Below are 144,179 nucleotides of genomic sequence, written 5' to 3'. Positions count from 1 at the left end.
CCCTTAGAACATATCACTGAAATCTGCTTTTTATCTCATGGACAATATAGACCTGGCCCCGGTTGTTGAAAGGGTGGATAACTCTATCCGCCGGATAAATCACTATCCAATGGATAAGTGTTGGCAAAACAAACTACGCTATCCCCTGGATAGTGATTTATCCAGTGGATAGTGTTATCCATCCTTCGAACAACCGGGACCTAGAGAACATTGGAGACAGTAGATGGGGGGAATAGCGAGGTTTGTTTTTAGTTGATGGTGTGACACTGGGGTTTGTGCGGAATACCGATGAACGTCAGCTGTATTAGTACCGTAGCCAGACTTTCTTCATAGAAGAGGCAAAATTGGCGAGCGCTGAAACCCTGAGCCTGAGTCCCTGACGGGGACTGGGTGCATGTAATCTGGAAGCTCTGAAACACTTTTTTAAGCATTTTGCATGGAATGAGAGGCGCGCGATGATGGTTACTGCAATGGATTCCAAATTCCGTGGCCCGGATTCGAGCTTCTCCAGAATTAGTCGTCAACCGTTAAATGACCTAAAATGATTACCGTCGATGGTAAAAAAAATTGATTTTAACCGTCAACTGCCATTGAGATTTCCCTGATTGTTTTATGGAGACTATTTTTCCAACGAACAGCACTTTTCTAAGTTCGGGATTAAATCTAGACGAGGCAGTTGCCCGGGTCTTGCCTCTTGCTAGCTACGGCCCTGGCTACATCCACGACGGATAATATAAGGTATCAGTTGTCTTTTGAATAATCGCACATGCGCAAGGCTGACTTTGTTCTTAAGGTACGCCAAACATAACGTCCAGCAAGAGGTTTTCCCTACTCTCTTAACAATGATTAGCATCTACTTTCACTTAATAAGTATAAAATGTAATGAGAACGTTTCATGTCTAAAGAGAGAGGGAAGAGTTTAAATCAAAGAGCTCTTCGAGCCACGACTGATTTTTTTTCACCAAGTTTTAAGTTTAGGTTTCATTTCTTGAAAATATATGAGCAGCAGGTGATTCAAACATTTCTTTGATGCACATGATAACAGATAATCGGCGGAATGTCTATTATTGATATAAGATGTATTCGTCTCACGTGATTTAGAATGTCTGATTAGCACACTCGTGTAGGTATCTAAATGGGGAACGAGAGGTTGCAAGTTCAATCCCAGATGAGACAGATTTTTTTTCTTTTCTTTTTTCTTGTTTTAACCCGTAGCACTAAAATGGTTTGTTTATTATATAGCTCCGTAGGTATGCATTGCAGAATAATTTACATGTAAGCCGTTTAGTAATGACGCTGTAAATAAATATATCAGAACTTATAGACTGATTCAGCTACAAATGTACTTGTGCTGTTACATCTGAAAAGTTTTTCATTTTCTTGCGAACAAGCAGCCACGTACTCGATTTTGTGTCGAGTTGTGACATAGTCTCAAGCTGCTCGGTCAACAGTAGGTTGCCAGGGTGGACTCTGGGAAAATGAAATTGACATACCCGAAGGAAAAATCTCCTACAATGGGAGGGGGTAGTGGGGGGGGGGGGGGCAGTGTAACTCCAGGGGAATCTCATAAGTACCAGGAAAGTACAAGTCCAAGTGGATGCTCATGACTTCATTCTACTGAAAGCAAACCAATCAGTGAGTGTCCTACCTTTGAACAACAGAACTAACAAAACAATAACAACCCCATCCCCTATGCCCCCTAAATAACTACCATACCCTTACCTCAAACTGTACTCATACGTTTATTAGCTTTTTAAATCCCACGATAACGGTCTTACATATAGGATATAAATGGCTTCAAGAAGGCATTATTTTTAATTGTGTTTTTTACTTTTTTTCTTTTTTAGGATACAAGAATTTTCTGGACCCAATAGACGAGTGAACGGATCAATAGTCATCCGTTCAACAACTGGGGCTAAGTAAAAGTCTCAGCAGTAACTAAAAGATTAACAAAGTGACTTAAAGCAAAACAAAAGTAATTGAGAATAACCAAGTGGCTGAGAGCAAAACAAAAGTAACTAAATAATACTGACTTATACTGAATCACACTGAATCATAGTGAAATATAGTGAAATATAGCAATTTATACTGAAAAAGCATTATTCAACTAGAATATAGCATCACAAAGTGACCACTTGCTTGATGTAATGGATCTAATAAAAGAAACTCCTTTGAGATCTCGGTTTGCATTGTTTGTCAGTAGTGTTGGCACCCAAAAGCAAAGCAAAAGACGACGCTGTACAGAGCCAAGTAGGCTGCCTGTTAAACAGATGAAAAGGTTTTTGAAAAAGAGAAAACTAAGGAAGAGATTTCGAAATTATGTATTAAAAAATGTTCCCAAGACATCAGCACTGTATCAAATTATTCGAGCACCCTTACTTCGCAAAGCAGTTGCATTTGCTAATGGTAAAACCATAAGGGAAGTCAATGAGTTAACAGTGACTGAAAAATGCCCCTTGAGAAATGGCTGTCAAATGTCATCACGCAATAACATGGTGTACAAAAATGTAAATCACAGAATAAACAACATTATTAGTAAGCTTTCTGGGGATATAGAGACAAATCCTGGCCCGTTCTTTGTATATAGAGTCTTCCAAAACCATCCGTGCTCCATATAGTCAGGAAAACACTTCAGTTTTTGGAAACAATGCAGGGAAACAATGTGTGGCAATGAGCTTGGCAGCAATATTGTTCAACTTCATTTATTCGGTAAGATCATCCTCGGATCTTGTAGAAATAATGAACGTTGGAAATGAGTTATACACTCGCCTCTCACTGTCGGCAGGATAAGATCTCTTGATGTTGAAAGAATTACCTGAAGTATTATACCTTAGAGAGACCATGTATAGACTCCAATACATGCAGTGACAGCTACTTTGGTACTGTACATAATATAAATGAATGTGCAATAGAAGATATTAACTGTCTACCCCTGATAGAAGCCTTTGATTTGTTAATAGGGGAAAATTTCAAATCCTTCATTCTGACAATAACCATCTGCACTGTAGCCATTCTTATAACAAGAGATGGTAAATTTAAAGTCTTTGACTCGCATAGCCGTGATTAATTCTGAAGGAATGTTTGATACCTGTGGAACCTGTGTGCTAGTTTAAATAGATTCCCTTAACCAACTGGTGCAGTATTTTGAAAACTTGTACGTATCAGTTAAAGATGCACTTTACGAATTAAAAGGTGTAGAAGTCGTGTTAACAGAAGAAACGGGTGCTGGAGTAACGATGCCCGAAATCTGTGTACCAGTAAATATTGAGAATTTAAATAAAACTGAAATAGGTTCAGTAAATGTACAGGACAGTGATACTTGTTGCTCTTGTAAGCAGTGCTGTTTTTTTAGTTTCTATGCAATTTGTTTCTCAGTCTTAAAGCAAATTAGTTACTGGAACGAAAATACATTACATGCTATAATTGAAAATGGTAAGCAACTTCAAGAAAAACTCATGTTGAAACAACATAGTACTGTCTTTGATCTTCCAAATTCTCTCGCAATAGACGTTGCAAATATCGAGGCACGTTTCAATGTTTTATACAAAGGAAATAAAAGAGAGCAAGAATCACTCCTTATCCAAGAAATAAAAAAGGTTATTGCAGAAAACCAGGAACACAATACCGGCTTTTTGATGTCCGCGTTAAAGTACTATGTTTGCTGCATTTTTAAAAGAGATTGTAAAGGGCAAACACGTTATGCTGTATTTGGTCTTGACAACAGAAAATCAAAAGGTTATGTTTATGAGTTAGTTCAAAATATCACCAGTGCAATTGAACTTCTTCTTAGAGTGATAACAGAAAAAACGACAGGGGCAAAAGCATTTGAAATACAGTTCATCAAGTGCAATTGTGAACTGTCAAAGGAAGACCGTCAGAAAGTGTTAAGAAGGCACATGTCGGTAAAGCAAAAGCGGAAACTTTCCAAAAAGCGAAGGGAAAATTATGCTGCAATGGAACCAGCCAAGAAACGAGCTTGCTTAGATAGCTATGTGGCAAAGTACGCAAACATGGATACCAATAAGAAAAAGGCGTTAAGTGTAAGAAAAGCTGAGAAACACAGACTGATGGAGTCCAATAAAAAGCGAGATTTAAGTGTTCGGAAAGCTGCAAAATACAGACTTATGGAGCCCAATAAAAAGCGACGAAATACAGAAAAGATAGCGTTAAATGTCCAAAAAGCTAAAAAATACAGACTTATGGATCCCCATGAAAAGAGAGCGTTAAATGTCCAAAAAGCTAAAAAATACAGAATTATGGATCCCCATGAAAGAGAGCGTTAAATGTCCAAAAAGCTAAAAAATACAGACTTATAGATCCCCATGAAAAGAGGCGTTAAGGGTTCAAAATGCTGAGAAATACAGACAAATGGATTCTGGTAAAAAGAAGGACCTAATAAAAAAAATCGTAACCAGACAAAAAGTGTTAGAACAAGAAAAAACATCATCCACACATTCACTAGACTACTATATTGAGCAATTCGATCGAGATATAAAGGAAGGTCCTTATTACATTTGTGTTGTCTGCAATAGGCTTTTGTACAGAAAAACTGTACTAGAATTTAAGAAGGACAAATACAACTCCAGCTGTTGTTTCTTTACAAGTGTCAAGTCGTTCAATGGAAACATGTACATTTGCAACACTTGTCATATCACAATGAAAAAGAAAAACAAACTTCCATGTCAAGCAGTGCACAACAACCTTGCTGTTTATGATGTACCACGCGAGCTTTCCATTTTGGAAAAACTTGAGCAAATACTGGTTTCACAACGAATAGTATTTCAGAAAATCATTGTGATGCCAAAAGGTCAACAAAGAAAAATCAAGGGGGCAATTTGTAACGTTCAAGTGACTTGTGAAGAAACATATAATGTTTTACCACGGCCACCTGATAGTTCTGGTATAATTATGATAAAGCTCAAGAGAAAACTGCAATTCAGAGGCCATGTTTACTTTCAAGCAGTGCGACCACAGGTGATACTGCATGCTCTCAGCTGGCTTCAAAGGAACAACCCGCTGTATCAAAATGTAACTATCAATCTTGAAAACATTGATCCAGAACTATCATGTCTTTGCATGTGTAAACAACAAACTGCATCGAACATTGCAAGCTCTCCCCAGAGTGAAACTTTAGCTAATGATTCTTGTGAGGGTAATGATAACGATTGTGAGACGCAATACGCACAAGACAGAAAAGATAATGCAAATAGTTCTTAGAATGGAACATCAGCTAATGAAAATTATGGGGATTATGATGACGATTGTGAAAGAGAAGACCCGCTAAATGAACACAGAGCAGCAACTTGTGAAACGTGTATACAATCCATTATCCCAGATTACCCTGTAATATTTGAGGACCAAGGAAGGGCTACATCAGCTGGAAATGAAATATTTGATATCGCTCCTGGCTAAAATAAGCATCCAGTGTCTATAATGACTGACAGATATTGTGAGGAATTAGCCTTTCCAGTTCTGTTTCCTAAAGGCAGATTTGGGTATAAAATGGACAGAGAGGAAAAACTAACACCTGTCAAATACTTCAATGCGCGTTTACTTCATTATAGCGGAAGATTTGCAATGAATCCTGAATACCTTTTCTTTGCACAATTTATTACTGAGCAAAAGAAAGTTTCAGATAGCATCAACATTGCTTTAAAAAAGTTACATGGGCAGCCAGTTACAGCATCACAATTTAGGTCAAACGAACCTTTTCTCAAAAATATGATATTCAAGGACCAAGCATATCTTTTTCTCAGAAGTATCCCAGGTAGTCCACCGTATTGGCAAAAGTTTATGTATGAAGCAATAGCAATGGTACAACAACTAGGAATCCCGACATGGTTTATGACTTTGTCATGTGCTGATCTTAGATGGCCTGAACTTTTTCAAATACTGTCTCGTGTTAAGGGAGAAAATTTGACAGAAGAGGAAATTGACAGTTTGTCGTATAATGAGAAATGTTCTTTGCTTAATCTTAATCCCGTTATCGCTGCTAAGCACTTCCAGTATAGAGTAGAAACCTTTTTCAAGGACGTATTACTAAGTAACGCAAACCCCATTGGAAAGATTGTATATTATGCGCTTAGGATTGAATTTCAAATGCGAGGATCTCCACATTTGCACTCTCTGATATGGACTTCAGATTGTCCTGAGCTAAAACAAGGCAACGAGCAGGCTTACATAAGATACATTGATGAACATGTACAAGGAAGTCTTCCAAAAAGGGAAAACGATTCTAAGTTGTATGATTTAGTAAACCTCTATCAGAAACATACTCATTCAAGAAGTTGCAAAAAGTATAGGAATATTCCATGCAGATTTAATTTTGGCCAGTTTTTCACGGACCACACAGTTGTCTCCAAACCACTGCCACAAGACATTCCTAACGATGAAAAAGCAATGATATTTGAAAAGCGTAATGAAATCTTATGTTCTGTAAAGGAGAAAATCAACGAAAACTTAGATCCAAGTAAGTCTAATTATGATTCAAGCATAACTGCAGACGATTTATTGGCTATGTGCAAAGTTTCCAAAGAAGACTATAAGTGGGCTTTATCAATTAGTGCTGATACCGATTTTGAACTGCATATTAAAAGACCCATTAACAGTTGCTTTATTAATAATTACTTTGAAGCTGGAATAAAAGGTTTCCGTGCAAATGTTGATTTACAGCCTGTTTTTAATCACTACAAATGCATAACCTACGTTTGCTCATACTTCTCTAAAGATGAGACCGAATGTTCCCAAGCTATAATGAATGCAGCAAAAGAGGCTAAAGCCGATAATTTGAACATTAGAGAAAGCTTGAAAAAGGTTGGTGCAGCTTTCTTGTCTTGTAGAGAAGTTAGTGCTCAAGAATGCGTTTACAGATGCATGCCTGAACTTTGGTTACGCAAGACGTTTCCTCGCACAGTCTTTGTAAATACTGGCTTACCGCATGAAAGATGTCGAGTGGCAAAATGTCAACAAGAAATCGAAGCTCTTGAGGAGGATAGTACTGATATTTTCATGTCAAATATAATCGAAAGATACAGCGATCGGCCTAATATTGTTGACCAGTTATGCTTAGCAGAATCCGCTGCATACTATTATAAAGACTACAAACAAAATCCTGATGAATTTAATGATGTTCAGCCAAATGTACTTTCTGACCAATTAGTGGAATCAAACCATGTTTCTAATTCTGAATCAATTCTTCCACCAACAATTAAGCTGATTAACGCCCAAGAAATCATGAAACGTCGAAAGGTGAAGGCTGTTATAAGATTCCATACACCAAGCAAAACAAAAGGGCCCGAAAAATTTTATCACCATCTACTAATGCTTTACTTTCCATGGCGAAAAGAGAGTGACCTTCTTGGTCGTGGTGATCAGTTATATTTAACCAAATTTCAGGACCCGGTAGTTAATGCTAAAGTAGAGACAAACAGGAAAATGTTTGAACCAAACGCTGAGGCTGTTGATATGGCGTTACAAATGTTAAGTGAAAATGCAGTGAGAAATATTCAATCATATGATGCTATTAATGACCAAGAAAATGATGATGTATCAACAGAAGCTACAAATAATATCGATGAATTTGATCAATACGATGAGGAATTACCTGAACAGATACTAACACTTCCAGAAACATGCCGAACATACCCAGAAATTACTTGTTACAACCAGCCATCTGCTATTACAGACGATGAACTGCGAAACTCTGTAAGAACTTTAAATGTAAAACAGCGTTTTACGTATGACATTGTGTTGTCTTGGTGCAGAAAGATGATTAAAAAAATGTAAACTGCTTAAATAAACAAAGCATTAAACCAATACACATTTTTGTAACGGGTGGAGGTGGTGGTGGAAAAAGCCATTTAATTAGAACAATTTATCACACTGCTGTGAATACATTTAAGTATACTGCACTAAATCCTTCTTTACCAGCAGTTCTCGTAATGGCCCCTACTGGCGTTGCAGCTGTAAACATAAGTGGTACAACTGTTAACACAGCACTAGGTATTCCAAAAGATACTGGAATTATTTTACCTCCACTGCCAGATCAAAAGAAAACGTTGTTGAGGCTCAGTTTTAGCGAGCTTAAGCTTTTAATAATTGATGAAATTTCAATGGTTTCAAACAAGATGCTGTTGCATATCCATCAAAGATTAAAAGAAATTTTTGGAAGTTCAAGCTCAGAGATGTTTGCTGGTATTAGCATTATTACTGTAGGTGATTTACTTCAGTTACCCCCTATCAAACAAAAACCTATTTTTTCTAGTTATGCTAATGACACATATAATTTATCACACCCGTGGCATGAATTTAAAATGGTGGAGTTGGATCAAATTATGAGGCAGAAAGGTGATCAAGCTTTTATTGAGCTCTTAAACAGATTGAGGATTGGAAAAACCACAGAATCCGACATATGCATTATTCAATCTAGATCGGTCGACGTCAATGACACAAACAACTATCCTTCAAATGAGCTTCATGTATGGGCTGAAAATAAACCTGTTACGGAGTATAATAATAAACGCCTTCAAGACATTTCCATGCCCTTTCATGTCCTTCAAGCAATTGACCAATATCCAAACAATGTATCAAGGAATGAAATTGAAAGAGTTCTTTCAAAAGGACGCTCTTATACAGGTGGCCTAGATTTTGAGGTATCTGTTAAAGAAGGGGCTCGTGTCATGCTAACAAACAATGTCGATATCTCTGACAGACTCATTAATGGCCAGTTGGGCACTGTGGCTCGAATCTTGGTGAGTGAAATTACTCAGAAGCCCACTGTTGTGTATGTTAAGTTTGATGACGAAGATGCAGGTAACTTGATTATTGAAAAATCTGCTGATGTCTTTGCTATAGAAAACAAAGTTGTTCCCATTAAACCAATCTTAGCTAAAATAAAGTGTAACCCAGGGGAGCGTTCATCTCCAGAAATACAAAGATTGCAGTTTCCGTTAGCTTTAGCGTGGGCATGTACCGTTCATAAAGTTCAAGGATTAACTTTAAACAAAATTGTTGTAAGTTTTGAACTGCTTAAACAAAGGTCCTTTAATTACGGGCAAATATATGTCGCTTTGAGTCGTGCAACTTCTCTTCAAGGTCTTTATGTCCTTGGAAAATTAGAACACAAACATATCAAAGCAGACCCAAGAGTACTCGAAGAGTATGAGAGACTGCGAAACACATCACTTCTAGAGGAGAATGCTAATTTTCAAGTACAGGAAAATGATCCTATTATACCTATTGTGCTGTTAAATATCAGATCGCTTCGAAAACACAGTATTGACATTAAATTTGACACTAAAGTTCTCAACTGTGATATGTTACTCTTAACGGAGACTCAACTGTTACCATCTGATTCAGACAATGATATCCGAGATCTTCTTTATCCTTTCATACTTAACAGGCAAGACAGCAATGATAGATGTTCAAGCCTAGCTTTCTGTAACAAGACAACGGTGCTGATCACTGAAAAAGAGTACCTTCCAGTAATAAATGCTTTGATGTTGACAACAGTTTTTACTAAACGGAAGAATTGTGAAATAAAATTTTTGTTCCTTTACCGAAAACAGGCCTACAATGTACATGATTTTGTTAATAACCTTAGCAACCTCACGAATATGTACACAGTTGATGTAATACTTGGTGATTTTAATATTAATTACCTCGCTGAAAAAGAATCACACAATTTAAAGACTGCGTTGGAAAGCACGTTGGGATTTCAACAAGTTGTGAACAAACCAACATTTTTATCAGGAAGTCTTCTCGATCATGTTTATGTCAGGACACATAAATTCAAAACTGTGGAAAATACCATCATAAGTGTTTACTATTCAGATCATGATGCAGTTAAAATCTTCCTCTATTTATAACGCAAACGAAATTCAAAAACAAAAATCCACCAAAAAACAATAAAAAAAAAAACACGAAAATATCATTTAGTATGAGTAAATATATTGAATTTAGTCCATGTAGTGAATATAGTGAATTTGGCCAATGTAGTAAATAAAGTGAAATTAGCCAATGAAGTGAAAAAAACTGAAATTAGCCAATGTAGTGAATATAGTGAATTTAGCCAATAAAGTGAATATGGTGAATTTAGCCAATGTACTGAATAAATAGTGAATTTAATTATCCAATGAAGTGAAAAAACTGAAATTAGCCAATGTAGTGAATACAGTGATTTTAGCCAATGTACTGAATATATATAGTGAATTTTACCAATGTAGTGAATGTAGTGAATTTAGCCAATAAAGTAAATATATAGTGGATTTAGCCAATGTAATGAAAAAAATAGTGAATTTAGCCAATGAAGTGAAAAAACTGAAATTAGCCAATGTAGCGAATACAGTGATTTTAGCCAATGTACTGAATATATATAGTGAATTTTACCAATGTACAGTGAATTCAGCCAATGAAGTGAATGTAGTGAACTTAGTGAAAAAAGTGAATTTAAACACCGGCAAACAACAAAAATATACGTTTTCAATGTATGAGGACGATATGTCCTCAACACCTCCGCCTGGTGCACAGCAATCAATGCTGTGAAAAGCTAGCAGTGCATGTATGTCTGACAGACACCAAGCCCTACACTATCATAAAGGTAAGTTATACTTCAATTTGGAATTTACAGCTGTTACAATCATCCTAAGCTTTCGCTTCCTATAAGGTTTTTCATTATGTTAAGTTTTGAAGTAATATTATATCAAACACAAGAGACAGTGTTTCATGGGGATATCTAAACAAGAAAAAAAAAAAAAACCACCCCCCAATTTTTTAAAAATAGAGGTGTTTGGATAGCGATGAAGCACTGTCTCGAGTGTTTGATTTATCAATCTCAATCGAAACAAGAACTAAGTAAGTAAACGAGTAAACCGAGAAATTAAATTGTAAATATCTATGCTAATTAAGACCTCCTTCACGGTTATGATTTTCTTTGTTTTAACTTGCTGAATTATTAATAAGTTGGAGAACATTATACATTTACTAATGCCACGATTGTCCCCAAATAACACAACTTCACTCTTAAGTCAAGATCTCTATATTTCTGCAACACAATTATCACAACCATTTTAATCTTAAATAAATTTAGAAGCCTCTCACTTACTCTAGTTATTTTGGTTCTAAAACTTAACTGGATCTTTCTCTGATTTTATTCAGTTGCAGGCCAAGACAATACGTCGATCACAACAAGTCAAGTACACAAGAATCATAGGCAACATTTAACAAAATGAACCTTAATATGTCGGGAACAAACGGACATCTCAGTTTGGCAAAGAAGACTTGCATTAGAAAACAGAGAGATACTACGGATTCTGACTCAAGTTAATCACCTGATCTTACATTTTACGTTTACAGAATGATACATCACAGTCAGGGAGTAACTTGGACATAAAACAAATAAAGTGAAGACAAAGCCCAAGAACAAGCTGCCATCGTGCACTGATACTTGATACCTTAGTGGAATTCCACTTCTTGCTTCAAACAATTTACGTTTGGTTTAGGAAAAATGTATTATATTTTTAATCAACATATGAACAATGTGAAATCGTAAACTTGTGCTTTAAAAAGAAAAGTCTTCAGTTTGTTAATTCTGCAACTAAGTTGGATTTTTCCAAAGCCATGGCAAACAATGTGATTTGTCCAAGCATGGACAAACAAACCACAGACTTGTGTGTTACTCAATTAAATGGTATGTTAAAAGTTTTTGCTGTACTTGCCTAATCAAGTAGTTAAACATTAACCGCCGGTTTTAAGCTTTAAGCTTTAAGTTTCTTGTTTTATTTGACGATCAGCGCTCGATTATGCGTTGTTAAAGCGGTACGTGGCTCTTTCGCGTGAGAAATTCAGACGCCCTTAATAGATTTAAACGGAATTCCTCTGGTACATTTGACTCAATTTATCACGTGAAAAACACTTTGACGCGAAGTTGAGTAGATCAGCTCTCGGATCGTGCGATAAGCGAGCGTTCGTAGTACGACTCTTCTCATCGTTTTCAGGATCCTGCGAAACATTTTCATCATCTACTCATCAGTTACCGTCAGCAAATATTGTATTACCTCGACTAAATACTGAGCGTTTTAGGAATAGTTTTAGTAATAGGTTAGATATAAGATATAATTTAGCTGTTAATTCTTAGTTTTTACATAGTTTTTTTTTTTAATATAATTGTCATAATATTGTAAGTAATTTTTAATTTTTATTCTTATTCCTGTATTTAGCTCTCTTTAAATATTTTTACTTGTACCTTTTGATATGTATTTTATCAAATAAAATAAAGACACTTTATTTATTTGTGATTCAGAAACGCCCGCGAAACGCGAGTTTTCGTCGGCCATTTTGGTGACACATTATTCACTTCGCAGAAAGTGATCAATGCTCATTAGCCCGAGATAGCGAACCAATCAGATTGCTTGAAACAGCAAGATCACTGAGTGTGTAATAATTACCTCCAAGGATCTGATTTAGCTTTGTATTGTCACGGAAAGGTAATGAATTTCTTTACAATTATTAACGTTTTTAAATAATTTAAGGTAGGGTAAACGTATAAAGTGTTGTAGATTACTAGCAAACGCTGTAAAAAAAAAATACAAAAACAATAATAACATCTTTCCCTTACCAGTCAAGTTTCAGTCGGACGCCTTCGAAAATCTCATTTGGACTTTTCTGACAATTTTGAGTCCAAGAAATTGGTGCAGATTTAAACGTCCTGAGCTGGCACAGAGCCTTATGGGACGAAAAAATACTCGCGAATATTGTAAAAAAAAAAACATTGTCTTCGAGAATCGAAAGAGAAATTAGCCGTGTTCAGACAGTGCGGTGCATACCGTAAATGATCTAATAAACGCCCTCACCCAAATAAACGCCTCGTATCAAATAAACGCCCCCTTATGGTGTGGGGTTTGTATTATAGACGCTCCCTCCCCCAACAAGAATCGCCTCAAGAGCCAAGGTAACGCCCAATAAAGTAAAATCACGCAATTTAGTTTCTTGCTTGACTCGGACATCAAAGAGGCCAACATGGTTGACCCCAGTGATGATGAAGACTTCGACATCGAACTACTAACGACATCCGGGTTTTGCATAAGCGCAGAATAGATTAGTCTCCTACTCACAAACTCTGTTTTCTATCTTACTCCGCAAGCAAACTACGCGTGTTATTTGTTTTGATGAAGTTGTTACAATTAAAGTGAAATTAAGATAAACGCCTTTCTCCAATGAACGCCTCATATCTAGTAAGCGCCCCTCGTAGGGCCCCTAACATTAAATAGACGCCCGGCGTTTATTAGATCATTTACGGTAGGCAGGTTAAGTTTCGTACTACTTGGGAACCTGTTTGAATGTAATTGTCAGGACTCAAACATTAATGCAAAATATGAATTAAGCCTGAGATAGCTTATTATTCAGACATTTGACAAACACTGTTAAAAAAAATAAATGCACACTGAGTTTAATTCCATCTCTGCCAGTTTTACATTTTCCACAATAATTATCTCTTCAACATCATTTCTGCTTGAATGAGCTTGTTTTAATTTTGTTTTTAAATTTTTTTTTATCTCCTCTGAAGCATCTGAAGACAATAAGGAAATTTTTAACAAGGCTTGTCTTCAGGTGATCTGCCAGGGATTTTTGTTTCTTTTTTACAAGTACAAACTAAACGTTGTTGGTATATTTTTACTTGTTAAACTTTTGGTTTTGTTTTTCCTTTTGCGTTTGAGTATTTTAATGATTATTTAATTTTTTTGAATTTATTTTTGTTGATTTTGTTTTGTTTTGTTTTTTCTTAGTAGAGTTAGTGGTTAGTAGAGTTAGTGGTTTGTGGTTAGTAGAGTTAGTGGTTAGTAGAGTTAGTGGTTTGTGGTTAGTAGAGTTAGTGGTTAGTATAGTTAGTGGCTTGTGGTTAGTAGAGTTAGTGGTTAGTCGTTAGTATAGTTAGTGGTTTGTGGTTAGTAGAGTTAGTGGTTAATCGTTAGTATAGTTAGTGGTTTGTGGTTAGTAGAGTTAGTGGTTAGTAGAGTTAGTGGCTTGTGGTTAGTAGAGTTAGTGGTTAATCGTTAGTTACTAGCAGTGCATGCGATTTTGAGAATTGCAGGGTTCAGGAACAGTAAGGGTTCGAAAAGTCAGGGAGTTAAGGGTAGGGTCAGTAGAGTTAGTGGTTAGTGGCTATTCGATGGTTGTGTGGGTTTGGGGAATTGCAGAGTTCAGGAATAGTAAGGGTTGGGGAATTCAGAAATTTGGGGAAAGGTATATTGCTAGATACGGGGGTTGGGATAATGGGAGACATTCATGTAGTGGGTTGAAAAATTGGTATTGTGGGTTAGAGAAATTGGGAGGTTTGAGGATAGGAAGCAGAGACGTGCTTGGAGTCAGATTGATGACTGTTATCCTCCACTGCTTCATTTCTACACATTTCATCCTTGGAAACTGCAGGATCAGCAGCCTCTTTACTGTTACAATGTCGTCTATATTTACGTAATGGCTCAATGAAATCTTTAGGCTGCCTGACAGACTCATCTACGTTCTTTTCCGAGGTTCTCTTCCGCTTCCTTTGCCCTGCATTTCTAGCCTCGGCTGACTCGTAAGCATCCAGTAAAGAAACCTTACTGCATCCGCTGAATTCATTTTCACCCTTGTTTCCGGCTTGTTTGGCAGCCACAGCTTTAGACGACTCGTGTGGGGAAATCTTTCCAACGGGCATGTTGATGTAACGTGCAAACAACTGTGACACTGCCAAGCAATGGTCACTCACTTTACAAATTACACAACTGCATTCATTAACTTCATTTTCACCAATGCCAATGGCCTCTAGCTCTTCAGTAGCTACAGCCTTAGATAACTCGTGTACAACCAGTTTGGAAGCCTTTTCAATGGGCATGCCGACGTTGGTAGCAGAGGATCCTGTCACTGCCAAAAAATGGTCATTCATTTCACCATTATCAAAGGTGACCCCACTGATTTCGTTCTCACTAATGTAGCTTGTGCCTTCGGTACGTACAGCTTCAGATGACTTGTGTACATCCGGCGTGGAAACCTTTTCAATGGGCATGCTGATGTTAGTAACAGGGGACCCTGTCATTGCCAATGAATGATCACTCATTCCATCATTATCACAGGTAACCTCACTGATTTCATTTTCACTGGTGTCGCAGATGTCTTTGGTAGCGACAGCTTCAGATGACTTATCAACAGGCATGTTGATGTAATGTGAAAACGACTGCGTCACTGCCAACCAAGTGTCACTCATTTTACAAATTGCACAACTACATTCATTGATTTCATTTTCGCCAAGATTAAAAGCTTCTTCGATAGCAACACCTTGAGTTGACTCGGGTACCTCCCGCGAAGAAACCTTTACAATAGGCACGCTGATGTTAGAAACAGGGGTCCCTGTCACTGCCAATGAATTATCACTCCTTTCACCATCAAGTGAGGAACCTGTTTCAGCTGGCATGTTAATGGAAGAATTTGCAGGAATAGAAGAATCTTCAATGCTTAAAAGCCTTCTGCATTTTGTTAATGGCTCAGTGACATCTTTAGACTGCTCTTCATTGACGGAGTAACTATTCTTCAGCTGCACAGATTCGTCCACGCAGTGTTCACAGCTTCTCTTTCGTTTCCTTTCTCTTAAGGTTTCATCTTCAGATGACTTGCGTACATCCAGCGGGGATAACGTTTTAATGGGCATACTGATGTTAATTGCAGAGGACCCAGTAAGTGTCAAGAAAATGTCATTGCCTTTCCCAAAGTCATAAGTGACTTCATTTATTTCATGGTCAATGAGGCTAAGGGCGTTTTCAGCGGCTACAACTTCGGAAGATTTTTGTACATCATGTGAGAAAACCTTTTCATTGGGCCTGCTGATGTTAACTGCAGACGTCCCTGTCATTGCCAACATATAGTTACTCCTCTCACTATCAACACAGGTGACTTTACTTATGTCGTTCTCGCTCGTGTAAAATGTTTCTACAGTTGCTACACCTTCAGATGACTCGTGTGCATCTAGCGGGGAAACCTCTTCAACAGGCCTGCTGATGTTACCTGCAGAGAAAACTGTCTCTGTCATTAAATGATTGAGCAATATCATTAGGGCGTTCAGTGATTTTACTCTCACTTTCCAATGTTATCTGTTTCCTCTGGTTACGGAATAACCAGGTAACATTGGCAGGGAGAAAAAACCCTCTCACTAGGCATGCTGATGTTAACACTCACTGGTCCGCCATATTGCATTCTACAGATGTATATGGGCCACGTTTAAGTTTTGTGTTATTCAATTAAGCCCAGTTGTGCACCCATTCCATGTGAAAGCAGTTATATGGTAAATACAGTGCGATCAATATCCACGACGAATTGCCGCATCTCATCAACGACACAGAAAAACTTTCTGACCCATCCTCCCGATTTGTGCGCATGCACAGAGTAATTTTTTTGTAATTGCAGCCAATCAGATTTGTCAGATTTAGGAATGAACTTTTGAATCGCGGACTCCCAGTGTTAGAGCCAGCCAGCGGTCTTGATCCTTGGTGGCGCAGACCAGAAGGATTGTGGATTCTGGGGACGAGAATGTTCCTTGCCCAAAAACCATCCCAACATTTGTACTTTTGCGTTTGCCAGACAAAACTCTCAAAAAGCGTGATACTTATGGAAAGATAGGCAAGCCTTCAAGCTTCAAGTGGCGCTCTGAGTGGGATAGGGATTATTTAGCTCGTAACTGGCCAAACAATGTCAAAAATATCTAAAAAGTGCGATTTTTTAAGTCACCCAGGAATCACAATACAAAGGAGTAAACTTCCCGCCCAAATAACCATTTTTAAGGAGCCCTCGAACCTCCCAGTAACTTTAATGAAAAGTGATACCCCTCCACGCCCCCCCCCCCCCCCCTACAGCCCTAACGACCATATTCTCGAGCTTCTGTTTTCTTATTCAAACTTTTTAGCCTTCGATGGTTTTTAATAAGCTTTAAGAAGTCAGGATTCTTCTGTATTTTTATTCATATTTGCTGCCAAATAATTTTATGTACTTGAACTTGCAGATATAAAAAGCCATAGATTAACACCCGCCACTAACTGAGGACATACCTCTTAAGCCTTGCCAGGGCCTCACTGCTAAAGCTTTCTCGGCCTCCATATGCATAATGTTGTTACTCATGAAAGCTTGTTCTATTGTTGCAATGGAACAATGCTGCAATGGAACACACGCTATAATGTATTACAATAACATAAAATCTTAGTATCTTCATCATAATAATAAAAAAAAAACTTGTGCCACGTTTTCAATCAATCAGAAGTAAAAACCAAAACAAGCTTGAATTGCTTGCTTACATCTTTGAGGTGCCGCGCGATGGGGTTTTGTTTTTGGACTCCTGATCTAGAAGTGTATATCCATTTTAAAGACGCTCAACGCGGGAAAACGTGTGTTAGCTAGTCGTAATGGATTTAGTTTTACCTCTGATTGTCTAAGTGGCACGAGATTTTTAAAAACAACTTGTTAACTATAAAATTATGCCATAAAAACAAATTCCAAACCTTTTTCTTTTTTTAAAAAAATAATTGTTGAAATTTTAGAATCTGCTCAATTTTCTGGATTTAAACGGCTAAACGTTCGTCTCAATTTCAGTCGATCCCGAGTTTTCAGAGGCGGTATATTTCAGTAAAACTTTAGAAAAACACGTAAAACCATTCGTAGCAAAAATAACTCAGCGCAAATTTGAAGCTTTCTCTTACCGATTACTTCCTTTTCAGATGTTTTGGTTGTGGTGTCGATTTTTCTTTCCTTTAAATCATTATATTCATCCTTTCAATTTCGAGTTTGGAACAGGTAATTGAATGGCCTTTTAATCATTCATCCCTTTAATCAGAACTCAAAATTTGGATTTTAATTCAAATCCGAGGTCAGTAGTACAGTATCAATTATTGTGTGACCGCTGGTGCCCACCAGTGAGCGAGCGAGCGTGCGTGCATGCTTTCAGAGGGTATTGTTAGCTTGTGTGTTCTTGTTGCTTTGCTTGTGTTACACGTGCATTTACATAAGCTAAGGGTGTGCGCATGCATGCATGTTTTGCGTTTGTGCTACGTAGTCGTAGTAAGCTTAGGCGTTTGCGTGCATGTACTGCTCGTTTAAGCTTGCGAGTGCGTCTTGCTTTTCACATTAAATTATCTTTAAGTTTTAATAACGTAATTGGTATATTACATATTAAGATATTTGCTTCCATTTGATTATCACAATTGTTTCGTCATTCGGTTGACCTTTCTCCCAATATTTGCTTGCGATACATTTAAACTTCAAGGGGGAAAACCTCGATCTTTTTCTGTTTCACTCCAAATTGTTAAAATGTCAGAATCGGTATAATGTTCCGCTTGTGAGTGGTTGAAGTTCGTCCAAAAGCCAATCCCGAGTTTTTTCCGAGGAGGAAGATTTTTATGCGCGCGCACCACTACCGAAACAAATTGTAGCAAAAAACTAACTCATCGCAAATTTAAGCGAACAAAAAAGCGTTTTCTTACCTCTTTCGCCGATGTTTCCTTGATAGGGGTTTCTGTTTTTTCCTTTGATTCATTCATCTTGTTGAAATTTCAACGTTCGTGTCGCGAATTGACGACTGTCGAGAGCGGCGAAAAACACGTCTGCACTCTGCGAACACTTGACTGAAAATGAACAATTGGTAATGAGCGCGTGTAATTAACACGTCACAATCAAGAGACCAATTACAGAGCAACTAGCGCTCGAAGTAAACAAATTAATTAAGGGCAATTAAATCCTGCGAAATGACAGAAAAAGACAAGCCAGTTGCAGCTAATCGCATTTTAAAACAAGCACATTTCGTTTAGAGAATTAATATATCCTTCATTCTGTAGTTATATTTAGAGTTTCGGCTTTTTATTTGAGTCGTTTAACCTGTCATATCATGACTTGAAAAGTACTTATTAACTTTTTTTGATAGTATGGTTAACATCAAAACTTGGCATCATTATCATCATAATAAAAATTGTGCCACTTTCTGAACAAATCAGAAGTAAAAACTAAAACCAAACTGGACTTGCACGCACTCATTTTGAGTTGCGACTTAATCCCTTAAGGTGGCCCGCGGGCATTTTTGGTCTGACAGGTCCCTTTTTAAAACGCGTTTTTTATAAGCAAAACATAAAACGATTCTTTAAAAATTTTAAAGCCTGACAGAAGAATGCTGAAATAATCTAAAATCATAAAAATTGAGGCGATCAAGCAAGCTTTGTTATAAGCGATTTTCTGAAGCTTTCGTTTTTAATAAAACGCGATTATATTTTAAAATGTCACTGTGAATTTTTTTTTGTAATGACCTCAAACACGTTGGCAAACTGTTAAAGTTCACTAGCTTTCACTTACAGCTAGTTGCGTGAAAATCCTAACTGTAAATTTTACAAAAATGCGACTCGTTGATTTTACTTTAAAAACTGCTCTATTATTCTGCTCACCTCAGCTACCGTGTAAATGTGATATCTATCTTGACCAAATACCCACCCTTTTTAAGGCCGATATCACTTTAAACTTGTGAACAAACGATTAAAAGATCGGAGTTTTGCATCAAATCTTAGCAATCAATAAAGGTGGACGATTTCACGCCAAAATATGGAGAAGGTCACGTGACCTAATTTGCATATTTTGACATGCCAAAATGACAACAATTGATAATCCATGGATCTGGCAAAATTTGATGCTGCTACAACTAAAGCTCCAGGAGAGAGACCACCCCATCACTTTTGGGGCGAATAACTAGAGGCCCATGCCTTAATTTTTATGAGTGTGTGTTACTCTTTCTATTGGTAATGTATATCGATATCCCGCGGTCGAGAACATCGGGGGCAAATTCATCCTAGTTCCCAGGCGTTCCCTTCCCACTCTGCTGCGATGTATTTGGAGCGAATATCATGACGTCACCGAATGACCTGTCCGCCTTAATTCCTGCCAACCCGTTCCCAGGCCCTTACGTACACCTCACGCTGGTTCGAAAAAGGAGGAGAACACCCAGGGACTCGACCGCGGTCAAACGATATAAATATGTAAAAAATCAAGAAAAGGACTTCAAAGATAAGGTTCTAATTTTTACTATTCAAAGATCGATACTTTACCGGTATTTTGTTGGTTTTCTAAATTTTCTGGACTTTTACTAAACAAGTTCTGCGTCTTTGAAAACAGGTAAATACGGACTTGTCGGCGCCATTTGTCTAAGCACTCGGTTCGGTTGCGGAGCATTTAAAATGTAGAAATACTCGCCTATATGAGGGAATGAAAATATATTTACACCCAACAACTGTCAGTCACCTATCCTTTTTCATACTTGCTCTTCAATATAAACGAAATTCCCCGAAAATAGCAAGAAAAACTGCCTGAGACGTTTGACCGCGGAGAACCCAGGGAATAGGCTAGGGCATATTAAGTATTTTTCATAGGCTGTGAACGCAAACAGAATTTTAAAATCTATTTGCGTTCGCAGACAGTATTTTTAAAGGGTTGGTGACAATTTTTGAAATTTCCTAATCATTTTATTTAGGTGAAAAATAACAACACATTTTACACCTGCCTAGGGCGTTTTTATCGGTTATTTTTTGGAGAATTAAGAAGTAGTGGCTAGCCACCAAATCTAACACCCCCCCCCCCCCCTCCCCCCCATAAACCAAACATTGTGAGTCTTTTGTAAAGTAATATTAAGATAGCGAAAATAAAAGTCCTGCATCTTTGGAAAATCGACTTCGAAGTCCATTTTAAATGGTTATTTTTTTCATTAAGGACACAGCAATTATTTTCTTCACTTTGATGGATAAAATGTCAAAAAAATAGGCCATTATCAAAATCGATTTTAACGCTCCTTTTAATAGACCGACGTATTTTACGACTGAGCCATTATCGAGCACAACTTGCCTTCTAACAGAAAGTACAATGTAGTTTTGGCTCGTGTTGATTCGACATCGCTGTCATTCATCTCAAGACATGCACAGTTGTTAACCCATTGAAATAAGTAAATTCAAACAAACTTAAACAAGCCTGCTAAACATCTTTAACTTCCGTTATTAACCTGAAATCGCAGTGGGCGGGGAAAATGTTCTTGTTTTGTTCAAAACAAAACAAGCTCAAGAAGCATATTGAATGAAATAATGAAGTGAGCGCGCGCTTTGTAAAGTTTATAAAAAGAACTTGCTTTGTGTTGCGCTCTGTTGGAAAATAAACTTTGTTTCGATTGAAAAAAAAAACACACGAATACGTTCATTTGTTTTAGCGTGGCTATTTTAAGTTTCCACCTTTTTTAGATAGTGGTTTTCCACTTGTTAAAACAACTGAATTAAATTACTTTTTCGAGTTTTTAGTGAAAATAATTTTTAAGAAGATAATTTAAGAGGAGTCGGTATTAATTACACGAATTGAAAGTAAAATGTGCTTACAGCTTGTTCGCGGCGTTTGAAAGAAACTGAAAAAGAAAACCGCATCTTATTGACATTCCCATATGAGACGAGAGGATTAATCTACATGCAATAACACACTTATGTACTTTTGAGTCAGTAAATATGAGTTAGATCTATTTGGTGTATTATTACCGATAACGACATGCACCATTATCTCTTGTAGACTCGACGACTGGAGAAAAAAGATAACTAATTATTCTTTTTAATCGTGCTTTTAAGAGCCATATCAAAGATTGGTTTAAAGAAGTGATAACGAAGGATAAAAGCAAGCTTTAAAATGTAAGATCAAATAAATTCAATAAACTGATCTGTTTACGACACGAACGTTTATACAATTTAACCCCTTAGTTTAAAAATATTGCTTTTCCTTATTAAATACCATATGTTAGCTTCAACGAAACGTTCTTGCTCTTAAAATTTTATTTTTCCGCCTGCTTCTCAATATAATAATATTAGTTGGGAGAAAATCGGTCTTAGAATTTAAAGGTTTACCATCGAGCTACTAAAATTCGACAGAACTTTCCAAGACATTTGAATTTCTTAATTCAAAACAGTTTTATTTTTTCTCTAAAATGTATTTTTCTTTTGATTTTATCTCCTGTGGTGTATCTATAACCTTTTGTGGAAAATATTGAATACGAACAATACATAAAGATTAGCAGAAATGGAAATAAAGTTCAGGTCACGTTTGGTATACTAGTCAATGACAAAAGGATGCGGTAAAGACCAGTTTTAAATTAGCTTTCTTTATTTACTAAGCATCAACTCATACGAATTAACAGATCTGGTTATAAATTTCAAACGTTAGTTTACTTTAATAATACTTCAATAAATAAATCACTTGACTCCCTAAACGAGCTCCTAGAATGCTCCCAAAAAATTCATGCAAAATAAAAGTCAAGAATATTTCCAACGCTACAGATGTTGCTTTGGAAAACGTTTGTGTACTTTTTATAAAGTCAACTAAAAATGTTTTTGAGGCATTCTTGATCATACAAAGCGAAATATCTAAAAGAAAAATCGGAGACACTCAGGCGAAATGAGCACCGCCGATTGGCAATAGAATTTCGATTCGTGTGCGGTCAAAACATCCAATGCGGATCTTGGTTAAGCTTTTGGAAGGGGTTTGGGGAAGGCTTTTATTTGGAGGCTTTTATATTCGAGGGAAGTTGCGATAAGCGGTATGAAAAAACCTCTGAAAATGAGCTGTCAAGGATGAAATAAATATATACGGACTATTAGATTTACAACGGATTGCGAGCGAAGTTAGAAGTAAATCTTGTTTGGTAGGCATCCCGTGGCTGATGAATACTTGCACGAAATAAAAACGTTTTACACATGTGTAAAGTATTCTCCAATTATAGAACCTTATGTCCAGATATGATAAGGCATTTATTGTGACAAAAACTTCTATATATCACTAAAGGTTTTTTATCTGCTTTCAACTTCAAAAAATTAGCCACCTCCTATTTCTATTTGAATGGGAACTAATGTTTTCATCACAGTAAAAAAGAACTTGAAAGGGGACTTATACCTGGTTGTGCTATACCCGGGGATATGATATACCCGGGGAATGCCTTATACCCAGATAATGATTTATTCCCAAGGAATGGCTTATATCCGGGAAATGGCTTATACCCGAAATATTTTTGTGTTAGCAAATAGATGTGCATTATAACAGGGGAGCTTCTAAGCGGAGAAGGGGATTGGGGGTAGGGGATGAATATAACATGTATAAAATGTATTGATTTCCACTAAGCAAGTTATTTTCATACAGGTTACAATCTGACAATAAAACACATTCTTCTATTTCTATTTTTCGTCATTTAGTTTATAATTGTGTTTCTTTTCGTCCAAGACAGTTTCTTTCTTTATCCTCAATATATGTTCTAATCGTCTGTTCTTTGATTATTAAAATCGGCATTAACTGAGTTCAGATTTTGCAATTTTTTGCAAAGTTATACCTAAGAGTCAAGTTTTATTTGCATCGATAAATTCATTTTAACCGACTGAAAGCTTTTTATCTTAAAAACAAAAGAGGCTAAACAAAACTTACGGTCAATATAAATTTATTTACAGTTAGGTAGCTGTATTTGCCTTTTACATTGTCTTAAAAAGTCAGATACAATCGATATAGCTTCGATATGTAGACACTATACATTAAATTACAAATTCAGAAAATACTAAAACTTTCGCGAAATTTTCTGACATGCAGATAAAATATTGTAAAATCCAATATTCATCTATATTCGAAGTTTTTAACGCTCGGAAGAGACGTACTTTATGACTACCAATGAGCTAGAAAACTAAAATGTATCTCGTAATTTCCGACTAGCTAGAAAAGAACTTTCAACTTCGTGTGGAAGTATTTCATTTTCTGCTAAGAATCTGCACGATGTTCATCTGATGTTCTTTGGCACGAAGGCGAAGAGAAGCAATGCTAGAGACTCGATTGGTCTCCCTTGCTATTCCACCCGAATGCTCCGGTAGGACATCCAATCCCCGACTTCCCTCGTCAAGTCGGAAAGGAGGGGCTACAAAGCAAGTACCCCCTGTTGGAGGTAACATGCTGCAGGAACAAGGGCATTCACGTGGGTCGGGGCACTGGGGGCGTAAAACACTCGGAACTGCGGAGCGATAACACTGCATAGGATGCGGAGAGGCCGGATAAAACGAGGAACAAATATCCCGGGTAGTGCCATGTCCTAGAGCCGAGGGGAACGTCACCGGGTACGACGTATTCGGGGAAAAAGGCTCCTGGTGTAGCCACGGGTAAACCATTCCATGCCCTGGGGGAACGGCACCAAATGCACACAGCTTTTCACGCTTTCTCCATTTTGCTCGTCTGTTCTGAAACCAAACCTAAGGAGAAACAAATAAAAAATCGTTAAAACCCTTTTTCCTTCTCTTCTTTGCTTGATCATACATTTTAAACACCTTGTTCACTTATCGCACCTTCCTTTCGACAAATGAAGATTTAAGATGGTAAATATCTTGTGATGCATTTATAATAATAAATATATCATGCATTTGGAATCGAATATATTTCATGGCTAGACTTCAAGGCTCGCTTCAGTTTCGAATTTCCGACATTTTTTAAAATCAACTGATGGTCACTGATGCCGAAACGAAATACAAACTTAATTATCCGAGCGGAAATCATATGAGTTATAATAAATAAACTAGTTTCATAGTTTGCTGAATCATTGCGTGATGTCTGAAATACGAAGATGCGTTGATATTTTAACGGCTTGTGCTTTAGAAATTATCAGTGTTTGTTATTTTATGAAAAAAATTAAAACAATAAAAAAGCACTTCTGAGGACGATAAAAAAGATTCGGCAGGTACGCATCGCCGGGTTTATTCATGAAATCCCTTGCCACCGAAAACAAAACGTGCTTAGTTTTTAACCCACTAAATCGCGACAATCGTATCTTCAATTTGGCAATTTAAGGTTCAACACATAACGTTTATCAACACTAAATTCGCGTCAAACTTTGCATTAAAACGCTTAAAACATCACCAGTTACAAATCGAGAAAGACCAAAGAAAATTTGACAGGGCTGTCAACTGATTTCAGACCAAGAACGATGGCTTTTAACTACGAAAGCATACTTAACAGCTTTGCTTACGTACAAACTGATTAAGTCTTAAATTGAGAAAAACGTATTCAGTCGTTTCAATTGTTTTTTAAATTGCGAATTTAAACTCGCGTTTTAAGCCAGCGGATAGCAAGTGGATCTTAAATAATTTTTCTTGGTTTAAACACAACAATTGCCATGTGATTTTACCTGAATTCTAGCTTCTGTTAACCCAAGTTTTGAAGCCAATTCTTCACGCGCGAATACATCTGGGTACGGTGCCTTATCAAACGCCCTTTCCAATTCTTCTAGCTGATATTGACTGAACGTTGTACGATAGCGAGTTTTCTTCTTTTTCGCTGTACTTGAAGCGTCCTCAGTAGAGGAGTTTAATTCTGTTTCGTCTTCTTCTCCGGGAGTCTGCGGATCATTCGCCTTTTCTGGAACGGTACTCTCTGAAGGAACATAAAAAATATATTTAACACAAAACAGAATGAGATCTGCTATAGAGGGAGCAGTTACAATTTTGGGGATTTTGAAATTACCTCTAAGTAGTTAGTAATAGATTATTCTCGAACTTTTCGTTATTTTAGATATCGTCCGTACTCCCTTCGCAGGCAGAAATTTCTACTGATCTAAACTGAGCGAATTACTCGTGTTTTACTCAATCTGTTAACGACTTCATCAGTTAAAACCCATTTTACTCCTTGCTACTTCTTTGTGTGGTACCAACTTAAAAGACCCACACTGAAGTTAAACTACCTCTATATGCTGTTAAGTTGGAATTGTTTTAACTGAAACAGCTATTAACAAGTCGCCTTGTTAACAAGCTTATTAATCACGCGAGAAGAACTAACCGGAGTTCAAATTCATCCTTGCCTCGTGAATTCAGCACAGTTCAAAACCACTTTTCTCGATCGGTGCCGACTAACTGCCCCAAACAGATGGAAAATAGATTTTATACGTTTAGCAGGCAGGCTGTCTAGTTACGTGATGGACCAAAGTTATAAAGTTTCGAGAGCTTCATTTTAATATTAGTGAATTGCCCAATGAAATTACACGCTTCGGGTCAATAAAGATCTACTTTAATTTAGCATACTCTGGGTTCATTCTTTGCCATATTGTCGGCGCATTTTTTTTTTTGTGAAGCCTTTTGTTTTAGACTAAAGAAAACAAACGCAAAGGGGCAATTTATTAAACATTCGTATTGTTTACTCGAAACGCCAAGACGCAGCAAGGTAGATATGAAGTTATTTTACTTAAGGTCTTTAAAATTTACTCGAATTGGCAAGCGGCGCGCTAGAAAATAGCCCCAGCAAGATCTTATTCAAATAGCTCGACTTTTGTATAGCAACTGAAAGTAATAAGTATTCTTTCATACAAATTGATGTAAATTGAATTGAATATTAGCAGTTATTAAGTTCAAGATGGAGCCAGCTGGTTGCAGAAATGGACGTCCTCCGTGTTTAGAGCCACAAAAATACTCATTTCAACGAAAGACCACTCTAAATTCTCCTTTGTTGTAGTTTAATTTCGCATCTTTTTTTCCTTTTTTCTCTTTTTTGGATCAGATATCGCATACATTCCGACATCAATTTGCACTCTTCGCAGTTTGTTTTGCCCTCAGCCGAGATAAAGTTGACCAACTTCAGTGAAAAAAAAAAGAATAATAAATTTCAAAAATGTTAAAATCTACTGATGCAATACAAATTCTCGCATCATTTCGTTATAACAATCAATACAATTTTGCGAAGGAGAGAATTGTTCTTGAACAAGCTAAAATCAAAGTTAATTTTTTCCACCACAAATGCAAGAAACTGTTAATGAAAGCGCATCGCTAAAAAATAAAGTAACTATAAACTCGATTAAAAACAGTCCGCTAGCGAACCACTCGAAATCAACTAATGGCTGAATTTTGTGTTCTATACTCAGGCTATTATTATTAATGTTTTCAGACAAAACCCATCTACATGTGCCAAAAAACTATTATGATATTTCTTGTCAGAAAAAATAGGAAGCGATAATAAAATTGTGACAGTCTATAAAATAACAAGCTGGTCGAAATGTCTGGAGGTAGTTTCTTTAAAATGTGCATGAATTTCGACCAGTGACCGTAGATGCCTTAATTCTTGTTAAATGCCCAAAACTTTGCTGCGATTTTTTCGCTAAATTTGCGGTGTCGTTTGAGCCAAATATATAGAGAATTTAAGAACCGCGTGTTCGCTCGAACTTTGCGAGTTGAGGAGACAATTTATGAAGTCTAAGTGCTGCTTGTGTGAAAAGAAAGCGCAGCTCTTAGCCGAGAAAATACTCTTTGAAAGCCAGGTTTTCTGTATAATTTATGACAAAGTTGTACATAATGAAGAGAAAGAACAAGTACGGGAACCGAATGAAATTAAAATAACTGCGAGTTTTGCCATGAATCTATACATCGATGAGTTAAGTTTGCAGTTAAAATTACCATTCTTCCTTTTGGCATTGATTCCGACAATTTTTTAACTTTCTTGAAATGAAAAGAGCAACAGTCTGTCAATTTCGCGCGTTTAGACCGGCAACGTTTGTATTTTACCTTCGATTTGTTCTGTGTCCTTCGCATTTCTACCGCTTGAATCCTTGATCGAGTCAGGCTCGCTAGTAAGACCTAAGATGCCATTTATGCTATAGGAAACGACGCCATGCCTTTCCTTGGAGTTAACGTGGTCGGTGTTTCGAGCTTCCATTTTGCTTCGCGTCAACTTTGCTGTCACCAGCTTGTCCTACAAGTACTTGGCTTCGCTGAAGCGCTGAGCGTTTTCTTTCATAATGAAGCAGAGTTTAGTTAGTCTTGCATGAATGGTAGACCCGCAGGGTGTATAATAACCCTCACACAGTGACCGACCGGCTAAATTAAATTGCTATTATTAGCAAAGGGTTCCTTGCTTGGCGGTTTTCTTTGGGGTAAAAATTGGCTTTTCAGGACCAATCAACGCATTTATCCGCGAACACGGTTATTAGCAAAACATTCATTCAAGTAAAATATAATTAGAATTTATTAACATTAATCCCTATCTAGATTAACATAACAATCCTATAGAACTCCAATAAAGACCTAATTATATCAACATTAAACTCCCTTTATGAGATACGGCAAACGCAATTTATGCGAACTGTGCTTCAGGCGGAACATTTTCTGAGTTGCCTTTGATTTGCAACTTGGTCGGCGTTTAACATTTAAACGACAACTCCGAAACTCTCACAATATTAAGAAAAAGAGACTTTCAGCTGTGTTTTGCGACTATTGGGTGGCTTCCTAAGCAAACAACACGGAAAAAAGGAAAATTCAAAATAATGAAATTTACACATTTTTGATGAGAAGTAATTGGTCATAATTGCCGCCATCTTGTGAGTGTCGGGCGAAAAAATCCTTTTAATTAACACTGCCTTTCTTCGCCTGTCAGCCACATCAACAAATATTTTCGAAGTTATCAAGCTTTTAGAGTACATCTAAATAACTGCTTGAGTTATCGTTTGAGATTTAAGCATGTTACCGCAAATTACGCTGACTTATCACCGTGCGGCATCGCTAGGTTTACACCTTTAACATAGCCACTTGAAAATGTTTCGAAACAACGGAAACTTCCGCAGAAACGAGAACGGTTTCAAGCGTTCCAGAATCATCTTCAATCGAAGTTTTTAGCATGACTGCGGTCTGAGCAACTAGAAAATCAATAAAAACCCGCGAAAATTGTCGCCAAGTTTTTGTCACAAATATTTTGGATCAGTGACCTATTTAGAGATCATAACATTTCAATTGCAAAATTTAATTTGAAACAATCAAAATTTAGTTTTGTCAAGTCGCTACGGATGTTGAAAAATTCGTCTCGATTATTTCATTACCGTCCCAGAGAACGGCATCAAAAGTGATAAAAAAATATTCATTCGCTTAAGACGTAGAAATGAAACTTTTAACGTAGATTCCACTCTTAAGCACTTGCCTTTGCAAAAAAAAAGGAAATTAAACCAGGGTAGCTTAAGAGAGATTAATGCAATTAAGACTGTTTATCGGGCCGGTCGAGCCGACTTCGTTAGCTCGCGAAAAAAACTGTCATTTTTCAGGAAATGAAAAGAATATGCACCAACGGAAATTCATTTGGGATTAATAGTCTTAAATTGGAGGGTTCTGGCGGGCGTTGGAGTGAAATTTCCAAAACAGAAGGGAGTTGAGTCTTTAAGTGAAGTGTTTGCGTGTTTTTCAACGGCTTTGTAAATGTGATTGCGCCGGCATCGACGCAAAGGTTTAGCGTTTATTGTCGAGTTCTTCACCGACCTGTCAAAATCTATTGATGTGTAATTAACCTCTTAATTAATATCATCTCCTAATTAGAAATGATTAGAACAGGCGAGAAGCCGCTCGCGTTAATAAGATGTTCGTTTGAGCAATCGCAGGAAATTATAAACAAACAAAAATATTCAAAGCAACAACACCGCAAAATTTCATTCAGAATTTGGGTAGCGCGCGACCTTACTGATACGGGCAAACAAACTGAAGTTTATTTGTTGATATATCTTCAGATATTACCGAATTTGAACTCGCTTTCTTCTGTGTGCTTGAAGTGGGCACTCATTATTTCGTGGACTAATTACTGTTTTCACTAATTAGTCTGTCTAACGTGCGACAAACTAATTGTTTCAATTGAAAATCTTTTATCCGACTAATTCCACTTCAAGCGTGGCCGCTTGCCTTTAGGTTATAACAACCTTAATCTTGCTTAGTGTGTTTTTAATAACTTGCACCGTTGGAAAAACTGAGCGGTCAAATTTGCTTTATAATACATGAAATATCTACTGTCATGTAGTATTTTAACTATCTTGTTATGTTTTTTGATACATTTTTCATTTTCACAATGCGCGGTTCAACCATAAATCTACATTTAACATCAATAAAAATTTCTTGGTCAGTTGCCTTTGCCTCGATATTTTTTTCTCAACTTCGGTGCACTTGACAATTTAGTATACAACCATGAAATTACATGGTAATTAAAATGCACTTCCTTCAATATAATAATTGTTTTGACTCTCGCAAAATGAACAACAACGATGCTTGGAAAAGAAAAGCAATTAAATACTATGACCTTATGTAAGTTATATGAGTTGCTGGAAAGGAATGTGCCATTAATAGCGAAATGAGTAATCGATCTTAAAAGCCGATTTCATCTTGACTAGACGAAATGTTTTGAAAACTAGAAATTTCATTCGCTGACCTTTCCTGGGATCACCACATATTTTCACGTAGATGAAAATTTTCGCTCTACGGATGCCCATTAAAGCATGCGCAGTTTTGTGGTTCTCGTATAGAGTTCTAACTTGTAAAAATGCCTCACGTATTATCATTATATTGTGTTATTTATACATTTTCCATGTAATTTTAATTTTGATTGACTACAAACACACGTCTAATTTACGATAGAAAGTGACTCGTTTCTACGAAAGGAAGTTCTTACGTTTGCAGAACTCTAAAAATGACGTCACCCTGGCGCACGCGCAGAACTTAAGTTGCAAATGGCCGCCGAAACAGAATAAGAAAGTTTGTCAATAACACAAACTCTTTTTGTTAAAAACAGCACAAAGTTTGAAGAAGGTATAAAGGTAATTTAAAGAGCACCTATTTGAAAAATGCTCAAGTTTACAAGGACCCAATATATTTTACAACTAACTGAATATGACTTAAACTTACCTTATTATAGTAATATAACGAGGCATTTTAACAACGCGAACAAAATTGACGCGTAATAAAATTAACGCGAATTTAAGAAAAGTTCTGGTTAAATGCTTATAGTAAACGTGTTTATAATTAACATATAAAAAATTAACGCGAATTTTTAAAATTCGCGTTAATAACATGTATCGTTAATTTCCTATAATAAGGTAAGTGTTTTGTTATTTATCAAGTTATCTTTACTTTTTTTTCTTTTGTCAGATGTTTAACATGTACTGTATGAAAGAATAACAAGAAAATCAAAAGAAATAAGCTTATTAATAAATTAAAATAAAAACGTAAAATCAGCGATGTCGTGTATAATTATAATATTATAATTACCAGATTAATAGATCCACAATTTGTGAGGAATCTATTGTTAACATAAAAGGTTCTCATTCGCTATTTCCAAAAAAAAATTGTCAGGTGGCCTTAGTAGCCGCACTGTAAGCAACTGCATGGAGTGAGAACAAATTCTTGGCTTCACTGAGGGTGTTGGCATGCGAGTATCGTCGTTGCTTTGATTGGCTAGTGGAAGTATTTTGAAAAAAATATGTATATTTCGAAACTGAACATAGGAACCACTAGTAAAAAACCAGTACCAACTTCCCTTCAGCAAGGTTTTCTGTTTATATTTTTTGTCCTCCAGTTTTGAAGTCGACCAGTCTCAAACTCCACAGTAAAATAGCTAATAAAACAACTTTATACAAGAGAAATGAAACTCTCGATCAATTTTTAATCCTGGGTCAGTGCTAAATCAGCTTTTCAACAATCCATCCCCGGATTATAAATATCCAGAAACCGGTTCCCCCTTTCCCATCCCCGAATTTTCTAGTGTTAATACAATATGATGTAAAATTTTGATTTCAAATTCTTCCAAACTTTCGTCTTTGAATCGGGCGTTTTTAACACGCGTGCCAATAAAAACCTATTGTTTACATACTATTCAACAAATTGGCCACGCGTATATAGCTACCTGAATATCGCCGTAATTCTTACTGCTTTGATACGTTCAGAGACTACTTCTCATAACTCTACGATAACATTCTAAGAGTTTTATGCAGTTTTACAACAAATGAAGTATCTAAATAACCCATAAGGGCAAAAGAAAAAAAACGGGGTGGGGAGAGGCAGGAAAAGGACGAGAGTTGTAAGTTGTCGTCAGAGTTCCTCAAAAATTCCTTACCTTGGTCTCTCGGAAACCTTGCATTCTTTGCACCCCATCTAACCCCCTCCCCCTCCAAAAAAAAAAAAAATGTAAACCCCAACCCCATCTGTGAAAGAGCTTACCTGCAGGCAACGATTTTCATTCAGTTAAGGCGGGAATTTACCCAAATTTGAATGGAATTTTAGGAGGTTTAGAGAAGGGGTTGAAGAAAGAAAGAAAATTGAAACACCACCAGACAGTTAACCCCCACGCAAGAGCACTCCAGGTTGTCAAGGGGACTGTCTGGTGTCCGTCCACCCGAATTGGCAATTTTTAACTTCAAATCCTAATTTTAAAATCACATTTTATCTCCAATTTTTCTTATTTCTCTAAATTTTACTAATCCTTGAGAAAAACTATCTTCTCCCAAACATCCCAAAAAATAACCAAAAAATTTATAAAACACCCCAAAACATGGAATCGTGTTTCGAGCATAGAGTTTTAGGTTTTCTTGAAACGCGAACGGTGATTCGCATAAAATCCAAGTTAAGCGGTGGATAAATGGCCTTCAGGTGTACCCCCGCCTTAAGTCAATAAAACGTGTCTTGTATGTTTAGCCATTACGGTCCGACAAATGTGATATTCTTTGTCGCCCACAGGAATACGTTGTTCCTCCTTGAAACATAGTAGAGCAGAATGCGCAACATCACAAATCACATCGCTTTTATTTCACCTCGAATTTACAAGGGTAGCTGTATAGCTAATTTCTCCGAGAAAGAAAAAACGAAGAAAAAAAAATAAATAAAATAGTATTAATTATATAACGGCCCATCGAAACCACAAGGACACTTAACGGGCTTTCGGTTGAGTATTTGCTTGTAAGGCGCTAGTGACCCCTATTCGCTTCTAGAGTTTTCCTTTAGTATGATGCCACCTTAAACTTGCGAAACGAAGGGAAAGTATAAATGTCATTTATTTTCGTGGTACTAAAAGTCCTACTGTTTTAAATAGCTAGAAACAAAGGCCAGCCAGGGTTAAATTGCAATGAAGGCAGTTCGAAATTTCTGAGAAGCAACTATTTTTTCTGCGACATAAAAATTGGCTTTTTTGTCATTTCTATAGCTGAGCGCAATGGCATTTTTTTTTTCGAATTCGCTCAGCAAATTAAAAAAAAAGATTAGATACAAGTTAAGGAAAGGACAATGGAAAGAGACAAACCCCGAAATTAATTTTTATTTAGAGCTTGCATTGACCAGGCGGTGAGTTTTGAATTTTTTAGAAATTGTACAAAGTAAATATCGCGTCAAAGTTTAATACAAGGTTAATTTAGCCGAACATGAATATCCCGCCAAAGTTAAACCTTTAATGCCGGCGAAGAACATACAAAGGCTAGCGTTGCACGCAAAGGAAAAATGGCTCGTTTACTAACCACGCAACTTTCGTATTCATAATTAGCCGGTTTTACTTTCAATGAAAAATGTGGCCTTTTATCGCAGCTTAAAATTTTTACAAAGCTTTCCGCACCTACAGAGAGACTGTTTCAGCTCTCACTGAAATTTTCAATGTTAAACACGACTTGTATTTGTTTTTAACGCTTTTATTTTGTGAAATGTTTCCCGGTGCGCGGACCGCTGTGTCAGTTTTACAAAAAAGACCATATTGCTAGAAAACCGTGTCTTTGTGTGTAGAAAATAATATAAAAGAAGACGAGTTTGTAAATCAACCTGCCTATGTCCGCAGCAAATTTGCTACGTTTTATACCGTACAAAATGTTTCATTAAATTTCGCACTTTCAGCTCTGAAACGAAAATTTTGCGTAGTTGAAGTTTTCAAAAGAATCTTGTCTTTTTTAACACAATTGCTTTTTCTTAACGATGTCTCATAAAGAAAAAGCATCATAGTATACGCTGGCCTAAAGCAACGAATATTAACTTCGGTAATTTTCAACAAATTAAGTCATGTTAAGTAAACATCTCAGAGAAAACCATTAATGGTTTTACAGAATATTGACTATATCTTATCTTCATATTACAAAAAACATTTTAAAATTACTTCATTGTCTCTAGATATCAAGCTTATGAATCAATGGAAAGTAATAAAAAATGCTGGAAACAAAACATCCGAAGAAATATCTTACTTAAAAAGGGATCATTTTACAGACCGGATATAACCAATATTTTAAAAGAAAATAAAAATTAAATTATGCCAACACACACTTAATCTTAGCCACAGTTTAGTAACCTACCACATTTAATAAAAAAAATTCTAAACAATATGTTCTGTTCAGTTTTAAAATACAATTGTCCATTTCCAGCACCTAAAGTTCAGCTTCCACAGACAGAAATCATTTTTTATATTTAAAAATTGTCGAAATTACATGTCTGCAGCTTTGGACGTGTGACTGAGAATTTAGTCGACCGAACGTTTCGGCCATTTAGCGTTTTTATTAAAAGGCCATTAAAGCTGACAAAATATTTCGTGTCTTATCAAAACAGAAAAACACCATATTGTCAAAACATTAGAATTGGCTTTGTAAAAACAACCTCATGTCGCATTTATTAAACTTTAATCTTCTTAACGCGACTACAAACAAAGAAAACAGTTTACTCTATCGCTTTTCACGCAATAACCCTTTATAGATTTTTCACAATACACTGATAATACAATACCGCAAATTTGCTTTAACTGCGAAGTTGCCCTAATTTTTAACCTAATCTACAAGAAGCCAATGTTAATTACACGAATGGAAAGCAAAATGTGCCAACATCTGGTTTATGTTTTGAAATAAGAAAAGGAAATTATGTATTTCCAAAATAGGCATTTATCATTAGGACAAAACACAACAATCTTTTATAAGAAAGGATCTCAAATCTTTACTGATATATTGCTTTGTATAGTATTACTGATAAAATTCAGCCATGATCTATCTCTCATAGACTGGACGACTATACAGAGAAGATATGACTGGAAATAGATCTTTTCTTCTTATAATTTGTCAGTTTTGAAGAAAAAGAGATAAAAAGGGAATAATGACTGTGATAAAATTGAATTTTAAATATTTCGCGCCAGCAAAAACTGATTTCAAAAATTAAATCTAGTACCTTCGGTAAAAACAATTTAGGGGCACACATGTTCAACTAAATGTTTGCCATTCGAGTTAGTAATTAGAAGACAGAACTTTTAGGCGATGTTTATATAAACAATGTCGACGACAACGCCGTTTTTCAATATTTCTATTTTATTCATCCTCGCTGGAGAATGACGAGCGCGAACTAGAAAAATACTCGGTGAAGAAAACCATGGAATTTCATGGTAGGATTTTGTATTGATACAATACCAAAATTTCTTGATTAACATTAAAATAAAAAGCATTAGTTCGAAATATATATTTCTAACTTCTGTTTCAAACAGCTTTGCAGAGTTTATCATGACAGTGTTAGGCTTGTTTTAGACAATGGCACGATATTCGGACAACCTCCGACAAATGCGTCTATTGTAATTTAGATAATGCACTACATTTCTATCACGGAAAACTTGAGATATGTTTTCATTAGATGTAGACGTTATGGGGACATTTTAGAAAAAACATTAACGACTGAATGATAAAATGATAAACACGGAAATTATATAAATAAACCTATATGCACCTTCTTCCGTGTTTTACATGTAAAATGCGCTTTTTGAATTAAGGTTTTTTTCTTAATTGTTAGCTGTAATAAAGAACTGTAAAGTTAAAGTTTTTGCAATGCATTTTGTTTTTATAATAATCTGTCGAAGAATTGATGATTTTTCTGTAAATCATCGATTGGATACGCGGGTGGGAAAAATAATAAGCAAATCCTTTCGGAAGATGATGCTATCAGAAATTTTAATTTTTCTGTTTAGAAATCGAATAAGTGTCCGTATTGTAAGAAATAGATTTCATCTGACTGTGTTTACGGAATAACTCAGTAATAAAACTATTTAGGAATATGGGTTTGTGAAATTGATCATGTCTTCATGTAGACATAAATTAACATTCAAATCACCCTTTTAACGGATTTCCCGGCCGGGCCAACTACTTTAAGAATTCGGCCTTATTCGAATGTATAAAAAGTCGTAATATATACAAATCTGTACGTTCGACTTTTTAGAAGATTAATACTAGTTTATACTGTATGTATCGATAAAAAGTGAGTTTTCCTTAAAGAAGAGGAAAACTCATCGGATATCGATCAAGATATAACTTATCAGTTTTTTGTCGTCAACAAAGATTACCTTTAAGCATATTCAAGTTTAAATCGCTGTAGTTTTGTAACTAAAATGCTAGTTTTCACCAATGCCCGCTACCGTATAAAGGTCTCTATCCGTGGCTTTGTTTTTGTTCAATTAATGGGTACTTTTTCTGGTGGGCTTTGTCGGGTGAAGTGGGGGAGGGGGGGGGGGGGACCAAGAATTTGGATAGGGCTTAAAGACATTAATTAAAAAAAAACACTAAAAAATAGTGCGTAGAAGACTACCTTAAAATATAATGATATGGAAACAAAAGAAGTTCTTCTGAGCTATATATATGCATCAAAAACATCAAAATTCTTTGACGCACCACGCTCGATGATATAAAATACAATATCACCGCTTCAGTGGTGAATTTATTGTCGAAAGCAATTATTTAAGACTATTTAAACCTAAATTCAAATAAATACATAAGCTTATGGGTATATATGGAAAGGGGTTTGTCTTGTCTAGGCCAAGTAAAAATATACAAATTGCCTATCGACCAGATTTTCGTAAATAAAGAGAGCGGTCCGGCGCTTTTTTTATTTTATTATTTTGTTGCATTCCTTACCTGTGCTGTTTGAATATTGATTTTTTTTCCTCAATAATCTTGCAAGGTAATTTAACCTATCCAGTACGGTTCTCGAGTACCTAGGCTTCAAAATTTTGGCCTTTGTTCGTATTAAAACGCAGACAAAAGCCATTTCGAACTAGATATAAAGTGAAAGTAACGCCTGTTGGTTTTTGCTCATTCCAATTTTTCCAAAAACAAAAAATAAAAGAGAGGCTGACCCAAATATGAAGCGGCCGGGGACGAAAAACATTTGAATTTTTTTACTTGGCGTTATATGGAAGACGGGAATAGGAGGCGCCAGAAGCACACGCTGCGACAACGCTGCTTTCGCTCATTTGTCGCTGCGATCAGTCGCACGGATTTAAACGGGATATGCTTCTGGAGGCGCTTATATTACAAAAACACAGTCGAATCAAAAACAAAAACACCCTTTGTTAGACGAAGGGCCGACGCTCAAAATTCGCTACTGACAGTGATTCATTTATCTTTCTCCACTCCAACAAAGTGTTTATAGCAAGCAATCGGTTTACATCGTTTTTACTCCAATCTCGTCTCCTGAGCCCGCTTTACTTTTGGTCAGCACGAACAAGAAACTCCATTCTCGTTCCCAGAGCCCGCATCCCCTCAGAAGAAACTCCAACCTCGTGACGGGCCGCCATTTTGAAAACACGTCATCGAGAAGGCCCTGGGGACGAGGTTGAAGAAACTCTCGAAGTTCCAATTTTTGAGCATGCTCACATTGCCCATTTTTGATTCTCAGCCAGTCAGATTTAAAGGGACTGTGCCACGGCTGATTACGTTTATTTTTTTTTTTGCTACGAGACGGTATTTACTTCATGCCAGTCTATACAAGACGAAGAAATTACTCCTATTGATCCAAATGACAAAACCATGGCTTCACTGCAATCTAATTTCTCTCCCAGGCGTAACAATTTAAAGTTATAAGCAAACGAGACTAACTTTGAAAACTGTTCAGCCCAACAATATTTCAAAAACCTGTACTTCAATCCATTTCAATCTTCTTCACTTTTGGCCATCCGTACCTTCTTTTGTATTTGCTGTGTTATTGAAATGTTCCTTCACTGTTTTCAGTGGTTATTTTTTTATATTTCACCAAATTTAATGGTCATGTCATATGCCTAAATTCGTGACACAGTCTCTTTAGGCTGGGTGACTGTTGGCAAGCTTGGCAATTCAATTTACTTGGCTTTTTTGTTCCTTATTCAGGGATCATACAAAAAATTGCAACCACTTTTCAAGGACTTTTCAAGCACCACATACCAGGAAAGTAATTTCACAGATGGTACATTAATGCACATTCCAAGTCCAAGCTAACAAATTTTAAAGGTTTTTAGATGCTTAAAATGCATGCGGCATGCGCAGGACAATTAAGAGTTCTATACAAAACCGCTGCTGAATTTGTTTCACTGACATTTGAACTCACTTGCGCAGTTGGATTGCTTTACTTCTTAATTTCGATTCCCTTTATCAGCTGCTTTTACACCCATCTTTTTCAGTGTTTGAAGCTGCTTTGCACAGGAAAAGACCAAAGTCGAGGTCAAGCAATTATCTTTCGAACCCACTACATTCAAAGTTGAAGAAACTTCAAGGTCCTTTCAAGACTTACACACAAATCTAAGGACTTTTCAAGGAAAGATGGAATTCAAGGACTTTTCAAGGACTCCCCCTAAAATTCAAGGACTTTTTAAAACAGTGCGAACCCTGTTATTATCTTCCAGCTTTTTGTTCTATCGAAGCAAGATCTTCATTTTTCTTTACTGCTTGAAAATTGTGAAATCCTTTTGCAAAAATTTACTTCCAACTTTTCTTTTAAAAAAGCATTTTAGTAACTATTTTAAAACATTTTATTTGTTTTTAGTAGTTATCAACGATAACAATTACCACCCAACAAAGATGGATAAGATAAGATAATAACATCTCAAGTGAAATGTCTTTTTATTGTAAATAAATAAATCTATAAATAAATAAATCATATTTGATTATGCATAAATCTGTAGAAAATTTAACACAATATGTACAATAATACATTATAATTTGTCAATAAGTTAATAATTAAGTCTGGAATTAAATTGCAGGATAACACGAAATTACACTTTTACATGGCAAGACAACATGCAGCTTCAAAATGCAACATTTCGACGCAATTACAAACTGCTATTTTCAAGAAAATTGTTTCATGGGAGCAATGATATCGTATGACAAAAATAATCTGACTATTATTTTATAAAAGCAGAAAAACGTCAAATAGCTTGTTCGACAGAGTATTTCAGCCAGGGAAAGAAAGAAACTTACATTAAATATATTTCTATAGCAAATAAATTCTTGATCTCTACTAAAACTAACTCTCATATACATATATCCTATAATTTATATAATTACACACGATTCGAAGCTAGAAGTTGAAGGCACCAATTTTTCGCCATGTAATCCCTCACCGCACTTTCATACATGACATCAAACTAGCCCCGTCTTTTCCCGTCCCCCTCTCCGCTGCTTTCTTAGTTTTTTGCTGAGTGGCAAAACATTTCCACAAACGCAGGGTCTCGTCAGCGGCCGCTGACGCCACGTATTGGCCGTCAGGTGACATGGTCATGTTAAGAATGCGTGACGTATGTCCAGTCAGGTCCGTGACGCGTGACATGGCTGGGTATTTCCAGATAGTGAGTTGATGTTGGGAGAATCCATGGCCTGATATTAACTCCTTGTACTCTTTGGACCACAACAGTCCGCACACCTACCAGAGAACGGAAACGTAAAAATGAATACTAGGTGCTAAAAGCGTGCAAATTCTAAGTACTAAAATGATTTGATTTATTTTAGGGGAAGGGGGGGGACCCCTATTACGAGCCCCCTAAAGAGGGTATTTTTTTTAAAAAAAAAAAAAAAAAAAAAAAAAAAAAAAAAAAAAAACAAGACACATAAAAGACAGTTGTTTTGTAATGCAAAAAAGATAAGAGGTGAACAGATGTTCTCAATGAACTTTGATGGTGCTGTAATCACAAAAGGAGTAGGGGTGCTACGGTGATAGGGCTGCTTATTGGTGCAGGGGGCACTAATTGGAAGAACTTGGAATAGGGACGCTTGTTAACAAAAACATGTTCAAAAGGGGGCACTTAATGGAATGGGGGCGTTAAATTGCTATCATATTGGTATACATGTCAGGCAATGACTACATGTATAATAGCACCATATTTCACGATAGCCACCATTCTTGTCATTGTCATTTATGTACTATACTTTGTTTTAGGTCACAATACACTAACTGCCTCCAATGCAGAAGAGAATGGAAGCTTGACACGCACCTGGCTGTTTGTGTCCACACTGTTGAGGCAGGCTCCTGTACTTCCATTCCAAAACTTGATATGACGGTCAGCGGTTCCACCACCACTTGCCAGAACATTTGGTTGCCATGGGCACCATGCCACTGCCTAAAGAGATTTAAAGAGATGTTTAGTTGTCTTCAGCCAGTCCAGTCAGCCACTTTTAATTATGGACTGGGCAAAGATCAACTCTGGGCTAGAATTTACTCAGAGCACCTGATACTCAGCCAGGTCGCTGGGTCACAACTGACACAACTGGTAGAAAGCCTGAGCCTGGGAAGATAAGGGCATCTACAGTCAACTCTCTCTTAACGTACACCTCTATAAGATGGACACTTCTCTAGCACAGACACCTGGTGTTGGTCCTGTCCCTGCCTTTTTTCAGTCATTTTACTGTAACTTAACTCCCTATAAGATGGACACCTCTCTACGACAGTGGAGCTTGTTCTGAGTTGTCCTTTTAGAGAGAGTTGACTGTATTTAACCCAACCTTAATAATTATTATGCTAGCTAGAACAGCACCTAAGTTAGTACCAGCAGCTTTCGGTATCATTCAGAAGTTCCTGCTTCTAAAACCTTTTCGTCTAACCTTTTTCCATTCCTAAGAGGATCCAATCCCTTTGTGTTTTCTAATGCAAATACATGTTTAAAAAAAATTTCACTTTCCCCACTCTGCCACCTTGTGAAAACCCCTTTTTCACCTTCCCCCACCCCATCCCCCCTGAGAGGTCCTGCCCCATTTATCCCCAGATTCCCACCCCATGTCCCCCCAATTAACATACCTTTACTGCTGCCTGATGATGAGTCAGGGTGTGGAGTGGACTAGCCCCCTCAGGGGCTCCACCCTGAGCCCAGATATTCAGCACATTATCATTGCCACCGCTAGCTAGCAGTTTACCATCCGGAGACCACTCCAGACCGCACACCTCCTGATTATGACCCAGAAGGGACCCAATGTGATGTGACGCCACACGTACATCATGGTGGTGGATTGCACCACTTCGCGAACCACTGAAAAAATACAATGTATATAAAACCTTATTACCTTATAGTAGTTTTGTGTGCCAGGTGATTTACATCTTCTTTGAATCAATGATTCACAATTGAAGAGAAGGATGAGAGAATAGACAAAATTGTCAACAAGCTTAGCGAATTCCAAGTGATATTGTTTTAGCACATTAGTCATGGAACTAAACTTAATGAAAAAAATAATTACAAATTGATAGTGGGTGTTTTCACCTCTGCAGGGACTTAAAATATTATTAATAAAAACATTATGATGGCACATTCTGTTTTACATTATTTTGTCAATCTGAAAACACCATCTATAGCAGTGACCCTCACATTAATAAGGACTTAAGAGGTATGGCAAACTCAGGGTTCAAAGCCTAGATAGTAGCCCTGTGTACTAAACTCTCACAATCAGCCTCATCATAAATATATATCTAGAAAGAAAAATTGAATAAATAAATAAATAAATGAATAAATAAACTGCGTTCATGGAGGACGGTTGGAACGATCCTGTCTCTGATTGGCTGCGTAGTACTTGTTTTCGTGCCTGCACTTGGTAACAAGCTCAGATCTTTTGTTCAAGAGGGTAGATCTGTCAGCTGATAGTATGCAGAGCTTCTCCGTAAGACACAAATTGCAGCGTGACGGGTTTCCCCTGTAAGCGCTTGCACTCGTGACAACAGACCACTTGATCGAAAATTCGGTGTGTAATAAATAGGTATGAAATTAATTAATAAACACTATCTAGATGTGCACAGCATTGCGAAAGGCCTGTATCTTATGGACTTCTGAGTCCATATTTGGTTGTATTGGCCTTATAGGCAAGACAAACTTATAATTTGGAGATCGGCATGGCTCAAATTTATTTCAACCCCATGTTCAAATACCTTAATATAGGTACCGGGAAAACTCTGACTGTGGTCATCTAGATAAATAAATTTATACATGTGAGCTTCTCTATGGGCATTTCTGAAGAAACTGAAGACACGAAGATCACCGCAGAAAAAAATGAAGAAAATGTAAGAAAATGTAACTGTCAAAAAGTCTCAAAACTTGAAAATTTACAATGAATAACAGACAAACCGTTCCAATCTGTAAAACGAAGATCTGCTAAAAAAAATGAAGATTAAACATTTGCAAAAAAAATTGCGAAGAAAACAAAGACCGTGGGTACCCACAGAGAGGCTTACATGTAAACACCCTAAGCAGTATCCCCTGGGACATGTTCAAGTAATTTTCAGTATTTGTTATGTCAGTATGACACATACCTTGACAGGATAAAGGAGTTCCAGGCAAGTGACCCCACCCTAGCAGCATGGCCACCCATCACACGGACACACTTGGCTTGTGCTGCATCCCACAACTGAAGGAAAGAGTGTCAATATTAGACCACACGCAAATAGTAAAGATGGTAAATTTTAAGCTTGGTGAAGATAAGTTGTTCAACAATGACACGAGAATGGGACAAAGAAAAAATCTGAGTCCCCGACAGGAATCGAACCCATGGCTCTCAGATACCGGTTGGGTGCTCTAACCAACTGAGCTACGAGAGACTCCTGGTAAGCTGGGCCATTTAAGTTATTACTAGGTTGATATGTGACACGCATCCTGCATACTGCTAGGATCAGCAATGTCAAAATCATCAAGTGTGTAGTACATAATAAAGATGGTAAATATTAAGCTTGGTGATAATTAATGAAGATGAATTGTTCAACAAAGACACAAGCATGGGAAAAGAAAAAATGTTTTTCTTTGTCCCATGCTCATGTCACTGTTGAACAATTCATCTTCATTAGACCACACATTCTTCACCTTAAAGTTTATAAAAAATTATAGTTGCATGTCTTTATGGAATTTATAAGTATTAATGTGCGTTTCAATTGACACTTTTTTGCTATAATCAGTACAATCAGCTATTTCTCTTTTTTGCTCATTCTTATTGTATCTAACCTTCCCCTAGTAAACACAGCATTGATTTAACCTAGTTTTCTGTTAGAATGCCCACATCTCACCCCTAACCAAGCCTTAGCAAACCAAGATGAATGCTCGCAAAGAAATTAATTCTATGATCCTATTAAAATGACAAAAACTTCATTGCAGCCAAATGTGTCTCCCAGGGCATTACAATTTCAAATTACAAGCAGACAAGATTAACTTTGAAAACTGTTCCGCTTGACCAAAAAATTCATATCGCAATCTGTTTCAATGTTCAACCCTTTTGGCCATCCACTACCTTCTTTTGCATTTGGATTGTTATTTAAATATTCCTTCACTGTTTTTATAGAGGTTATTTTAAAAAAATTTGATGGTCATTTATTCTATGCCTTAAAGTTTATTAGCTAAAATCCATAACATGGTCCCTTTAATAGTGATTCGTCACAAGCACATCCCACTAGTAACATGGATCCTTTCTTCTCTCACCTGGACCTGACCGTTGCTATTGCCGACAGCCAGGATACTGCCCTGTCCAATCCAACTGACGCTGGAGATGTAATCGTCGCCCTCCATCTGGAACAAGTGTTGTGTCTCACCACTGCTTGGATTCCATATGTATACTGCGCCAGAAAGAGCAAGGGCAAGCTGATTGGTTGATCCCCAGTCTAACAAGTTAAGATCTAAATTACAGAAACAAAGTTTTTATGTCAAACAAAACTGGAAATAATACCGTAAAATTCCGGTTATAAGCCCTGGGTTTATACAAAAATATAAAAATGTTTTGAAACAAGCCATCATGGGTGGTGTTGATCAAAATATGATTTGAAGTTAAAAGTAATATAAAGCAACATCCAGCCATTTTTAGTACTGTTATCCAGCAGAGGGGCACTTATATCAGGAGGGTGGTGCTTAAAACTGGATGTATTTTAATTTTTGTTTTCAGGTAGATGGGCCTATATAACCAGGGTGACTTGTAAGCAGGAGGAGGGGGCTTATAATCGAAATTTCATGGTTACCTATTAGTTTTGAGCAGAAAAGTTAACTAAACACAGCTGTCATTAAAGGGTCCTTATTGAGTGTGGGAGGCGCGGTTGCCTAATGGTTAGCGCGCCGTACTTCGGAGCGAGCGTTCCGGCTTCGAGCCCTGGCCGGGGTTACTGTGTTGTGTTCTTGGGCAAGACACTTTACTCTCATAGTGCCTCTCTCCACCCAGGTGTATAAATGGGTACCGGCGAAATAATACTGGTTCGCCCCCTCGAATAGGGGTTCCCTGCGATGGACTAGCATCTCATCCAGGGGGAGTAGTAATTACTCCTAGGGCTGCTTAATGCTAAGGAAACCGGGATAAGCTCTGGCAGTATGCGCCACTTTGGCTCGAAGCTGACCTTTTGTTTTTATTGAGTGGAAGAAATGTGGAAGGTACAGTGGCCAAATGGTTAGCATGCTAAGCTCTGGTTTGAGCTGTGTGGGTTCTGTGTGGGTTCCAACCCTGGCCAGGGTCAATGCATTGTATTCTTGGGCAAGGCACTTTACTCTCAAATTGCCTCCCTAATTTTCCCCTTCAACAACCTAATCCTGAGGGTAACCCTGCAATAGACTAGCATTCCATCCAAGATTGAATAGAAACAGACCATTTTTTTACCTTACGTAGCAAATTTCTTACCCCCTTATAGGTCTTGACTTTTAGAATTCAAAGAACTTTTATATCAACATCTTTTTATTACGGACAGTTAATTTCGTCCTTGCTCCTTATGACATGGAAACCTCCATAACACAGACACCAAAGTTCAGCCCCTGTGGTATCCATATAAACAAGGTTCAACTGCAGAAAATTATTGAAATCCAGGAACCCGTCTAAGAAGAAAACTTACAGAAATCATTCAGCAAATCTGGTGCATCCAGAATTCTATCCTCGGCTTGTGGAATATGCCTTGTTGACTTTGCTTTAGGAGCTGTTGGCTTGCTCTGACAGTACAACACCCTCAGATTATTTTGATGCCCTGTGAAATTAATTGTTATAAAATTACCGTAGAATTCCGGTTATAAGCCCTGGGCTTATACAACTTCGTAAGGGGTTTTGGGTGGGCCTATAAGCGGACGGGCTAATATCCGGTAATGGGCTTATAAGCGGAATGAAAAAATCATTTCGAAAAGTGTCACGGGAGTGTTGACTGAAATACGTTTTTAAGTTAAAAACGCATAATAAAGCAACATTTAGCTCTGTTCAGTACTGTCATCCGGTAGAGGGGGCTTATATTCGGGGGGCTTATAATCGGATGGTTTTTTTTGTTTCCAGGTAGATGGGCCTATAACCGGGGGGGCTTATAATCGGAAGTTTACGGTATATCAACAATTCTCCATAAAGCTTGGTAAAGAAAAAGGCAAAAAGTTGTTGTTTCCTCAATGATAACATGGTTGCAAAAATGTCTTGCTTATCTCCCTGTTGTCTTTCCCTGTAAATACAATGTACAAACTACATTTAACTGAGGAACTAATATTGTTCTTAGCCTATGGCCTATGAATCCACAATCAATAAGTTAGGAAATAAATGAAAGAGAATAATTCTCTTTCATTTCTTTCCCAACTAATTGATTGTTATTCTGCTCCAACTCCAACATTTAATTATAAATAAATAAATAAATAAATAAATAAATAAAAAGATATTTACAGCAGCACAACCATGATGTAGTTCTTTGTCCACTGTTTCCAGATCAAATTGGAATTTAAAAGTATTGGGTTTTGTAGAGGGAGAAAAACCGGAGACTCTGGAGAAAACCCCTTGGAGCAAGAACGAGAACCAACAATAAACTCAACCCACAAGGATCTGGCAATCGAACATGGGCCACATTGGTGGGAGGCAAGCGCTCTTACCACTGCGCCATTCCTGCTCCCCAGTTAACCGATTTTTTGTATTTTTTTTTTTTTTTTTTTTTTACTAAAGAAACCTCTAGAGTCCGTTATTAAAAACAACTCACCTACATGTAACAATAATAATCAATCAATCTATCAATCAATCAAGTAATCAATATTCAATATCAAATATTTTCGTCCTGGAAGGAACTGACTGTGCATTCTGTTAAAAATAAAGGGTACCTTCTTTAGTCATGGGAGCGCCAGACTTGAAGTGTAGAATCTTACAGTTGTTGGAATTACTAGCTAAGTTCTCTGCCATAGTTGCTTGATACTCTGGACCTTTTCCTTCGACCTCCATGTCACAGCTCGGATCAGCCGCTTCCTTGCCTTGCATTATCTGAAAATGACTCCACTCACAGTCGGCAAGCGGCCTGCTTGGGATAAAGCGGTCACCTCGAGGAGAAAGCCCGAACTTCCTCGGAGTTTTCTGAGGTGTTTTCTTCGGCGACTTGCAAGGAGTCTTCGCAGTTTTCTTGCCGGGAGTATAAGTTTGAGTTTTAGACGACACATTTGAGTTTCTTCTACTGCGAGAAGTTGTTTGAAGAGGGGATAAAGGTTTCCCTGATGAAGCTAAATTCCTCTCTCTTTCTTTTCTCTGCCAGCGTGGAACAGGGCCTTTGGAAAGTGGAGCTTCGAGCTTCTTCAAGCAATCGTTGACTCCATTTTCGAACTCGAATTGAGCCATATTTCTTTGCGAAATTCTACAGTAACGAGCACAAAATAATCACTCAGCAAAGGATTAGTAAACTTGCAAGCTTTTTCACAGTTTAACGGTGGACTTACCAGTGTAATATAATGTAAAACTTCGCGTAAATTTAGTACTTCTTTCTCTAGTCTTGTCCGTTTGCAAATCAATCAAGTTCAAAGCACGCGGCCATTTTTAAATGCCGCTTTCTCGCTCCTGATTGGCTGATTACTTCACCACCATTGCGCGCGCCAGAAATTCTTGCATATTTTGTGTGTTTTTTCTTTTCAATTTCTTTCATTTTTGGCATTTGTCGTCTATTTAAGCCTGTTCCATTCTACTCGAGGAAGCTGAACGGCACAATCACCTTCAAGTTACAGTACCAAAAAGCTTTTGCCATTATTTACGAGTATTCGAGTGTTCATTTCCTAAAGGAAAATCTCGGAAAATTTTATTTCCTTGTTTCATCACGGTTATAGAAACACTGTATAATATGTAATATCGCGTAGTTTTCGTTTTGCCAAAATTTGCCAAACCTTTATTCATCCTGCTGTAACTGTATGGATAATGACGAACTTTATCATAGTGTCAAAAATTAAAACACAGCAGTATGAATCCATTAATTGGGGACACTACCTAATAATAGGAATATAACGAAGCATATTAACAACGCATACAAAATTTACGCGTAATAAAATTAACGCGAATTTACGAAAAGTTCTGGTTAGATGCTTTTAATTAACGTGTTAATATAATTAAAATCACGCGAATAACATGTATCGTTAATTTTCAGACTAGTTCAAATTTACACACACCCCACTCTGATTCTAATAATACTAAAAAGGAAAACTCTAGAATCTATGTAGAATAACAGAAAAAAGATTTCTATTTATGGAATAATTAACAGAAAATAGATACTATGAAAACCAAAATAAATATACTACAGGGCAAAGGGTAAGGTCACCACCGGCAATGTTAAAATAATTGGAATTTTAATTTCTCGAATGTTATATATTTTACACATTAACCGCTTCTTTTTATTAACATTGCTACAGTTTTGCTAAAGCTAACTTTTTTTCTGATTAAGAATTTCCTTCTCCCTCCAAGCTCTGGCCATTACACCAAAAAAATCCCCTTAAAATTTAAAGTGGTGTACGTTTTTTGACGTCACAAATACTAATTTGCATACGTCCGGCTGACATGTCGTGACGTCATTGTTTGCACAATTCCATATATTTGCCGACAAGAATACCATCAGTGTAAAAGCACATACATTTTTAACCTTGCTTAGTTTTAATTTCGAAAGGTGAAATATTGCCAGAAAACTACAGAAATCGTGCTTGAAAAGATTAAAGGATTGATTTTTGTTTAATTTTCAAAAATGACGTCGATAACTTCGGTGTGTGGTAGCTATAAGTCTTTGTGCATTATATTGTAACAAGTACTAATAAGAAATAGTTTTATTTCCGTGATTTTAAGTGTAATCTATCCAAGCGATCAAAAACAAATTGGCGAATAAAGAATTTGACCCACGGCTATGCGCGTACACATGGTCAGACTTTATATTTTATAAACGTGGTCATTTTAAGAACCATGGTGCTTTACTTGATGATCTTTCACAGTGTTTGAAAAGAAAGAAAGAAAGAAAGAAAGAAAACTCGCGCCAAAGCAAACTCTGCCAAGTCATGAAGTCGTGTTGGATTGTGGAAATGAAAATGCTATTTCCGCTATCACGCAGGCCGGTTATTTCCTAATTAGTTGACCTCCGTAAAGGTCTTCATAGTCTGAGGTATTTCTCTCAGAGGTGTTTCTTCGGAGCAATAACTATATTTGTAGTTGCAATTGTGTCTTTCAATTTGAGGGACATGCTCCATTTTCAATTCGTGTGTCAACGACAACAATGACAATAGCAACTACAAAGTGACGCGCTAGAATTTTGGAAGTGCGCGCTTTTCTCCCTTCTCTGGTTAATTCGAAACTTCTTTCTCTGTTTGACCTCAACTAATAATTTTTCGCAAAGTTATAAAGATTGTACCTTCGAATGGTGGCGTTTCTTGTCGGTAGCTGTAGCGAAGCTATAATGGTACTTTTTGCTTCGACCACCCAGGCCGAGTTCTACAAGAAATGTATGTGCTTAAATTAAACGTTCTAATTTTAGCTCGGCAATCTATTACAAGTCACGCGTAGAATATGCAATTACTTGAACGTCACAATAGCAAAATAATAAAAAAAAAATTCAAAAAGAGAAAGGGACAGATTTAATATGGGGACAGCAGCATCAAGCGTGGACCACAGGCGAGATACAGTTACAAAATCTTTTAGCAGGGAAGAGCTCAAAGACCCGAAGAGTGTTTTGCTAGAAAGTGCTCGCAATGGAAACAACGAAGAACTGACCCTAGTTATAGAACAGGGAATGGATCCGAATGAAAGAGAGTCGCCATTTTCAGGGTAAGTCAACTTTTTTGATATTTTGCCAATGGAATGCTTCCTTTGCCAAGAAGGAACGGATCGGGGGAAGCGGGAACACAGTTTTCGCCATTTTGCAACGTGCGTTACGATTAAATACAGGTTAGCTCAGTTGCATTGTATGAAACTTTGGTACAATTTTCGCATTAACTTTATAAAAAAGATAGAAAACGTCCGCTTTAGTATTTTAATCCTGATTATAACACTCAACTGAATTTGGCACAACCCGAATGTCCTCGTTCGTCCTCCGATCCTTGAATAAGCTTACTTGAATGCTCAAACCTTTAAGAACAAAAAAAGTACGCAGCCATGCAGTTTTTTCTTTGCAGGAAGTTGTTTTCAAACATGAATTCCTTATTTTCTGCATATTTCTAAGGAAGCAATTTTCTTTTAGGGGCGTTTTGATTCATTCATGTTCTTTGACGGTCAGTCAGTTGGTCATTCATTCATTCAGTCAGTCAGTCAGGCAGGCAGGCAGGCCGAAAAGCCTTGAGTTTTAAGGTCCTTTAAAATTCACCTGAAATTGTATCTGAAAGTGTGTAAAACAAGCGCGCTTTTTCTTTTTTTTTCTCCGATTGAGTCTCGTAAAAGTATCAATTTAGCCAATCACAAGGACTCGGTCCATCTAGAAAACCAATCAAAACTCGAAGCAAAAAAAGTAAGAGCCGGTTCTCATATAATCGCCCCGATCGTATCTATCGCCTCTGTCACTTCAAAAAGTTTTCTTGCGATCGGGGCGATTATATAAGAACATTACACAGACGATCGCTAACGTCTGCGGCGATAAGGCAATCACGATCGCTTGGATCGCCTGTGTCCTATCCTTCTAGCTTCTGCAATAACTGAGAAGATAGGAAGCTACAAGGTTTGCTCTTTCATTGAAGGCTGTCATTGTGCTGGATGTAGGGCCTATAATGACTGTATTTCGTAGGTCCTCGCTCATACCAGGCGATCGGGACGATCATATGAGAACTCTCTGATCGCTTCTATCGCCTACGATAGTCTCAGTATTTGCAAACGATCTATGCAGAAGAAACGATCGGGGCGAAAAAACGTGCGAGCGAATCACGATTGGTGTTGGTTTTGCTTCTTATTGGTTGAGAAAGTGGGGGAATTAGAAGTCTTTTTAAAAACCAATCGCTTAGCGTAGTAAAGTGCATAACCAAAGCAAACGTGAATTACTTCCCCCACTCAAGTAAAAAACGCTCTATAAAACAACGTTCCGTATCATAAAGACAACTTGATATTTACATAATCTATATTTCGATTCTAAGGTATAGTAAACTGATATCATTTTCCCGTGCGTCGTAACACAATTTTTTGTCTTCCTTTACAGCTTACGAGCGCTCCATCTTGCTGCACGCCATGGTCACGTCCAATGCATGAACACGCTTCTGGAACTCGGTGCGGACGTCAGTGCCGAGGACTTTTACGGCTGGCAAGCAATTCACGAAGCTGCTCTACATGGCCACACCGATTGCCTGGCACTGTTACTGGAACACGGCTCCAAAGTTGACGCTGCAGCGTACAATAACAACGGTCCCAACACGCCGCTGCATTACGCTGCGAGGCACGGGCACGTGCGCTGCGTGGAGCTGCTGCTCATGCACGGCGCTGATTGGCGGAGCACTAACAAGTACGGCGAGAACCCATTACACTGCACTGCCATGCGTGGACACGTGGATTGCATGCTTGCACTTGTGCATGCAGGTACAAACTATCTATCATACTTTGCATTCATTCTTCCCAGCGGGGGGGGGGGGGGGTGCTGCTGTTAGCTAATTATTTAAGGAGGCTCACAACAGTTTCGAGCATTTTCAAGGTCTTATACTATTTTGAAGGAGTCAGTGCTACAAATATTTTTCAGTTAATACAGCTACAAAAAGGGAATGAAACAGATGTCCAATCATTGGTCAATAAATTGTGGTTATTTTCTTGACGTCACTGGTAACCATAGCAACAGTATAACCTGTTAAAAACACTCTTAATTTTAGCTTTATACTGAACTCAAAACTAAATTCGATGAACCCCACTTTTTATTATTGAACAATGATCAGCATGTTAAGATACAACTTTTTGCAAAGTTAAGGAGGCTCGATGTAGTATTTTTAGCCAAAGAGTGGTTGTTTTGAAAATTAAAATTATCAAAGAAGCCAAAGTTCGATTTTTGCCAAAATACACCATAATGATCAAATATGACCAAATTTTAATTTTTTACCCGTCACTTAGTCACAAAAGTTACCATAGCAACCATTGACGTTTTCTTTTGTTCTAAAACAAGCTATATTTCCTCGAAATCTAGATTGACACTTAGTATTTATTTTTTGATATCTTCAAGTATAGTAGATTGACTACCTGTACACAAAATTTTAGGAAAATCTCTAAGAGCGTTTTAGAGTAAATCAAGAATGAAGTTTTTGGTATTTTCTTATAATTTCCTACAATCAGCAGTCGATATATTTTAACAAATTAAAGCAAAAAGTCTTTCGCTTTTAGTTAATGGTATTTGATGGTGTAATTATTTATATTTCAGTGAGAGTAACTGCACTCAAAGAATACGAAACAATTTAAAAGAGCCTATTTTATATTAAAATGGGGTTTTTCTAAAAATTTCATTCTTGATTTACTTGAAAATGCTCTTACAGATTTTTCTTAAATTTCGTCAACAGTAAGTCAATCTACTAAACTTTGACATATCAAAAAATAAACAGCAAGAGTTAATCTAGATTTCGAGAAAATCAAGCTTGTTTGTAAACAAAAGAAAACGTCAATGGTTGCTATGGTAACCTTTGAGACTAAGTGACGGGTAAAAAATTAAAATTTGGTCATATTTGATCATTATGGTGTATTTTGACAAAAATTTGAACATTGGTTTCGTAGATAATTTTATATTTCAAAACAACCACCCTTCGGCTAAAAAAACTACATCGAGCCTCCTTAAAGTTGGTTTCACAGCCACCTTTAGTTTTTGGAAAATTTAAGGTGGCTCTGAAACGAGGTGTTACTCACCTGCGTCTTGTGTTCTTTTTGGCTTCGGTTTTTTACCGAAAGAAGTGCGCTAAGTAGAATTTTTAGGCATTGTTGGTTTTCGTCAGTGTTACAAAAACTGTTTGTTTGCATGGAAAACATCAGAAAACTATTAGATTATAAAGCAGGCAGAAATTATTTTTTTGTTAACATTACAGCATTGTAGCGCTTATCACAACTGAGTTGTTATGGAAATATTTTTGAGAAAATTACATTGGTTAGTATACAGCCGCCACGATTATGTCCCTTTTTGGGGCACAAAGATGGCGGCCATAAAATTTAACATTCAATAAAGTAGCTTCTACCATTAATATTATTTGCATTCGCTTAAAACCTTTTCGGTTTCCGAAATCACCTACGGAAACCGGAAAGGTTTTTGGCCAAGAATAGGGACAGATGGCGAGCATTGATGTCCGGACCTAAACAAGTTCCTCAGGGGGTAAATTTGGCGATGGTTGAGTTTTCTTGATCTGTATATTACGGATAAATTTGGACGGTTAGCCATGAGACTCCAGCTTTACGTAAACATCTATCCCCCACCCGGGGACAACGTCTGAAAGTGCAAAACTGCTATGAAAATATCCGTTTTGTGACAAATAAGAAACACGTTCATCCGGGACGTCACAGAATTCGAATTCAAAATACTTTATCTTCTAAACGAAGTACTAATTCGATACCAAAATTGCGTAGGGTTTTAAGCTCTTTATCTCTAGAATAGGTGAAAAGAATAAGTCCCGTAGGGTTAATATTTCAGATTTTGGAGTTTTGATGTAGGGAACCATACTACTGAAAAAATCATTCCTCTTACCATGTGCTATGAAGGACGAGTACCGTTTTCAAGTTGTGTCACGTTTGCCTTGTTCTGTTTCCAAGGTGCTGATATTAACACAGAAACCCGAGACGGTCTTACCCCCGCATACTACAGTACGGTATGTGGTAACTCGACATACCTAAAAGAACTTATTAAACAAGGAACAGACATCAACAGGAGATACAAGGATCCAATGCGAACGCTCTTACACTTCGCTGCAGAGGCCGGGCAAGTTAAGGTCCTCAAGACCCTTCTGAGGAGGGGCGCTGATACAGAGGTTCACGCCGGCCCACGATCTTTCACCCCCTTACATCTATCAGTGCGCCTGGGTCATGAAAAGGGAGTCGGATTATTGATAAAATATGGCGCTAACGTGGAGGCGCTTTCGCTTGAAGGTTACACCCCTCTACACCACGCCGCGCGCTGTGGAAAACACGAAATTGGTAAAATACTGGTAGCGAACGGAGCGAACGTTGATGCCATATCAGGTTAGGGGTTTTCTCAGTCACACCTTATTAAAGGTAAAGTCTTTATCTGAGCCAAGTGGCCCATACAGCCAGAGCTTATCCAGGTTTCTGTAGCATTAAGCGACTAGGAGTATTGTTACTCCCCCCTGGATGGGATGCTAGTCCATCGCATGGATACCTCCCAGCAGTAAATTCGCCGGTACCCATTTATACACCTGGGGGGAGTGGGACCCTGGGACAGTAAAGTGTCTTGCCCAAGAACACAACGTAGCGCCCCGGCCAGGCCTCGAACCCAGGCCATTCGTCTCGGAGTCGAGCGCGCTAACCATTAGGCCACCACGCCTCGCAACACCTTATTAAGGCAGTGATCATTGCAAGGTAGTTCCTAAACATGTAAAATAAAATCCGACATGGAACTTATGCGAAAATCTCGGTGTTACTTCTAATGCCAGTTATCGAATGTTTGTTCCCAACTTTAACAACTTGGAGACAACGAAAGGATTAAAAAAAAACTTATCAGCATTATTGATGTACCTTAAACAGTGTGATCGTTTGGGTGAAGGTAGTTCTCATATGAACTAATGCGGATAACTGACGTTTCGACAACCTGAGCAACAGTCAACTTCAGAGGCGAGCAAAAAGTCTTTGTCAGCGTGATTGTGTTTACTCTAAAATCGGGTTTACACGGGCAATTTTTATGTGACAATATATTTGATCGTGTATATGACACAACAATTATTTGCTAGGAGTCCAAAGTTTAATGCGCCAGTAATGACCTTGGGCAGAAGAGATACGCGCGCACAGTGCTCAGTGGGAATTTGGGAGTATAGGGACCACATATTCTGACGCAATATTTGCCACATTTTATGTGACGACTCGTCTACACGAGCAATTTTCGTATGTGTCATAAAAGCTAGTCAACGAATATATTTGCCACATAAAATTGACCTTATACGGAACTCGCGTTATCTGATGGCGGCTTATTAACCTCGTGCAGGATTATTTTGTCTTACTTGGTTGGTTAGTTCCTTATGGAACTCGTGTTCTCGCTTATGCTACGGAAACCGGGAACTCATCACCCAAGTAAGACAGAATAATTCAGCAACCCACAGATAACATCAGTTCCATAGGGAATTCACAACCCAAGTTAGACAGCATAATCCATTAAGGGGTCAATATGCTGCCCTCAGATAACGAGAGTTCCGTAGGGAACTCACCCCCCAAGTAAGACAGAATAATCGAGCAAGAGGCCATTAGTTGCCCACAGATAACACGAGTTCCATAGCATTTAGAGAGAACTCACGTTATCTGTGTGCAGCATATTGACCTCCTGCTGGATTATTTTGTCTTACTCGGTTGGTGAGTTCCCTATGGAACTCGCGTAATCTGAGGGCAACATTTTGACCTCTTGATGCATTATTCTGTTTTACTTGGGTGGTGAGTTCCCTAAGGAACTCACGTAATCTGAGGGCAGCATATTGACCTCTTGATGCATTATTCTGTTTTACTTGGGTGGTGAGTTCCCTATGGAACTCACGTAATCTGAGGGCAGCATAGTGACCTCTTGATGCATTATTCTGTTTTACTTGGGTGGTGAGTTCCCTAAGGAACTCACGTTATCTGAGGGCAGCATATTGACCTCTTTATGGACTATTCTGTCTTACTTCCAGGTTGTGAGTTCCCTATGGACCTCATGGTAGCTGTGGGCAACATATTGACCTCTTGCTGCATTATTCTGTCTTACTTGGGTTGTGAGTTCGCTATCAATCTAGTGTAATCTGTGGACAGCATATTGGCCTCTTGCTAGATTATTTTGCCCTACTTGGTCGGTGAGCTCCCTACGGAACTCACGTTATCCGAGGGCAGCAAGTTGACCTCCTGCTTAATTATTTTCTCTTACTTGGGTTGTGAGTTCCCTATGGAACTCACGTAATCTGAGGGCAGCATATTGACCTCTTGCTGAATTATTCTGTTTTACTTGGGTGGTGAGTTCCCTAAGGAACTCACGTTATCTGAGGGCAGCATATTGACCTCTTTATGGACTATTCTGTCTTACTTCCGGGTTGTGAGTTCCCTATGGAACTCATGTTAGCTGTGGGTAGCATATTGACCTAGTGCTAGATTATTTTGTCCTACTTGGTCGGTGAGCTCCCTACGGAACTCACGTTATCTGAGGGCAGCATATTGATCTCTTGCTGGATTATTTTGTCTTACTTGGGTTGTGAATTCCCTACGGAACTCATGTTATATGTGGGCAAATATTGACCTGTTGCTGGATTATTCTGTCTAACTTGGATGGTGAGTTCCCTACGGAACTCACGTTATCCAAGGGCGGCATATTGACCCCTTGATGGATTCTTCTCTCTTACTTGGTTGGTGAGTTCCCTATGGATCTCATGTTATCTGTGGGCAGTAAATTGACCTCTTGATGGATTATTTTGTCTTACTTGGGTTGTGAGTTTTAAGAGTATCAATAAAGTGCATCAATATCAAACCAGACTGGCAAGTAAGATTTAATACTATCTGCCAAAAGCAAGGACTAATTACGGAAAATTTAACATTCGTTTTTTCGGCGCTAAAGTTTGGAATTCCATTGATGACCTTAAATCAAGAGTCGTGCTTGTTTCAAAAATCTCTTAAAAGAATTGATTATCTCCAACTACTAACTGGTTACATTGATGAACTTTATTTTTCATTTCTGTGTGTACATACACTTTTCTTTTTTTGTTCTCTGTCTGTGTGTGTGTGTGTGAATGGAAATCGTGTCCCGTTTTTTTATATACTCTGTAACTTTATTGCAATATTTTTTTCCGCTTGGCTCAGCCACTTAGCTCGATTAGCCTTAGCTATTTCTAAGTGGCTATGCTCTTTTTTATTGTTAATTTTTCCTCTTGCATGTATTTATTTATTGTAAAACTCTTCTGGGCACGAAATAAAAGATTGTTGTTGTTGTTGTTGTTGTTGAGTTCCCTAGGGAACACTCGTTATCTGAGGGCAGCATGTTGACCTCTTGCTGGATTATATTGTCTTATATTACTTGGGTGGTAAGCTCCTTACGGAACTCACATTATCGGAGGGCAGCATACTGACTTCTTGCTGGATTGTTAAGTCTTACTTGGGTGCTGAGTTACCTACGGAACTCACGTTATCTGAGGGCAGCATTTTGACCTCCTGCTGGATTATTCTATCTTACTTGGGTGGTGAGTTCCCTAAAGAACTCACGTTATCTGTTTGCAGCATATTGACCTCTTGCTCGATTATTCTGTCTTACTTGGTTGGTTTCGAAACACACCAGACAGTTGACACCCAGGCAAGAGCACCCCAACTTCAAATTCTAATTTTAAAATCACATTTAATCTTCAATATTTCAAAGAATCCAAAAATGCCTCTCTCATCCCATATATTTAAAAAATTAGAGAAATAAGAAATGAGACGACCTTTTATCTCAGTCAGGCCCAGCCAGCTTAGGCATGTAAAATTTTTTCAACTGGGAAGCCGCTATTTCCACATCGAGCGACGTTCTCATTTCTTCAACTGAATATTAACTTGTTTTATTACTTTATTTTCAGAGGAAGCTCATGAGACCGCGTTACACATGTGTGTTCATCGGCATGACAGAGAGTTTACAAAATTACTTATAAAAGCCAATGCTGATCTTAACATCCGGGACAGCCACGGGAATCGACCAATAGACATGAAGCAAGAAAACGAAGACGTCATTAACATAATCAAGGCCGCCATGTTTGAGAAGGACAGGATAAAAAACGCTAAAACAAGCTGAAAATAATTTCTCGTTTTTAATTCAACCAATGTAATGTAGTTCGACAATTTTCTTCACTGTTCAACAGTCTTGACAAAAGTATTCTGTTTCCTTTGAAATATATTAAAATACTGAATTTCTTTGATTGAAACAGCCCTTTTTACAGACATCCCACCCCAAATTGAAAATACCTTACCAATAAAAATAACTATTATTTACGTTAATTATACTTATTGATTTACAAATTGCTCTGACGTACATTTGTCTAAAATCCAAACAACAGTAAGCCAAGAATATCCGCCATTGAATATGAAAAGTCTGTGAACATACTGTGTCGATAACTAAGTCAAAACAAGCTACAAGCTAAGATTGGGGGGGGGGGGGGTATTAGGGCAGAGGGGGAACTGCTTATCTACTGCAATTAAATGACAATGCTAATTTCTGTAACAAACGAACCTAATCTCGTTCCCAGATCTCTTGTGGATGAACCACGTTTAATCTCGGTCCCAGATCTCTTGTAGAGAAACAACGCTTAATCTCTTTCCCAGATCTCTTGTCGGCTTCGTCCACAAGAGATCTGTGAACGAGCTTAAACCACGTTAACTATTGTACACTGACCTAAGCTTTATTCTGTTGGCCCACTAGAAATCACGGCATTCCTGGTATTGATGGTGACGTTTTCCATCATGTTCAGCCACTACTTCAAGGTTTCAATCGATTTAAATAGTGACCTAGCCTGCGTAGCTGGCGGTATTGTTGGGTTTTAAAGCGCCCACCAGCAAGCGGCGAAGCCGCGACAACGAGCGGCGCAGCCGCGAGTGGCTTGCCACTAGCGGCTGCGCCGCTTGCTAGTGAGCACTTAAAAACCCAATACCGCCAGCTACGCAGGCTAAAAGTGACCCGGTTCAAAACTACAACTGATTTTGCAAGCAAAATTAACTGTCACTGCCCCAATAAAATAGCGAATTGACATGAAAATGGCGAAAAAGCCAGAATTATGAATATTTAGCATGGATGTTTTCGCGATCACCTATTTACACCCCTTTCTATTCACATTTGCTTCGAGCTAAATTAAGAAATGGCTAAAACGCTGATGGTCTGTCAGAAATTGCTACATTACATCAAATAACTACAACTATTTTTGCATTATCTCCACTGTTTCAAAGTAAGAATGCAAAATATACTTTGATCATGGAGAGAATTAAGAAAATAGTATGAACACGTGATTGCAAATTTCTAACAATTACAACTAATTTTCATTTCCCATGAATATGATCTGCTGTCATATTTTCCCTAGAATCAAATTGTAGAATCCATATAAGTACAAATTTGATGTATTTTAAATCTACAAGTCAACGCAGAGGATTTCTTCAGTCAAGTTAGTTTTTGGATCAAAACATCAGCACTAATTTAACGCTTGAGCGAACATGCGGTGTTCCAAAACTAATTGTTTGCTTAATTTTGTCCAAAAAGAAACTTTTTTAGGAAAAATCAATCAGAACAAAGACACTGTCTTCGTGACCAATCAGGTGATTTCGGCTCGCGCGACCTTTCCCGCCTTTTATAGCAGCGCGTCTTCTCCGAGCTCCGATTGGTTAATTGTTGTACTATGCAATCCTGTGATTGGTTGTCTGATTTCCTTGATTTAAATCAACAAAAGACCCTTAGTAAGGCAATTTAAAACCAAACGCCTTAATTAAACGAAGAAACGCGCTGACTTGGGAATGGCCGTTTTTATGCTAGAGACGTTTAAGCTGTCTTAGACGTTAAAGCTGTCTCGAGACGACATTAACGTCTAGTATAAAAACGGTAAATAAGACAGACGCCTTTAACGTCTGATGGCTTTAACGTCTTTTCGTAAGAGCGTCTGAACGACGCTCTTATCGGACAGCTTTAACGTCTCAGACGTTAAAGACGTCTAGTATAAAAACGGGACGTCGTTAACTAGTATAAAAACAGTAAATAAGACAGACGCCTTTAACGTCTGATGGCTTTACGTCTTCGTGTCCAGTGTCCTCCGAGTTGTCGAACCCAGTCTTTTTTTATTTTATTTCTGAAAAGCTGTCTTCTAAACGCGTCCCGTTTTTATACCAGACGCCTTTAACGTCTTAGACGTTAAAGTCGTCTAGACGACATTATCGTCTCTAGCATAAAAACAGCCAATTACTATTAATAACAACTGCATTCCTATTTATGCCGGTTTATATTAGCTGCTGTACAAAAGAGGTTCCTCCTCGCTACTACGTTGATCTTGTTCCGAATGCCCTGCATTTCCAATTGTCGACTGCACGTAACCAGACTCCAAACATCCCAAACGATTTCGATCTCTGTGGAAACAACAAGGCAATGACAAAAAAAGTTAACTGAGCAAAGCTGACATAAAAATGACACTTCGTAATTCATCAAATATTTTTCGCGCGATTGGTATAAGTGCGTCACGTTGCGACGCCAGTTGCGGAATACAGTCGACTCTCTTTGAAACAGAAGACTAAAACTGGACTGGCTCCAACTGCCCGTCTTAGGGAGGTGTCCGTCTGAAAGGGAGTTGAGTTACAGTAAAATGACTGTAAAACGGCAGGGACCAACAACAAGTGTCCGTCTTACAGAGGTGTCCGTCTTATAGAGGTGTCCGTTAAAGCCTGGTTTACACTAGCGACGCAAGCACAAGCGCAAGGATAACAGCTCTTAATTTCTCCGTGAAAAAGGCTTCGACGCAAACAAAAGCACAAGCGCATTGCATTTGGATGTTTGTGCTTGTGCCACAAGCGCATTGCATTTTGCTGCTTGTGCTTGAGCTCGCGGCAAGCACAAGCACAAGGGTCAAAATTGATCAGTTTTGTGTGATCGCGCTTGTGCTTGCGTCGCTAGTGAAAACCAGGCTAAAGAGAGAGTTGACTGTATAAAAAAATAACCTCTATTTGGCACGAAAATATTCTCAATTATCCCGCGGAATATCGCCTGATACTGAGGGCGCCCTCTAGAACTGGCCGTACAGTCCGGTGGCTTTGATCGTGAAATTTTCCTTTTCCACAAGATTTTCCCGCAAATCCACCATAAATGTATAATATTTATGCATTGACTGATTTGACAGGACAAATTTGACTAACAACGGAAATCTGTTCTGGAATATAACCGGTCTGACCAGCCAGTTCTGATTTTATGGCAAGCGCCCTTAACCGACGAGGCAGTTGGCTGAGTTGGCTAAAATCAGACATTCGCAAGATTGAGCAGGATAATTGTTTATAAGTCAATGAATTGTCAACGAGATATATTTTATGCAGCGCTTTGCAAGACTATGAACGAATCACGGATGTCTATGCGGGGAGAGAGAGACCCTGGGAACGGGTTGGATCGGATGACAGATTAGAATGACTTTCCAACCATGTACAGGCAACGTGACAATTTGCTAAATAAGCGCGCTCGTTCGTACAATGGTACACTTCTCACCTGTATCCTAAACAGTTGTGATAAATTTCAAACCAGACTTGTCTGCTAAGAAGCTGCAAAAACAAAAAACAAATATTAATGTAATGACAGCAGTTAGCAATTTGTTGCGAACTTAGCTACAAGAAAAGGTTCGCTAATCCATGAAAGATCGAGGGTTGAAAACCAATCAGAAAACTAGCTGAAATCATACAAATTCATAACAGTCAATCTACTTACAATGGCTGCTAAGACATCAGCGGCAATTAGCATGTAAAATACGTTGTTCCATCCCTAAAAACAAATTAAAAACAAGAAAAGTTATTAAAAATCGATAAGGTTTAATAAGAAACCTGTAAGGGTTGTTTAAACCCTTATGAGTTTCTAGTTTAATGCCAAACTGCGTTTTCCCTCTAATTAAACCTAAGATACCATTTTGGTACCCTTGAGCGGCATATCAGGTACGGAAATATCAATTAAAACAAGGACTGACATTTACATGCCAACTTAATCTATCGAGAATTCTCCAACCTAGTCAAATAAGAAATTTAACGACCACCTAGGAGAATTTCAACCATGAACAGTAACGGTTAACATACCGTAGGTGAGATAATACCCGTCAAAAGCGGACCAAGAGCAGCACCTGAAACAGAGAAGAAATAAACTTGTAATGAAACTCTAGGACAACAAAATGGCATTGTGTCTAAGGTGGGGTAATGATCTTAAAATCTCAGGGGGCACTCCATCTGCCTCTCCCCCTCCCCCCAAACTGGACGTTTCTTCTGGGGCCCCTACCATCATGTACATGATGATGAAAGCAAATTTTTAATGGCTTTGAAAAAGGTCCATCTAAGCTGAACTGAAGTCAAAAATCAGAGTAATAACGACTAAGAAGAAAAATTCTTTCGCAAGTTTATTGTGTTTAACTTCAAATCTTAACAAATGCACAAAATACACTTGCCAGGATCTACCATTTGCTGGGTTCTGTAAATAGTCTCAAAAATCACTGCTAAGTTTGTCTTTTCAGCCAATCGGATGCAAGACAAAACCAAACTTCATTTCGCTCACGTGACTTTCCCGTGCTCAAGACTGGTCACATGTTTTGACTTCCAGCTCTGATTGGTTACCTCTTTGAGGACATGACGGCTGGCTTCGAGAGAGCTTAACCTTTTGTTTCGGTTTCAATACAGCGACTGTAAAAGACGCTTACAAGTTGAGATCTGTAGCACGTTACTCTTACCCAATGATCCTGTGCCGTCAATGATAGCCGTGACTGTGGCCATAGCTTTAGTATTTCCCTGAAGACATGGATGTGTACCCTGCAAGACAGTGATAAACACACAGGACTGTTAATTTACAAAGTGCTTTTATTAGGGAGGTGTAGTGGCCTAATTTGACCTTACGGTTAGATTAGACGTTACGGTTAGCATGCTGCACTTCTGATTGAGCGGCCAGGTCTGCATTTAAGCCCTGGCAGAACTGTGCTCTAGCAGAGCCCGGGTGCCACAGGCGACTTACTTTTGTCTTTGGATGACTTGAATAACTTTGCTATCGTGAAAGCTTTTAAGAGCTGGGCACCCAAGATTTCTGAGAGCTTTCGGGCACCCTGCAATTAAACTAAGAGCACAGCTTTGCTTGGCTGAAGTTACTGTGTCATCTCCTAAGGCAAGGTACTTTACTCTCTTGGTATCTCTGTTCACCCAGGTATAATACCGGTATGTACCGGTATTATATATAGAGGGGGAACCCTGCAATGGACTAGCATCCTATCCAGGAAGGTGTAAAAATACTCCTAGTTGTTTAATGCGATGAAAACCAGAATAAGCTCTGCCCTGATTGGTCACTAGGCCCAAACGCAGACTTTACCTTTTTAAAATGTTCTTTTAGAGCAGTTTTCACTTGGGTGTCGAAAGTTAATTGCGTTTGCTTTGGTTTTGCATTGCTTCGCTTAGTGATTGGTTTAAAAATCTCGCGCCACTTTCTCAGCCAATCAGAACTAAAACCAAAACCAATTGTGACTCGCTCGCGCACGTTTTCCCGCGCTTCGTGCCGGCTTCATGTATTTGCTTCGAGTTTTGATTGGTTCACTGGATTGTCTGTGTCCTTTGTGATTGGCTAGAGTAATTACTTTGGTTTTGGTTTTACGACACTGAAAACTGCTCTACGTTAGACATTGTATAGATGACTTACCAGGTTAGCTGACACTGCTGTGGTGATTAAAGCATAAGGACCATTCACAAACAACCCAGTCAACATCATTAAAACTGCAAACAGGAATCACAATCACTAATTATTTAAGACGCTAAGGCCAAACGGTTAGCGTGCTAATAAATAATAAATTAATTAATAAATGGCTAAATTTAGAGAGGATGTCACATTAGCGCTAGCTGGTTTTCATGCAGCTCCTTTATCCAGGTTGGAAATGTTGGTTTTCAGGAGGGAGGAAAACTGGAACCCCAGAGAAAACACCTTAGAGTAAGGCAAGGACCAACAACAAACTCAACCCACATATGGTACCCAACTGGAATCGACACCAGGCCATATTGGTGGGAGGTGAGCACTCTCACCACTGTGTCAACCCTCCCAGGGCCACTGTGTTGTGTTCTAAAGCACTTAACTCTCACTGAAGCCAGATTTATAAATGGGTACTGGCAAACTATTATGATAAAGAACCCTAACAAAATTCAGTAGGTAACCCAAGATGGACTAGCACACCAGCAGCTAAAGCCTTAAGCTCCATGGCACTTCTACTGAAGTAAAATACTACAGCTCGTAGTCTCCCCAAGGGCATACACTGTATTTTTGGTATACACAAGTCAAAGGCAGTGAATGGAGGGGGTGTTACATAAAAGGAACGGTTCATAGGGGCCTTGCTGTTTCTGCTGGAAAGATGCAGCTTTATTGTTGGTTCAGGATAATCCAGGGCATTTTTGCCATGTTACCCCAGTTAAATTCTCTATGACCCTGTTGAAGAAATCCCAGGGGTAGTGCAAGGAACTGTGAGAGTTTAGAGCTAACTAGAGGGTGAAAGGCGCATCTTTAAAATGCCCCCCCCCCCCCCCGTCTCCCATTTAAACAACATGCTACACAAGCGTTCTAGTTCAGCTGTCGTAGAATATAACTGGATACTTACAAATATTAATTTTGAGGTTGGCATTTGCGAAGAATCTATAAATAAAAAGCTGAAAGAAAATCAAACCATTTTGTTTTTAGTAACATTTAGGACTGTTTGGGGGTCTTTCTCTTAAGCAGGGAAGAAATTGAACAGTAGTGTAGCAGCTGCTATTGCTTTTGGTGCTTGGGGCATAACTCGCATTTTTCTTGTTTTTTGTTCAATTGTTCCTTGCTACCCTTTGAAGGGTAGGAAGCCGTTAATGTGAAACCTTGCAAGAACTGCTATCAAACGTCAGTTGAGATCACAAGGAGAAATACAGGGTTAAGTTGCCACTCATTAAAAGCCAAAAAGTTACCTGACTTTTCACTGACCTCAAAACAATTTTTACTGACCTTGCATTACGGGAATAATCAAATAAGGCAAATCCACTTTAATTTACAATTGCTTCAGCTTCTTCTGCAGACCCTCAATATTCGTCTCTTCATTTTCAACCTGTTTACGTTTTTTTTTTTTTTTTTTTTTTTTTTGGGGGGGGGGGGGATTTTGATTGCATGAAAAAAAATTCCCTGACTTTTTACTGACTTTGGCAAGAACTAAAATTTTCCCTGACTTTTTGCAAAATTCCCTGACTTTTCCTTGACCTTGAAAAAACATTTTTCCCTGACTTTTCCCTGACCGTGGCAACCCTGAAATACAACAATTCCTCAAGCCAAAGAAGTTCTTTGTTAAAAAATTCCTTAAGCCTGACATAATATACCGTATTTATTCAGCAAGTAGTAAGTTTATTTTGCAATGAAATATTAAATAATAACAAAACGTGAAGTTGTACTGAAGCAGAATTTTAACTGTTCTTTGTAAGCTTCTGTAAAATACTAAGAAAACTTGGTCTTCAGTTATGGGGGGGGGCCCTTCTACCGGTGGGGGCATATTCAAGGTGGGCGCTTATGTAAACTTGCGGTTGGGCGCTTAATCAAATAAATACAGTACTTGCTTAGAGTAAACATTAACAAATGAAAAACTCACCATTGGTCCTGCAAAAAACAGCATGACTACAACTGTAATGCCACTGCAGTTTGTTTTGTCAGAAATGAATCCTGCAAGAATCCCTCCTAGAAATCATCAAAGAAAGGAAGCTTTTAATCTTTGACATTGCAAACAAATATCCCAACTAGAACTTAAGAGACGAATGGGGACAACTAAGGAGAATTTTGAAAATGGGTTCTCACAAACTAACTCTGAGAAATGTACAGTATGTGACTTGTAGACTTGTACCAGCCAAAAAACATGTCATAATTTGGCTGAGTGGAATTACTTAACTAACATTTGTGCTTTCTTTGATCAACAAGCACAAAAATATATTTTTAGTGGTTACTATCTGTGTAAGTAAAATGTAAGTAAGACTTTCCGAAGCACGAAGTAAGAACGAGAGCGTACCAAGACGGCACGAGGGTTTGTCAAGTTCTCCAGGTAGCTTTTTGCGATAACAATACTATTGTTTAGAAGGATATATGAGTTACGGTGATGAATTGTTAGGATTAAGTTAAATATGAGGATTCCGAATAAAAAAAAGCCACTTTCACAATCATTATGGCGCTTTCAAACTGTCCACGATCGAGAATCGACTGCTTTGATGAACCGCTGGCCAAACGTAGTTGAAACATGATGCTTGGCACGTGCATATGGGCGAACGTAGTTAGAATATGATGATTACATACTTACATACATACATACATACATACATACATACATACATACATACATACATACATACATACATACATACATACATACATACATACATACATACAAATTTTATTACCGGTAACCCATCCCTGATGAGGCTTTTCAGAGTTGCCACGTGCATATGGCCGAACGTAGTTGGAACATTGATATTGCTTCGAAGTAATATTTTCCGAAGCACGAAGGGAGAACGAAAGCGTACCTGAAACGGCACAACGGCGGGGGGGTGGGGGGGAGGGGGGTTGGACTACTTTCATCATTACTACACTATGAACATTCCAGACCCATTTTAGCTATTCACTATTCCTCAGTTTGACTGTAAACACAAGTCTGTTAAAATATTGGTAACCACATGACCTCTTAGAGGGCTGTTATTAACTGTTGTTAACAGGCTTCAGTCAAGTTCTGTACCTATTATTCCTCCTGCATCAAACAAAGTAGACAAATCTGCTGATGTCTGTGCACCATATAACTCACCACCAATATCTGGGAAAGAAAAAAATATTATAATTACAAAATTTATATTTAACAACTACTTAAGTTAACAGTAGTTGACAACAGAATTAGTTATTACCCCCAAATGAAGCCTAACTGAACAACTGACAGACAGACAGACAATTGTTAACTAAGTTAGAATTTATCAAAGGTAGCTCCATGGTAAGTGTTAATCTGGGTGCGCTCATTCACAACAAACTTTGCATTATAACTTTTTTGGCTTTCACATGATGGCTACAAACTCTGGAAAAACTTCCATGTATCATTCAGTAATAATTATTAAACTGGGGAAAATATCTTCATGTGAAAGCCAAAAAAGTTATAGCGCAAATCACAAATACTGCAGTGCTTAAATTAATCATTAAGTAAAGGCAAAATACTTGTTTCAAATTATGAAAATGGCTTACCTGTGTTTTCAATATAAAATGGAAGCCAAAACAGGAATGTGTAGCTGACAAGTTTCGCAAAGAACAAACATAGTGAATACTCGATAACTCCCTGCAAAGTAAAAAACGTAATAATTTTAAAATGAGTATAATTATAAATATTCATTTTCTATATTCAAGTACTGCAAACCCCCCCCCCCCCCCCCTTTTGTGCCCCCTAATTACACCCTCTTTTTGAAGCAACAATTTTTTAAACCCCTCTCCCTATTTCTTCCCTCCCCCTCAGGACCCAACCTTCCTTTTCAATCATATTTAAAGCAGCTGGTACTTATAAAGGCAAAAGCCTTGTAAGTAATCCTAACTCTTTTGTAAAAAGGCAAGAAACTGATTATTTGACTCACTGGTATAAGAACTGCTCTCCAGAAACCGACAGCATTAGCTTCTCCAGTGTGTGGTGATGATGATGATGATGATGTTGCTGACACTGAAGCTGACTCATGCGGTAACTGAAATGTATCACAAACATTATATGTTCACGTAAATTGCACAATGTTCATCAATGTTTGAGTACTATTTTTTTTTACTGAGTTTTCTTTGAAAACCTGATGTGTTAATGGCAAATTGTGTTGAACATTCCAGTTCAACTATCCATACCCCATGGAAAGTTTTTTGGATTGAATCCCGCCTTAAAAAGTTTGGCTCTTGAGACCACTATACCCCTGGAATTCCAACGACCTTCCATAAGGAAGCTATGGTTATTTTCTTGACCTGCATTTAGTAGGTGAAAACCAACCTACATTTAGATTTAATGTTATGATGTGCCCTTAATCCTTAGTAACTTCTAGTGTTCTAATAACAATAGTCTTGCATATAAATTTCATTTGCTATTTTCTACATTCTGTAAATTAATTTGATTTTACAGTTATGCATGCCAGGTGTAACACCCAACTGTTGCAGAAATGACCCTTTCAGTATTTGACAATGGACTTAATTCATCAAAACTTACCTGTCTTTTTACGTTAGCTGAATCTGGTCTAAATGTACATGGTTCTTTTAAAAGGTCTTCTCTTTCAGAGAATTGCTACCAAATAAAAGAATGGTAAACTTTACATTTCTATTAACTGAACACAACACTTAATGGATTTCCAGTTTAAAGCAATTACTATACATGTACAAAGCCAGGATTCACATACATATTGTTACATGAAGAACTGAATGTAAATACAAGCTCTACAATTAGCGAGTCAGCCCTGGATGTTGCCTGGCACTGTTGGATTGTACATTACAATTGCCATGTGCTCTTGAGAATTTTACACTTCAGTAGAACAACTTATAAATTTGTGAAATATTTCTTCCACCTGGCGTGCCAAAATGTCCACTTCACCTGCCGAGATTTAGATGGTATATTACTACCAGGTCAGGCTCCCACTTTCTTATATCATGATCAGTTCACCTGGAAAAAACCATTTGCTATAATAATACTGTACGCCAAGAATAACCTCACCTCGCTGAAAACAACTTCTGTGCTAAATGTAGTGTCAACAGGAAGAGGCTGAAAAAAGTAAAGTACAACATTTGCTGTCAGCATCAAATGAAAACTTAAAAATTAAATCCTTTAAGGGGAAGTGATTGCAGTGGTTAAACTGGAAAGGGGGCAATTAATTATTTCAAAACCCTCAGATCAATATTGCTGGTAATCAGGTAAGTACTCAGGTTCTAGCTAGGTACTCCCTTCTGGCAATCCAGTATTTTAAGCTGTGCATGTAAAAGTTTTAGCTGTGCGCCTAATATAATAGGCAATAGCTGTGCCCCTGAAAAATGAGAACTGGTAGCATAACTGCTCTAAAGCCAAAAGTAAACTTTGAGCCCTGTTGTAACAGTTTGCTAAGACATGTACCTACAGGTGTGCATGCATGAGCTATGCTTTTATTTTTTTGTGTGTGTTTACAAGTCTGCAAAACAATCAAAAGACAGAAATTACCAGTCTGCATTTACCTTTTATTTTGTTCTGTTGTAAATACTGGTAGTTGCTCATTAACAATTTTTGGGTTGCTCATTAACAATTTTTGGGGTAAGATACTGATATCATGATGGTAAAACTGTAATACTTACTTCAGTCTGTTGTTGGGGAGGTGTGCAGCCCACATGGCTGGGATCTGGAAAACAGACAAAATTGTTAATAACAGATAAAGATTAGCTGGCTATCACAAAATTTAAAACTAAAAACAACATATGTAGATTCTACTTAGTGATCAATATTGTCGCAAATGGTTTCTTTAACAAATTATTTTTAAGAACTGCTGTAAAAAAACTTTTGTCAGTTAATTAAAAAGTGATGATGATGATTTGATATTGGAAGCAAACATTTGAAGATTAAAGTTTATATTTGGATCTCGGTTTTCCAGTTCATGAAACAATCTTCCTTTTGGATTAGACTATTAGGTAGGATATATGCATGTATGTACATGAAGCCCTTACCTACAACAAGGAATAAGAACACAATGATAGCCATTCCACAGATGATACATCCTGGTACAATAAATGAATACCCCCTATAGGGAATCAAAGATTGTTACTATAATTATTAATCATTTATTATTTATTATTTTAATAAACGCTCACATGTACAGCAACCAGTGTGCTTATGGTTTCTATGGCAACAAAATAACCCTAGAAATAGCTGACACTAGGTTGTCCCCGAAGTTTCGACGATGTTTATCGGTTTTTCTTTGCTGTTCATTCTGTCAATTGAGGTTTTATTACTTCCTTAAAAGGTCACTCAAAATTCCTCGAGATTCTCTCCAAAGAAAACTGTTCACCTCTCAGAACAGATAATGCCCCAAACAAATCATATTACAGTTTTACTGAGTGTATATATGTTACAAATGCCAGATGGCAGTAATAATATTTATTGTTTATAATATATATATATAAAATCATGTCCCTTACCATTGGTCACTGGCCCATACACCAGCTATCGCAGACCCAAGTATATTTCCTACAGATGTGTGAGAATTCCATATGCCCATGATCAAGCCACGCCTGTAGAAAACAAGCACATTGTGAATATACATGACATGGTCTACGCTCGTAGTAGCCGACAAAAAGAAACCCAAAATCTTTATCTGCTTTCTTTAGTCATTTGAGGCATTTTTTTTCTGATGTGATACAGGGCTTGCAAAACAAAAATTTAATTCCAGCTTGCTCTTTGCACAAGCTCCTTTTAAATTCAAGGGCAGTTGCATCCATCAAATATTTGTTGTTGTTGCTGCTTGTGTTAGTTTACAATTTATGATTTAGTTGACAGACAACTTGCTACAGCCATTGCCCACTGGCCAAGTAACTTTAAGTAAGAAAAGTTACATAAATTTCCCCTGCAGGAAAATCTACTTCTCCTGGATGAAGGGGCGGCACTTTATTTAAGCACTGTGATATCGGTTCTACACTCTTAGAACCTATCTACCTTGTAATAATGTCAGTTATAAAAAGCCGTGGAAAAGACAAAATAATGAAAAAATGACAAATTAAACTAAAACAGAATGCATTTATTGCCCCTACCTTCCTTTCCCAAACCAATTTCCAACACACTCTACAACACTGGGCCAGCCAGAGCTCTAACAAAAACAGTCATTTCTTCCAGTTAGCACAATTTAATAGACTTACTGGCTTGGGATAGTTTGATAAATTCTTCTCTAACCATAAAATTTTATCAAGAGTTTCTTTAAGGGAGTCGCCATTTCCAGGGTGTAGTAATGACTTAAGATTAAATATCGTGGTGATCACCCATTACATTAATATTCTTTTAACAATATACCAAATCAATAAATACATCATTCCAAAAATAAACCTAAAAATATAAAAATCCAAGAGCTATAATTAATAGTACACACCTGAAAAAATCCTGAGAAGATCTAATAAAAAAGAGAAAGTAATAGCTATCAATACTTGACAGCTGATTCTCTGAGTCTATTAAAAAATACTAAACAATTATAGAGCGCATATTGAATATGGCTGGCTTTAATAATCATCCCATATCCAACAAGCAAGAGTGGAATAATTGAAGGGCTCAGTGCAAAAGGGATTATGGCTAAAAATGAGCATTGACAAAAGAACTCAAAATTTCACACGCAGGTTTGTTTACATGTGTTCAACATTTTACTATATATTTTTTCACAGACTTCTGTTTCTATTTCCAGATAATGTATGCAAATAACTTAGTTATTAACAAATTTTATTTGTTAACTTATTTACTACTATTTGTTTACTGATGCTATCATCCCAAAAATAACTTAGTACACTGTTTTTCCAGTATATAAGACATACCATGACAGTGACATAAAAAGCAAAGTAGTGAATGTTCCAGAAATATCCCAAGCCAAACAACACGGACAACAGACCACTGGAAATCATGCCAAATGTCAAGAAATGCCGCAAGTCCATGTGTTCAGCGACAAAGCCACTACAAAAAAAACAAAAAACAATTTAACCGGCAGCTGGGATTCAGGATAGCAGTCTGTATAATGTTGGCATAACCCAGCAGTTGTCTATTGGCAAAATGCACAATCTGATTGGCTACACAGGTGCCAACTATTGAGATCAATAGATGGCTCTCGGAGTTCGCACTCAGGTTTTTCCTTGAATTTTATAAATCAAAACCTTCAATAAATCAATTCTTAAAGGATATTCTGTGTTTAATAGATCAGCCACTGGGTTTAAACATTAATTTTACCTCTAAAAACAATTTCCTCAAATTTGCCGTCTTATTTTTAATTATTGTCTCATGTCACAAAAAGGACCACCGACAATGATGACGACAACAAAAATTATGATCCAATAACACTGGCAATAAATATTCGTGTAATGCCGTCTTTGAACCAGGAAAAACCTACATTGTACAGAAACAAATGTACAATCGTGTATTCACTACTGTAAACATGCAACTTGTACAAAACACTGATAATTACAGTTGTATCTACCTGAAAAACATGCCGACAGCATAGGAGAATAGAAAGGCCAAGTCCAACGCTCCAAGTAATTCATCTCCAGAGTCAGGAGAATCTGATGAGTCGAGACATAATATTTAAAAATAATATGAATTTTACTTAAGTCTATCTATAAATAATCCAGCAAAAGCCCTGTAGTCATTACTGCACATAATAAGTCCAGGGAGGGTATAACTAGTTTTAAATATAGCAAGGTTTGAGGTTTTATCGAACAATTTACCATCATCTAAATTATATAAAAACCTACCAAATGGTTCCCAGCCATGACAAGTTGGTGTAATTACAGAACAATTTGGATTCAATGTTCCCTACAAACACAAACAAACAAACAAACAAACATTTCAGACAACAGTTGACATTAAATGTAAAAGTTATTACAAATATTTAACAAAAAATTATTATCCTGTGAAATCGCATTTGTTGAATAGGCTGGTCAGTAAAATGGTAGGGATTGCACAAGTTGAAGTATGAAGGGCTAGGGGAAAATGTTGTTTATGCGTCTCAAAAGGCATTTAACAAACAGCGAACAGTCAGGGCTAACAGCAAATTTATTAAGGAGTTGCTTAAGTGAAAAGTTTGGAATAGGGATGATTCTTCAGTAGGTATGTCAAATGGGTACCATTTTCTATGTAACATAATGTAAAAAGCGTTAGATCCTTTTCTGTAAAAAATGGTATATACTAAAAGGGTTAGGGTTTTGACTTACAGGCAGAGCCTCCCAAATGAATACCCCCCCCCCCCCACAGTTCTCTTATAAATGTTTCTTGGAACCGTCTTTCCCCATGGAAACAACCTCTCATGTAATTTTTATATTCAACTCAAATTAATTCAAAATTAAGGCTATATCAAGGGCTGCGCATCCATTTAACACTGCTGAAAACATATCTCGGACTCTGGCATGTTTGGATCATTCAGATGGAATAAATTAACTCATCGTGCATTACACAGGAAATCCTCTTGAAATAGCACAACACATGTAGCAAAATTGTTGAGAATTTTCCAGCTGTGAGCACTTCCGAGTAAAAATTCCCAAAGCAAATCTAGGCCGTTTTATTATTATACCATACTCTTAATGTACATAAAATTTATATAAAATCTCACCTTAACTACGCTGATCGGTTTTCTTGAAAGATGGTAGGTGGTATAGGTGAAGAAGGTTAGAATGAGAACCCAACCGCGGTACCTAAAACATAACGACACGCAAAAATTACAAGATCAAAACATATAAACTAAAAGCTATACAACAGTAAATATCCTAATACTGCAAAAAAACTTACGCTTGTGTACGTTCGCGGCCAATCCATTGAATAAATCGTATTCCATAGGGCACTTTACTGCGATGATGTTCACGAAATTGTAGCTCTGGGTCAGACATTCGCGATCGTAAAAAGTTTATATTCAAGCTTGCAAGCGGTGTTATAATAGATCAGAACTTCGGTTGAAGGAAAACCTGTAAAAGGATAATGAAAATTCAAGCAATTAATGGAATGGTACAGAATATCACTTAAAAGCCGTAAAACTAACAAACATCAAGTCAAGACTTCAAGCGCCATTGATACCAAAATTATGTAAGCCAAAAAATTTTGATCATTCGTCAGATCGTAGCTATTTCAATCTCATATTTTGCTTTTCTGCCGGTTAAAATCACCGTTTTTGTTTAACTTACCGGCTTCCAACTAAGAGAGTTTCAGAACTTTGCTGTAATCTGGCGTAATTTTTTTTGCTTCATTACAAAAATAAAGTGTCGAGTGCATTGATATTTCCTGATGCCAGTCATGTGATAGAAAAACGAGGGAGCTTGAGTACGAGTCATAGACGTTGTCATAACAACGGTGTTGCGGTAGTGAAAAGCTCGTAGTCTTTGCCGCGATCAGCTCTTCGAAAGGAGCGAAAATGTCGACTCATTTTAGTGCAAATCAGGTAATGTTACGTCCTTTGGCAAGGTTAATACTTAATTTTAAGCATTTTAGAACTAAATGTTGGTAGAAGTAGCTTAAGTGTAATACTCCATAATTTTCGAGCTTTTTTTAAAGTTCGCGGACACCGTACCTCACCGATTTCGCTGAAATTTGGCATGCAGTCTTGTTTTGGGGTCCTAACTACCAAATGGATATTAAAAAGTTTCAATTCTTTTTATTTTGGAAAATATCGAGAAGGCCGATTTGAAGCGTCCGTGACGGCCCGCCAACATGGCGGATCGAAGGTGTTCTTGTTAGTTCGACACTGAACCTGCCGTCACAGTTTCTCGATCATACTTGGCATAGTTATAAAGAACTATCTTTCTTCTTTCTATATATCAAAATAGATTTGGCAAATGTTGAGTTTGGATGATCAACGGCCAAGAAGTTCGAAGGTATGTTAACGATGTTTTGAACAGTCTCAAATTTACTACAAAATGAAAGGCTTATAACTCCACTGTTATCCCGATTTAGAACAAGCCATTTACCATGAACAAAGCTTGTTCATTGGTGAATTGATTCCATTAATAAAAAAATTGGGGAAATGTAACCGTTAAGAATAAAAAATTATGGAACCTCTAGTAAATTGGCCATTTCAGCGCCAATTCAGCGGATCAGCTCATTTAACAGCAAATAATCGGGAGAAACATGAAAGGGTTACAGTCGTTTATAATAAGCAGTTTTCAGGTATTCTTTGCTTATCTTAAACAAATACATAATCTTTGCCAAAGATATGGCGATTTTTGAGCGTACGATCGTTTCTCCAAATTTTTATGTCGGCAACTTTATTTTATTTGTTGTCGAGATTATACGCTGTTGTTATTCAATATTCGTTTCACAAGAACTTCTGTTGCTCGCATTTCCCAACTGGCTGTTTAAGAAATTGCCCATTCCGGAACAGGGTCATTCTTACTTTTTCTTTAAAATTACTAGAAAAGCAAGAATGTCATAGAACGGTTTTATACTAGTGAAAATACCTGTCAGACATAACTTCAACTGTTTGTGTTATCTGGCTGTTTTCACAAATATGCAAATTTAGGAATTCTTAAAGTGCCTATCTTTAACTATTTCACGCTTAAAGATTCGTCTAAATCTTTTCGCCTACCTTTAGGACAAACGAAGTTTTGTGTCTCCAAGCAGAATGCTCGTTATCAGCAATGAAAGTCGAAGAGATACAGAAGCTCGAGTAAAGTTCTAACTGCTGTGAAATGAACATCGTTTGAGCTTGACGTGTATTTATAGATTGCTCATTTAACAGCAAATAATCGGGAGAAACATGAAAGGGTTACAGTCGTTTATAATAAGCAGTTTTCAGGTATTCTTTGCTTATCTTAAACAAATACATGATCTTTGCCAAAGATATGGCGATTTTTGAGCGTACGATCGTTTCTCCAAATTTTTATGTCGGCAACTTTATTTTATTTGTTGTCGAGATTATACGCTGTTGTTATTCAAGTATTCGTTTCACAAGAACTTCTGTTGTTTGCATTTCTCAAATCACTGTTTAAGAAATTGCCCATTCCGTAACAGGGTCATTCTTACTTTTTCTTTAAAAATTGCTAGGAAAGCAAGAATGCCATAGAACGGTTTTATACTAGTGAAAATACCTGTCAGACATAACTTCAACTGTTTGTGTTATCTGGCCGTTTTCACAAATATGCAAATTTAGGAATTCTTAAAGTGCCTATCTTTAACTATTTCACGCTTAAAGATTCCTCTAAATCTTTTCGCCTACCTTTTGGCCAAACGAAGTTTTGTGTCTCCAGGCAGAATGCTCGTTATCAGCAATGAAAGTCGAAGAGATACAGAAGCTCGAGTAAAATTCTAACTGCTGTGAAATGAACATCGTTTGAGCTTGACGTGTATTTATAGATTGCGCTCGAGCTCCGTTAATTAAGTTTATTCATTTGGCGATCAGATAAAAATCAATGAATGATCAGAGTTATTAAAGTCCATTTCTAAGCACGAGAGACACGGAAGTTTGTTTCAGAAGCATTTATGCATAGAAATACCGGTTTATTTTTGAGCGGGAAATCTGCAATTATAATAGCTGGGAGTTTGGGGTGTTTTTTGGTGTAGTTTTTTTTTTGAGGGGGCTCGGGGGGGGGGGGGAGGGGGGTGTGGAAGTGGTGCCTTCGTATCCTCTTTTGTTCTTTTACACAGTGGCCTGAATTTGGAACAGTTCGGGGAATTGATTATCAATTACTCTTCGTTACGCCATGTCACCCCTTAATGTGGGAGCGCCGCGCCTCAATTCACGATAAAAAATTTATGGCCGCCCGGTCCATTTATGTAGTTCTCCGCCAGGTCTCTCAATAGGCAGGTTACGAGCCTAGTGGCCCATCCGGCCGGAGCTCATACCGGTTTCCGCAACGTGAAGCGACAACGAGTATTTTTTACTCCACCCGGATGGGATGCTATTCCATCGCAGGGTTACCTCCCTTCCCGAAAAGCTAAAGATTGACTGGTAATCATTTTTTAACCTGGGTAAGGAAAGGGACTCTGGGAGTTGAGAGGCTTTCCAAAGAACTTAACGCATTGTCCCCCAAAAGCTCTATCCAGGACTGTTTGGTCCAGAGTCCAGCGCAGTGACCATTGTTAGGCCATCACGCTCCCCAACCGTGTAAGAAAGTGCAAAAATCTGCTTGTATAAGTCCTGGGGTTGTACAGTTTGGTACGAAATGTGGGCTTTTAAATGTGGTAGGTCTTATATCCGTGGTTGGGGTGCGGTGGCTTAAAGCGAAATTAAAAAAACTTCTTGTTTTCTGAAAAACGTTTTTATAAACTGATTTGAATTACATTAATGAATTAAAGGGACAGTGTCACCAAGATTTAATAAAATTTAAAACTCTCAAGACGGTAACCTGGTAGGAAAAAAAGTGGCCTTAAACTTTGACAGTTGACTTGGAAGAAATATATGGGCCTTGAATTGGGAGGGCTTATGAGAGAAAAGGATAAAAAGGGGAATTTCACAGAATCTGCTCAACAGCGTACTCTCGAACAGCTTTCATTTATCTGCCCACTGTCTTTTCTCTCTCCAGGTTTTAGTAAGGCCAGACCGCTATGAGTGGATTTACAATTCATATTAACACTTTTTTGAGATTTTTAAATCCCGGTTCGAGCTTTGGGGGGATATTGCGTTGAGTTCTTCGGAAAGCCTCTGTACTATCATACCGTATCTACTCGAATAAGCGCTGCCCCCGAATAAGCGCCGCCCTCGAATAAGCGCCGCCCCCGGCGCCGCAGTCCCGATGCGGCGCTTATTCAAGGAAATCTGTTTAACTAGAAACAGAACTACAAAGCAACTCTTAAACAAACTTGGACATTTCTTTCCATCAAAAGCGACGTTCTGCAGTTCAAAGTGCTTGTTTTACCGCTCAGTTTTTCTATTGAACATTCTTCAGTACAATCTTCAGCAAGAGACGACTTTTGGCAATCAGGGGACCCTATTTTAATAAATGTAAAGGATTAGATTCTTTGTGGCGTCAAACTTTTTAATAAGCGCCGCCCTCGTTTTTCAGAAAACAAGAAGTTTTTTTTCAGAAAACAAGAAGTTTTTTTAATTTCGCTTTAAGCCACCGCACCCCAACCACGGATATAAGACCTACCACATTTAAAAGCCCACATTTCGTACCAAACTGTACAACCCCAGGACTTATACAAGCAGATTTTTTGTACTTTCTTTCACGGTTGGGGAGCGTGATGGCCTAATAATGGTCACTGCGCTGGACTCTGGACCAAACAGTCCTGGATAGAGCTTTTGGGGGACAATGCGTTAAGTTCTTTGGAAAGCCTCTCAACTCCCAGAGTCCCTTTCCTTACCCAGGTTAAAAAATGATTGCCAGTCAATCTTTAGCTTTTCGGGAAGGGAGGTAACCCTGCGATGGAATAGCATCCCATCCGGGTGGAGTAAAAAATACTCGTTGTCGCTTCACGTTGCGGAAACCGGTATGAGCTCCGGCCGGATGGGCCACTAGGCTCGTAACCTGCCTATTGAGAGACCTGGCTGAGAACTACATAAATGGACCGGGCGGCCATAAATTTTTTATCGTGAATTGAGGCGCGGCGCTCCCACATTAAGGGGTGACATGGCATAACGAAGAGTAATTGATAATCCATTCCCCGAGCGGTTCCAAATTCGGGCCACTGTGTAAAAGAACAAAAGAGGATACGAAGGCACCACTTCCACATTTCGTACCAAACTGTACAACCCCAGGGCTTATACAAGCAGATTTTTTGTACTTTCTTTCACGGTTGGGGAGCGTGATGGCCTAATAATGGTCACTGCGCTGGACTCTGGACCAAACAGTCCTGGATAGAGCTTTTGGGGGACAATGCGTTAAGTTCTTTGGAAAGCCTCTCAACTCCCAGAGTCCCTTTCCTTACCCAGGTTAAAAAATGATTGCCAGTCAATCTTTAGCTTTTCGGGAAGGGAGGTAACCCTGCGATGGAATAGCATCCCATCCGGGTGGAGTAAAAAATACTCGTTGTCGCTTCACGTTGCGGAAACCGGTATGAGCTCCGGCCGGATGGGCCACTAGGTTCGTAACCTGCCTATTGAGAGACCTGGCGGAGAACTACATAAATGGACCGGGCGGCCATAAATTTTTTATCGTGAATTGAGGCGCGGCGCTCCCACATTAAGGGGTGACATGGCATAACGAAGAGTAATTGATAATCCATTCCCCGAGCGGTTCCAAATTCGGGCCACTGTGTAAAAGAACAAAAGAGGATACGAAGGCACCACTTCCACACCCCTCGAGCCCACCCCCCGAGCCCCCTCAAAAAAAAAACAGCACCAAAAAACACCCCAAACTCCCAGCTATTATAAATGCAGATTTACCTCTCAAAAATAAACCGGTATTTCTATGCATAAATGCTTCTGAAACAAACTTCCGTGTCTCTCGTGCTTAGAAATGGACTTTAATAACTCTGATCATTCATTGATTTTTATCTGATCGCCAAATGAATAAACTTAATTAACGGAGCTCGAGCGCAATCTATAAATACACGTCAAGCTCAAACGATGTTCATTTCACAGCAGTTAGAATTTTACTCGAGCTTCTGTATCTCTTCGACTTTCATTGCTGATAACGAGCATTCTGCCTGGAGACACAAAACTTCGTTTGGCCAAAAGGTAGGCGAAAAGATTTAGAGGAATCTTTAAGCGTGAAATAGTTAAAGATAGGCACTTTAAGAATTCCTAAATTTGCATATTTGTGAAAACAGCCAGATAACACAAACAGTTGAAGTTATGTCTGACAGGTATTTTCACTAGTATAAAACCGTTCTATGGCATTCTTGCTTTCCTAGTAATTTTTAAAGAAAAAGTAAGAATGACCCTGTTACGGAATGGGCAATTTCTTAAACAGTGATTTGGGAAATGCGAGCAACAGAAGTTCTTGTGAAACGAATACTTGAATAACAACAGCGTATAATCTCGACAACAAATAAAATAAAGTTGCCGACATAAAAATTTGGAGAAACGATCGTACGCTCAAAAATCGCCATATCTTTGGCAAAGATCATGTATTTGTTTAAGATAAGCAAAGAATACCTGAAAACTGCTTATTATAAACGACTGTAACCCTTTCATGTTTCTCCCGATTATTTGCTGTTAAATGAGCAATCTATAAATACACGTCAAGCTCAAACGATGTTCATTTCACAGCAGTTAGAATTTTACTCGAGCTTCTGTATCTCTTCGACTTTCATTGCTGATAACGAGCATTCTGCTTGGAGACACAAAACTTCGTTTGTCCTAAAGGTGGGCGAAAAGATTTAGAGGAATCTTTAAGCGTGAAATAGTTAAAGATAGGCACTTTAAGAATTCCTAAATTTGCATATTTGTGAAAACAGCCAGATAACACAGACAGTTGAATTTTTGTCTGACAGGTATTTTTACTAGTATAAAACCGTTCTATGACATTCTTGCTTTCCAAGTAATTTTTAAAGAAAAAGTAAGAATGACCCTGTTACGGAATGGGCAATTTCTTAAACAGTGATTTGGGAAATGCGAGCAACAGAAGTTCTTGTGAAACGAATATTGAATAACAACAGCGTATAATCTCGACAACAAATAAAATAAAGTTGCCGACATAAAAATTTGGAGAAACGATCGTACGCTCAAAAATCGCCATATCTTTGGCAAAGATCATGTATTTGTTTCAGATAAGCAAAGAATACATGGAAACTGCTTATTATAAACGACTGTAACCCTTTCATGTTTCTCCCGATTATTTGCTGTTAAATGAGCTGATCTGCTGAATTGGCGCTGAAATGGCCAATTTACTAGAGGTTCCATAATTTTTTATTCTTAACGGTTACATTTCCCCAATTTTTTTATTAATGGAATCAATTCACCAATGAACAAGCTTTGTTCATGGTAAATGGCTACTTCTAAATCGAGATAACAGTGGAGTTATTAGCCTTTCATTTTGTAGTAAATTTGAGACTGTTCAAAACATCGTTAACATACCTTCGAACTTCTTGGCCGTTGATCATCCAAACTCAACATTTGCCAAATCTATTTTGATATATAGAAAGAAGAAAGATAGTTCTTTATAACTATGCCAAGTATGATCGAGAAACTGTGACGGCAGGTTCAGTGTCGAACTAACAAGAACACCTTCGATCCGCCATGTTGGCGAGCCGTCACGGACGCTTCAAATCGGCCTTCTCGATATTTTCCAAAATAAAAAGAATTGAAACTTTTTAATATCCATTTGGTAGTTAGGACCCTAAAACAAGACTGCATGCCAAATTTCAGCGAAATCGGTGAGGTACGGTGTCCGACCAAAGTTCGAATCTTATAGACTATGACAATTAAATCTCGACAAATTTATATAAATTGGCACCGTTTTCCGCTATGAATAATTTGTTGTAACTAAGACATTCCGTAGACGTGATTGTAAACTAGATATGATGTTAAATTTCTCTTGTTCCTTTCCTTTCTGTAGTATGAACAAGCCTTTGCTGCCCAAAGGTTGCAAAATTGGGAAATTCCGCAGAGGTTCAAAGAGGTAAGCGTATTGTAAGTAGCGAAACAAAACAAGTCTTTGTTTGTTTAAATGGCTTTTAATTTTAAGCTTACTGTGATCAGTTTTAAAACTCAGAACATCTAGGCACTGTTCAGAAGCTATAAGAATGTTTCCGCTTTACAAAAGCTAACAAATTTTTTGTGCAAAAGGAAGTACTAAAGTTCTCCATTGGGGGAGGGGGGGGGAATCCAAAGTAACAGGGTGATCGTTGGAATGGTCATACCAGAAGCCCGTCATCATGGAACCTTAGGTTTCTGTTTGTACATTTGAGGAGTTAAAATTTATGATTTGATATGGCTTAGGGTGTTTAAATCTAAAACAACCAGCATTTTTTCTGGACCTAAAGTCTTGTCAATTTAAATGAAAAATGGGACCACCCTTATCTCCCCAACCCCTCCCCCCAACCCTATGGCAATTTCAACTATGGAAACAATAGAATGGATGTGTTTTGGTCTTAGCGCACATTCAGTGGTGATTGGGTGGATGGGGGAAATAATGGTGTCAGGACGTAGTTTTCAAATCATGTCCAACAATCATCTCCATTACTTTTGTTTGGAAAACACCTTGTAAGAAAGCGCATGCTCAAAGTCGTACTTCTATAACTCCATGATAGAAACATGGCAAGCATGAGCTGTTAAGGGCCCATTACAGTATCTTTTGGGGCCGTTGCTAGGGAGATTTCAATTGGCTGTAGCTTGATATATCTTTGCTTTTATTTAACCAAATTTAGACAGGAGTTTTAGAGTGCGACTGCAAGTCAGTTGATGACGTCATCGGTGCACGTCTAATGTCACGTGACCCAGAACAAAAAACTGAGTTTTACGCAAGAAACTTACGGTCTCATTCATAGTTTGTAGTATTATGTCAATCAGTACGTTTATCTTAAAAAATGTAAGCATGCGTTTTCCGTTAGCACAAAAACTTGAAAAATAAGTAAAGAAAATGTGTTCTTTTGACCACGTTTTTGAACACAACTTTAATGTTGTTTTGATTTTCCAAAAACGCATGCTTACGTTTAAAGAAAAATGTATTTTCTTTCGATTTACTGCAAAAAACAGAAGGTACGTTTTTTTCCTTCTGAGAAAAACTCGCATTTTCGTCCGTACCGGAAGTAAAATTATACGGTGACTGATTGGTTGAAATCATCGTAATTGACATTGCTGCACTAAGTTGGCTTTCCCCCCGCTCACGTACGCTTCAAAAACTATGATTTTTCGACACGGCAAACTTAACTTCTTGCTTGTATTCGGACAGCTTTAATGCGTTCACTGTCGCTCAACTAACTGTAGAGGCTAAGACAAATGTAAACAAAGGCGGTCGTAAGTATTAAAAGAGTTTAGTGTGAGTTTCTTTATTTTCGGCTTGTAATTTGCGAACTTACCGTAAACGGCGTAATTACAGGAGGCTACAATTCATAGTTCGGTTGAATAAATAGTTAAGCTTAACGTTTATAAGCTGAAATGTTTTTATACAGGTGTTTTATATAGTTTAGTTTTCGCAGTTTTGTACCTTAATTACTGAATTTGTCCTGTGGTTAGACTGCAGTACGAATCATAATCAGCAGTGTCTGCAAGCAATTTACGGCAGATAAATCAAGTTCATTCCTATATTTCTGCGGTTGAACTGCGTAAAAATTATCTTACCTTCGTTTCGCGAACGAAATGAATCGCTGTTTTTTTTCTGAGCTTCGTTTAGTTCTAGTGACAGTGCTTTAATTTTTGCCAGCAGCTTTCACAGATTTCTTCAGTGAGCTGAAGGGGAAACTGATGAAAATACGGCAGCGCCGCACATTCGCATGTTTTCTAATGCATCGGCACTACTTTTAAAAATATTTCGGCGGTTTCGGATACTTGCTTCAGGCTTCGTATATGTTTTGCAATCATTTAGTATGACAAACTTTTTTTATTTCAATTTACCCAGTTTGCTATTACTGCAGAACAAATTTCCGTTATTGAAATATGATTCTAACCGAAAGGGAACTAAACTCGCGTAAAATTTTGCCGCTAAGCTGAATCACGAATGCGAGAAAACCGGAAATAAAATTGCACTTGCGTGGCAACCGCGTAGCTTGGCAACGAAATACTGTAATGGGCCCTTAACACTGTATTTATGGCATGAGTAAAGATAATTTACATTTTGATAATCAAAATAAGAGTGGTTTTACTTTCTTTTCCTTACAGTTTTTTCCAAAAAAAAAAAATTGAAAACATGTTTCCACGTTTTTATCTATTGAGTTATAGAATTGCTCATCGTTTGAGAGAACTCAAAAAAGCTGTGGAAACACTCACCTATCAGCTAATGTTCCCACAGCATTTCTCTTTCTCCCAAACTTGCACTTGGACATGTTTTCTATTTCTTAAATAAGATTACCCCCTTAATTCCACCTCAATTTTTAGGAAAATCCTGGTGTTTCTAATATCAAGATTTGAGAAGTAACAAACTGTTTCCTTTGGAACTATCGCTAGACATAAAAATTGATTTACGCTCTTCTTAAAGCTCCCAGAGTAATAGTTGGAATTTTTTCTTTAAACTAGAGGCCATCCACTCTTGAAGGCTTTACCCAGCCAATCAGTAATGACCGTGGACATATTCTGCCTGGAATCCCTCGCTCATCAAAGAGTGCATGGGGCGAATTTGTTGGCACATGGGACATGCAAAAAGCTCCTCTCAGGACAAAAACAATGAAGACCACTGCCACGTCTACAAACAAGCTCCCTGTAGAAAAAGCACGTACACCAAGCCCCAAACAAGAAGCTGTCCAAGAGAAAGCAAGAACTCCAACACCCCAACAGGAAGCCATAAGAACACCAAGTCCTAAGGGCGGAGATATTCAAGAGAGGGCAAGCCCTCGGCCACCGAGTCAGGATAATCAATATAAAAAGTCACCTAGTCCCACTAAAGTGAAAACCCCTGATCTCCCTGCGTCACCTGCCAAGAGCCCTACACGGGTTGACAGTCCACCTAAGAAACAAGTTCAATTATGTGATCCAGCTTAATTTTTTTCCCTTTGTAATCTGTAAGTAAGTAAGACCATCTTTACCAACATGCAAAAAATTACTGACAGGACTAAAAAATGTTTGAGTAATCAGTTGTTGATGTACATATAAAATTTTATTTTTCTTCTCTATTGATCTAGTTCTTGGCTAGAAATAAAGTTGTTTTTTTCAACACCATTTTGAGCAGTTGGGCTCACAATTTTTGCAATTTTTTTGGGAAGGCTCTGCCCAAAAGGGGTACCTCTGGACTGTTGGTATATCAAAAGATAAAGATTTCATGAGTTGGATTAAACAAAAGGGTAGCGGAAACTGTAGTGAAAAAGCCTTTATAGTTTGTGAAAGGTATAAATTGTACCATTTCTGTCAAAGTTAAGTGATATCTAAAAGGAAAGAGTGTAGCCTCCCCATATAAAAATATTTAGTTCCAACGAGTGGCAATCTATCGATTCCCGGTTAATCAGGGTCTCAAAGGGGTTTAGGGCTCCAGGGCTCCGGCTAAAAAATGCAGGGCTCCAGGGCTCCAAGACGAAAATGTCAGGGCTCCAGGGCTCCATATCACCTGCTTTCGGGCTCCGGGCTCCACTATGATCAACAATATAAAAATTATTTTGCAACGCTAAATCAAGTCCGCAAATTAAAACGTCCACAATTCCGACCAGTTTTTTAAACCCAAGAAGCCGGTTATGAAGATACTCACGTATACTTGTAATAAGTACTATCCTCTCTTCAGATTCTGTTTCTTTGTGGCAGTTTACACGCACAAACATACAAAATGCAGTCATAAAACACGAAAAAAAATGCAATCTGGGATTGCGAATGATCAAATTTCAAAACGCTGGGCACTGGGCTCCGCGGAAAATTTCTTTGGGCTCCGGGCTCCGCATCCAAATCAAAAGCCCTTTGGGTCCTTTGGGCTTAGTGTCTCGTGTCACTTTTCAGGGCCTCTTCACATGAGCCCGGTTTACGAGCTGTCTCAGTTACCAGGACGGATTTTGACCTCTGTTCATATGGAAAATTTTAGCCCGGTTGACGGGGATAAAATTCAAGACACGAAGGCAAAATGGCGACACATAAAGTTGCATCTTTCGCGACTATCGTAGCTTTATTGACCCATGTAACTTTATTAATAAAGCTTATTCGCATATTTCTGAAGTGGAAATAGATACAAGGCAAAATTAAACCATTTGGACCACCCAATTACAAAAGGGAAGCTATTTTCTCAAAAAAGGTTGCGTCCCGGTGACCGGGCTGGAGCGTTCATATGGGAAAATATTCTTCCCGGTTGTCGAGATCTCGGTTGCAGAAACCGAGATATCGGTAACCGGGCTGGCCCACCTTCTCATATGAACACATCCAAAATTTTACAAGAAAATAGGAGTGAGCCGAGATCTCGGTAACTGGGCTAGCCCGGTCAACCGGGATCATATGAAGAGGCCCTCAGAGTCATATGATCCCGGTTGACCGGGCTGGCCCAGTTACCGAGATCTCGGCTCACTCCTATTTTCTTGTAAAATTTTGGATGTGTTCATATGAGAAGGTGGGCCAGCCCGGTTACCGATATCTCGGTTTCTGCAACCGAGATCTCGACAACCGGGAAGAATATACCAAGAGGGCACGGTAACGAATCCTGCAATCTGATTGGTTATTAGCGCGGGCAAGATTCTCCTATCTCTGCCCACGGGCCACGGTAACGCTTTCTAAGTTTCATTTCGCGGCGAGACGAACGAACCCATGACAGTTTTGCTCTCCAAAATGATTTAAATCGATGTAGTTGCTCACCAACCGTTGTAAATTTGAAAGGGAAAATTAGCAGTGGAATTAAAGGCCTTGAAGTTCTCCAAAAGGCGAGTATTTATTCTCTTTAGTGACAAAATGAAGTTATAGTTTTATGGCCGTGGTTTGCCGATCGTTGTTTGTGCATTCGCACTGATTTTCACGCCATTGCGGTTAACTGCAAGTCGCCGGTTTACAGACTCGATTTATCCTTTCAAACACCTTGCTTCTCTGCTACTTTTCTCCAAAACCGAATACTGCTTATCGCCATTCAAGAAAATGAGATGCTTTATTAAAAAACAGTCGAATTAATTCTCGCAATATTGTGCCGTCACTGTGCAGGCGACCAAACTACACATTTCAGCTTCATTCAGTTTCACTTTCGCAAACTTTTTGTCAAAACAGAATACTGTGGGAATCAACACAGAGGTTTTTGACTCGTTAAATACAAATGTAAATAGCTAAGTGCTTTCCAGTCCGAAAAGTAAGTTTAATTAACTAAAGAACTCACAAGCCGAAATGAAGTTAAAAGTGTTTCGCAACTCGCTGATTGCTCTGTTCTACATTGTGCTTTTCTATTATTTCAGATGCTTTTTTTCTTTTTCTTTTTTTCAGATGAAATTTTCCTTGAGTACTGTTCATTTTAGTGAATTTATTTTGTTTGGCAGTAAGCTCTTATAGCAAACAGATCATTATTTACTCTTGCCGTAGCTCATTTATGGCGATCGACTCAACATTGGATGCGCGCGTTTCTAAATACAAACACATTTGGCAAGAAAGTCTTTGTAGGTTTTTTAGGTGTTTTTTAATCAAACACATTAAAGAAGGAAAAAAATAAATAAGTCATTTACCGGCTTAGGGTCGGTCCGTATAGTGAAAAACTGTGACCTCGGTCACAGTTTTTCACTATACGGACCTCCCAGCCGGCAAATAACATATATATATGAACGCTCCAGCCCGGTCGCCGGGACGCAACTTTTTTTGAGAAAATAGCTTCCCTTTCGTAATTGGGTGGTCCAAATGGTTTAATTTTGCCTTGTATCTATTTCCACTTCAGAAATATGCGAATTAGCTTTATTAATAAAGTTACATGGGTCAATAAAGCTACGATAGTCGCGAAAGATGCAACTTTATGTGTCGCCATTTTGCCTTCGCTTCTTGAATTTTATCCCCGTCAACCGGGCTAAAATTTTCCATATGAACAGACGTCAAAATCCGTCCTGGTAACTGAGACAGCTCGTAAACCGGGCTCATGTGAAGAGGCCCTATTAGGGCCTGATTACATGAGCCGGGCTGACTTGGTTTGCCGAGATCTCGGCACGTCTGTTAAACGCAACAAAAATCAACTTCGCGATTACATGACAACCGGGCCAGCCCGGTTAGCCGAGATCTCGGTATCGCGATGCCGGGATCTCGGCTAGCCGGGCTGAAAATTTTCCATGTAATCGCGTTAACCGGGCCAGCCCGGCTAAGCGAGCCAGCATTAAATTTCTCTTCCTAGCACAATATCCGACGAAAAAATCAATGCTACTCCTTCTAAATAGGATGTAGAGGTAACGTAACCCATCCAGCTGCATAAGTGCAAAAAATTAACCACCAAATAATTTTTTTTATTGCCGGAAAAAGGTGATTAAGATCATTCGTGCTCTGATCATTTATGCTAAAACCGGGCTGAAAGTCATCTCGGCAAACCGGGCCAGCCCGGCTAACCGGGCTCATGTAATACCGGGCTGAAAGTCATCTCGGCAAACCGAGCCAGCCCGGCTAACCGGGCCAGCCCGGCTCATGTAATCAGGCCCTTAAATCAAAGCCTCTTCGAGCCACGACTGAATTTTTTTCACCAAGTTTTACGTTTGGTTTTCATATCCTGAATATATATGAGCGGCAGATGTTCAAACATTTCTTTGATGCATTTAAAAAGCAAAAAAAAAAAAAAAAACGAGCAAACATGCGTGACAATTGCCGACAATCGGCAGTTGACCCCACAATGTATGTTACATTGATATAAGATCTTTTCATTTTACGTGACTGTGATTGTCGGATTAGCTCATCAGGGCCTCTTCATATGATCCCGGTTGACCGGGCTGGCCCAGTTACCGAGATCTCGGCTCACTCCTATTTTCTTGTAAAATTTTGGATGTGTTCATATGAGAAGGTGGGCCAGCCCGGTTACCGATATCTAAGGATGGGCCGATACAGGTTTTTCAAAACGATACGATATCGATACGATATTTGCTTTTTTTCTCGATATCGATATCGATATCGATATTATGACGTCATTTCCATACTGACGTCATTGGTATGCCACGTGATTTGTCTGACCATACAAAGGACAGTCCTGGCAATATAAATATTAGCCAGGAATGTTGATTTCTGGTCTTTTTGTTTCACTGTGGACCAGATCAAGTCGAGGCAATAAAAAATCTAAATATTGACAAGAAAATCAATATTTGTTTGCGCAAAAGTGCATTTTTTAAACCTCAGGTGCTGACCAGAAGACCGCAGGCTCAGGTCACGTGTGCAGTATCGAAAACGTATCGAAAGTGCGATATTTTTCGAAAGTATCGATACTTTTCAAAATTGTCAAAATATCGATGTATCGAATATTTGGTATCGAGTATCGGCCCATCCTTACCGATATCTCGGTTTCTGCAACCGAGATCTCGACAACCGGGAAGAATATTTTCCCATATGAACGCTCCAGCCCGGTCGCCGGGACGCAACTTTTTTTGAGAAAATAGCTTCCCTTTCGTAATTGGGCGGTCCAAATGGTTTAATTTTGCCTTGTATCTATTTCCACTTCAGAAATATGCGAATTAGCTTTATTAATAAAGTTACATGGGTCAATAAAGCTACGATAGTAGCGAAAGATGCAACTTTATGTGTCGCCATTTTGCCTTCGTTCCTTGAATTTTATCCCCGTCAACCGGGCTAAAATTTTCCATATGAACAGAGGTCAAAATCCGTCCTGGTAACTGAGACAGCTCGTTAACCGGGCTCATGTGAAGAGGCCCTCAATCAGTCGTGTAGGTTTCAGGATGGAGTGTGAGAGGTCGTGAGATCAAAACCCAGAAGTGTCTGTTTCTTTTTCCCTTTTTTGTTTTTTTGTTTTTACCCCGCAGCACTAAATGGTTTGTTTATTCTATCGCTCCTGTATACATTGGAGAATAAAAGCATTTACATGTAAACCGTAAAGTAATAACGCTGTAAAAAAATAAATATATCAGAACATATAGACTGATTCAGGTAAGTATACGAAAGAGATCGATGGGTGCATCGCTTTTGCGGCTCTTAATGTGGAAGATCAACTTGTTTATCGTATTTGAAAATTCCGGCCTTATCTTTGCAATAGGAAATTATGTTATGCGAGGAATCTTCTATGTAGAGTATGAATGCGCGAGTGTCAGTTTCATGCATGCGTTACAAGCAGCTGTAACGCATGCAAATATCGCATGTTGCATTGCTTTTGCGGCTCTAAATGTCCACACATAAATACCTTCCACACATAATTTTCAGCCGCATTTTGTTTCTTTTCTTTTTTCTTCCTTGTTAAACCTAAATTAAGCCACTTCCACTGCAGTAAACAAGATATTTGGCCAGTAAATCACCACTTTCACTAGCTAGCTATAGCTTGTAATTTTAAATGCACGGCTAGTACGACGACACTTGTGTTGGACAATTTATTTGGCCGATATTTCGACTAGTCAACTAGTCTTCTACAGGGCCAGAGCTGGAGTGAGATAAAACTTAACGGCTCCTAAAATTTAAATAAAAGTATATAAGTGGATAATACGTAACACGATAGCCATATAAGGAAAAAGCATAAAATACAGCGTCGAGGGTGTAATATATACGTATAAAGAAAATACACGCACTAATAATATATAAAAGATGAAAAAAATATAAAAAATAAAAATAAAAAATAATAATAAACTAAAGCTAACTTTCATATAACGATCTAAAGATATAACATATCACTGTTCAGAGCGTCTATTGAGGCCATTAGGTTCAAGAGTTTTGCCTCGGTCTATGAGATATGCTTCTCTTGCTTTGCGACGAGAAGTACTTTTAGTGGGTAGCAATTCAAGAGGAACTAGAGACATGTCTGATGTGCAGTGCCCTGGCATGTTGAAATGAGTAGGGACTGCAGTGGCTGCTTTCTTGTGCCTTGGATTATTGCTGGCCTGCCTGTGTTCAGTGAAACGTTCCCGAAGAGTTCGTTTTGTTTCTCCTACATATTGTTTATTACATCTTTTACATTGTATCATATATACAAGGTTAGTTGAGTTGCACGTTACGTGATGTTTAATCTGTCTGACTTCGTTAGTACTGCTGAAGGTATATGTTGTTTTGCCATCTTCGATGTGGGGGCAAGTGAGGCATCGATGATTTGAGTTACAGCGGAAGGTGCCGGGTGGCGGCTGACTGCATTGGTTAGGGCCTTTAAGTTTCGCTCGGACGAGTAAATCTCGAAGGTTGGGAGAGCGCCGGTAAGATACCACGGGTGTTTCTTTGAAGATTTCTTTACAGTTGGAAGAGGATTGTTACCTTAGATGTCTCCTCGCTTTACACAAACATCCCTACTAATGAAGGTATCAATGCCTGTAGAAAAGCCTTAGATGCAAGATCTCAAAAGGATATACGTACTGAAGCTATCTGTGACCTGATACGCATTATTCTGAATATGAACAACTTCGAGTTTAACAACGAACATTTCATGCAGCTACACGGTACAGCGATGGGAACAAGAATGGCCCCAGCATTTGCCAACTTATTCATGGGCGATTTTGAAACAAAGGCACTTGATTCGTACCCGGACAAACCTTTTATTTGGTGGAGGTATATTGACGATATTTTTATGATCTGGACATTAGGAGAAGACAAGCTTGATGATTTCATAAAATATCTTAACAATATCCACCACACTATAAAGTTCACCAGTGAACGCTCGACCACCTCCATTCCGTTTCTCGACGTCGACATTCACCTCAACAATGGAAAAATAGAAACCGACCTATACTCTAAACCTACAGATAAGCATCAGTACTTACTGAACACCTCAAGTCATCCATATCATACAAAACGGTCAATCCCTTACAGTCTTGCTCTACGTCTACGCCGAATCTGTTCCACTGAAAACTTTTTTGAACATCGCGTTAAAGAACTTCAGCAATATCTAGTTAAAAGAGGCTACAAACAACGCTTTATTTCAGAGCAAATCGACAGAGCACGCCTGGTATCACGGGCAGAGTCTTTGCAAGAACACACTCGCGAAACACGATCTGATAGAGTTCCTTTAGTAATCACATACAATCCAGCACTTCGTAACATTCAGAAAATACTTCACAACAAACAACCTCTTCTTAACTCCTCTTCCAACTGTAAAGAAATCTTCAAAGAAACACCCGTGGTATCTTACCGGCGCTCTCCCAACCTTCGAGATTTACTCGTCCGAGCGAAACTTAAAGGCCCTAACCAATGCAGTCAGCCGCCACCCGGCACCTTCCGCTGTAACTCAAATCATCGATGCCTCACTTGCCCCCACATCGAAGATGGCAAAACAACATATACCTTCAGCAGTACTAACGAAGTCAGACAGATTAAACATCACATAACGTGCAACTCAACTAACCTTGTATATATGATACAATGTAAAAGATGTAATAAACAATATGTAGGAGAAACAAAACGAACTCTTCGGGAACGTTTCACTGAACACAGGCAGGCCAGCAATAATCCAAGGCACAAGAAAGCAGCCACTGCAGTCCCTACTCATTTCAACATGCCAGGGCACTGCACATCAGACATGTCTCTAGTTCCTCTTGAATTGCTACCCACTAAAAGTACTTCTCGTCGCAAAGCAAGAGAAGCATATCTCATAGACCGAGGCAAAACTCTTGAACCTAATGGCCTCAATAGACGCTCTGAACAGTGATATGTTATATCTTTAGATCGTTATATGAAAGTTAGCTTTAGTTTATTATTATTTTTTATTTTTATTTTTTATATTTTTTTCATCTTTTATATATTATTAGTGCGTGTATTTTCTTTATACGTATATATTACACCCTCGACGCTGTATTTTATGCTTTTTCCTTATATGGCTATCGTGTTACGTATTATCCACTTATATACTTTTATTTAAATTTTAGGAGCCGTTAAGTTTTATCTCACTCCAGCTCTGGCCCTGTAGAAGACTAGTTGACTAGTCGAAATATCGGCCAAATAAATTGTCCAACACAAGTGTCGTCGTACTAGCCGTGCATTTAAAATTACTGTTTTATACACCTCGAGTGAGTTCTAGTACATGCATCTCCAAGTTACGTGAGATCCGACAACAATTGTGCCATAGTCTTCCTAACGTTGTGTGGCTCTCTGCATTTAATCGTCCCACATAGCTATAGCTTGCCGTAAGTACACATCGATATTCGGTCGCTGTGACAATTTGTGTGAGCCTACGGTGGTCGCGGCAGATAATCAGCGGCTCAATGGACCCCACGTTGACTATTGCGTTTTTATATAATAACCTGAATTCTACGCGCATTTTGATTGGTTCTTACTTATGATCTACCAGAGTACAGACACATGGATGACGTCACGCGGTGGTGTGACTCGCGCGCGTGATCAGAGTTCATAGTCCAAATCAGAGTTGTCGGCAAAGTTTTTCAAACTTGCGAGGCCACAACAAAGCAAAAAAGTTCAGCTGATATTAATTACAAATGTCCAGTGAGAAACAATACGCCAAGCATCGTTCACCTTTCGAAGCATTTAACTGGGCGAAACAAGCTTGAAGAAGACAGTGAATTATTCGAGAAATTATCCGAAATCTGTATGAAAGTTTGACCGATGTTGTGCAAAATTATTGGACAACGCCACGCTTCGGTTATGTTTACAGATTTGAACAACTTTCCAAATCGGAATAAAGGTTAGTTTTTTCATTGACTTTCAATTGACCATTTTTCTGTTTATTTAATTAATCGGATTATAACAGTGCTTCGTGTTAACGAAAACTTAATAGTTAAATCAAAACAACTTAGCTCATCTTTACGGCGGCATTGCTCAAACTGAAGTGTGCCGAAGTCTTGTGTTATTATATAAAACAAATGGAATCTATTTGTTAATTATATAATAACCTGAATTCTACGCGCATTTTGATTGGTTCTTACTTATGATCTATTGGAGTACAGACACATAGATGACGTCACGCGGTGATCAGAGTTCATAGTCCAAATCAGAGTTGTCCACTTGTCGGCAAAGTTTTTCAAACTTGCGGGGCCACAACAAAGCAAAAAGGTTTAGCTTAATTACAAATCTTCATTCTTCAGTGAGAAACAATATGCCAAGCATGGTTTACCTTTCGAAGCATTTAACTGGGCGAAACAAGCTTGAAGAAGACAGTGAATTATTCGAGAAATTATCCGAAATCTGTATGAAAGTTTGACCGATGTTGTACAGTTGGACGACGCCACGGGAAACGCTTCGGTTAATGCTTACAGATTTGAACAATATTCCAAATCGGAATAAAGGTTAGTTCTTTTCATTGACTTTCAATTGACCATTTTTCTGTTTATTTAATCAGATTAACAGTGCTTCATGTTAACGAAAACCTAATAGTGAAATCAAAACAACTCAGCTCATCGATACGGCGGCATTGCTCACACTGAAGTGTGCTGAAGTCTTGTGTTATTATATAAAACAAATAGATTTCATTTTGCCGTGCGTCTGTTCAGTAATAGATCACAGAAGACGTCAAAATGTGGTATGAACATCAGTGACCCACTCGGCTAGCGCCTCGTGGGCCACTTCTCTGTTCATACCACATTTTGACGTCATCTGTGATCTATTACTGAACAGACGCACGGCAAAATGAAATCTACACAGACGTCTTAAAGATCTCAGATTAGCACAACGCGGCAGATGACGCTCTACGAAGTGAGAGGTTATGAGTTCGAAACCAGGTTGCCAGTTGTTTTTTTGTTTTGTTTTTTTTTACCCCAAGCTGGAAATAATAGAATATGTTGAACCCGATTTAATTTTCGAATGGTCATAGATGTGCGACGCTAGCTTAAAACAGTGATACATTGGAGAATAAAAGCATTTACATGTATAAACCCGTAAAGTAATAACGCTGTACGAAAGAGATCGATCAGTGCATCGTTTTTTGCGGCTCTTAATGTGGTAGATAAACTTGTTTATCGTAGTTGAAAATTCAGGCGTTATCTTTACAATAGGTGTAAAGGATGCCGTTCTTTCTTTCAATAGACTGAGGCCGGAGAAAGCCATTAACTGAGAAACCAAGTCTGTTCTGTCTTTCTTTCTTTAAAAGGGCCTCTTCATATGATCCCGGTTGACCGGGCTGGCCCAGTTACCGAGATCTTGGTTCACTCCTATTTTCTTGTAAAATTTTGGATGTGTTCATATGAGAAGGTGGGCCAGCCCGGTTACCGATATCTCGGTTTCTGCAACCGAGATCTCGACAACCGGGAATGTGAAGAGTGAAGAGTCATGTGAAGAGTCATGTGAAGAGGCCCTCAGGGCCTTTTCACATGAGCCCGGTTTACGGGCTGTCTCAGTTACCAGCACGGATTTTGACCTCTGTTCACATGGAAAATTTTAGCCCGGTTGACGGGGATAAAATTCAAGAAACGAGACCGAAATGGCGACATATAAAGTTGCATCTTTCGCGACTATCGTAGCTTTATCGACCCTTTTAACTTTACTTTTAAAGCTATTTCGCACATTTCTAACGTGGAAATAGATACGAGGCAAAATTATGCCATATTGACCGCCCAGTTACGAAAGGGAAGCTATTTTCTCAAAAAATGTTGCGTCCCGGCGGCCGGGCTGGAGTGTTCATATGGGAAAATTTTCTTCCTGGTTGCCGATATCTCGGTTGTAGAAACCGAGATATCGGTAACCGGGCTGGCCCGCCTTCTCATATGAACACATCGAAAATTCTACAAAGAAAATAGGAGTGAGCCGAGATCTCGGTAACTGGGCCAGCCCGGTCACCGAGATCTCGACTCACTCCTATTTTCTTTGTAAAATTTTTGATTTGTTCATATGAGATGGCCAGCCAGCCCGGTTACCGATATCTCGGTTTCTGCAACCGAGATCTCGGCAACCGGGAAGAAAATTTTCCCATATGAACACTCCAGCCCGGTCGCCGGGACACAACTTTTTTTTGAGAAAATAGCTTCCCTTTCGTAACTGGGTGGCCAAAATGGCTTAATTTTGCCTTGTATCTATTTCTACTTTTAGAAATATGCGAATTAGCTTTATAAAAAAAAGTTACAAGGGTCGATAAAGCCACGATAGTCGCCAAAGATGCAACTTTATGTGTCGCTTTTTTGGTTTTGTTTCTTGAATTTTCTCCCCGTCAACCGGACTAATATTTTCCATATGAACAGACGAATTAGCTTTATTAATAAAGTTACATGGGTCAATAAAGCTACGATAGTCGCGAAAGATGCAACTTTATGTGTCGCCATTTTGCCTTCGTTTCTTGAATTTTATCCCCGTCAACCGGGCTAAAATTTCCATATGAACAGAGGTCAAAATCCGTGCTGGTAACTGAGACGGCCCGTAAACCGGGCTCATGTGAAAAGGCCCTCAGGGCCTCTTCACATGAGCCGTCTCAGTTGCCGGGCCGTCTCATGAGCCACACATGAGCCGAGCCGCACATGAGCCGTCTCATGAGCCGGGCCGTCTCAGTTATCAGCACGGATTTTGACCTCTGTTCATATGGAAATTTTAGCCCGGTTGACGGGGATAAAATTCAAGAAACGAAGGCAAAATGGCGACACATAAAGTTGCATCTTTCGCGACTATCGTAGCTTTATTGACCCATGTAACTTTATTAATAAAGCTAATTCGCATATTTCTGAAGTGGAAATAGATACAAGGCAAAATTAAACCATTTGGACCACCCAATTACGAAAGGGAAGCTATTTTCTCAAAAAAAGTTGCGTCCCGGCGACCGGGCTGGAGCGTTCATATGGGAAAATATTCTTCCCGGCTGTCGAGATCTCGGTTGCAGAAACCGAGATATCGGTTACCGGGCTGGCCCACCTTCTCATATGAACACATCCAAAATTTTACAAGAAAATAGGAGTGAGCCGAGATCTCGGTAACTGGGCCAGCCCGGTCAACCGGGATCATATGAAGAGGCCCTTACTTTGTTTATTTCTTGGAATCACGTAAAAACTGAAAATATAATTATAACGAAACCTAATTTAAAATACAATTCAAATACAATACGATTCTTTACGTACATTACAGTTCCTTGCGTACATTATTACATAATTCTTTATGTAACACATCCTAACACGAAACTAATGCTATTCGGATCATAAGAAAGAAATTACTCGATTCAATATAACTTATAAATTACAAATAGGCGTAATCATACCTCTTTCTCCAATTCTGTCCTTGAACAATGCAATAAAGGCTTCTATCTTAATCACTCTGATCTCTCTTACTTGACGCGACGGGATAAACTGATTGTTGCATAATTCGAACTGCTCTTTAACACGAGACGCCGTGATCACGAGACGGAAAAAATCACGAGACGCCGTGATCACGAGATGGAAAAAATCACGAGACGCCGTGATCACGAGATGGAAAGTAACATAACTATTTGCTAATCATTAACATGGCTCCCCTAAATTGTAGCAACAATTTACTTAACAAAACAAAACACGATTTTCGATTAATCTAATAAATCAGTTCGTACAAATGTCCTTGAAATGTTCATAACAATCTTTCTATGGCTCCTTGGCGGGAATCTCCCGGTCTTTGATTTCCTTAGCACGGAACCATGAGCACCAGCTTGTGTATGGGTCTGCTCAGGTACGAAACAGACCCTTTACGCTTGCCATCAGACTGCAGGGATCGATCGCCTACCGCAACTTTTACCTTTCTCACGTAACCATCTCTGTCAGGGTAGGTCTCAACTACTCGGGCAAGTCTCCAACAATTACGCGGTGCATCCTCGTCTTTCAGGATCACTACGTCTCCTTCTTTAAGGTTTCTCTGGGGGGCGGTCCACTTGTGTCGGCTTTGGAGGGACTGAAGGTAGCTTGTTTTCCACTGCTGCCAAAATGCATCAGCGAGATATTGAACTCGACGCCATCTCTTTCTAGAATAGACATCAGCATTTTGGAAATTTCCAGGTGGGGCGAGTACAACAGCAGACTTCATTGTCAGCAGGCGATTTGGTGTCAACACGTCAACTGCATCTGAAGCAGTTAGGTCATCGATGGCGAGTGGACGGCTATTGACAATTGCTTCAGCTTCTGTCATCAGCGTGCTCAAAGATTCATTGTCAAGTTGTTTGCCATGGTTTTGTAACAGTGCTGACAGGACACTTCTCACGGTGCGTATCTGTCTTTCCCATGAACCACCCATGTGGCTGGCGTGTGGGACGTTCATTTTCCAATTTATCCAATCACAATTGGTTATCAGCAACTCTCTCTGAATTGTGTCGTGATTCATCTCCATTAAGGCTGCTTCCAACTCGTTTTTTGCTCCAACAAAATTCGTACCTTGGTCTGATCGAAGCTGTCGTACTGGGCCACGTCGATTGATGAAGCGCCGATAATAATAATAATAATAATAAAAAGTATTTTTATAGCGCCAAAATCCACTAATTGCTCATGGCGCTTTACAATAAAAAAATATTAATAAAATGATGTTAAAAAGTTAAAAACTCTAAAAAATTTAAAAACGGATATTTACAAATATAAGTTCAAATGTACCTAAAAAATAATAATTATTAAAAAGCCTGTTTAAAAAGGTACGTTTTTAAATGTCTCTTAAAAATGCCAATAGAAGGACTTAATCTAAGTTCAAGTGGGATTGTGTTCCACAGCCTTGGGGCTGCCACGGCAAACGCTCTCTCTCCATATGTTTTTAATTTTGCTTTGGGGGTCGCCAGAAGGTGCTGTGTAGATGATCTTAAAAATCTCCGAGAGGTGTGATAGTAAAGTAACTCTTGCATGTAGCAAGGCGCTGCCCCATGGAGAGCTTTGTAGACTAGTAAGAGAATTTTGTAAATTATACGATAGCGGACAGGTAGCCAGTGTAGCTTCTTAAGCACAGGGGTAATATGATCGAATTTCCTAGTATGTGTAATAATTCGAGCTGCCGTATTTTGAACGGATTGTAATCTTGAAAGTAGATGCTGTGGAAGACCATATAGCAGTGAGTTGCAGTTATCCAGCTTCGAAGTAATAAAGGCATGAACAACAGTTTTGGCACTCTCTTCATCAATGTACTTTCTAATTTTGGCTAGATTCCTTATATGGTAATGAGAAGACTTGCCGATACGCGTTTAAGAAAGAATCTGTGGTTAGGGATGCTGCAGTTTCTAAGTGGACAGCTCGAGAAGCCATACAAGTGAACAAGACACCATAGCGCTTCATTTCTTTACGCCCTTCCTTTATGTACCAAGGTCCAAAATAGTCAACTGCACTGTAGGTGAATGGCGGGGCTTGCTCTAGTCGATCTGGTGGTAGGTCAGACATCTTCTGCTGCTCAGGTGTTCCTCTCAGCTTCTTGCACGTTACGCACTTAGACACATGATGTCCAACAGTGGAACTGCCGTTGATAATCCAGAAACCGGAAGTGCGTATTTCGGCGTGCGTTCTGGCTCGGCCTTGATGGTGTACTCGCTGATGAAGGTGCCGAATTATCAGCTCTGTCAAGTGAGATTTCTTTGGCAGAATTATTGGATGTCTTATGTAGTACGGCAGATCAGCTTCATCAATGCGACCTCCAACTCGTAGGATTCCATGTTGGTCAAGTACTGGATTAAGGCGATGTATGGAACTTGTCTTCTTGGTCACCTCTCTCACATTGCGCTTCCCGTCCTCGTTACATTGTATCTTCTTTAGTTGCTCAATTTCGTCTCGGAACTCTTCACTTTGAACAGCCTTGATTATCATTCTTTCAGCTCTTTGTAGGTCTTCAACATTCCCTACTGCTCCTCGTCGATTCTTCTCCTCAGGCGAGACCCTTTCATCTTCACGCTCCTTATGGATTCGTCTGCTTTCTTTCATTCTTTGTATAAAGAGGAGGCAAAAGGCGATAGCCTTTTTCGCACGGTGCCAGTCGGAGAAGTACTCGATTCGTTGCAGAAGAACCGGACGCTCACTAGATTTGGATGACATCACTGTTATCTTTCGTACTTCCGGGTCCTCGAGCGAGAGTGGAACATCTACCCTAGCCTTGGTGACAAGAGACTTTCATAGGAACTCTGGTCCACTCCACCATCTGGTGCTATCGATCATCTCTTGGGCTGTGAGCCCTCTGGAAGCATCGTCGGCTGGATTTTCCTTTGTCTCCACGTAGTTCCACTGATCGGGAGAGGTTTGATCACGGATAAGCTGGACTCGATTGGCCACGAACGTATGGAATCGCCTAGCGTCATTGGATATATATCCCAATACGACCTTGCTGTCAGTCCAAAACACTTCTGGTAAGCTGTTGTACTTTAGCTCTTTCTGAAGAAAGGCGCTGATATTGGTCGCTACAACTGCCGCCACCAATTCTAATCTTGGGACAGTGACGGGCTTTAAAGGTGCCACTCTTGATTTCGCCATCACAAGTGAACAGTGTACTTGATCTTGGTGGTTAATCATTCTTAGATATGAGCACTGGCCGTACCCATAAACACTTGCGTCTGAGAAGGTGTGTAGCTCGATGGTCTTGAGCTCGCCAAAGTCGTCTGGTTTGTAACAGCGTCGTATCTTTAGCTGTGCCAAAGCATGAAGGTCGTTTCTTCACTTCTCCCATCGTGGTCGGACATGGTCAGGAACTTCGTCATCCCAGCTTGTCTTTCCTTTGCACAATTCTTGCACTATTCGTTTGCCTGTTAGCAAGAAAGGCGCTACCAAGCCAAGAGGATCGTAAATGGAGCTGACCGATGCAAGAATGCCTCTCCTGGTCAGGGGTCTGTCCTTCAATTCAATCCGAAACTGGAGGTGATCCGACTCTATACACCATTGTACCCCTAGGGCTCTCTCTATCGGTAGGTGGTCTTCCGTCAAATTGATGTCTTTGATACCACTGGCGCGTTGATCCTTGGGTATGGCTTCTACAACTTTCTTATCATTTGAAATGAATTTGTGGAGATTGAACCCCCCTTCAGCACACAAGTTCTTTGTATTCTGTATCAGAGAGATGGCTTGAGATGTCGAAGGAACCGATTTGAGGCCGTCGTCCACATAGAAGTCTTTCCGCACGAATTCGGCCGCTTCGCTACCAAAGGTCTCCTCAAAATCTTCAGCCGTTCTCTTGAGAGCAAAGTTCGCGCAGCCAGGCGACGAAACGGCTCCAAATAGATGAACTTTCATTCCGAATTCCACCGGAGGCTTGTCTAGGTCGTTGTCCTCCCACCATAAGAAACGGAGAAGATTTCGGTGTTCTTCTTTGACGCCAACTTGATGAAACATTCCCTCAACGTCACACATGAATGCTACTGGCTCCTTTCGAAAGCGGCAGAGGACTCCGGCGAGGTTGTTAGTAAGGTCGGGTCCTGGTAGGAGGCAGCTGTTGAGGGACTTTCCTTTAAACTCGGCGCTGGCGTCGAACACAACTCTTATTTTGTCTGGCTTTTGTGGGTGATACACCCCATGATGGGGAATATACCAAACACTTCCATTGGTAAGGGAAAGCTCATCTGATGGAACTCTCTCAGCATGACTCTTTTCCATCATTTCCCTCATAAACGCTTGGTAGTGTTCTCTGTAACGACGGTCTCTCTTCAGTCTTTGCTTGAGTTTTCCCAAACGATTTAGAGCCAGCTCTTTGTTGTTTGGCATCTGAAGAGTTTGGTCCTTCAGTGGCAGGGGAAGTTCATAGTGACTATCTTCTCGATGGTGAATGTTCGAGCTCATAATTTCTAAGAATTGCCTATCCTGAAATGAAAACGCTTGTTCTTCCTTTGATCGTTCGTTGAAGTCGAACTCGAACATCTTGTTGACTTGTGCTGGGCAGAGAAATTCCTTTACTTTTGTCTTTAGTACAAAGTGACCCAAGGTCTTGCTTGGACTGTCTCCGATTTCTTGTGACACTATCCGGTTACAGGAACAGTGAGTGTTGCCTTCTTCATCGTCATTTTGGTTCACGTTCCCAATGACACCCCATCCTAAAGCTGTTTTCTTGGCGTATGGGTCATCGTCTGAGCCAGGTATTACTTCTCTTGGCTTAATGGCTCGGGCGCAATTCACACCAATGAGGAGTCCCACGTGAATGTCGTCTCGATAAGGCATGAGCTGATCAGAGATGCGCGCGAGGTGGGGCCAACCATGTACCGACTCTGGCCTTGGAATCTGGCTGCGTTTGACGGGTATTTCTTCGCGAGAATATGCTGCAGGTAAAGGTACTTCGACTGATTCTTTGAACCCTCGTACGATTAGACCACTGACTTTGTGACAGGTTACCAACTTCTCTCCTAGGACTGTCGACAACTTTAAATGAACGTCGGGGCCACTTACAGCTAGCATCTGGAGAGTCTCATCTTTCACGAAACAGGCATCTGATTGATCATCAAGGAGAGCATAGACAAGCACTTCCTTCTCAGGGCTATCTTTATGGTGCAACCAAACAGGCACGATAAGCGAGTGGGAATTGCAGACGTCTAAGTCAGCGGTGTTCACGCAGTGGGCCGTGGCTTCTGCCTGAGGCTCAACTGATTGATTTGCCTGGTGTCCCAACGCTCCTGGAGATTCTATATGAAGGGAGGTGGGGTGAAAGCCACTGCATTTCTTGCAAATTTTTCTTCTTCGGCAATCCTTCTTCATATGTCCATACATCAGACACCCTAGGCAGATACCTCTTGACCTTATAAATTCAATCTTCTCAGCTGGAGACATCTTGTTGAACTTGTCGCATTCGTCCAGGTTGTGTGTGTTCTTACACAGCGGGCAGCGTTCTGCTTTAGGTTTCTTTTCTCTTCTCCCTTCATTGGAACCGTCGCTTACTTCATTGGATCCGGTTGCAAAGCTGCCAGCGCCCATAGGCGTACGGGCCGGGGGGGGCAGGGGGGGGCTGCAGCCCCCCCAAATTTTGGGCAACTCAGATTTTTTGGGCAGCAAGAAAAATTTGGGCAAAGCCAGTTTTTTAAGAAGTTTTTTCTTCGAAGGGATAGATTATTCACACAAGACAGTGATTGCTTAGCACCTGACGAGTTTCTGGTTAAAAGTGAAGGGGGTCATTTGTTGATATTCATATTTGTAAATTTTTACTGTTGGGCACTGTAATGCAAATATCTGTCACAGTTAAACACCTGTTAAAAAGAAAGCTTCTCCGTGTTGCTAAATTTTTACAAAATCGACGGCGAGATTCTGGAAGCAGAAAATGTGCGCAAGTTTTCGTCGTTTTCGCGGATTAGGCTACATGACTGTTTCATAAATACTATTTAAATTCTAGCGACAATGCAAGAAAATGATCTATTTGATAAGTTTTCAGAGTTTTCTTACGTGGTTCATATCCATGCAGTGATACCTGATACGTACATCGTGTTCTGCAAAACGATCATTCAGTGTGTTTCACAGATTGAAAACTTACCTCTGCAGCACCTGATGGGACGACAACGTAAAAAAAAACCCAAATGTTTCTCGTCCCCGCCTGCTTCATTTTTTGGGGCCGCCACTCTTTTTTTATTTTTTTATTTTTTGGAAAAGTTAGAACGAACAAAAACCAACCATGTTTACTTTCACTTTGTACGGAGTAAGACTAGGTCCGTACTGGATAGGTCAATTACCTTGCAGGATTTAATTATAAAGTTCGCTTCTGGCCAGGAGAATTTGACGATGGAGGAAAAAAACATCGATATTCGAACAACACGGGTATGAAATGCAACAAAATAATCAATAATTAAAAAGAACAAAAAATGCGCCCGCCCGCTCTCTTTTTTATAGAAATCCGGACGAAAAACATTTATTTATTATTACTTGTCATCGCACTTGTATTAGCATTTAATGGGCATATTCCAACTTTGTAGTCAACAATGACATGGATCTTATCGTTAATAACTTCGGCCGTCGAAATGGTAGAGTTATATGAGCTCATATGATAGATTCTATGATAGATGTTAGTGCATCGTTTGACCCTCGTTTCTTCTCGACTGTTTCGTAAAAATTTGGGCAACAAGCGAAAATTTTTTGGGCAAATGTCTCGCCGCCCCCCCTGGCAAAAAATTGCCCGTACGCCTATGCCAGCGCCTACTGATCTATTCTTGTTGTTGCCGCTAAACCTTCCTTTTCTTTGCGGGTCTTCTTTCTTGTTATCTTCTTTACTTTCTTTGACCCTTGACATTAGTGTAACGGGATTGCAGGCAATTCTGGCTTCTTTCTTCAAGAAATTGCAGAAGGTTGAGAATGGAGGATAGCCCACTTCTTCTTTATTTTCATTCCATAGCCAACGATCCACTTCGCGACTCCATCGATCAGACAAATATCGGGGGAGTTTTCGGACCATTTTCTGGTTTTCATCAGGATCGTTGAGGGCCTGTAAGTACTTGATTTCCATCATCGCCGTCTGGCAGTTAAGCAAAAAGTCCGACAATTTTCGTAAACTCAACTCACGCCATCGTTTGGTGGGATTCTCGGCCACTCATTTATTTTCTTCCGGTACGCTTCGGCCACCAGGAGCGGATTTCCAAATCGATCCTTTAATATACTTCTTGCCTCGAGGTAAGCTTCGGTGCTATCCAGCGTGAGTAATCCACTTATCGCTTCTTTCGCGTCTCCAGCGGTGTATTTTCCCAAATAATACAGTCGCTGCGAGGTGTTATCGGTTCTTCTTTCAATTATGGCGTCGAAGGACTTTTGCCAGACAGGAAAATGAATCATGTCGCCTCTGAAAATTTCTGGTTCTGGTAATGGAAGTAAATCCTTTGCATTTTTCCGTGACAGTAAGTCAGCCAGGCGTTCGAGGGTGTCGCCGCTTGCATTGTGAGGAGAGTTGACATTTTGATCACGAACGGCTTCCGTTGATCGACTTGCAGGGGGCGGCGCACGTGTGGGTAATGCATTCTTTGGTGTTGAAAAGGTTACGGAGGAATTTTTAGGAACTTCTCGTGTCACACTTTGGTTGAAACGTGGGCTAAAAGGCGTTTCACTCTTTGGTTCGTCCTTTGGGTTAGGTTCAGGCAGTTCAGGCGAGAGGTCGACGAGCGTTTCCAGTCATCTGTCAAGTTCTGAATTAAGGGAAGCGATTTTTCTCTCAAAACTAGTCGATTGAAATCATGCTATATGGTAAACGGTTGTTTGGCGCAAGCGTTCGACGTCGATGAACATTTGCTCATTTCTTGACAAACAAGGATCAGTACTGTAGATTATTTTTGCATAGAACTTAATTTCGATAGTTGAGCTTTAAGAAAAGTGCGGTGGGCCCGGGCGGGCCCCGCCGTTTTAACGGTCAAATTTGCATGGACTTGAAGTTGGGGTTTTTTCCTTGATATGTCACACAGTTCTCTTCCATTTTGCGGCATTTTGCGGGAGTTGATGGTGTGATTTCTGTCGATGTTCTTACAGGACAAGGGCTTAATTTGGTACTCCCGTTGTGAATTTATATTTTAATGTTCACTTGCCATTATTGTTATTGTAGTGTTTATATCATCCTTTTGTTTGGCCGATATTCGGCATGTTGGAGCGATTGCTCAGCCACAGGCAGTTGAACTGTAATGCTCCCGCAGTCGACGAATAATTATTCTTCGCTCAACATGCTATACACATGCACACTTATCGGCTTCGCCCAACACGCTTTAATAAGAACGACAAATTTGCATGTACTCCACTTATACTTCGCGCAACATAAACAATGAAAAATATGCATGTACTCCACTTATCCTTCGCGCAGCACGCTTTAATAGAACGATAGATATACATGTGTTCCACTTATCCTTTCGATATCCTTCGCGCAACTCGCTCGAAGAACTAGAAATATGCATTTGTTCCACCTATCTATTCAAGAAGACGAATATTAAGTGTTTAGATCATCATTTTGTTTGGCCGATACTCGGCATACTATCTATCAAAACGGCCGTTGGGCCCTCCAAGTAAAAGAACTCAGCGAAAAACCATCAAAAACCACAATAGGGCGAACTGCGTTGGCCAGCAGTACATCGACGTACTTCATTCATTACTCAACATTTCTGAAAAGCAAAGCGCCAAAGATAAGTTCAATTTTAGCCCGTTTACTTCGATCACAAACGTGCTAGAATCGAATAATATTTCCAATAGTCGACGAACCGCGATGTTTCGAATCCAAAATATGAGTTGTTCCGCCGTAAAATGTCGCCTTAATGAATCCAGCAATACGCATCTATGATCATCTATAGGTGCTACTAGGCTCGCGAAAGATTTGATATGGATTTCCTCCGATATTTCTTTTAGCATTGGAATATCTTCGCACCGCGAGGAGATGTTTACAGATCGGCGATCAGACGATAATAAGTGCAATTGAAAATTTCTTCCGGCATGCTTTGCGAGTCGTGTCCAACACCGCCTGTAACAATGCTATCAAAAAACGATCACCACAGCTGTATAAGATAAAGATGAAAATTTGTTCTGATCAGTGTTATATTGACATCAGAGTTGTCATAGCAATGAAATGACGTCATGACGTTTTTCACTCTCGCTCGTATTTCTCGGCACCAGGAGATTTTTTCGAAAATCGCTCAAAGGAGCTTGTACCACACATAGTTGCCTCAATGCTGGCAAAGTTTAAACGAAATCTATGAGAGCGTTATCGAAATATTTGGGAATGAAGTTTTGGTGTTTAAAAATACGGTAAAAAACATGCCATCGAGTGAATTGGTCTGTATCTTAACAAAACGACAACCTTTGACAATGCAATTTCATCTCACAGTAGCTTGATACCTTTTAAAATTTTGTCAAAAAATTGGTAGGGATTGCTTTGGCCGATTGGGAAAAAAAAGGTTTTGATGAGCGTGCGTTCAGGTGTTCTTGATGTCATTTTTGTATATAATTTAGCCTTTTCAACAAATGTCATAATTATTAATTGTTTAATTATCAATTTATATGGCCTGCAAGTTTCAAGGTCATTGAAAACATGTAAGGTAATAAAATCGGGACTCCAATGTACTTATTTTTTCTCCGAGATTTCGTGTTTACAAGTGAGTGTCCACATTATTCACGGCTATTGTATTTATCTTTCATATCCACGTGCACGGCTAAAGCAAAAAATTCATTTGCATTAAACAGAACGCTCGATTGTTTTCCGACAAATTTTCGGAAACATGCTAATATGGCTTGAAAATTGTAATAGCATGTGTCGCGCCATTAGCCTGTAATGCAGCAATGCCGAAGGTTTCTTTCTCTAGAAAACGGAAAGGTGTTATTTTCCAGAACAACGTCAGTGCCGGAAAAAAGTCTAGACTCGGTGATAATGAAGAAAAGGTACGGTTTCCTAATTTTGAATTCACTGCACTGGAATTTTGAATTCCTGCATTCACTTAATGTGCGTCTGTCTTAATTTTATTTGGAAATAAAGATAAATTTTCCCAGGCATTTTTCAATTTCATTTTTTTTTTTTTGCAGGATGCTTAAAAGCAGCTACCGTGTCAAACTAAGGTCAATTACAATTACAGATCCAAGCAATTGAGAAATGAGCAGTGTGAATCTATGAGAGAGCGGCGCTGGAGTGATCAGGTTGCAAGTGATTTCATTTTGAGCAAAGCAGCCGCCAGTGCTCCTGAGGGTCCGACCTTGAGGTCGAGCCTACCGTATAAGAAAGTAGAAAATATGAATCAACCTTACGTGATGAATCTGGAAATGCTAACAACTGCTTTGGGCGAGTGTACGAACTGTAACCGGGGTCCACTAGATTTGCGCAATAGTTACAATGTTCGCCCAGAAGGAGTATGCCCAGTATTAAAAGTTAAATGCGAGCATTGTGAGCATATTAACGTCATACGTCCAGCAGAGCAGCATCGTACAGGAAAAAGAGGTCCTCCGACTTTTGACGTGAATTCTCGTGCTGGACTAGGCGCAGTGCATTGCGGAATAGGACACACTCATTACTCGGGACTCTTTTCTGCACTTGGCATGCCATCACTGTCAGTCAGTAATTTCAACAAGCGAGAAAGAGAGAGTGGAAAAGCAATTGAAGAAGTGGCCAGAGAGTCGTGCAAACGGTACACCGATGAAGAGAAGCAGTTGTCCTCAACTGGGTTGGAGGAAGAGAGGCCGTTGCTATGATTCCTCGTCTGGAGTAGGCACAGCAGTGGGTTTGCAGACGGGTAAAGTTGTCAGCTATGCTACACGCAATACAATGTGTCGGGTTTGTGAAGAAGCCAAGAAAAAGAATTTAGAAGCAGTCAGTCATGATTGTCGCAGAAACCACCAAGGATCTTCAAAAAGTATGAAGTCTAACGTAGCGGTCGAGTTGTTCTCCAGTGCCGTAAGCAGTGGTGTGGCTTACTCTACTTACGTGGGAGATGATGATAGTACCACAGAAAGTCATCTTAAAACGTTAGTTAACTACGATATCGAGAAATGGAGTGATGTAAACCATGCAAGCCGAGCGTTAGGAACGCGGTTATACCTGGCAAAAGGAAAGGTCAAGGGGCTGACACCTAACATCATCTCGTACATTCAGAAGTGTTTCACTTACTGCGTTCACCAAAACAAAGGTAAGCCTTTATCGTTGCTGGAAGGACTAGCCACTATTGTACCTCACGCATTTGGGGAACACGATAAGTGCAGCAGTTCTTGGTGCGGATACTTGAAGGATCCAGAAGGCTACAAACATGGGGATCTTCCCGGAGGAAAGGACTTGAAAGGTGAAGACCTGCGCGCGAGCCTTGAAGAGGCTCTCAGGCCATTTATTTCTGAGGAATCAGCCAAGAAGCTTGCCCCTACCGGCTTATCGCAGCGAAATGAATGCGTTAACAGCGTAATTGGCTCTAAAGCACCCAAAATCAGGCACTACGGAGGGTCCAAAAGCAGCGACGTTCGGACCGCAGCTGGAGTCGTCCATTTTAACGAGGGGCACAGTTATGTAACCCAGGCCTCAGAAAAAATGGGTCTGGCACATTCGTCCATTGCAGAACAGCACACAAACAAAATGGACAACAAAAGGAAAAAAGATGCGAAGAGAAAATCTACAAAGAAATTCAAGAAAGCTAGAAGGAACTCTCGTAAGAAGAAGACCCAAAGAATAACTTCAGTTGAAGCACGCGAGGGAGTCACATATGAAAGCGGCATCGGGTGGCAACAGGGCGATAAAGAAAAAGCCACTATCAACGAAGCAACTATGAACAATCTAAAGGCAAGCCTGACGAAGGAGGAGTTTGACAACTACACGGATGCTCTCCCGAAATCCAAGAAAGGGAACAATCAAGACTCCGAATCACCTGCTACCCCACCAAACTACCTGTTCTTGTCCTTCGACATAGAAACAACGGGTATAGACAGAAATTCAGATATTCTCCAGATGTCGTGCATTCCACCAAATGCTGAAAGTGACTCGTTTTCAATTAACCTTTTTCCGGAGAAACGAATAATTACTCAGTCGGCCAAGCAGGTCCATGGCATAAGTGTGGAGTTTAGCAGGGGAAGAAAAATGTTGACGAGGAGAGGGACAGAACTGGCGGCCGTGTCCCAATCTCAGGGCCTGGCAAATTTCTGTAACTTTCTTCAACAGCACTCTCACTACCACCCTGTTCTCATTGCTCATAATGGCAACAGATTTGATTTCCCAGTTCTGTTCAATGCTCTTAAAAGGTGCAATCTCCTTGATATTTTCTTGTCAATTGATGTCTTTCTTGTGGACTCTTTAACGATTTTTTCTAAGGAGATGAAGCAGAAATCTAGCCCTTTGCATTCTTGCGATGGCAAGTCGTTGTCAGTGGTTTACGAGTTTTTATTAAAAGAAAAGTTTGACGCACATGACGCACAAGAGGATGCTATCGCCCTGTCGCGTATCTTGTTTCAGTCTCCTCTGAAAATGTCGGTTGAAGGGCTTGTTGGAAACTCCATCCGCGCGGAAGTGTTCTTTAAAGAAATGGAGTCTACCCAGGAGGCAACGTCACGAGTGTCAACGCTGCACCAGCTGCCGATCTCTGAAGGCATGAAGAAGAAGTTGGGAGAGGCTGGACTTGACTTCAAACTATGGAGGGAGTTTATAGAAAGGGTGGAAGTAAAGCTTTGCTCGCAGTGTTAGCTCTACCACAAGCCTTTGAGCAGATAGGAGACAAGAAGAGCAAGCCGAGGGTTACAAAGAACTTAAAAATCTTGACAAAAATCGTTCATTTTTTTCAAGGAAGGTGTTCTCAGATATAATTCTAAGAATTGTTGAATGACATTTTAATTCATGAACACGAATCTTGCTGTAGTTATATCGGTGATTTTAAAAGTTAGCAAACAAAAGCGTATCTGATTTTGTTACATAGAAATGGCTATATGCTCTACCTAAACTAAATCGCGCTTAGCTTGTTTTCTTTTTTAGAAATGACTTAATCATTTTGTTGTTATAAATTTATTTTGTCAAAAGCGGTCGTTCGAGCCTTTTGTGTCATTTTTTTTAAAAGTTTTGTACATCAGACAGAGGAGCTTTGGTCGGTGTTTGTTGTTCACCGATAACACTCATTGCCGGGAACGAATAAAATGAGCGAATTTAACATACGTATCGTAAGCAATGAAAATATGATTTAAATGTAAGGACGTCACGAAAGCAAAATAATGTCTTTGTTTTGATGATATTGTTTTGATGATATTGTAGATCTGCAGAGCAGCTCTGCAGAAAATGTTTTCTTTCATTTGAGTCCTTAAAAAATGCAGCATAAAACATATTTACATACAATATGCAATAAATTAAAACGAGAGCAGAAACAGTGGTGTTTTGATAGTTTACACGCAAGAAGAGCGTGATTATTCTCAAGGCGCAAGGCGGTGATTAAATGCTTCGGAAAATTTTCGGAAACAATCGGGCGTTCTGTTTAATGCAAATTATTTTTTTTGCTTTAGCCGTGCACGTGGATATGAAAGATAAATACAATAGCCGTGAATAATGTGGACACTCACTTGTAAACACGAAATCTCGGAGAAAAAATAAGTACATTGGAGTCCCGATTTTATTACCTTACATGTTTTCAATGACCTTGAAACTTGCAGGCCATATAAATTGATAATTAAACTCGCGATTGACAAATTTTTAAAAAAAATCATCGAGTGGTTTTCAAATAATTATGACATTTGTAGACGGAGGCCAAGTTATATACAAAAATGACAACAAGAGCACTTGAACGCACTCTCATCAAAACCTTTTTTTTCGCAATCGGCCGAAGCAATCCCTATCAATTTTTTGACAAAATTTTAAAAGATATCAAGCTACTGTGAGATGAAGTTGCATTCTCAAAGGTTGTCGTTTTGTCGAGATACAGACCAATTCACTCGATGGCATGTTTTTTACCGTATTTTTAAACACCAAAACTTCATTCCCAAATATTTCGATAACGCTCTCATAGATTTCGTTTAAATTTTGCCAGCATCGAGGCAAATATGTGTGGTACAAGCTCCTTTGAACGATTTTTAAAAAAAATCTCCTGGTGCCGAGAAATACGAGCGAGAGTGAAAAACGCCATGACGTCATTTCGTTGCTATAGCAACTTCGATGTCAATATAACACTGGTCATTAAAAAATTTCATCTTTATCTTAAACAGCTGTGGTGATTGTTTTTCTATAGCATTGTTTATGGCGACGTAGTTAATTCTCTAGACTTGAGCGGTGTTACCCCTAAAAAATCCAGTTGAGCCACCTTAATGCCGCCGTTCTCTCTACTTCGGCGTCAACAAACAACAACTCTGTTTTTAATTTCGCGACCTTCGCAGCGGAGTCCACTTTCCTTTCCAATGTTGACGATTTTGACGCTCTTGAATCGTTCGATGATCTACGACTGGAACGAGATGATTTCGTTGCAGTTGATTTCGTGCTTTCCCTTTCTTGTTTAAGCTCGGCAACCCTGGAATTTACTCTTTTTAACGCGTCCGAGTGCTCGCGTTCCCATGTCTCGTATTTCTCTTGTACCACGCGCTTTGTTTCGTAATCTTCTTCGAGTGCATCGTCAAGACGTTCGTGCGCTTCGGACGAGATTTCCATTTTTGTCTCTAGAAGATTTCGTTCGCTTATCAGAGGCGTAATTTCGTTCGAGTCGGTAAGGAGGTTTTCGATCTTGTTTAGTTGTTTTCGCCACGCTCTTTGTGCGGCTGTCCATTGATCTTTCATTAGCTCAATGTGGAATTCCCTCCCCTTAGCTGTCCTTTTTCTGAATCTACTTTCTTCGTAATTATCTTCACTGTCTACCATCGTGTATGTGGCGATTTTTTTTGAGTGGCGAGATCCTGAACTTAAATCGTTACAATCTTGTATTTGTTTATCCAAAGAGTTTTTACTGTAAAGGATGCCGTTCTTTCTTTCAATAGACCGAGGCCGGAGAAAGCCATTAACTGAGAAACCAAGTCTGTTCTGTCTTTCTTTCTTACTTTGTTTATTTCTTGGAATCACGTAAAAACTGAAAATATAATTATAACGAAACCTAATTTAAAATACAATTCAAATACAATACGATTCTTTACGTACATTACAGTTCCTTGCGTACATTATTACATAATTCTTTGTGTAACACATCCTAACACGAAACTAATGCTATTCGGATCATAAGAAAGAAATTACTCGATTCAATATCACTTATAAATTACAAATAGGCGTAATCATACCTCTTTCTCCAATTCTGTCCTTGAACAATGCAATAAAGGCTTCTATCTTAATCACTCTGATCTCTCTTACTTGACGCGACGGGATAAACTGATTGTTGCATAATTCGAACTGCTCTTTAAAAATCACGAGACGCCGTGATCACGAGATGGAAAATAACATAACTATTTGCTAATCATTAACAATAGGAAATTATGTTATGCGAGGAATCTTCTCTGTATAGAGGATGCGCGAGTGTCAGTTTCATTTATCGAGCGTTTGCCTGTGTTACAAGCAGCTGTAACGCATGGAAATATCGCATGTTGCATCGCTTTTGCGGCTCTTAATAACGCTGTACGAAAGAGATCGATCAGTGCATTGCTTTTTGCGGCTCTTACATGGACGGCGGAGCATTTTTCCAACTGGGGGGGCTGACTAGTGACTTGAAGTGGGGGGACTTAAGAGACTCTTCTCTTATTAACTCTTTATTTTTTCTGTAAAAGTGGGGGGGCTAAAGCCCCCCCAGCCCCCCGGCTCCGCCGTCCCTGTCTTAATGTGGTAGATAAACTTGTTTATCGTAGTTGAAAGTTCAGGCGTTATCTTTGCAATAGGAAATTATGTTATGCGAGGAATGTTTACAGCTGATGGACCAACCAACCAACCGACCAACCATGTGAGTGAAGTCGGGCTACCCACAATACTCCTTCATTGAAAATTGAAAATTCAGTCGTAAAAAGAGATCGCTTTTCACGTCTATTTATTGCTTGCAAAGATATTGAAAAGCATGTATGTAACATAAAAAATTAAATTCAAAGTACACTTCAGCATCTGGCCGTTAAACAGTTATAGGACTCCAAAAACAGCAGAAAAAGATGATAGACAGATACTGTGGAAAAACGCTGTATTGCACTTTGGTTCACTAAGCATTCATTCTACTGTATACTTATACTATGACTTCCATGTGCTTTTCGTCACGCTATATGAAGTATCGCTTTGGGTGTTTATTCGTGACCGCTTAGCCTGTTGTGTGATAATGACATGCGAGTGGTGATGATTTTGTTAATTCTTATAACCTCTTCTCCTGATTTAGTATTGATATTGTGAGGAGAAATTTGATTTTGGTCATTCTTGAGCCGGTCTTAATGTTTTTGTAACGCCAAAGCTACAACGCAGCACGCGGCAGCTGATGAACGTGTAAATTACAGTCATTTTCTTCGCTATTTTCTGCCGGCCCGCGCTTAGACTCTGGCCTGCTTATTGGATGAAATCTACTGAATAAAATATTCTGCTAGGTTCTGCTAATTAGGAAATGTAGGAAACACTCGATCTTGCTTGACACGTGATTCCGCGCGAACGTATGCAATAAACAATGTAGTAGTGTTTAACTCGCACAGACTTTAACTTCTACATAGAGCTACGCTTTTTGATAACTGGTCATAACTTTAAAATGGTTGGGTATTCAATCGACTAACGATTCAAACGATTCAAACCTTTTGTTCAAACGACATGTGCTATGTGTGCAAGATTAACTTTGACATTCAATCCCGAACCGCCAACTAATTGCTTAGGCCCCGTTTACACGGGTCCGGACAAATTTTTGCACGGACAAAAACTTGCACGGTTCCACCTTGCGTTTACACGGGACCGGCGGAACTGGACGAATTTTTGAACGGCTAAGTGTGCAAGTTTGGGACCTGAAAAAAGCAGGTCAAATTTTTGACCGGCACGGTTCCATATTTCGTACGGACTCGTGTAAACACCCGAACCGTGCAACTTTTTGCACAGATAGCGCGGTTAAGGCCTGGAATCTAGTTATATTTTGCCTGGTTGCTTAGCAAAAATGAAACATTTTGTTGCATTATGCCCCTATTTTGCTACATTTTGTTTTAAAAATTTAAAAATTTGAGGCAAAAGAAACCCAGAAAGCAGTTCACAGATATGAGAAGACGAGCAGCGGTACGTCGGAGGAATTTCTCCTTGTCGTTATGAGGGTACTTTTCCAAAACAATTTTGGTTACGTCTTCGTACTTGCTCCTGGCCGTTTCCCAATCAACTCCTTCCCCTGCTTTTCTTGCTCTATAGTCTATAACTACATTAAGCAACAAATTAATTTCTTCATCAGACCACGTAAAGTTCTTGTCTGCCGCTTCTGCCGCCATGTTTGATTTGCCGCGTGCTGCATTAGCTGCAACATGATTGGCTTAAAACATTAGCGATAACCAATCACAACAGAGACGTAAAAAAGCCATTCAAATGCCGCGACTGGTCTAAAATTTGCACGGTTCCGTGTAAACACCACTGCAATCTGTAACAAAATTTGCACGGATCCATGTAAACAGGCGGTCCAGGTACAAAATTCGTCCGTGCAAAAATTTGTCCGGACCCGTGTAAACGGGGCCTTAGATTACAATCCCTCTTTAACCCCGATACAATCTATTCCCACGGCTAAATTTAAAAACGGTTGTCTACACAAGGATAAGAACAATGCTTACAGATCGAACAACTGATATTTACATCGTCCTCCCTTTCGGCAACATTTTTACCATTAGGGTATACTAGTTACGTAGATATGAAAGCTATATCTGCTATATTCCACGACGGTAATCTCTATAAATACACTTGGAGCAGTAAATATCCTGTTGAAACCTGCACCATTTTCCTACGCTTGGTAAACAGAAATGATTTTCAACTACTTTCCAAAACTCACAAGATAAAATAATAGATATCAAATGAAAGCACGCTATTCTTTAAATTGGCAAAGTAAAGCTGTTATTCTGATACATCTTACAATTGCACTAATTAAAACTTTACAAGCGACCACAAGACAAGACACTCCAAAGAGATTTTAGAGCTTCATTCATCCATTAAGAAAAGTTAAAAACTGCTTTTCTCGCTCAATTTAAGTTGCAGTATACAGCAGCGTTATATGCACAAAAACGACAACGGAAACTCTACAGGCAGGTCATGATCTACTGACTTGTTGATCGGACACTTCTGCTTTTCAGATCCGTTCTAAAACTCAACAATATAATTTCTCTCTTTCGGTTAGTATTTTGTATTATGCGTTTGTAATAACCTGGCGTATTTCATTCTTCTTCTACGCGTTTTCTGCTTGAGTTACAATTGATTTTCATTGATTTTCAGTACAATCTTGTTGCAAAGGTTAGAATGTTATTTAAAGAACGTAAAACTTGTCTGTATTTTTTTTGATAGCTGCTGGCTGCAGCTTAAGTATAACCAAAATTGAAAAGCGTACAGCTAGTTTAAAGAAAAAAAAATGCGTCACATGTACGTGTCTTCCTCTAAATAGCTTCATTCATCCACTGAAAAGGCTGTTGTTGTCGTCTATAAAAGTTGTGTTACAAGGGGGCAGTAAAATTATATCGTTATATCGAGGAATCGTTATATCGGGGTTCCGTCCCATACATTTTACTATTGCCGGGACATAACATATTCATCGTTATATCGGGAATATCGTTATATCGAAGATCGTTATATCGGGGTTCCACTGTATATTGTAGCGTGGAATTCACAGCAGGATATATGAACCTTCATGTAGTGTCACTTGACTCGGGTCAATCTTCGGGTCAAAAAAATACAAAACAATGTATGTTTTGCGCTTTAGATTGACATTTCTGCTCTTCAATCCTAAGAAAACTCATTAAATATAATTTCTCTCTTTCGGTCATACATTGAGTTCTACCTTTACCTCAGAGCCGAGTGTAAACGAGGCTTTGCAAATCGAAAGTGTAAATGTTTCTCTAGATGAATCAGAACCGCCTGAGAAAAGAAAGGCAAAAAAGTACGACTCCAGACTGGCAGAGTTCTTTTATTCAAATGTGGGAAAAAAGTATGGAACAGCACAACGCAAGATTTGAACGATCGGCTGAAATGTTCCGTGACGCCCAGAGCCGGCAAATGGACTGAAACAAACGCCACAGTTGACATTTTTGAAGATTTGCCATCAAAATAATTGTCTTTATCTAATCGTTTATCTTCTGTTATTAAATTGTTGTTATTCGTGCCACAAAGGTCACCCCTTTCAAAACACATGTTGTGCAAAAGTCACGTAGCAATCATAGTCTTTTTTTAGGATGCTCGTTTTTTGTTCAACCTTTTTCAACGAAATTCTCCAACGAACTTTCAACATCCAAATGCTCGTTCCACTACATATCGTAGCGCACTGAACTTTAGGTTTTAAACTTTCTCTGCTTCTGAGTCAGGCGTCCTCTGTCCGGTTAGGGTTTCACTAGCCAGTTCGTTAGCGGATAGGCACTGTTGCCAGCTAAAAGGGGCCTTATTTCCATTTGTATTGCCTGTTGGACCACTAAAAATTTGCTCGTTTGCTGCAAGCTCAAAAAAAAAACATCATCTCTTTTTAGCGTGCTTGTATTTTTACATAACAAGCCCTTTACAATAAATACTCCTAACCTACTGTTTGATAAACCAGCGCGTTAGTTGCGACCTTTGTAAAGAAACATTAGTTCTTTGATATGAAATTCCGGCGGCCTCAGATCAATAAGGAAATGTTTACAAGGCGGGAAAATTCCGCGGCCTCACAAAGCAAATGTTGACATGGCGGGAAAATTCGGCGGCCTCAGAAAGCAAACACGCATGGAATGCACCTTTCCCCCTGTACAATTATCTCGTGTCGTCATGACAACGTCATACGACACGAGACAAAAAGGATCAGGGCTCCAGTCAGTAAAATGATGGGGCTCCAGGCTCCAAAGCAGAAATTTCAGGGCTCCGGGGCTCCAGGGACCCCCCCTTTGAGACCCTGGTTAATACACCACTGGTTTAAAGCACTTCATGTTTTGTTTCTGAAACGTTAACATTACAGCTTAAGAAAAATGTTTGTGAATAAAAGTGTCGCGCGCGTTTCCTGAGTTGCCTTAACTATTAGCAAAGTTGTAAAGGGAACAGTGCAAAAAATAATATTGAAAAGCTTTTCCTAGTCCGTATTAAGGAAATCCATGGTCTAGAACATTTTCTGCAAGTTTATGAACCGAGCCAAAGACGAGGGCTTTAAATAAGATCTAAAGGTCCAGGGGATCCAAAACTGTTTTTTTTTTTTTGGCGGCGTTATTGATAGGCCGATCGAGGTACAATCTTTTCAAAATGTAAAAACCTAAGATGAGGAAATAACAGTTAGAAATTAAACTTTAGTATGAAAACAAAAAACTTGAAGGGTGCTAGTTGCTTATCGAGGGGGACATTGGGGATGCTGAACACTGCATTACCGCAAAAAAATTCGGCAAACATCGCAATACCGCAAAAAAAATTCGGAAAATACCGGAATTTCATATAAAGCTTGTATAGGTGGCGGAATTGTTGACGTGAGTGCGAAAAATGAGGCAAAAATGAGCCGTGGTACTATGAAAACACTGACATGACTTTAAACTGGTTGTTAAAACAGTCAAATTGTGGATAAAAAAATGTTTGACAAAATTAGGTTGTTTCAGCTTGCTTCCGAAACGACCAAGAACGGCTAAAGATAGTCGGAAAAATGCGAAGGATTAGTTTTTATACCGACTATCGTAGACCAAAACGCTAAGAAAACGCATCCTGCAAGTTTAGAGAATACCGCAATTCAAGATTAAAATTACCGAAATACCGCATAAAAAAATTGGCAAATACCGCAAACCCCAATACCGTAAAATTCCGGTTATAAGCCCCCCACTTATAAGCCCCCCCGGTTATAGGCCCATCTACTTGGAAACAAAAAAATACATCCGATTATAAGCCCCCCCCCCCTCCGGATATAAGCCCCCCTCTACCGGATGACAGTACTGAACAGGGCTAAATGTTGCTTTATTGTGCGTTTTTAACTTAAAAACGTATTTCGATCAAAACTCCCGTGGCTCTTTTCGAAACGTTTTTTTCATTCCGCTTATAAGCCCTCCCGGATATAAGCCCCTCCGCTTATAAGCCCACCCAAAACCCCTTACGAAGTTGTATAAGCCCAGGGCTTATAATTAAGGACCTCGCACAGGCCAGGCCAGGGCTCGAACCTCGAACGCTCGCCATCCGGGGTCCAGCACACTAACCACAACAAATTTTTAACCAACACCTTACAAAGGCACGGCAAGTAGTTTTATAAAGGAACTTTCCGCGTGCGAAGTAAGTGTATGCAGTTTTAAAAAGCACAGATGTTCGAAAAATGACCGAGATTCAAAGTGCACCAGATTTAATATACCGACAGTCGTTTGATCTAACTGTTTAGCCAGGGGTCGACTATTTTGCGGCGAGTTGCGAGTTTGCGAAGGTAATAAATATAACGAGGAATATAACGAGGAATTACTACATCATTACTTCTGTTACTTATATCAAAAGGCGGGGGAATTGTCACTACAGTGTATATGAATAAAATAAAAACTAGACTCACCGCTGAGAAGGAAATTGTAGCGCTTAACTATCCTGAACTGTGGAAGCGGTTGTTTCACTGCTCAACCCGTCTTTAGTTCTTGGCCTCTGATGACATTCCAGTAAATGCCAAGTTTTTAATCCCTACTTGGATTGAGCAAGAACTAATCCGCTTTTGGCACAGTCTGACAGTGTGAGGCAATCAAAACCACCAGCCAATTTCACGGGCGCAATATATTCTAATTCCAGATTATTCTCATCGGCTCTGTCTGCTGGCTCTCGGCGGCGATATGGCTAATCACCAATAACGCACCAACTTTTTTTTGCTCGTACCTTTAAACATGATGTACAATTTATTTTGTAAAGCATAACTCTCGTTCGCTGACTTTGTGTCTGGAATATTGCGTCACGCCGTGTCTTGAATATCGCAACATGTCGATACAGTTCTATGGTGTCTGCACGCAAAGTTTTATAAACCCCGGGATACTTTACGCTGGCGCAATGCATATCACAGGGGACCCAAACGCTGTATTAGTTATTCATAATCTTAAAATAAAAAATGTTCTTATTTACCTGCGTTCCTGTGTCTTTTTTCATCGGTTTGGAGCGATTTGAATCAGAGCGAAGGCGGTTTACGTTGCGAGTCTCAAACGGTAATCAGTCTGTCGCAATGTCGATACGACGCGCCTCAAGTTTCAGTTATTATTAACTCTAGTTACTAACGCCATTAACTATTAACTCTCCTCGCGGGGAGTTTCGTGTTTCAATTTAATGGCGTTAGTAATTTAATGGCATTAGTAACTATATTTCTCATGACTCAAACGTGAACTGCTACACTTCAAGTATTTTGCCCAGGAACACGACACTATATAGTTGGTCCTGGAGGGTCGGTCCTGGACCAATCCATTCTTGTTCCCAGAGCCCGCGTCCCCATACATAACGTACCTACCCGCGCATAGTAATAATGTTGTTGTAGTATCAGTTGGCAGTCCAGTTCCTGAACTCTCTCTTTCGCGCGCCCTTTATGGGGGTTGAACCCCCGCGCCTGGGTTCAGCCCCTATAAAGGGCGCGCAGAGAGAGAGTTCAGGGACTGGACTATATCAGTTGGTTGATTGAGTTTGCATTCTTTGCCTGCTATCTTTGATGTATTTTTAATTGTTTTAACGTATTTTTGGCGAAAATTGGGTCCGCGAAATATGCCCGTTTCATTTTCGCGAAATCAAGTTCCCTCGAAAGTAAGTAGCCTGCGTAACAGGCGTCTAAGTAAACAATAAGGTACATACTTGTACAGTATTGTGTATAAATAAAGCAAATCGATCAAAAGGATTTTTTCTTTTTTCTTTTCTAATTCCCCACCCCCGGAATAGACCTGTTGTGCAACAACTGAAAATCCCAAATTTGAAGTCATGCGAAAAATAAAAAGTCGTGCCTAAAATAGAAGAGTTTTTCGAAGCAATTTTGAAGTCGTTTCATAAAGTATAAGTCTTAAAAGAAAAATTTGACGAGAAGAAATGAGGGGCCCTTGCTGACCCCCCCCCCCCCCCCTCCCACCCTGAAACGGTTGCCCCTATCGCAAAATGCTCTTTCTTTGTATAATTGCCCCAAAGTTTGCACGACCCTTTGCTGTGGAGCCGAACAGTTGTCCCGGGAGTGTAACCTCTGTCCCTGAGCGATGTTTCACCCAGCTTTTGTATGAAAATTTCACACTGACTGCTTTCCAGGCTGCAAATTATCCTTCGCAGTTTTTCCAACAATATACCTTTCCATTTGATCCCCTTGGTAGGCGAGGGAACACCTTAATACTTATTTGCATGCATTTCACTAAATATGAAATGGTAAAAGGTCCATACTCCATACTAAAACGGCGTTTTCGGTCACAGAAAATGGAGCTTTCCAAAATCGCCGCCAGAAAGAGGGAAATTGAAAACAGCGCTTGGTAGTGTCGGTAATGCACTGTGGAAGACGAAAACGGAGCTTTACGAAAACGCATACGTCAAAAGGTCATGTGATCTCTGTCAAACACAAATTTGCGCTTGTGGATTGCAAAGTTGCGTGCGATGTAGCACTCGGTTTTAGTTTTATCCGGATTGTGGAAGGAAAAAATGTTATCCGTTTTCAGACTTTTCCAAGGTAAAAATTAAACTTCTTGTTCAAAGTTATCCGGATCAATGTAGACGGTGTTTTGGAATATAACCATTGAATACGCCCAATGGATTTTTTTAAATGTATAAATCAACAATTCTCTGCAATATCCCTCTTAGTGTTTTAGCGAAGTGTTGGGTTAACCTCGGCGTAAACACCTTCTAGTCTGGACGTTTGAAAACAATAGCAAAGATGTTTGCAATATACGCTTGAATGTTTGTATTGTTCTGTAGACGCTGCATGATGGAATTTCCCTATTTTCCAGGCATGTGCAATGTATGCTAATGTTGGTTTTATGCAAAGTTTTTAATTATTTGCTGCTTGTGCTTCGAGTTGCATGTCACGTTTCGATAAAGTTTACGACTTCAAACTGATCGGCTTTCCAAATCCAGACTTAAATGGCTTACTGCGTGGAAATGGCTGAGAGTTATGTGAAACAGGACAGGAAAGTATAAATGGGTTTAAACCGCTGTTTCCAGCCAAGAAAATGAGTACAAACAAGGTTATGTTGGCTTTCACGCGTGTTAATGTGCAAGAAGAGGTTCTGAAAGCAAAGACAGCAAGGTTAGTCGTTTTATTTTCTCTGACATCTTTTGTACTTTTAGTACTGGACTACTGGTCAATACAGTCCTTCAATAAGCAAGCTAGCAATCTTACTTGTATGTAAGCTCCAAGTTGTGATAAAGGAGACTCAATTTCAAAACATTTAATGATATCGCTACAGCTATGTCCGCTACAAGAGGCTTAATCCGCACTGACAAAATTTACCGTGGTATAAGGCGCGATGCGTATGGCTTTTTTATTCCAGTAAAATGTTTTTTCCAAATGTATCGATATTCCAGTTAATTTTTTTCCACAAAACAAATTACAAATTTATAGTAATAATCTTCGTTTCAAGCTTCGTTTTTCGTGTTGCAGTTCTTTGTCAACTTAAATTTTTCCAAGAAAACCGCGCTCTTTTCTCAGTTGATGTCAGGTCATATGTTGGTTTCAACTTGCATGAAAACTAAGGGCCTCCAAAGACTTGTCATAATTAAATTGCCATCAAGTAAAATTGTTGAAGCAACTGTAAACGCCGCGCAAATGAAATTCGCCGTATCGGAACGTTTTGAAGAAGAAAGCCGAAAACAATAGGAAGCCCGGCAAGTCAGTGAAATAGGGTTAGGATGTTTGGCTGTTCCTGGTTCATGCAATTCCCTTCTTGGATATTTGGTAACATCACCGAAGGTGTTCTTCGGCTGCGTTTTTTGGGCTCGATGATTATATTTAATTATATGAAAACCGCTTGGTTTACAAGAGAGTCGATGAGAGTCCGAAATTCCTGATCACCAGTATCTCACGCAAGGGTTTGTGTGCACCTGTGTCGATCCAAATTTCACGGTCTTGATGACAGCTTTACGTGAACGTCCTCAAGCTCAGTAAAGATTGCAAGTTTTCTCTAGCCCATTTTGATTTCTGTCGGAGTTTTTTATTCCGTTGGTATTTCACGCGATTACTTGATTCGCTAACTGACCAGCAGTACAAGTCGATCTTTGCATTCTTCTTGTTTTTTTTTAGTCGTAAACACGGCAGGTCAGTAAAATAGGGTTAGGTGGTTTAGCTCTTCCTGGTTCATGCATTTCTCTTCTTGGATATTTGGTAAAATCACCGAAGGTTCTCTTCGGCTGCGTTTTTTGGGCTCGATGATTATATTTAATGTTATGAAAACCGCTTGGTTTAAATGAGAGTCGATGAGAGTCCAAAATTCCTGATCACCAGTATCTCATGCAAGGGTTTGTATGCATGTGGAATCCAAATACCATGTCGACCGCTTCAGGTGAAAGTTCGTTCCTAAGATAAGTTTTCTCGGCTTGTTTCAGTTGGAGTTCTCTTGTCCATTTGGTTTCACGTGATTACTTGTTCGCTAACTGCCGGACAAGTCATCTTCGCATTCTCCTTGTTTTTTTTAGTCGTAACACGGCAGGTCAGTGAAATGGGTTAGGTGGTTTAGCTCTTCCTAGTTCATGTATTTCTCTTCCTGGATATTTGGTAAATCCCGGGGTCTCGGCCGCGTTTTTGGGCTCGATGATTATATTTAAAGAACCGTTGGTTTATATGAGAGTCGATGAGAGCCCAAAACCTGATCACCAGTGTCCCATGCAAGGGTTTGTGTGCACCTGTGTCGATCCAAATTTCACGGTCTTGTTGACCGCTTTACGTGATCGTCTTCAAGCTTCTAAAAGATTGCAAGTTTTCTATAGGCCTTTTTGATTTCCATCTGAGTTCCTATTTTATGTTGGTATTTCATGCGATTACTTGATTCGCCAATTGACCAGCAGTACAAGTCGATCCTTGCATTCTACTTGTTTTTTAGTCGTAAGCACAACATGCGGGTCAGTGAAATAGGGTTAGGTGGTTTGGCTGTTCCTGGTTCACACAATACTCTTTCTGGACATTTGGTAAAATCACCGAAGGTGTTCTTCGGCTGCGTTTTTTGGGCTCGATGATTATAGTTTTATGAAAACCACTTGGTTTATATGAGAGTCGATGAGAGTCCAAAATTCCTGATCACCAGTGTCCCATGCAAGGGTTTGTGTGCACCTGTGTCGATCCAAATTTCTCGTTTCAGGTGAAAGTTTTCATGTTTCTCAAACATAACACGTTTTCTCTGGGCCATTTTAATTTCCATCCGAAACCTCTTTTCAGTTGGTATTTTACGTGTTTACTTGATTCGTCAACTGACCGGCAATACAAATCGATCTCCATCTTTTTACTTCTTAGTTATGAAAAAAAAACAGATATTCAAACTGTGCCAGTGTTGTTTAACAAATAACAACGACTTTTCTCCTGGTTGAATTGTTGCGTCATATGTTTCTATAAGGAGCAACAGTACCGTGATATATATTAGTTAATTACTTCAGATACATTCCATGTACACTAGACGAACTTTTATGACAAGCTTTTGTAGAAATAAGTGAATTTAACTATAAACCAAAACTGTAGTTAATTATACACTGTTTCTAACAATCTTTGTTTTTTGTCTAATAACAACCATGGCAATGAGAATCACGAAGCAAACAAGATTGTCCTGTCTGGAAATGGAGTGACTGTTTTAAATCTCTGGTATGTTGAACATTTATAAATTAATTGTTGTTATTACCAGCTTTCTTGTTGTATCTTTTTGCAGTTTGTCTTTCAATAACTTACAGTGTGGTTTACAGTAATGACATCAAGAGTTTTAGCATTTACAATCATCACAGTTACATTATATTATATTATCTCAACCAATGCGTCCATGATAATTAAATTTGGAATTTTATTAATTATGTTTGACCTAAAGGTGTTTTCCTGCTGCAAGATGGAAGAGCAAGGGTGCAACTTTTATTGAGATGTCTTTTAAACTTTCTACTGATCTTCAAATTTGCAGGTAGGAGTCATTGTCATTTGTTAACAGCAACATTAAGTATTCAGAGAATGGCTTTATTTTGGTATTTAGAATTATAATGGTGTCATTATACATCGTTAATCGATGATAATATTTGGTATATATGAAAACCAGTTGGCTTACGCGAGAGTTGATGACAGTCCAAAATTCCTGCTCACCAGTATCCCGTGCAAGAATTTGTTTTCACCTATTTGTTCCAAATTTCACAGACATGTTGACCGCTTCAGATAAAGTTCTTCGGTTGCCAAAAGATAACAAGTTTTCTATCGGCCATTTTGATATTCGTTGGAGTTCTCTTGTCCGTTCGTATTTCAAGTGATTACTTGATTCGTCAAATGACCAACAATGCAAGTCGATCTTCGCATTCTCCTTGTTTTTTAGTCGTAAGCACGGCAGGTCAGTGAAATAGGGTTAGGTGGTTTGGCTCCTCCTGGTTCATGCAATACTCTTTGTGGATATTTGGTAAAATCACCGAAGGTGTTCTTCGGCTGCGTTTTTTGGGCTCGATGATTATATTTAGTTATATGAAAACCGCTTGGTTTATATGAGAGTCGATGAGAGTCCAAAATTCCTGATCACCAGTATCCCATGCAAGGGTTTGTGTGCACCTGTGTCGATCCAAATTTCACGGTCTTGTTGACCGCTTTACGTGATCGTCTTCAAGCTTCTAAAAGATTGCAAGTTTTCTCTAGGCCATTTTGATTTCCATCTGAGTTCCTATTTTATGTTTGTATTACATGCGATTACTTAATTCGCCAATTGACTAGCAGTACAAGTCGATCCTCGCATTCTACTTGTTTTTTAGTCGTAAGCACGGCAGGTCAGTGAAATAGGGTTAGGTGGTTTGGCTCTTCCTGGTTTATGCAATACTATTCCTGGATATTTGGTAAAATCACCGAAGGTGTTCTTCGGCTATGTATTTTGGGCTCGATGATTATATTTAATTATATGAAAACCATGCACTTGGTTTACAAGAGAGTCGATGAGAGTCCAAAATTCCTGATCACCAGTATCCTATGCAAGGGTTTGTGTGCACCTGTGTCGATCCAAATTTCACGGTCTTGTTGACCGCTTAACGTGATCGTCTTCAAGCTTCAAAAAGATTTCAAGTTTTCTCTCGGCCTTTTTCATTTCCGTCGGAGTTCCTATTTTATGTTGGTATTTCATGCGATTACTTAATTCGCCAATTGACCAGCAGTACAAGTCGATCTTCGCATTCTCCTTGTTTTTTAGTCGGAAGCACGGCAAATCAGTGATTCTCCATTTTTTTTAGTCGTAAACACGGCAGGTCAGTGAAATAGGGCTAGGTGGTTTAGCTCTTCCTGGTTCATGCAATTCTCTTCCTGGATATTTGGTAAAATCACCGAAGGTGCTCTTCGGCTGCGTTTTTTGGGCTCGATGATTATATTTAGCTATATGAAAACCGCTTGGTTTACAAGAGAGTCGATGAGAGTCCAAAATTCCTGATCACCAGTATCCCATGCAAGGGTTTGTGTGCACCTGTGTCGATCCAAATTTCACGGTTTTGTTGACCGATTTACGTGATCTTTCTCAAGCTCAGTAAAGATTGCAAGTTTTTTCAGGCCATTTTGATTTCTAACGGAGTTTTCATTTCCGTCGGTATTTCAAGCGATTACTGAATTTGTCAACTGACCAGCAGTACAAGTCGATCTCCGTATCCTCCTTGTTTTTTGAGTCGTTTTCACGCAGGTCAGTGAAATAGGGTTAGGTGGTTTGGCTCTTCCTAGTTCATGCAACACTCTTCATGTGGATATTTGGTAAAATCACCGAAGGTGTTCTTCGGCTGCGTTTTTTGGGCTCGATGATTATATTTAATTATATGAAAACCGCTTGGTTTAAATGAGAGTCGATGAGAGTCCAAAATTCCTGATCACCAGTATCCCATGCAAGGGTTTGTGTGCACCTGTGTTGATCCAAATTTTCCAGTCATGTTGACCGCTTCAGATCGGAAAGTTGCAAAGTTGCTCAAAGATAACACGTTTTTCTTTGCCATTTTATTTTTTTCCATCCGAAACTTCATTTCCGTTGGTATTTTACGTGTTAACTTGATTTGTCAACTGACTAGCATACAAGTTTTACTTCTTAGTAATGAAAAAAAAAACAGGCATTCAAACTGTTCTTCAGTGTTCTTTAACAAATAACAACGACTTTTCTCCTGGTTGCATTGTTGCGTCATTTTTTCTAAAAACAGCAACAGTAGCGTGATATATATATTAGTTAACTTACTTCAGATACATTCCATGTACACTAGACGAACTTTTATGACAAGCTTTTGTAGAAATAAGTGAATTTAACTAAAAACCAAAATTGTAGTTAATTATATACTGTTTCTAACAATCTTTGTTTTTTGTGTTATAACAACCATGGTAATGAGAATCACGAAGCAAACAAGATTGTCCTGTCTGGAAATGAAGTCGCTGTTTTAAATCCCTGGTATGTTGGACATTCCAAGATTAAATTATAAGTATTTGTTGTTATAACCAGCTTCTTCTTTGTTGTATCTTTTTGCAGTTTGTATTTCACTAACTTACAATGAGGTGATGACATTAGCAATTCCTTAAAGTTATTATTTATTATTATTATTTGTTTAACATTAAAAACATAACAGTCCCATCGTATTATATTATTTCAACGAATGTATCCATGATAATCTTATTACATTTGACTTTAAGATGTTTGCCTGGTGCAAGATGAAAGAGCAAGGGTGAAAGTTTCTAAGACGTATTTTTTGGTATTTAGAATTATGATGGCGTCCTTATACAATATTAGCATTGTAATTTTTTTAATCTTCATCGCAGCAGGTCAATGAAATAGGGTTAGGTGGTTTGGCTGTTCCGTTTTCTGACTTGTATGGTTATTGGTAGACTGACTCTCAGAAAGAGTTCTAGTAGAAAGTGAATGTAACTGTTCGAAAAACTGTTGTTGTTTATGACGTGTTTTAAATAATTATCTTTGACTATAAAAAATAACGTGGCAATAGGAACGTAAAGCAAACCCAGATTGTCCTGTCAGGTAATGGAGTCATGACTCATAATCTCTGGTAAGTTGGATCTTACAAGTTGGATTTTAAGTACTGGTTGTCGCTATCAGCTTGATTGTCTTTTCAACAAGTTCAACTAACTCATTACTGACAGTTTTTTTTAGTAACACAATGAGGTTTCCAGTGATGACATCAGGTCATTTAACATTTACAAACATTTGAACCACATCATAACCGATTTTTTTTTTTTTTTTTAAAAAAAAAAATTAAAAAAAAAAAAAAAAAAAAAAAAAATTTTTTTTCAAAAATTTTTATTTTCTCACCATTTTATTAAAAAAAAAAAAAAAACACACATAAATATAAAAAACGTACACAATTCACTCTAATAACATATTTTAAAAACAATGTATGCATTATAATTAAATTCGAAATTCTATTCATTATGTTTGACTTGAAGGTGTTTGTCCTTGCTTGAGAGATGGAAGACCAATGGTGTAACGTTTTTTGAGTTGCCTTTTTAATCTTCGAATTTTTCTAAAACATTTGCAGGTAGGATTCATGGTCATTTGTTAACAGCAACTTTCATTCATTCTTTTAAACATTCAACATCAGTTATGACGCTGTGTACTCACAAATGACGTTTTAAGCATACTAGTTATAGTTGCCTTTCGCTCCCAAATGATGTTTTTTGCTTACTTATTACAGTTTTTGTGTGCCAAGAAATGACGTCTTTTGGCCTAATTGTTACAAATGACTTTTCTAGGCTTTCTTGTTTCACTTGCAGTTTGCTAACTAATGACCATTGTCTAGCCTACTTATAAGAAGTGCTGGGCAATTAGAAATTAAGTTTTTAGTTCATTTGTTAAGGGTGCTTTGCGCTCACAAATCGATAGACAACTTTATTTAAAGGGTTAGTACAATTGACGCTTTTAGTTTACTTGTCATATTTGCCGTGCGCTTGTAAGGGGCCAAAGGGACCAGCTAGTTGACATTTTTTTTTTTTGGGGGGGGGGGGGGGAGAGTGGTGATTCAGATGCAGGTCGATCAAGCAAAATTTCGCTTCATGAATATATTCATGCTGTAGGTATCCCCCGCGACCTTAATACCATTAAATAATGGTACAATTTATTAAAAAAATAAAACCAATCACCATATTAATGTAAATTAACAGTATTATGAGTAATGCTCAATAATTAATTTTCTGCTTTGTAGTATCGTCTTTGCTATAACGCATTGTTAGTTTTATTTTATTTATTAATTCATTTCAGATACAGGTTCTATGCCCTCGCTTTTTTCTCAAGCCATCACTACACCAGCAAGATATCTGTACAGGGCCAGTGGATGTCTCGGATGGCTTAAAAGAGAGCAAATGTCCAGGAATAGGGCTGACACCTATTATCAGTGGGAAGGGCTCACCCTCTCGCTGCTTTTTCACTCAGTTCTAAATACAGTCAACTCCCACTATAACGGAAACCTTCTGAACCACAATTTTGTTTCTGCTATCGAGAAAATCCTTAGTGGCAGGAGTTATTTTCAGTACAAATATTTATTCGCCGGGAAGTGACTTTTGTCCGTAGTAACGGAATGTTCGTAATAATGGGGTGTCCGTAATATTGAGGTGCCCGTAACGGGGGTGGGGGGGTGGACGGGAGTTGACTGTTGATGCACTGTATTGTAAAGGTCAGTCAAAAACTCCTTAATGCCCGGGCCAAACGTCGAACTTCACATGAACGAGCTTTACTGAGGAAATTAAGTTCATGATAAGTTCGACGTTTGATTCGGTTGAGTTCCTCCGACTAAACAAAGATCGACCAACACGTTAACGTTCTATCCGTCTGCTTCAGACCGATAAAACGTTTGAAGATTGACTGTAGGACAAACGTCAATCTTTTCATGGAACGAACGTCATTGAGAATGAAGGGGTTGAAAAAAATTCTGCCCACAACAAATCACCCGAGCCCACCTCCCACCCCCTCAAAAAGAAATGGTTGCTTCCTAAACCCCCCTGCGCTCCCAAATAACGTATCAAGATTACTTATATCAGTTGCCACTTATGTTTAAAGAACGTTTCTTGCTTTCTTGATACTGTGTCATGCGCTCACAAATTGCGTTTTACCCCACACACAATTCTTTTAAGTTATATCAGCCTTGCACTCACATATAACGGTTTCAACCTACTTATTACAGTTGCCGCTTGCGTTAAAAGAACGGTGTTAGCTTTGTTATCACAGTTTCTGTGCGCTAACAAATGACGTTTCCAGTTTAAATACTTGTTGCATTGAAGTTGCGCTCACAAATGATTGTTTTAGAGTTCTTCTTATCATATGCCATGACCTCAAAACGACGTTATTTCTTACTTCTTACACTTCCCGCGTGCTCTCAAATCACGTATTTAGCCTACTCTTATTGTTGCCGTGCGCTCAGAAATAAGGTTGTAGCTTGTTATATTTGCCGTGTGCTCCCAAATAACCATGAGTTACAATTTCCATGAGCACACAAATAACGTTTCTACCTTAATGTTATCGCTAAGCGCATAAAATGACTTTTAAGCCTCCTTGTTACAGTTAGCGCGCGCGCAATGAAGTCGTTTCTAACCTACTTCTTACTGTTGCCCTCAAATCACAAAAAACGTTTTTAGTTTACGTATAAACGTTTCTGCGCACTAAAACAGACATATCTACCCTAATTGTTACTGTTGACATATGCTCTTAAAAGACAGTTTTTGGGCTTACTTGATGTATAACCCTTGCGCAGTCAAGAACGTTTTGTACTTACTTGATATACTGATAAGCCTTGCGCACACAAATAACGTTTAGTGCTTACTTGATATACACGCCCCTTGCACTCACAAATGACATGCTGTGCTTACTTGATGTATAACCCTTGCGCTCACAAATGAAGTTTTGTGCTTACTTGATGTAGATGCTTTGCGCTCACAATTGACGTGCTGTGCTTACTTCATTTATAACCCTTACGCTCACAAACGACGTTTTGTGCTTACTCAATATATAAGTCTTGCGCACACAAATGACGTTTAGTGCTTACTTGATGTAGATGCTTTGCGCTCACAATTGACGTGCTGTGCTTACTTCATTTATAACCCTTACGCTCACAAACGACGTTTTGTGCTTACTCAATATATAAGTCTTGCGCACACAAATGACGTTTAGTGCTTACTTGATGTAGACGCTTTGCGCTCACAAATGACGTGCTGTGCTTACTTCATTTATAACCCTTGCGCACACAAATGACGTTTTTTTGTGCTTACTTGATATATATCCCTTGCGCTCACAAATGACGTTTTGTGCTTACTTGATGTATAACCCTTGCGCACACAAATAACTTTTTGCGCTTACTTAATATATAAACCTTGCGCTCACAAATGACGTGCTGTGCTTACTTGATATACATCCCTTGCGCTCACAAATGACGTTTTGTGCTTACTTGATGTATAACCCTTGCGCACACAAATAACTTTTTGCGCTTACTTAATATATAAGCCTTGCGCGCACAAATGTCGTTTAATGCTTACTTTATATAGACGCCTTGCGCTCTCAAATGACGTACTGTGCTTACTTGATATACATCCCTTGCGCTCACAAATGACGTTTTGTGCTTACTTGATGTATAACCCTTGCGCACACAAATACCTTTTTGTGCTTACTTAGTATATAAGCCTTGCGCACACAAATGATGTTTTGTGCTTACTTGATATATAACCCTTGCGCTCACAAATGCCGTTTTGTGTTTACTTGATATATAAACATTGCACACACAAAAGACGTTTTGTACTTACTTGATATATATTCCTTGCGCTCACAATTGCCGTTTTGTGTTTTGATATATAAACATTGCACACACAAATGACGTTTTGTGCTTACTTGATATATATTCCTTGCGCTCACAAATGATGTTTTGTCCTATCTTGATATATAAGCCTTGTGCACTCAAAGGACGGTTTGTGCTTACCTAATATAGAACCATTTTGCTCACAATTGCAGTTTTGTGCTTACCTGTTATATAAGCCTTGCGCACACTCAAAACGCTGTTTGTTTACTTGTGATATGACCCTTGCGCGCACAAATGACGTTTTTTGCTGAGATGATATATAAGCCTTGCGCTAACAATTGCTGTTTTGTGCTTACTTGATTTATAACCCTTGCGCACACAAATAACGTTTAGTGCTTACTTGATATAGACGCCTTGCACTCACAAATGACATGCTGTGCTTACTTGATGTATAACCCTTGCGCTCACAAATGAAGTTTTGTGCTTACTCAATATATAAGTCTTGCGCACACAAATGACGTTTAGTGCTTACTTGATGTAGACGCTTTGCGCTCACAAATGACGTGCTGTGCTTACTTGATGTATAACCCTTACGCTCACAAACGACGTTTTGTGCTTACTCAATATATAAGTCTTGCGCACACAAATGACGTTTAGTGCTTACTTGATGTAGACGCTTTGCGCTCACAAATGACGTGCTGTGCTTACTTCATTTATAACCCTTGCGCTCACAAATGACGTTTAGTGCTTACTTGATATAGACGCCTTGCACTCACAAATGACGTTTTGTGCTTACTTGATGTATAACCCTTGCGCACACAAATAACTTTTTGCGCTTACTTAATATATAAGCCTTGCGCGCACAAATGTCGTTTAGTGCTTACTTTATATAGACGCCTTGCACTCACAAATGACGTGCCGTGCTTATTTGATATATATCCCTTGCACTCACAAATGACGTTTTGTGCTTACTTGATGTATAACCCTTGCGCACACAAATAACTTTTTGCGCTTACTTAATATATAAGCCTTGCGCGCACAAATGTCGTTTAATGCTTACTTTATATAGACGCCTTGCGCTCTCAAATGACGTACTGTGCTTACTTGATATACATCCCTTGCGCTCACAAATGACGTTTTGTGCTTACTTGATGTATAACCCTTGCGCACACAAATACCTTTTTGTGCTTACTTAGTATATAAGCCTTGCGCACACAAATGATGTTTTGTGCTTACTTGATATATAACCCTTGCGCTCACAAATGCCGTTTTGTGTTTACTTGATATATAAACATTGCACACACAAAAGACGTTTTGTGCTTACTTGATATATATTCCTTGCGCTCACAATTGCCGTTTTGTGTTTTGATATATAAACATTGCACACACAAATGACGTTTTGTGCTTACTTGATATATATTCCTTGCGCTCACAAATGATGTTTTGTCCTATCTTGATATATAAGCCTTGTGCACTCAAAGGACGGTTTGTTCTTACTTAATATAGAACCATTTTGCTCACAATTGCAGTTTTGTGCTTACCTGTTATATAAGCCTTGCGCACACACAAAACGCTGTTTGTTTACTTGTGATATGACCCTTGCGCGCACAAATGACGTTTTTTGCTGAGATGATATATAAGCCTTGCGCTCAGAATTGCTGTTTTGTGCTTACTTGATGTATAACCCTTGCGCACACAAATAACTTTTTGTATTTACTTAATATATAAGCCTTGCGCACACAAATGATGTTTTGTGCTTACTTGATATATAATCCTTGCGCTCATAAATGACGTTTTGTGTTTACTTGATATATAAACATTGCACACACAAATAACGTTTTGTGCTTACTTAACATATATCCCTTGCGCTCACAAATGACGTTTTGTACATACTTGATACATAACCCTTGCGCACACAACTGACGTTTTGTGCTTACCTGATTTATAATCCTTGCGCTCACAAATAACGTTTTTGTGCTTACCAGTTATATAAGCCTTGCGCACACACAAAACGCTTTTTGTTTACTTGAGATATAACCTTTGCGCTCACAAATGACGTTTTGTGTTTACTAAATATATATGCCTTGCGCACACAAATAACGTCTTGTTACTTGATATATAACCCTTGCGCGCACAAATAACGTTTTTGGTGCTTACTTCATTTATAAGCCTTGCGCTCACAATTGCTGTTTTGTGCTTACTTGATGTAGAAGCATTGCGTCCACAACTGACGTTTTGTGCTTATTTGATGTATAACCCTTGCACACACAAATGCCTTTTTGTGCTTACTTAATATATAAGCCTTGCGCACACAAATGACGTTTAGTGCTTACTTGATATAGACGCCTTGCCCTCAGAAATGACGTGCTGTGCTCACTTGATGTATGACCGTTGCGCTCACGAATGACCTTTTGTGCTTACTTGATATATAAGCCTTGCACACATAAATGACATGTATGCGTGGCCGGGGCTGGAAAAAACGTCTGGCAAGATGTTCTCTGGATTGACGCTTTGAACTTTTAATAGTAATTAATGGCCCTGCTGTTGCGGGTTCCCTGCCTTAAGTTTTCTGTTAGTTGTATTTGTTATTTATTAAAAGGCGAAGCTAATAAAATAATACCAGCAGACTATTAAAAGAGTTTTTAGTTTTTAGGCCAAGGGTATTCAAGAGGGATACAAGCTTGGTGATGTGTGGTAAACAGACGAAATGCAGTGGACGGCTTACTGGTGGTGCTTACTTGTGGCAGAGAATACAGCACGGATGCTGAACTTCATGACTTGCCACTGCAGATAGGTAATCTATGAATACTGTAGTGTGTCATAACAGAAGCGGAATTTTCAAAGAGTACTTTTAGAAAGAGGTAGAAGCCATTAAATTCAAATTTGCGCATTTAAACCGCCATAACCTGCTGGCAAATTTAAAATTAAAAAATCCTCTTCTGTTATGACACTCTTTAGATATTGACTGATTAGTTTTTGACAAGATCACAGTGTGCTGTCTCCTACTCGTTCCCCAAACTCTGCCAAAAAAATCATGTTCTTCCCAATTTGGCACTAACGAGGCTATAACATCGCCGTTAAATGCAATCTTCCAAATAAAAGATGACATTCATAATCGTTCATTATTTCTTTATTTCTCTGTAAAATGTGAGCTTAATCGCACCCATAACAGCCGAGAAATAAGCCCGGGGAAATAAGCGTTTTAAAAGATGCAGGTCGATCAAGCAAAATTTCGCTTCATGAATATATTCGTGCTGTAGGTATCCCCGCGACCTTAAAATACCATTAAATAATGGTACAATTTATTAAAAAATAAAAACCAATCACGATATTTATGAAAATTAACAGTATTATGAGTATTCCTCAATAATTAATTTCCTGCTTTATAGTATCGTCTTTGCTATAACACATTGTTGGTTTTATTTATTTATTCATTTCAGATACAGATTCTATGCCCTCACACTTTTCTCAAGCCGTCACTACACCAGCAAGATATCTGTACAGGGCCAGTGGATGTCTTGGATGGCTTAAAAGAGAGCAAATGTCCAGGAATAGGCCTGACACCTATTATCAGTAGGAAGGGGTCACCTTCTCACTGCTTTTACACTCAGTGCTAAATACAGTCAACTCCCACTATAACGGAAACCTTCTGAACCACAATTTTCTTTCTGCTATCGAGGAAATCCTTAGTGGCAGGAGTCATTTTCAGTAGAAATATTTATTCCCCGGGAACTGACTTCTGTCCGTAGTAACAGAATGTCCGTAATTACGGGGTGTCCGTAATACTGAGGTGCCCGTAACGGGGGGGGGGGGTGGGGGGGATGGACGGGAGTTGACTATTGATGCACTGTATTATAAAGGTCAGTCAAAAACTCCTTAATGCCCGGGCCAAACGTCGAACTTCACATGAACGAGCTTTACTGAGGAAATTAAGTACATGATAAGTTCGACGTTTGATTCGGTTGAGTTCCTCCGACTAAACAAAGATCGACCAACACGTTAACGTTTGAAGATTGACGTCGATCTTTTCATGGAACGAACTTCATTGAGAATGAAGGGGTTGAAACAAATTCTGCCCACACCAAATCACCCGAGCCCTCCTCCCACCCCTTCAAAAAGAAATGGTTGCTTCCTTCACCCCACTGCGCTCCCAAATAACGTATCAAGATTACTTATATCAGTTGCCGCTTGCGTTAAAAGAACGTTTCTTGCCTTCTTGATACTGTTGTCATGCGCACACAAATGGCGTTTTCAGCTTCCAATTTATATCAGCATTGCACTCGCATATAACGGTTTCAATCTACTTATTACAGTTGCCGCTTGCGTTAAAAGAACGGTGTTAGCTTTGTTATCACAGTTTCTGTGCGCTAACAAATGACGTTTTCAGTTTACATACTTGTTGTCTTTGAAGTTGCGCTCACAAATGATGGTAAGGTAAGGTAAGGTAAAGTCTTTATTTAACGAGGGTAGCACTAAAATAGCATAAAAACACTAACAAACCAGTGGCCCTCAATAATTATTTACAATAAAATATAAAAATACTCAGAACAATACGAATATTAAAACTATGGAAAATCTATGAAATATTACGAATAAAAATACAAGAAATACGAGATAAAATATTAAAAAGGTAAAAAGAGTAAAAGTGTAACTAAATTACAGAATAAAATGGTTTTAGAGTTCTTCTTATCATATGCCATGACCTCCAAACGACGTTATTTCTTACTTCTTACACTTCCCGCGTGCTCTCAAATCACGTTTTTAGCCTACTCTTATTGTTGCCGTGCGCTCAGAAATAAGGTTGTAGCTTGTTATTTTTGCCGTGTGCTCACAAATAACCATGTGTTACAATTTCCATGAGCACAAAAATAACGTTTCTAGCTTAATGTTATCGCCTAGCGCATAAATATAGATTACTTTTCCAAAGTTTTGCAACTCGTGAATATAAATCCGTACAAAGCACTTTCTATGCTGTAATTTGTTTATTATATATATAACGAGAATTCAACCATTGAACACTTTACGCCAGCCGATTTTTCCAGTTTATAACCTTTGACATACAACACCTGCAGTTAACGGCGCGAGAAAACAAAGCTGCAAATGCACATAGCTTTACAAGCGAATTCGCTATTTCAATCATATACATGTAAAAAAGAAAAATTACTGGCGACAAACTCTCCTAGACAAGAACTTTATTTAAATAAACACACTGCGTTACATTTACGCATTGCATCGAGGAAACTTCGCCAGAAGCGAATAAACTACTGGCGAGTCAACTGGCGAATTGTGAACAAATTGTGACAACACAAGGAGTCGATTAATTAAACAATAATTACGACGTAAATCCAGATTAAAAATGCAATTTACTTAACCAAGACGATTCCAAAAGCGCCTGAATATTCTTAGAAAGTCCGCGGATGTGTTGTAAGTTCCGATGAAAGTCTTGTCTTCGCTTTCACTTATCGACACTTCGCCTTCGCCTGTCTTCACTTCGCCTTTGAAGAATGATTTTTATCACTGCTGTATTCTTCAGGTTTTGTTTAGTGTGTTTCTGTTGGCTTGCATTTCCATTAAGTTCTTAAAAGGCAAACTTTTGTAAAGGAAGAAAACGTGTAGCCATGTTTTCAAAACATAAACTGCCGTCGAGAGCAAACTTGCCGCTCGCTTTCTCAACCTCGTTGGAAACCATTTAAATTCTCGCGCTGTGATTGGTTTAGTCGTACTAGTCTAGATGCTGATTGGTTATATTTTTCACATGTGAAGAAAGCTATACGCGAAGCTGATTGGACGTATCGCTTTTTTCACATGTGAAATATAGCAAATATAGAATTCTATTTGCAAGGTTTATTGCTTAAAATTCTCGCTATATATGTAATAAAATGACTTTTAAGCCTCCTTGTTACTGTTAGCGCGCGCGCAATGAAGTCGTTTCTAACCTCCTTTCTTACTGTTGCCCTCAAATCACAAAAAACGTTTTTAGTTTACGTATAAACGTTTCTGCGCACTAAAACAGACCTATCTACCCTAATTGTTACTGATGACATGTGCTCTCAAAAGACAGTTTTTGTGCTTACTTGATGTATAACCCTTGCGAAGTCAAGAACGTTTTGTACTTACTTGATATACTGATAAGCCTTGCGCAAACAAATGACGTTTTGTGCTTACTTGATATGTAAGTATTACGTTCACAAATGACCTTTTGTGCTTACTTGATATAAAACCCTTGCGCGCACAAATGACTTTTTGTTCTTACTTTATATATAACCCTTGCGCCCACAAATGACGTTTGTGCTTACCTGATTTATAACTTTTGCGCTCACAAATGACTTTTTTTAGGCTTACTTGATATATAAGCCTTATGCACTCAAATACGGTTTGTGTCTACTTGATATATAAGCCTTGCACACACAAATGACGTTTTGTGCTTACTTGATATATAAGCATTGCGCCCACAAACGACGTTTTGTGCTTACTTGATGTATAGCCCTTGCGCACACAAATGACGTTTTTTGTGCTTACTTGATATATAAGCATTGCGCCCACAAACGACGTTTTGTGCTTACTTGATGTATAGCCCTTGCGCACACACAAATGACGTTTTTTGTGCTTACTTGATATATAAGCATTGCGCTCACAATTGCCGTTTTGTGCTTATTTAATATATGACCCTTGCGCTCACAACTGACGTTTTGTGCTTACTTGATGTAGACGCCCTGCGCTCACAAATGACGTTTAGTGCTTACTTGATGTAGACGCCTTGCGCACACAAATGTCGTTTAGTGCTTACTTGATGTAGATGCCTTGCGCTCACAAATGACGTTTTGTGCTTACTTGATGTAGACGCCTTGCGCACACAAATGACGTTTAGTGCTTACTTGATGTAGACGCCTTGCGCACACAAATGACGTGCTGTGCTTACTTCATTTATAACCCTTGCCCACACAAATGACGTTTTTTGTGCTTACTTAATATATAAGCCTTGCGCTCACAAATGACGTGCCGTGCTTACTTGATATATATCTTTAGCGCTCACAAATTACGTTTTGTGCTAACTTGATGTATAACCCTTGCGCACACAAATAACCTTTTGTGCTTACTTGATATATAAGCCTTGCACACACAAATGACGTTTAGTGCTTACTTTACATAGACGCCTTGTACTCACAAATGACGTGCCGTGCTTACTTGATATATATCCCTTTCGCTCACAAATGACGTTTTGTGCTTACATCATTTATTTCCCTTGCGCAAACAAATGACGTTTTTTGTGCTTACTTGATATATAAGCCTTGCGCTCACAAATAACGTTTAGTACTTACTTCATATAGACGCCTTGCACTCGCAAATGACGTGCCGTGCTCACTTTATATAAATCCCTTGCGCTCATAAATGACGTTTTGTGCTTACTTGTTGTATAACCCTTGCGCACACAAATAATTTTTTGTGCTCACTTAATATATAAGCCTTGCGCACACAAATAACGTTTAGTGCTTACTTGATGTATAACCCTTGCGCACAGAAATAATTTTTTGTGCTTACTTAATATATAAGCCTTGTGCACACAAATGATGTTTAGTGCTTACTTTATATAAACGCCTTGTACTCACAAATGACGTGCCGTGTTTACTTGATATATATCCCTTGCGCTCACAAATGACGTGCCGTGCTTAATATATAAGTCTTGCGCTCACGATTTCCGTTTTGTGCTTACTTGATTTATAAGCATTGCGCCCACAAATGACGTTTTGTGCTTACTTGATATATAGCCCTTGCGCACACACAAATGACGTTTTTTGTGCTTACTTGATATATAAGCATTGCGCTCACATTTGCCGTTTTGTGCTTATTTGCTATATAACCCTTGCGCTCACAAATGACCTTTTGTTCTTACTTGATATATAAACCTCGGGCACAAAAATGACGTTTAGTGCTTACTTTATATAGACGCCTTGTACTCACAAATGACGTGCCGTGCTTACTTGATATATATCCCTTGCGCTCACAAATGACGTGCCGTGCTTACTCAATATATAAGCCTTGCGCTCACGATTTCCGGTTTGTGCTTACTTGATTTATAAGCATTGCGCCCACAAATGACGTTTTGTGCTTACTAGATGTATAGCCCTTGCGCACACACAAATGACGTTTTTTGTGCTTACTTGATATATAAGCATTGCGCTCACAATTGCCGTTTTGTGCTTATTTGCTATATAACCCTTGCGCTCACAAATGATGTTTTGTCCTTATCTTGATATATAAACATTGCACACACAAATGACGTTTTGTACTTACTTGATATATAACCCTTGCGCACACGATTTCCCTTTTGTGCTTACCTGATTTATAATCCTTGCGCTTACAAATAACGTTTTTGTGCTTACTAGATATATAAGCCTTGTGCACTCGAAGGACGGTTTGTGCTTACCTAATATGGAACCATTCTGCTCACAATTGCAGTTTTGTGCTTACCTGTTATATAAGCCTTGCCCACACACAAAACGCTTTTTGTTTACTTGAGATATAACCCTTGCGCTCACAAATGACGTTTTGTGTTTACTTGATACATATGCCTTGCGCACACAAATAACGTCTTGTTACTTGATATACCATAGAATTCTGGTTATAAGCCCTAGCCTTATACAACTTCGTAAGGGGTTTTGGGTGGGCTTATAAGTGGAGGGGCTTATATCCGGGAGGGCTTATAAGCGGAATGAAAAAACATCTCGAAACGAGCCACGGGAGTGTTGATGGAAATACGTTTTTTAGTTAAAAACGCATAATAAAGCAACATTTAGCCCTATTCAGTGCTGTCGTCTGGAATAGGGGGGCTTATATCCGGGGGGGCTTATATTGGGATGTATTGTTTTGTTTCCACGATGATGGGCCTATAACCGGGGGGCTTATAAGCGGAGGGACTTATAACTGGAATTTTACCGTATAACCCTTGCGCGCACAAATGACGTTTTTGGTGCTTACTTCATCTATAAGCCTTGCGCTCACAATTGCTGTTTTGTGCTTACTTTATATAGGCGCCTTGTACTCACAAATGACGTTCCGTGCTTACTTGATATATATCCCTTGCGCTCACAAATGACGTGCCGTGCTTACTTGATATATAACCCTTGCGCACACAAATGGAGTTTAGTGCTTACTTTATATAGACGCCTTGTACTCACAAATAACCTGTCGTGCTTACTTGATATATATCCCTTGCGCTCACAAATGACGTTTTGTACTTACTTGATATATAAGCCTTGCGCACACGATTTCCGTTTTTTGCTTACCTGATTTATAATCCTTGCGCGCACAAATAACGTTTTGTACTTACCTGATTTATAATCCTTGCGCTCACAAATAACGTTTTTGTGCTTATTTGATATATAAGCCTTGTGCACTCAAAGGACGGTTTGTGCTTACCTAATATAGAACCATTCTGCTCACAATTGCAGTTTTGTGCTTACCTGTTATATAAGCCTTGCCCACACATAAAAAGCTTTTTGTTTACTTGAGATATAACCCTTGCGCTCACAAATGACGTTTTGTGTTTACTTGATATATATGCCTTGCGCACACAAATAACGTCTTGTTACTTGATATACCGTAGAATTCCGGTTATAAGCCCTAGCCTTATACAACTTCGTAAGGGGTTTTTGGTGGGCTTATAAGCGGAGGGGCTTATATCCGGGAGGGCTTATAAGCGGAATGAAAAAAACATTTCGAAACGAGCCACGGGAGTGTTGATGGAAATACGTTTTTTAGTTAAAAACGCATAATAAATCAACATTTAGCCCTATTCAGTACGGTCGTCTGGTATTGGGGGGGGGGGGGACTTATATCCGGAGGGGCTTATATTAGGATGTATTTTTTTGTTTCCACGATGATGGGCCTATAACCGGGGGGCTTATAAGCGGGGGGGGGGGCTTATAACCGGAATTTTACAGTATAACCCTTGCGCACACAAATGACGTTTTGTGCTTACTTGATGTATAACCCTTGCGCACACAAATGCCTTTTTGTGCTTACTTAATATATAAACCTTGCGCACACAAATTACGTTCAGTGTTTACTTAATATAGACGCCTTTCGCTCAGAAATGACGTGCTGTGCTTATTTGATATAAAACCCTTGCGCTCACAAAAGACCTTTTGTTCTTACTTGATATATAACCATTGCGCACACAAATGACGTTTTTTGTGCTTACTTGATATATAAGCCTTGCGCTCACAATTGCCGTTTTGTGCTTACTTAATATATAAGCATTGCGCCCACAAATTATGTTTTGTGCTTACTTGATGTATAACCCTTGCGCACACAAATAACTTTTTGTGCTTACTTAATATATAAGTCTTGCGCACATAAATAACGTTTAGTGTTTACTTGATATAGACGCCTTGCACTCGCAAATGACGTGCTGTGCTTACTTGATGTATGACCCTTGCGCTCACAAATGACGTTTTGTGCTTACTCAATATATAAATCTTGCGCACACAAATGTCGTTTAGTGCTTACTTGATGTAGACGCCTTGCGCTCACAAATGACGTTTTGTGCTTACTTGATGTAGACGCCTTGCGCACACAAATGACGTTTAGTGCTTACTTGATGTAGACGCCTTGCGCACACAAATGACGGGCTGTGCTTACTTCATTTATAATCCCTTCCCACACAAACGACGTTTTTGTGCTTACTTGATATGTAAGCCTTGCGCTCACAAATGACGAGCCGTGCTTACTTGATATATATCCTTAGCGCTCACAAATGACGTTTTGTGCTTACTTGATGTAGACGCCTTGCGCACACAAATGACGTGCTGTGCTTACTTCATTTATAACCCTTGCCCACACAAATGACGTTTTTTTGTGCTTACTTGATATATAATAAGCCATGCGCTCACAAGTGACGTGTCGTGCTTACTTGATATATAACCCTTGCGCGCAGAAATGGCGTTTAGTGCTTACTTTATATAGACGCCTTGTACTCACAAATAACCTGTCGTGCTTACTTTATATATATCCCTTGCGCTCACAAATGACGTTTTGTGCTTACTCAATATATAAGTCTTGGGCACACAAATGACGTTTAGTGCTTACTTGATGTAGACGCCTTGCGCACACAAATGACGTGCTGTGCTTACTTGATGTATGACCCTTGCGCTCACAAATGACGTTTTGTGCTTACTCAATATATAAATCTTGCGCACACAAATGTCGTTTAGTGCTTACTTGATGTAGACGCCTTGCGCTCACAAATGACGTTTTGTGCTTACTTGATGTGGATGCCTTGCGCACACAAATGACGTGCTGTGCTTACTTCATTTATAACCCTTGCCCACACAAATGACGTTTAGTGCTTACTTTATATAGACGCTTTGTACTCACAAATGACCTGTCGTGCTTACTTGATATATATCCCTTGCGGTCACAAATGACGTTTTGTGCTTACTTCATTTATAACCCTTGCGCACACAAATTATGTTTTGTGCTTACTTGATGTATAACCCTTGCGCACACAAATAACTTTTTGTGCTTACTTAATATATAAGCCTTGCGCACACAAATGACGTTTAGTGCTTACTTTATATAGACGCCTTGTTCTCACAAATGACGTGCCGTTCTTACTTGATGTAGACGCCTTGCGCACACAAATGACGTTTAGGGCTTACTTTATATAGACGCCTTGTACTCACAAATGACCTGTCGTGCTTACTTAATATATATCCCTTGCGCTCAAAAATGACGTTTTGTGCTTACTTGATGTAGACGCCTTGCGCACACAAATGACGTTTAGTGCTTACTTTATATAGACGCTTTGTACTCACAAATGACCTGTCGTGCTTACTTGATATATATCCCTTGCGGTCACAAATGACGTTTTGTGCTTACTTCATTTATAACCCTTGCGCACACAAATGACGTTTTGTGCTTACTTGATGTATAACCCTTGCGCACACAAATAACTTTTTGTGCTTACTTAATATATAAGCCTTGCGCACACAAATGACGTTTAGTGCTTACTTTATATAGACGCCTTGTTCTCACAAATGACGTGCCGTTCTTACTTGATGTAGACGCCTTGCGCACACAAATGACGTTTAGGGCTTACTTTATATAGACGCCTTGTACTCACAAATGACCTGTCGTGCTTACTTAATATATATCCCTTGCGCTCAAAAATGACGTTTTGTGCTTACTCAATATATAAGTCTTGGGCACACAAATGACATTTAGTGCTTAATTGATGTAGACGCCTTGCGCACACAAATGACGTGCTGTGCTTACTTGATGTAGACGCCTTGCGCACACAAATGACGTGCTGTGCTTACTTTATTTATAACCCTTGCGCAACCAAATGACGTTTTTTGTGCTTACTTGATATAGACGCCTTGTACTCACAAATGACGTGTCGTGCTTACTTGATATATATCCCTTGCGCTCACAAATGACGTTTTGTGCTTACTTCATTTATAACCCTTGCGCACACAAATGACGTTTTTTGTGCTTACTTGATATATAAGCCTTGCGCTCAGAAATAACGTTTAGTGCTTACTTGATATAGACGCCTTGCACTCGCAAATGACGTGCCGTGCTTACTTGATATATATCCCTTGTGCTCGCAAATGACGTTTTGTGCTTACTTGATGTATAACCCTTGCGCTCACAAATGATGTTTTGTCCTTATCTTGATATATAAACATTGCACACACAAATGACGTTTTGTACTTACTTGATATATAACCCTTGCGCACACGATTTCCGTTTTTTGCTTACCTGATTTATAATCCTTGCGCGCACAAATAACGTTTTTGTGCTTACTAGATATATAAGCCTTGTGCACTCAAAGGACGGTTTGTGCTTACCTAATATGGAACCATTCTGCTCACAATTGCAGTTTTGTGCTTACCTGTTATATAAGCCTTGCCCACACACAAAACGCTTTTTGTTTACTTGAGATATAATCCTTGCGCTCACAAATGACGTTTTGTGTTTACTTGATATATATGCCTTGCGCACACAAATAACGTCTTGTTACTTGATATACCGTAGAATTCCGGTTATAAGCCCTAGCCTTATACAACTTCGTAAGGGGTTTTGGGTGGGCTTATACGCGGATGGTCTTATATCCGGGAGGGCTTATAAGCGGAATGAAAAAAACATTTCGAAACGAGCCACGGGAGTGTTGATGGAAATACGTTTTTTAGTTAAAAACGCATAATAAAGCAACATTTAGCCCTATTCAGTACTGTCGTCTGGAATAGGGGGGCTTATATCCGGGGGGGCTTATATTGGGATGTATTGTTTTGTTTCCACGATGATGGGCCTATAACCGGGGGGCTTATAAGCGGAGGGACTTATAACTGGAATTTTACCGTATAACCCTTGCGCGCACAAATGACGTTTTTGGTGCTTACTTCATCTATAAGCCTTGCGCTCACAATTGCTGTTTTGTGCTTACTTGATGTATAACCCTTGCGCTCACAAATGACGTTTTCTGTGTGCTTACTTAATATATAAGCCTTGCGCTCACAATTTCCGTTTTTTGCTTACTTGATATATAAGCATTGTGCCCACAAATGACGTTTTGTTCTTACTTGATGTATAACCCTTGCGCACACAAATGACTTTTTGTGCTTAGTTAATATATTAGCTTTGTGCTCACAAATGACGTTTTTTGTGCTTACTGATATTTAAGCATTGCGCCCGCAAATGACGTTTTGTGCTTACTTGATATATAAGCCTTGTGCACTCAAGTGATGGTTTATGCTTACTTGATGAGTACCCCTTGTGCTCAATAGCCTGTTTTTTTCCTCTTTAATATAAACGCATTTCGCCCACAAATGACCTTTTGTGCTTACTTGATGCAAAAGCCTTGCGCTTACAAATTATTCTTTGTGCTTACTTGATATATAACCTTGCGCTCACAAATGACGTTTTTTGTGCTTACCTAATATATAACCATTTTGCTCACAATTGCAGTTTTGTGCTTACCTGATATATTAGTCTTGCGCACACAAATAACGTTTTCTGTTTACTTGATATATAAGCCTTGTTCACACAAATGAACAAGGGTTATAGGGTTAGCCTTGTGTTGACAAACTGCGTTTTGGACTTTCTCGCTCACAAACGGCCGGCGTTTACTGCTTTCTTGATATATAAGCCTTGCGCTCACAAACTGCGCATGTGTTTTCTGCTTACTTGATATAAAAGCCTTGGTTCACATTTGATATACTAAGGGTTACCATGGGTTAGGAAGAGCTGGCCTTGATAGGCTGGGGGGTTATTGAAGAAGAAGAAGAGGTACTTGAGCGAGTTTGTGATATCTCATAAAAGACCGCCTTTTCACGGTTGTTTGTGCAAAGCTGCCAAACTTCGGTTGGAAAATGGCGAGGCGTCTATCGATTCGTGAAGTTCACTGAAGCCAAAGTAATCTTTTGCTTAGGAGAAGAAAAATGCCAACACGAAGAAAAAAACTTCATATGACTTGAAATTATTTAAACGAGCTTCTTGCTTGTGGAGACGTACGAAGGGAGGGAAAATCAAGAAATTTATGCAGCTGCCGAACTGCAAGACGTCGCGATCAGAAGTCAGAAAAGCGGCGAGTTTGAGCATATTAAACAGATTTCAAAACGGCGAATTATAAATAATCAGTGACAGAAATGAAAGCTTATTTACGTTG

At 38.9% G+C, this 144,179-nt stretch overlaps 9 protein-coding genes, 1 long non-coding RNA gene and 1 pseudogene across 15 annotated transcripts in view; 6 read left to right on the top strand and 5 right to left on the bottom strand.

The window, feature by feature from the left end:
* LOC144662212 (cyclic GMP-AMP synthase-like receptor 3) overlaps positions 1-17 on the top strand; it is a 6,475-nt gene extending 6,458 nt beyond the window's left edge. Inside the window, exon 2 of the mRNA XM_078522974.1 lies at positions 1-17. This exon is cut by the window's left edge and continues 529 nt beyond it. The gene's annotated coding sequence lies outside the window, so the exon portion shown is untranslated.
* A 7,826-nt stretch (positions 18-7,843) lies between these two features.
* On the top strand, positions 7,844-9,866 carry LOC144664215 (ATP-dependent DNA helicase PIF1-like). Its single transcript, XM_078525325.1, has one exon. It carries the CDS (start codon positions 7,941-7,943, stop codon positions 9,864-9,866), a length of 1,926 nt encoding a protein of 641 aa, XP_078381451.1. The 5' UTR covers positions 7,844-7,940.
* Positions 9,867-13,825: 3,959 nt separating this feature from the next.
* On the bottom strand, positions 13,826-18,632 carry LOC144663569 (uncharacterized). 2 transcript variants are annotated; one of them, XM_078524569.1, is made up of 3 exons: positions 18,495-18,632; positions 17,070-17,172; positions 13,826-16,044 (listed from the first exon to the last, which is right to left on the bottom strand). In XM_078524569.1, the coding sequence occupies exons 1-3, from the start codon at positions 18,549-18,551 to the stop codon at positions 14,312-14,314; spliced, it is 1,893 nt and encodes a 630-aa protein (XP_078380695.1). In that variant the 5' UTR covers positions 18,552-18,632; the 3' UTR covers positions 13,826-14,311. The 2 variants fall into 2 exon arrangements, with proteins under 2 accessions (XP_078380695.1, XP_078380696.1); XM_078524570.1 differs by having other exon boundaries at positions 13,826-16,032.
* A 4,728-nt stretch (positions 18,633-23,360) lies between these two features.
* On the bottom strand, positions 23,361-27,930 carry LOC144663588 (homeobox protein ARX-like). Of its 2 annotated transcripts, none has more exons than XM_078524605.1 (3): positions 25,864-26,573; positions 25,217-25,461; positions 23,361-24,287 (listed from the first exon to the last, which is right to left on the bottom strand). In XM_078524605.1, exons 1-3 carry the CDS (start codon positions 25,877-25,879, stop codon positions 23,796-23,798), a joined length of 753 nt encoding a protein of 250 aa, XP_078380731.1. In that variant the 5' UTR covers positions 25,880-26,573; the 3' UTR covers positions 23,361-23,795. The 2 variants fall into 2 exon arrangements, with proteins under 2 accessions (XP_078380731.1, XP_078380730.1); XM_078524604.1 differs by lacking the exon at positions 25,864-26,573 and adding an exon at positions 27,576-27,930 and having other exon boundaries at positions 23,365-24,287.
* A 10,728-nt stretch (positions 27,931-38,658) lies between these two features.
* Positions 38,659-46,843, bottom strand: LOC144662679 (cell division cycle protein 20 homolog). Its single transcript, XM_078523531.1, has 8 exons — positions 46,699-46,843; positions 46,096-46,616; positions 44,874-45,002; positions 43,489-43,682; positions 42,336-42,430; positions 40,839-41,067; positions 40,039-40,164; positions 38,659-39,470 (listed from the first exon to the last, which is right to left on the bottom strand). The coding sequence occupies exons 2-8, from the start codon at positions 46,598-46,600 to the stop codon at positions 39,168-39,170; spliced, it is 1,581 nt and encodes a 526-aa protein (XP_078379657.1). The 5' UTR covers positions 46,601-46,616; positions 46,699-46,843; the 3' UTR covers positions 38,659-39,167.
* A 1,956-nt stretch (positions 46,844-48,799) lies between these two features.
* LOC144663579 (uncharacterized) lies at positions 48,800-57,276 on the top strand. The gene is made up of 4 exons (XM_078524590.1): positions 48,800-49,048; positions 50,403-50,776; positions 52,967-53,392; positions 56,941-57,276. Exons 1-4 carry the CDS (start codon positions 48,864-48,866, stop codon positions 57,150-57,152), a joined length of 1,197 nt encoding a protein of 398 aa, XP_078380716.1. The 5' UTR covers positions 48,800-48,863; the 3' UTR covers positions 57,153-57,276.
* Positions 57,150-117,484, bottom strand: LOC144663571 (glucose-6-phosphate exchanger SLC37A2-like). 4 transcript variants are annotated; one of them, XM_078524573.1, is made up of 26 exons: positions 72,960-73,066; positions 72,571-72,743; positions 72,395-72,476; positions 71,541-71,601; positions 71,267-71,348; positions 70,614-70,749; positions 70,181-70,201; positions 69,849-69,904; positions 69,240-69,332; positions 68,769-68,842; positions 68,403-68,446; positions 67,795-67,842; positions 67,297-67,371; positions 66,692-66,796; positions 66,312-66,402; positions 65,821-65,895; positions 64,693-64,778; positions 63,688-63,736; positions 62,745-62,818; positions 61,795-61,873; positions 61,154-61,197; positions 60,795-60,848; positions 60,579-60,631; positions 59,309-59,458; positions 58,032-58,870; positions 57,150-57,862 (listed from the first exon to the last, which is right to left on the bottom strand). In XM_078524573.1, exons 2-24 carry the CDS (start codon positions 72,666-72,668, stop codon positions 59,338-59,340), a joined length of 1,701 nt encoding a protein of 566 aa, XP_078380699.1. In that variant the 5' UTR covers positions 72,669-72,743; positions 72,960-73,066; the 3' UTR covers positions 57,150-57,862; positions 58,032-58,870; positions 59,309-59,337. The 4 variants fall into 4 exon arrangements, with proteins under 4 accessions (XP_078380699.1, XP_078380702.1, XP_078380700.1 ...); XM_078524576.1 differs by lacking the exon at positions 72,960-73,066 and adding an exon at positions 117,174-117,484 and having other exon boundaries at positions 58,032-59,458; XM_078524574.1 differs by lacking the exon at positions 72,960-73,066 and adding an exon at positions 95,472-95,576 and having other exon boundaries at positions 58,032-59,458.
* LOC144663594 (protein Flattop homolog) lies at positions 73,074-83,464 on the top strand. The gene is made up of 3 exons (XM_078524611.1): positions 73,074-73,213; positions 80,211-80,273; positions 82,826-83,464. The coding sequence occupies exons 1-3, from the start codon at positions 73,187-73,189 to the stop codon at positions 83,285-83,287; spliced, it is 552 nt and encodes a 183-aa protein (XP_078380737.1). The 5' UTR covers positions 73,074-73,186; the 3' UTR covers positions 83,288-83,464.
* Positions 98,845-101,082, bottom strand: LOC144663229 (uncharacterized). Its single transcript, XM_078524141.1, has one exon. The coding sequence runs from the start codon at positions 101,080-101,082 to the stop codon at positions 98,845-98,847; it is 2,238 nt and encodes a 745-aa protein (XP_078380267.1).
* Positions 105,637-109,121, top strand: LOC144663564 (uncharacterized; annotated as a pseudogene).
* Positions 117,485-131,867: 14,383 nt separating the features above from the next.
* Positions 131,868-133,085, top strand: LOC144664214 (uncharacterized). Its single transcript, XR_013572759.1, has 3 exons — positions 131,868-131,890; positions 132,211-132,302; positions 132,949-133,085. It is a non-coding gene; the product is annotated as an uncharacterized LOC144664214 (long non-coding RNA).
* Positions 133,086-144,179: the final 11,094 nt, after the last annotated feature.

The sequence above is a fragment of the Oculina patagonica genome, chromosome 8 (assembly GCF_052425735.1).
Source record: "Oculina patagonica isolate OP01 chromosome 8, crgOcupat, whole genome shotgun sequence".
In the NCBI taxonomy this organism is placed as follows: domain Eukaryota; kingdom Metazoa; phylum Cnidaria; class Anthozoa; order Scleractinia; family Oculinidae; genus Oculina; species Oculina patagonica.
This window is presented reverse-complemented; position numbering and strand designations above follow the sequence as displayed.

Bases quoted from the DNA above. Each gene is read 5' to 3' on its own strand.
- LOC144663569 (XM_078524569.1), bottom strand. From the start codon at position 18,551: ATGAATGAATCAAAGGAAAAAACAGAAACCCCTATCAAGGAAACATCG. The intron at 17,173-18,494 runs GTAAGAAAACGC...GTTCCATTGCAG, and splicing joins AGGAAACATCGGCGAAAGAG to CATTGTTCCATTGCAACAAT. The intron at 16,045-17,069 runs GTATGTCCTCAG...TGACAGAGACAG, and splicing joins GCCCTGGCAAGGCTTAAGAG to TTTTCTCTGCAGGTAACATC.
- LOC144663571 (XM_078524576.1), bottom strand. From the start codon at position 72,668: ATGTCTGACCCAGAGCTACAATTTCGTGAACATCATCGCAGTAAAGTG. The intron at 65,896-66,311 runs GTAAGCCATTTT...TTTCTTTCCCAG, and splicing joins ATTTTATATTGAAAACACAG to ATATTGGTGGTGAGTTATAT. The intron at 61,874-62,744 runs GTAAGTCATCTA...ACTGTCTTGCAG, and splicing joins CAGCAGTGTCAGCTAACCTG to GGTACACATCCATGTCTTCA.
- LOC144663579 (XM_078524590.1), top strand. From the start codon at position 48,864: ATGGGGACAGCAGCATCAAGCGTGGACCACAGGCGAGATACAGTTACA. The intron at 49,049-50,402 runs GTAAGTCAACTT...CTTCCTTTACAG, and splicing joins AGAGAGTCGCCATTTTCAGG to CTTACGAGCGCTCCATCTTG. The intron at 53,393-56,940 runs GTTAGGGGTTTT...CTTTATTTTCAG, and splicing joins GAACGTTGATGCCATATCAG to AGGAAGCTCATGAGACCGCG.
- LOC144663229 (XM_078524141.1), bottom strand. From the start codon at position 101,082: ATGGGCGCTGGCAGCTTTGCAACCGGATCCAATGAAGTAAGCGACGGT.
- LOC144662679 (XM_078523531.1), bottom strand. From the start codon at position 46,600: ATGGCTCAATTCGAGTTCGAAAATGGAGTCAACGATTGCTTGAAGAAG. The intron at 43,683-44,873 runs GTAAGTTTTCTT...TCTGTAATTTAG, and splicing joins AGATTTGCTGAATGATTTCT to ATCTTAACTTGTTAGACTGG. The intron at 41,068-42,335 runs GTATGTGTCATA...GTATTTTTTCAG, and splicing joins AACTCCTTTATCCTGTCAAG to TGGTTCGCGAAGTGGTGCAA.
- LOC144664215 (XM_078525325.1), top strand. From the start codon at position 7,941: ATGGCCCCTACTGGCGTTGCAGCTGTAAACATAAGTGGTACAACTGTT.
- LOC144663588 (XM_078524604.1), bottom strand. From the start codon at position 27,726: ATGGAAGCTCGAAACACCGACCACGTTAACTCCAAGGAAAGGCATGGC. The intron at 25,462-27,575 runs GTAAAATACAAA...ATGTTCCTTCAG, and splicing joins GGACACAGAACAAATCGAAG to AGAGTACCGTTCCAGAAAAG. The intron at 24,288-25,216 runs GTAAAATCACAT...GTTTCTCCTTAG, and splicing joins TAACAGAAGCTAGAATTCAG to GTTTGGTTTCAGAACAGACG.
- LOC144663594 (XM_078524611.1), top strand. From the start codon at position 73,187: ATGTCGACTCATTTTAGTGCAAATCAG. The intron at 73,214-80,210 runs GTAATGTTACGT...TCCTTTCTGTAG, and splicing joins CTCATTTTAGTGCAAATCAG to TATGAACAAGCCTTTGCTGC. The intron at 80,274-82,825 runs GTAAGCGTATTG...TCTTTAAACTAG, and splicing joins TTCCGCAGAGGTTCAAAGAG to AGGCCATCCACTCTTGAAGG.